The sequence below is a fragment of the Odocoileus virginianus genome, unplaced genomic scaffold, assembly GCF_023699985.2.
Source record: "Odocoileus virginianus isolate 20LAN1187 ecotype Illinois unplaced genomic scaffold, Ovbor_1.2 Unplaced_Scaffold_1, whole genome shotgun sequence".
In the NCBI taxonomy this organism is placed as follows: Eukaryota; Metazoa; Chordata; class Mammalia; order Artiodactyla; family Cervidae; genus Odocoileus; species Odocoileus virginianus.
The window spans coordinates 8,641,452-8,771,568 of record NW_027224263.1 but is presented as its reverse complement, the minus strand read 5'-3'; the positions used below and the strand labels follow the sequence as shown (position 1 = coordinate 8,771,568).

General features: G+C 37.1%; 1 protein-coding gene across 3 annotated transcripts; it reads right to left on the bottom strand.

The window, feature by feature from the left end:
- Window positions 1-13,802: 13,802 nt before the first annotated feature.
- On the bottom strand, window positions 13,803-106,565 carry PLS3 (plastin 3). 3 transcript variants are annotated; one of them, XM_020905555.2, is made up of 18 exons: window positions 106,459-106,565; window positions 64,917-64,999; window positions 61,806-61,886; window positions 47,154-47,317; window positions 41,220-41,349; window positions 40,353-40,485; window positions 37,839-37,920; window positions 36,903-37,068; window positions 34,845-34,987; window positions 26,932-26,958; window positions 26,564-26,659; window positions 22,728-22,923; window positions 18,904-18,982; window positions 18,079-18,193; window positions 17,760-17,893; window positions 16,793-16,916; window positions 16,462-16,586; window positions 13,803-15,053 (listed from the first exon to the last, which is right to left on the bottom strand). In XM_020905555.2, the coding sequence occupies exons 3-18, from the start codon at window positions 61,876-61,878 to the stop codon at window positions 14,921-14,923; spliced, it is 1,920 nt and encodes a 639-aa protein (XP_020761214.1). In that variant the 5' UTR covers window positions 61,879-61,886; window positions 64,917-64,999; window positions 106,459-106,565; the 3' UTR covers window positions 13,803-14,920. The 3 variants fall into 3 exon arrangements, with proteins under 3 accessions (XP_020761214.1, XP_020761212.1, XP_070318318.1); XM_020905553.2 differs by lacking the exon at window positions 26,932-26,958; XM_070462217.1 differs by lacking the exon at window positions 64,917-64,999 and having other exon boundaries at window positions 106,459-106,543.
- Between the last annotated feature and the right edge of the window lie 23,552 nt (window positions 106,566-130,117).

Genomic DNA, 130,117 nt, shown 5'->3' with positions numbered 1-130,117 from the left:
GAAACTAGTCAATCATAAAGGAAATCAATCCTGAATATTCATTGGAAGGACTGTTGCTGAAGCTGAAGCTCCAATATTTTGGCCACCTGATGTGAAGAGTCAACTCATTAGAAAAGACCCTGATGCTGGGAAAGATTGCAGGAGGAGAAGGGGTCGACAGAGGATAAGATGGTTGGATGACATTACTGATTCAATGGACATGAGTTTGAGCAAACTCTGTGAGATGGTGAAGGACAGGGAAGCCTGGCGTGCTGCAGTCCATGGGGCTGCAGAGTCGGACACGACCTAGAGACTGAACAACATAATGATATGCTCAAAGATATCATTGAGAATTAAAAATCACCATCAAAAGGAAGATGTAAACTACTCGATGAAGCATTCTTCATTCCAGAGAGAAGGTCAAAGTTCAATAACATCGAGAATCACAGAAGCCCATCATGAGACCATCTGATACCAGATGATCTCTGTATTGAAAAAATGAGAGCCCTGCATGTACCCTTATCCTTATCATCAACTCCACTCTTTGACTATAAGACTCCTCACAACTCCTTCCCACCCCAGGTTGGGATGCACAGTTTTGAAGGCATTAGCCCACTCTTGTCCCCTTTGCCTGGCAAAGCAATAAAGCTATTCTTTTCTACTTCACCCAAAACTCTGTCTCCAAGATTCAATTTGGTACTGGTATACAGAGGGTGATTTTTGGTATCAACCCCTACCCTGGGTTCTTAGGCCTTTGAACTGAGTTATACTGTTGCCTCCCCTGTTCTTCAGGTCTTCAGACTTTGACTGAATTATGCCACCACTGGCTTTCCTGGGTCTCCAGCTAGCAGATGCTAATTAGTGGGGTTTCTTGGTTTCCATAACCACATGAGCAATGCCAATATATATATATATATAATCTCCCATTGGTTCTGTTTCTCTAGAGAACCTTACTTGAATAATATAACCACTAGCAGCCAATGATTTAATGAATTGTGCCTACATAATAAAATCTTCATAAAACCCCTCAACCATAGGGTTCAGAGAGCTTCTGGGTTGGTGAACACAGCAGGGTGCTAGGAAGGTGGCATGCCTGAAGAGATCATGGAAACTCTGCATCTCCCTTCCCCCACATATGTGTCTTCCATTTGGCTATTCCTGAGTTGTATTCTTTATAATAAAGCAGTAGGTATATGCATCTTACTGAGTTCTGTTAGCTGTTCTAGTAACTTATCAAGCCTGAGGAGGGATCATGGGAACCTTTGATTTATAATCAATTGGTCAAAAGTACAAGTAGCAACCTGAGACTTGTGAGTGGTGTCTGAATTAGGGGCAGTCTTTTACATTAGCATTCTCTAGGCTAGCAAACTGATAAACACTATTTACAATTTCTAAAATGCATGCAATTTCTTATAGAAAATGTCTCAGTATGGCACCAAACATATTGATCAAGAGTCCTAAATATCTTTAGTTTCTCTGTAAAAGGAAGCCTATGTTCATTAACTGTTTCAGTATCTTATTTTGGAATGATACAGATATTCAATAAACTTCCACATTTAACTTAATATAGCAAAACTCTAAGGTTTCAAGTTACCAAATATCTGGAGAAATATTTTTAATAGATAGAATATAAAACATATTTATCCTTAGAGTTCACCTAAAAACTCTTATTTCATTTACATTTAATTTACTTATGAAAATATCATACCAAGTTATTTTTCTTGCTAACAAATTATATAATAAATGTGATAAGATCTTATTTGACTTCTATCAAACCTAGGTATAATAAAGGTATTATATATTTAATGTTGATGACTCTTAAAGACATGTCCACATTACTTAAATCAAACTAAATTTAATACCAAATATTACTTTAACCTGAATGTTTCCAGGATCATGTGACCCTGAAATTCATTTGGGTTAGTTTCTTTATATTTCTGAAAACTTAGTTTAAGAAATTAAATAGAACTCATTTACAAATTAATTTTGGCAATGCCATTTGGAGATAGAGGCATATCATATCTATAATGTACATACAGACACACACTAGAGATCTCATAGCTTTGTTCTGAAACTTAGTCATAAATCAGATATTATAATATAAACTCACTAGTTTATAAATAATTGTTTAAGTTTACTTGCTTGTGTTTAAAAAGGTTCCCCCTACTATGCAGAACAGTGTAGGGATTCCTTAGAAAAATAGGAATAAAACTACCAAATGATCCATCAATCCCACTACTGGGCATATGCCCTGAGGGAACCAGAATTGAAAAAGACACATGTACCCCAAAGTTCACTGCAGCACTATTTACAATAGCTAGGACAAGAAATCAACCTAGATGTTTATCAGCAGATGAATGGACAAGGAAGTTGTGGTACATATACACAATGAGATATTACTCAGCTATAAAAAGAAACATATTTGAGTCAGTTCTAATGAGGTGGATGAACCTAGAGCCTATTAAACAGAGTGAAGTCAGAAAAAGACAAATATCATATATTAATGCATATATATGGAATCTAGAAAGATGGTACCGATGATTCTATGTATCCTATGTGCAGGGCAGCAAAGGAGACACAGACATAAAGAACAGATTTTTGGACTCAGTGGGAGAAGGAGAGGGTGGGATGATTTGAGAGAATAGCATTGAAACATATACATTACCATATGTAAAACAGATAGCCAGTGGGAGTTTGATGTATGATGCAGGGAACCCAAAGCCAGTGCTCTGTGACAACCTGGAGGGATGGGGTTGGGAGGAAGGTAGGAGGGAGATTCAGGAGGGAGGGGACACATGTATGCCTATAGCTAATTCATATTGATGTATGGCAAAAACCATCACAATACTGTAAAGTAATTATCCTCAAGTAAAATAAGTAAATAAATTTTAAAGAGTTTCCCCCTTTTCTCCCCTCAGTCTCAGAAAGTAGAGATGGGCTAGGCAAAAGTAAGGTAAGAGTTCCTGAGAGCCTTGGTAAAACATTTACCTCTCGAAGGCACAGGGTTTTGTTTGAGGTCCTCGTAGGACTTTGTTCCTGTAGCATCAGAATTTTGAAAAGATGTTTTTATCAAGCTGGATTTGTCTAGTTGCCTAGGCAAAAACCACTTTTGGAATGTCAAAAAAGAGCCCCATCTTGGCCATTTCAGGGCAGAATTTCCTTAGTTCCCAACTAAGTACGGACTTCTGTAGAGTGGCCAAGATGGTGGAGTAAAGACCTTGAGCTCACCTCCTCTCACAAGCACACTAGAATCACAACTATCTGCAGAACAACCATCAGTGGAAAAGACAGAAACCTACAAGAAAAGATCTTCTACAACTGAAGATATAAAGAAGAAATCACAATAAGATAGGTGGGATAGGAGGGATGGACTTGTGATATAATCAAATCCCAAACCCCTGGGTGAGGGATCCACACACTGGGGAACTGGAGAATATTGTAGAATTTCTCTCACAGGAGTGAGAATTCTGAGTTCCACATCAGGCTCCCCAGCCTGTGGGTACAGCACTGGAAAGAGGAGCCCCCAGAGTATTCGGTTTTGAAGGCAAGCGGAGCTTAATTGCAGGAGCCCCACAGGACTGGAAGAAAAAGAGGCCCTCCTACAAGGGTAGATGTGAGGGTATCTGTAAGGCCATTAACCTGGCAGACTTGAGTCCCTTCAGAGTTGAATAGCAATTTCAGATAGAGGATTAGTAGACTGAATACTCAGGTAAAGGAGAATAGCGTAGTAGGAGTCATGTCAGTCTTACAGTCTTGGTTTAGATACTTCTTGTGTCTTTAATGTTTCCTGGTCTTCTGCAATGAATCATCCAAAGAAGCCATTTTCGAATTCTAAGGCCTTTTGGAGGCTTCTACATGCCAGTTAAAATAGGTATCCCATTGTGTATGTTTGACTTGGGAACCCTTACTTTCAAGTACACTTCTTAAATGAATGACCTTGTCTAATTGAAGTGTACCTCGCAATGACCACTGTGATTCTAGGTGGTCTTAGTAAGATTCTGCCATTTTTGTAGATAGTGATAGCTTCACAAGGGAGTGCATTACTTAGACACAGAATGAGTAGGTGTGCCAGAAGGTGGTGTGCTTAATTCTTTGAAACTTGAGGATGCCATTTCTTTAGCTAAGTCTTAGGTCTCTCAGAGCCAAATTAATACCTAAGAGGAATGTGCTACTGGGTTGGAGATTTTGTGGTGTTTTACAGCATACCTTTTTGTATAGACCTTCACCCACCTGCTGATGCAGGAGACATAAGAGATGCAGTTTCGATCCCTGGGTTGGGAAGATCCCCTAGAGGAGGGCATGGCAACTCACTACAGTATTCTTGCCTGGAGAATCCTATGGGGAGGGGAGCCTGGCAGGCTACAGTCCATGGGTTGCAAAAGTTGGACACGACTGAAGCAAATGAGCATGCACACAGTTCTTGACGTTGGCAGGTAACGTTAGAGTTAGGTCGCAAACACTCTTAACAGCTTTTAAGTGCTTCACCTGTACTCACCAATTTTGTGGCTATGGTTTCCAAGATTTGCATTAGTAATAGATCTATTATTCCTTTCACAAGATTTCTTTACAGTGGCAGACATCCTAAAGGTTTTAAATAGTCCAACATGTGCCTACATAGATTCTGATGTACCATCAGTCAAAGCAGTCAGGATTTCTTATCTTAATTTGTTTCCCTGAGTCCCCCTGTGGTTTATGCTGTGGACTTACCTTGAAGATTTGCAAAGCCCCTAACAGTGTCCATCTTGCTTTCTTAGATTGAAGAGCATCCATTATTTTCCCTTGTCGAAATAATCCTCCCTAGTTCAATGAGACTTACTGTTTCTGGCTGCCTGTGCCTGGCTCATGAGACCTATCGAAACCTCCTGAAGTTGGCAACAAACTCAAATGTTGTGGCCCAGTAAGTCTCACCCAGAAAAGTCTGGAGTCTTTCACACCCCAATTTTCCACTCAGAAGGATTAGGACAAACTCCAAAAACTCAGAACACAAAATAAGCAGGGATAAACCTGAGAGAAGCTTACCAGAGATCCCAGAGAATGGCTGAAGAGGCAGCAGACCAACAGGGTTCTGTGAGTATCTTCACCTGTGTTTTGGAGCAGTTCATGGAATCTTCAGTAGCTCTCTTCAGGTCTCAACTCATTGCCAAAACTGTCAGTTGATGAAACAAAACTTGTTTACGAGTTTGATGTCCATTATGTAGGGGAAAACAGTCCCTGGATTGGGAAGTACAGTGCCTCACAAACAATGAAGCACTCTTCCTGAGGGATTTTGGGAACAGCAAGTTTTATAGAGTTAGAAGAGGTAATGTCGAAAGAAGGCATGGTTTGCTAGGAGATTGGGGATTTCCTTCTAAGGCTAGTAAGCCCTGTTTTCTAAGGTAAATCACTAAAGCGGAGTTGGCGGATAGTTATAGGTGTGTGAGGATTCCTTGACAGATGTTTCCTATAAGTACCTGCTGATTTAGGTTTAGATTCATGATGTGGGCCTGGCCACTGGGGTAAGCTTCACTTTGTGGGTCCTGATATATGACTCACCTTTATCAATAGGTACAGCAAGGAGAGTTTGACATAGCATAAATTCCTCTTTGGCTGGTTAAGAGGCATGATTGTCCATACCAATCCTGATGGGTTTAGACTAGTTTGTCTTTCAAAGTTGAAATTGTATTACTTATGATTTATTAGTTTCTAAGGCAAGTTTTGGGCCGTGCTTGTCAGTGATATTACCCCTAAGAGGAAATTGCCACTTAAAAAGTATGCATTTAAACCGAACATCTGAAGGGGTTGTTTTTTAATGAGCTTGGGTGCACTGCATTTTGAAGGTTTCTGGGTAGTATTTTTTTTCCACATGATCCACAGGAGGGATGGTACCTTTAAATATGTAGAAGTGTCTCATAATTATCCTGAGTACACAGAATAAATCAGTGCGTGGCAGATCGGTGGAAGCCTATCTATGTAAAATGGAGTACCTTGGTTGGAAGTAAACTATACTGGAAGTGTAAGTATCATTTATCACAAGGCGAGGCCAGCTTGGTATCCTTCGAGGAAGACACTTTTTTTTCTTTCCAGAGTGCATTTTTTATTTGTAGTTATGGTAGAATATGCATAACAAAATTTACCATCTTAACAATTTTTAAGTGTATAGTGCAATGGTATTAAGTATGGAAGACATATCTTCTGAGTGGAATTAAATAGGTCAGCAAAGCAGGGTATTTTCTGAAGAGGGTGAACTGACTGTCATGGTCAATATTATTGTCTACTACTGACTGGCAGGTCTTGCTGATGGTATTATAAAAGCCTTAGCAGAAATGTTCTGATAATGTAAGGTCAAGGTCCAATTTTATAAGGTTGAAGAGTGGGATGAATGATATGAGGGAAGCTTAAGTGCCAGAAGGGGCTTATAAGAGCATAGTCCTTCCAAGATGTTTAAAGGAATTTATATTAAATTAGTGTCCCCAGGGTCTGGTGGAGGATATTAGATCTAGCAATCAGATAAATTGAGAGCAGCAGCTATGACTAGGAAAAATATATAGGAGAGTTTTGTTTTCCCTAAAGTGGCAGAAGAGGGCAATAGGGGTTTAAAACTAACTGGATGCTGACAGGGTATCTAACAGGAGAAAAAATATAATGGGATGAAACAAAAAAAGATTTAAAATTTTTTTAAAGGATAAAAATAATAGGATGAAGATAAGCTTTAAAGAAGGCTGAGTGCTGAAGAATTAATGCTTTTAAATTGTGGTGCTGGAGAAGACTCTTGAGAGTCCCTTGGACTGCAAGGAGATCCAACCAGTCCCATCCTGAAGGAGATCAGTCCTGGGTGTTCATTGGAAGGACTGATGTTGAAGCTGAAACTCCAATACTTTGGCCACCTGATGCAAAGAGCTGACTCACTGGAAAAGACCCTGATGCTGGGAAAGATTGAGGACAGGAGGAGAAGGGGACAACAGAGGATGAGATGGTTGGATGGCATCACAGACTCAATGGACATGGGTTTGGGTGGACTCCGGGAGTTGGTGATGGACAGGGAGGCCTGGCGTGCTGTGGTTCATGGGGTCGCAAAGAGTCGGATACGACTGAGCGACTGAACTGAACTGAATAGCATATCTCATGTAGCAATTGTTTGGTTTTACTTTTTCTGTTTGAACCATTAACAAATACAACTGCATCACAGTTCTTTGAGTCTCTAGGAGGTCTGTCCAGGGCACATAGACAATCTCCTAAAAGCTATAAGCAATCATAGGGGTTTTCCACTTCAGGTGAAGGAAGGCATGTGACTAGCTCTGAAATATTGCAGTATTTCTTAGGTGACTAGCTGAAAGGTGGTGAATGCTTTTCTTTCATGGAAGAGTGTATAAAGCACTAGAGTCATTACATTTAGTGAAGACTTTAAACTAAGTTATTGAAGTTTTCACATATTTTGTTGTTGCTGTTACAGCTTGCAAAGTGGGTATGTCTTGGTTATTGAATCTAAAAAATAAACTTTTTGCAAATCCTATGTAACTGAGTCAGTACCCCCAGTGCCTACCCACAAATATTTTGAACAAAAAAGAAAAAAAAACAGTGAATCCAGAATCCTATAAAAATACTTGGCAGAGTCAGTGCATCAGTCTTTGTGCTTAAATGTATGCTTCTTTTAACTTGAAATGTATTCAGTCATTGAAAGACATAACTACCATACTTTATTTATGCAACATTAACATGGGAATATAAACTCTTAATTTGTCAAGTTATCATCACTATTATTTTTACAGTTTGGAATTGATTAAATAGTATAAAAATTTATTCTTATATAGAATTGAGACTCAAATCTTCATAGTCTCTAGTGGCCACTTCAGGACACCCAAACATAGTTTAGGCATAAAAGATGTCTTAGTGATTTTGATTCTGAATTTGGAGCCTGGATTTGGGAAAGGCAAAACCAAGGCTAGTTGTCAGAGAAGACAAGGTGTAAGTCCTAAGTATCTAAAGACAAGAAATATTTATAATCAACACCTTAAAACCACACTAGATTTTACCAAGGCTAAAGCTGTATTAGAGAAAAGATAGGAGCAGTACCTTCTATCAGTGAGGAGAGGATGTTTGTTCATTTCTGAGACTTAGAGGACATTCATGTTTTTTCTGTGTTCAGACAAGATTACACAGTGGTCTTGTTTTGGTCTCACTTTGTCACCACCTCAGTGGGGCCTTGTCGGATGTTGGCATGTGAATTTCTCCATGCTCATGAGAGAACAGACTGAGCCGTGAATGCCAGGCCAGCTCCCATAGGCCAGGGGCTATTTTCCGCTTTCTTATCAGTGACACAGACTCTGAGAGGACTGTCTTATCTATATTTTAAGTCTGGGCGGTCAAGCCTTACAAGGAGCCCCTTCCATGAAATCCAATGAGTTGTAGCAGTTTTGAAATTAAGATTTTGAAACCCAGGAGTAAATATAGGTCAAATCTGAACCTCAGGAAGCCTGCAGGATTTCAAAAAACCTATCTGGGACCCTTTATCTCCAATCAAATTTGCAAGAAATAAATCAGCAGCTAAACATCACTTTGCATTGGGGATTTTGCCAAGTACCATGACCCCAACCCACACACATTGTTTCAGTTCAGTTCAGTTGCTCAGTCATGTCCGACTCTTTGCAACCCCATGAATCGCAGCACACCAGGCCTCCCTGTCCATCACAAACTCCCGGAGTTTACTCAAACTCATGCCCATCGAGTTGGTGATGCCATCCAACCATCTCATCCTCTGTCGTCCCCTTCTCCTCCTGCTCCCAATCCCTCCCAGCATCAGGGTCTTTTTCCAGTGAGTCAACTCTTCGCATCAGGTGGCCAAAGTATTGGAGTTTCAGCTTCAGCATCAGTCCTTCCAATGAACACCCAAGACTTATCTCCTTCAGGATGGACTGGTTGGATCTCCTTGCAGTCCAAGGGACTCTCAAGAGTCTTCTCCAACACTACAGTTCAAAAGCATCAATTTTTCAGTTCTCAGCTTTCTTCACATTGTTTACCCCTGTCCAAATTTACCCTTTTTGACTTTGTGCTCTGGATACAAACTTCCACAGTCACACTCTAACTTAGTGGTAAGTGTTCGTATCCCAGATCTGCAACTGTTGAGCTCAAGGAAAAGAATAAGTCTCATTCATCTTATTCAGGCCTTAGACAAAAGCCTGAAATTAAGCAGTTGCTTAATATTGTTTAACTGACCGTTTATGAAAAATATTTTAACAAAAGACTCAAAGTAAAATGTAACTTGGAGAACTTCTCTAGGCACAGGAAGTATGTTGAATAAATGGTGACAGAATAGGAAGACTGAAGTTCTAAATTCTTCCCTGAGGGACATTTCACAAAGTGAACAAAATCTGATAAATTCCTCATGAGTTGCTGCAAGTTCCTTTACCTGGTGTTTAATGGTTTTACTTAAAAACTTTTTACCAATATTATTTGCTTTCCAGTAAGTGGCTGTCATCTCCATCTTGCTGATCCTTGAAATAAACCTTTTCATGCACTGTTTCTGGGAAAGTATATGAAGGACAGAGGACCACTTTCCATTAATTTAGCAATGATTTGTTTTTATCTTTAGGAACACTTAACATGAGATCTACCATCTTAACACATTTTTGCTGATGACATGATTGTCTATGTAGAAAATCCCAAAGAACTTACCCAAAAACTCCAAATAAAATGAAATACCTAAGTATAAACTTTAAAAAATGTACAGAATCTATATACTAAAATATTTTAAATGCTGATTAAATAAACAAAGAAGACCTAACCAAATGAAGAGATAAGCTATACTAAATGTCCATTGACAGAGGAATGGATAAAGAAGATGTGGTATACATATACAATGGAATACTACTCAGCCATAAAAAAGAATGAAATAATGCCATTTGCAGCAACATGGATGGACCTAGAGATTATCATACTAAGTGAAGTAAGAGAAAGAAAGACAAATATCATATGATATCACTCATATGTGGAATCTAATTTAAAAAAAGATACAAATGAACTTGTTTACAAAATAGAAACAGACTTACAAACTATAGAAATGATCCCTGAAAGTATTGAAAACAAACTTATGGTTACCAAAACAGAATCGTGGCAGGGAGGGATAAATCAGAAGCTTGGGATGAACACATACACACTACTATATATAAGATAGATAATCAAGAAGGACATACTTGATAGCACAGGGAACTCTACTCAATATTCTGTGATAACCTATATGAGAAAAGAATCTAAAAAGAATGAATATATGTATAACTGAATCACTTTGCTGTACACCAGAAACTAATACAACATTGTAAATTAACTATCTGCCAAGAAAATTTTTTTAAAAATATATTTTTGGAATCATCTGGAAATTTTGAATTTAGACTTTGTATTAGACTTATCTATGTTATATTTTGGAGATATCATGACAATGTTGTTCTAGCATGTGGGAAAATGTCCTTATTTTCAGATTTATGATGAAATATTTAAGAGTAAAATGTCACAATATCTACAACTTACTTTCAAATGGTTCAGCAAAAAAACACACAGATACAAAACAACTATGTCAAAATGCTAACAACTGAGGAATTTAGGCAAAGAATATATACATATTCACTGTAACACTCTTAACTTCATTGTAGGTTAAATAAAAGAACAGCATTGAAACATGTATATTATCTAGGGTGAAACAGATAACCAGCCCAGGTTGGGTACATGAGACAAGTGCTCGGGCCTGGTGCACTGGGAAGACCCAGAGGGATCGGGTGGAGAGGGAGGTGGGAGGGGGGATTGGGATGGGGAATACATGTAAATCCATGGCTAATTCATTTCAATGTATAACAAAAACTACTGTAATGATGTAAAGTAATTAGCCTCCAACTAATAAAAATAAATGGAAAAAAAAAAAGAAAAAAAAAAATCTCTGTGCTATACAGTAGGTTGTCATTAGTTATCTATTTTATATATACAGCAGTGTGTAAATGTCAATTTTATATATAGTAGTGTTACATGTCAATCCCAATCTCCCAATTTATCCCCTCCTTTCCTTGCAGGAACCAAAAATTTGTTTTCTACATTTGTGACTCTACTTCTGTTTTGTAAATATTTGTACCCCACCTTTTTTTTCAGATTCTACATAAAGAACAGACTTTTGGACTCAGTGGGAGAAGGAGAGGGTGGGATGATTTGAGAGAATAGCATTGAAACATGTATATTACCATATGTAAAATAGATGATCAGTGCAAGTTCTATGCATGAAGCAGGTCACTCAAAGCCAATGCTCTGAGCCACAGCCATCTTTTTAACAACTACATAAACATTGCATTGTGTAGATGAACCACATTTACCTCATCAACCCTTTGTTGTATTACTGTACACACTGCTGTATTTGCTGGCTGCAGAATTGAAGGATATGCTAGTTTTTGGTTTCTCTGTAATTACCAAGTTGCCTTCAACAATCTATAAACTGATCACTCTTCCATCTGTGGTGTCAGAGAATGCCTGTATGCTCATACCTTTATCAGCATCAAATAATTTATTAATTACTTTTTTAAAAAGTCAATGGCAGGCAGTTCATAAAAAAAGACAGTTCTATTAAATGCCTATTACTCAGTGAAAGAAAACAACCTGAAAAGGCTATACTATATGATTCTGACATTCTGGAAAAGGCAAAACTAAGAAGACCATAAAAAGATCAGTGGTTTCGAGGGGTTAGGAATAGGGAGGGATGGCAAGGCAGAGAACAGAAGATTCTAGAGCAGTGAAAATCCTATATATTATACTATAAAGGTAGGATCATGTCATTACACATTTGTCAAAATCCACAGAATATCCAAGGTAAGCTATGGAGTTTAGGTGATTATGGATGTGTCCATGTAGGTTCATCAACTATAACAAATATACCACTCTGGTGGGGGATGTTGTTAGTGAGGGAGGCTCATGCATGTGTGTGGGCTGGAGGTATATGGAAAATCTTTGTACGTATTACTCAATTTTGCTGTGAACCTAAAATTGCTCTAAAAATAAAGTCTACTAAAAAAGGCAGCTCTTTGTTGGTTGAAACTACATAGCCCTTGTTACTTTTTGAGAATCAGCATTCCCTTTTAATGTTCTTTGTTTAATTATAGGCTTTGAATTGGATATTGATCTCCTTTGCCCACTTTTCTAATGGAACTTTCTCTTTTATAGATTTGTTAGATTTCTTAATATATTAGTGCTTTTAGCCCTTTATTTGGAGAAAAGAAGAAATGGTGTGTTCAGGCCAACTGTTTCATGTGAACACTTAAGTAATCAAAGGTGCATTCCTACAGATGGTGGGCTTTGTACTGTGAACCACCCAAGAAACTAGCTCCTGTTTTGAATAAGGGGCAAGATGGAATAAGTCTTTTTATTAATATCTTGCTTCAAAGCCACTTCAAGGCATTACTTGCAGAGAACTTTTGTAGACTTATGTTAAGAAAATCCATCATATTGGTACTATAGACTAAATGTTTCAGGTGCCTCCAAAATTTGTATGTTGAAACATAATCTCCCAGTGTGATGGTATTAAGAGGTGGGACATTAAGTTATAAAGGTGAAGTCATGAGTGGGGTTAGTGCCCTTATTAAAGAGACGCCAGAGCTTCCTTGTCCCTATCACAATGTGAGGTTACAGCTAAAAGACAGCATCTATGAACTAGGAAGTGTGCTCTCACCACACAGCAAACCTGCCAGTACCTTGATCTTGGACTTCCAGACTGCCTAACTGTGAGAAATAAATTTGGTATTTATAAATCACCCAGTCTATGATACCATGTTACAGCAGCCTGAATGGACTAAGACAATGGGACCAAACTTTTTTTCTTAGTCAACTATATTCTGACTTTGCTTACTCATTTATTGCAAAAGCAGAATTGTCACATCTATCTTTCTTTTATGTCTCTGGGGTTTAGATCCTATTAAGAGAGGTCTTTCTTATTCTTAGGCTATAAGTAAAAAATATTTTATAGTTATCACCATGTAGTTCCTTAAAGGATTGCATTTCATATTACTCATTCACACAAAACATTAAAATAAACAACAGTTCGTCAACTAGAGATGATTTTGCCCCCACCTTGGAACATTTGGCTAGTTCTGGAGACATATTTGGTCTACACACTGGGGGTATGCTACTGACATCTAGTGGATAGAGGCCAGGAACACAGCTAAATGCCCTGCAATAATGCACAGGACAGCTCCCTCCCACCTCCAACAAAGAATTATCCAACCCAAAATATCAATAGTGATGAGGCTAAGAAAACCTGTCATAAACCACTTCTCCTTCCTGGTTGTTCGGATCCCCATTGTTTTGACCTTCTGTATATCATAGAACAGGCTTCCCTGGTGGCTCAGCAGTAAAGAATCGCCTGCAATGCAGGAGTTGCAGGTTCTATCCCTGGGTCCGGAAAGATCCCCTGGAGAAGGGAATGACAACCCACTCCAGTATTCTTGCCTGGAGAATCCCGTGGACAGAGGAGCCTGGCGGGCTACAGTCCATAGGGTCGCAAAGAGTCGGACAAGACTGAAGTGACTTAGCACGCATGCAAACACATATGTCATTACTGAACACTGAAAAGATTGAGTGACATGGAAAAGAAAGAAAAAGGGAGAAACTGGATAAGGAAATTTTGGTAAGTTGGAGAAAACCATCTTACTTCATTGACGATTATAACCCTTAATCAGTCCATCCGTGTAATTCAGCTCCAAAAACATAAATTTAACAAACATCATTTTATAAAGTATACCAGAAAATGAGTTAGAATATTGGAGAAAAAAATCTGGCAAACATTATAGGCATACTACGAAGGGACAGAGGCGTGAAGAGACTAATTATGTAAATGCCTTTATTTGAACTAATACATTGCTACCAGATTACAACAATTTTCAGAGTTAGAGTAACATTATGATCTTAAAAACTATAGCAAACAGCTTGACAAAGCAAGAGTACATTAGAATACATTAAGTCCTACATATATGTCTATTTTTTAGTGACCACATCTCCTTACCTTAGGTGTAAAATTAGAAAATTTAATATACACTTAGCATACTTGGCCTACCATATCCCTCCTAAATTCTGAGCCCACTCTCTCCTCAAAAGTGTCATATGCAACAGCATTTTAAATCTAAAGAGAGAGTTTGATGGTACATGTTTTAAAACAAATAAGCATATATTGAACCAAGTGTTTCAGGACAAAATATGTCAAGTGTTTACAGCTTTAGTGTGAGAGGGAAGATGGAAATTCAAGGTACATTTCCCTCTACCTATAATGTATGTTTTTTACTTACTTGAAGACCCCTTAAAAAAAAGTAGCAAAATCAGCAGTCTTATTTAATGTAATCAAAATATTCTTAAATGTACAAAAAAGGATCATGTAGAAAGAATACTGTAAAAAGATACTGATTTTAAGAATAAAAGAATATGAAAAGCTTCTATTACATTCTGCACAGCCAGTTACTTCTGTCAATTTTCAGTACTAGAAAGATAAGCAAAGGATACTCATATACAAATACCCTCTGACCACAGTTCTTGAATAAGAACTAGCATACTGGATGGAAAGCAAATTATTGTCTAATACCAATAATATTCATATTCGATCATCTAAGCAAGTCCCAGGAGACGGACATTCTAAGAGGAAAACAGATACATAGAAATACGTACAGCAATGGGAAATGTCAAGGGCAGCGATCTAGGAGGAGTGAGTAAATGATTTGACTATGGGCACATTTCAGGTGGGCCTGACAAATCCACCTCGACTATGGGAAAGAGGAGATGTTGTTACTAAAACTCTTTCACCTGAGGGCTCCCATGATGAGCTTAGTCTTGTTAAAACTAAAAAGTCCTTTCAAAAACCAATAGTTTCTTAAGCCATGAGCACTTCAGCCAGAAATTGCTGTACTGCTAATCATGCACCTGGGAGCAAGGTTGTTTTTTATTCAAATTGGTTATTTTACACTCTCTTCATACCCCTGCCCATCAAGCATGCAAACACAGTCATGACCATCTTGGGCTTTACTTCCACAAGGTCTTCTGGGAGAGCATACACCCTGGCTCCAATCCTTCTAGCCATCGACACTGCGTACCTAGTTTTTGGAGGAAACAAAAATTGAGGTGCAATTCTGGTTAGTCAAGGGCACAACATGAGGCATCTATTTCCTCTCATATACTCAATTGTCTGGGATACAAAACTTCTACAGCAAGAGTTCAAATCAGAATGACTTCATTTTTCATTGTTTTCTCTTTTATTTTGTGAGGTTACTCATATGTGATATCAGATTTTTTAGCTCTACTATTTGGGGCTGATAATATTTATTCACTCCTTTTCTACAATGTAAAATGAGAACAATTTAGGAGCACTGACATGAAAAAACATTTTTCCAGAATGTGTGTGTGTGTATATACTCAGATGTTGATATTCTCATTGAGCATGAAATAAGATAACAGTGGCTATAATGAAATCTCAGAGACACAGTGGAAAACTGTGCCAGATGCAAAATACAATTTCATAGATGCAGTGAATGCTTCCAAACATTCAAGGGAAGAGACAGAGTCTATATGGCACATGTCAGAGTGGCTGAAGCAAGGAATGAAAAGGGTAGAGAAGGGAAAGGAGTTAAGAACTGACAAGTCCAGCTGAGGAAATTTGCAGGAGCACCCCTCAATTAATACACAAGGCATTTCTAGGTGTTCTGTAACATGAATCTTTAAATATGATCAAGTTTCTGGAAAAAGAGGTTTGAAGAGCTCTCTATAAATCTTTATCATATTATGCTGTAAATTTTTTTTCAAGGAGGGAATAAATGATTTGACACAGTATGTGATGCCAAAATGAAGTTTTGCAGTAATGCTTCTTAGCTATCTTGTGAAGTCCTGTTGGGAGCTGATTTTCAGTGTATACTAGGAAAGCTTTCATGGGTTGCCCATGAAAGCAGATCACAGTCTAGGTCTTTGGAGAAGAAGGGAAGAGGCAGGTGGAAAAGACCTTCTCAATATTGTCAAAATGCAGGAAACTTTCAAGGCATGGTTTCAGCTGAGGGTTTAGCATCCTGCTCAATTAAGGGACGAAGATAATAAAGTCAATGTACGTAGTAAGGTGGGCTATGCATAGTAAGTTTTTAAAATGTTTAAAGAGTGCAACAAAAGAAAACCCTATCAAAGGCATGCTTATCCTTTGCCCATTTTTCCCTTGTTTTAAGTTTGCAGCTAAGTTGCTTTAACACATACATTATTTCTATAACCTACAAACCAGTGGCTGACTGAGCACCTACCTACTAGGTCAGGTGCAACAATGCTAGGCTCTTAGGTATTTTACTCATTTCAAAATCTCCAAGGTAAGTATTATTGCTCCCATTTTATCGACAAGGAATCTGAGGCTAGAAGACATTTCCCCCAGCTGACACCATTCTTAAGTGGCAGAACCTGAATGATAATGCAGATCTGCCTGCCTACAATGCCTATGCCCTTATCAGGATATTAGGCAGCATCTCTCACTTGGCATTATTGTGCTTGTCATCTTCTGTCAGAGTGCCACTCTTAACAAGGTCGTAGTTTATGCAGCCTGGCTGGATGGCGTCAATCAAATCCACAACTGCCAAACTGGAGCTGATCGTCTTATCCTAGAGTAAATACATTTGAGAATTTCCATGTGTACAAATTAATGTACGATCACGTATATAAAGCTGTTAAAAACAAAGTCTAGTGAATTAAAAAAGAATCATGTCACAACGATCTCACTCACAAAGAAACCAAAGGCTAGCCTTCTAAACTATAGATACTTTCTATAGCAAACATAACGTTTAATAGTCAAACATGGAATTCTTACCTTAAAACTCTGAATGGAGGTTGATTTCCCTGCTTCATTCAATGTTCTGTTCACCCAGCTTACAATGATGTCATCATTAGCTTTCTGACCATCACCAAGATCTTCCAGGACATTGAGGGTATATCTAAATGAAGCAGCAGAAGAAACAGGTAACTAATGAGAACCTACTGTATAGCACAGGGAACTCTACTCAATGCTCTGTGGTGACCTAAATGGGAAGGAAATCTGAAAAAGAGGGATATATGTATACACATAGCTGATTCACTTTGCTGTATAGCAGAAACTAACACAACATTGTAAAGCAACTAAACTCCAATAAAAATTAATTTAAAAAAGCAGCAGAACAGGTTCCGTTCTAATTTATTAGAAAAAATACAAATATTAGAAAGATGCTTTATCTTTCATTTCTTTTCCTTAGGTTTGAGAGATTAAAGAAAAGATTTCACAAGAAGACATTCACACTATATGGAAAAAAAAAGAATTTCAAGCAGTAGTGACTTGCCATTGAGCTGCTTTTTGCACTGGTGGCAGGAAGAGTAAGCTCACCAGTCTACTGCAGGCTCACTTTGTACTAGGCCAACCAATGGTAATGACTTAAAGCAAGCTGTGCTTTGGCTGGTACCCAGTTATAATGAATTGCTTTTTAGCATTACAGTTAAGGGATCTTTCTCAAATGTATACATGTTCATAATTTTTGCTGTTTTTACTCACCAACGCAAAATGAGGCTCAGGTCTGTGTCAGGCATATTATGAAAAAAGGGAAATATTCACAGTTTTGCTGCCTCACTTTCAAGAAGGCATTTCCCATTGACCATCTAACATATATTCATTACTTAAGCTCACTTCAGAATCTAAACACAAAAATTTCAAAGGTGTAGTCATTGATATGTTTCCTTAGAAGTAGTAAAGACTAGATCACAGACCTGTATGATAGTGAAGCTTAAGCAGTTAAAATTGTGTACCATACCTTCTCATCAGCTGCCAGACCAAAGCTAAAGTCAGGGTTTGATTTCCATCATTCAGGTCTTGCCCTCCAATGCCAACCAGCGAGAATTTGGCAGGATGCTTCCCTAATTCAACAGCATAGTTGCAGTTTTCTAGCTGCAAACAAACAAAGGCAAATGTTTAAAGATTTTCACTTGTTTAATCTGTATATGCAGGTGTGCACAAAGTAAGACAGTTTCTGTCCTCAAGAAGCTCAGAGTCAAAGAGTTTCCCAAACAAAAGAAACAAATTGAGAATAAAAACAGTCTGTAACAAATATGTGCAGCAACTTAATTAACTACCTTTTTCATGTTGGCTCCAAGTTTCGGGTATGGAGGTTTATTCACCTTACTCCAGTCAACAGGAACTTTAATTCGTTCATATAGCTGTAAGATTACCAGGGCATCTTGCAGGTCACTGATGATTTAAAAAGAGTTTGATCAGTGTTTTCAGAGAGCAGAGCCTGTTTCCTTAAAAACAAGGACACTACACTGTCAAAAGACTCATGCATTTTATTAATCTGTGCTAAAAACAGAGCTAACATCATCCAATTCACTTAAAAGTAGTTATTGAGAGCTTATTGTTTACAAAGAACTGTTCTAGAAACTGGGCTCGCAGGAGAAAAATCCCAGGCCTTTAGAGTTGGAGAAAGAAAGAGAATAAACAAGTATATGGATAAGTGGGTTAGGGGAATGTATTTAATTGCTATGAAAAACAAAAAGAACGAGGTTAGGAGTTAGGCAGTGGTAGGTGGTGGTTAGGATCTGAATCAGTGGCTTGAATATAGCAAGGGAATAAGGCATTTGATGTGGAAAAGAACATTCCAGGCTGAGAGAACAGTGAGCACAAAGAGCTCAAGGCACCATGGATGGTCTACTTAATGTACTTTCTGGTCTCCATTTCAAAATATAAAGTCTCTGTTCCCTAGGTTGTTAGAAAGATATTTACACATTCTTTCACTTAATGTCTGGGCTTTTGTGTATTTGGGAAATGATAATGGAAGTCACCACATTTTCCAATAAAGTAATGGCTACAAACTAACATTTAGAAAAGGTTTAGAGCTATAATTATTTATGCAGCATCCATTCATGATGTTCAAAACTTTATAATAGCATTGGAAGGCTTACGCATAGAGATGGTTTACATGGGGATTAACACCAAGGGAGTTCATCCAGTTACGGAAGGTTCTTTCTTCACGAGTTTCTCCTATTAAAAATATTCACAGTGTTTATATAATCATTAAACACCTTGCATATGTACATATAATATCAACCCACAATTAGATTATTTTATTTTTTTTCAGATCTAGAGGTTTTCTCCAATATGAATCATCAAGCAGTCTCTCTGAATACATTCTCCCTTGTTTTTTAAATTGGATGACTTTTATTTTAAAAGTAAAAATATAACCTTATTATAACCAGCTAAGAGGTATAGGAACTTTTTTTTCCATTTATTTTTATTAGTTGGAGGCTAATTACTTTACAACATTGCAGTGGGTTTTGTCATACATTGACATGAATCAGCCATGGAGTTACATGTATTCCCCATACCGATCCTCCCTCCCACCTCCCTCTCCGTCTTCCCAGTGCACCAGGCATGAGCACTTGTCTCATGTATCCAACCTGGGCTGGTGATCTGTTTCACTATAGATAATATACATGCTGTTCTCTTGAAACATCCCACCCTCGCCTTCTCCCACAGAGTCCAAAAGTCTGTTCTGTACATCTGTGTCTCTTTTTCTGTTTTGCATATAGGGTTATCATTACCATCTTTCTAAATTCCATATATATGTGTTAGTATGCTGTAATGTTCTTTATCTTTCTGGTTTACTTCACTCTGTATAATGGGTTCCAGTTTCATCCATCTCATTAGAACTGATTCAAATGAATTCTTTTTAACAGCTGAGTAATATTCCATGGTGTATATGTACCACAGCTTCCTTATCCATTCGTCTGCTGATGGGCATCTAGGTTGCTTCCATGTCCTGGCTATTATAAACAGTGCTGCAATGAACATTGGGGTGCACGTGTCTCTTTCAGATCTGGTTTCCTCAGTGTGTATGCCCAGAAGTGGTATTGCTGGGTCATATGGCAGTTCTATTTCCAGTTTTTTAAGAAATCTCCACACTGTTTTCCATAGTGGCTGTACTAGTTTGCATTCCCACCAACAGTGTAAGAGGGTTCCCTTTTCTCCACACCCTCTCCAGCATTTATTGCTTGTAGACTTTTGGATAGCAGCCATCCTGACTGGCATGTAATGGTACCCCATTGTGGTTTTGATTTGCATTTCTCTGATAATGAGTGATGTTGAGCATCTTTTCATGTGTTTGTTAGCCATCTGTATGTCTTCTTTGGAGAAATGTCTGTTTAGTTCTTTGGCCCATTTTTTGATTGGGTCATTTATTTTTCTGGAATTGAGCTTCAGGAGTTGCTTGTATATTTTTGAGATTAATCCTTTGTCTGTTGCTTCATTTGCTATTATTTTCTTCCAATCTGAGGGCTGTCTTTTCACCTTACTTATAGTTTCCTTTGCTGTGCAAAACCTTCTAAGTTTCATTAGGTCCCATTTGTTTATTTTTGCTTTTGTTTCTAATATTCTGGGAGGTGGGTCATAGAGGATCCTGCTGTGATTTATGTCGGAGAGTGTTTTGCCTATGTTCTCCTCTAAGAGTTTTATAATTTCTGCTCTTACATTCAGATCTTTAATCCATTTTGAGTTTATTTTTGTGTATGGTGTTAGAAAGTGTTCTAGTTTCATTCTTTTACAAGTGGTTGACCAGTTTTCCCAGCACCACTTGTTAAAGAGGTTGTCTTTTTCCATTGTATATCCTTGCCTCCTTTGTCAAAGATAAGGTGTCCATAGGTTCGTGGATTTATCTCTGGGCTTTCTATTCTGTTCCATTGATCTATATTTCTGTTTTTGTGCCAGTACCATACTGTCTTGATGACTGTAGCTTTGTAGTATAGTCTGAAGTTAGGCAGGTTGATTCCTCCAGTTCCATTCTTCTTTCTCAAGATTGCTTTGGCTATTCGAGGTTTTTTGTATTTCCATACAAATTGAGAAATTATTTGTTCTAGTTCTGTGAAAAATACCGTTGGTAGCTTGATAGGGATTGCATTGAATCTATAGATTGCTTTGGGTAGAATAGCCATTTTGACAATATTGATTCTTCCAATCCATGAACACGCTATGTTTCTCCATCTGTTTGTGTCCTCTTTGATTTCTTTCATCAGTGTTTTATAGTTTTCTATGTATAGGTCTTTTGTTTCTTTAGGTAGATATACTCCTAAGTATTTTATTCTTTTTGTTGCAATGGTGAATTGTATTGTTTCCCTAATTTCTCTTTCTGATTTTTCATTGTTAGTGTATAGGAATGCAAGGGATTTCTGTGTATTAATTTTATATCCTGCAACTTCACTATATTCATTGATTAACTCTAGTAATTTTCTGGTGGAGTCTTTAGGGTTTTCTATGTAGAGGATCATTTTATTTTTTTTTTCAGATCTAGAGGTTTTCTCCAATATGAATCATCAAGCAGTCTCTCTGAATACATTCTCTCTTGTTTCTTAAATTGGATGACTTTATTTTAAAAGTAAAAATATAACCTTACTATAACCAGCTAAGAGGTATAGGAACTTTTTATAATCTCTTCTCCATCTCATCCTTCTCCAGTATCTCCCCAAATCCCCATACTTCTAAAGTAACTGATATTATCAGTTTAGTTTTTATTAGAAACATTTGCCATGGTCACACAAACCTCTATACTCACATTAATTTACATCTTCTCTCTACCCATTTAAAAATATTGATACTAAGTTACATATATGTACTTTTTTACATGCCTATATTAGAGCAACAAATTATTTGAAACTTCAAAAGCATAAAGTTTAAAGATTTTATACTAATCCTAGTATATATGCAATGAGCTGCTAATTGAGAGTTGAAAGTATTAGTTGCTAAGTTGTGTCCAGCTCTTTGCGACCCCATGGACTGTATCCTGCCAGGCTCCTCTGTCCATGGATTTCTCAGGCAAGAATATTGGAGTGGGTAGCCATTCCCTTCTCCAGGGGATCTTCCCAACCCAGGGATTGAACCCAGGTCTCCTGCACTGCAGGCAGATTCTTTACCATCTGATTTCATAATAATGCTAGTGGATATGCAATGAGCTACTAATTACATTTGTTAATTTTTATGTACTATACTTCATGCATATATAATATGGCAAAGGTATACTCTGCCTTTCCCAAATTAAATGAATATTTACACGCATTACTATTTTTTGAGTAGGTTAAAGGTGAAAGGAACTGAGAGCAGTTTCAGTTAGTCTGACTGTGGAAGAATGAAAAATTAATGCAGATTTATATAGGTCAAATTTTATGCACATGTGCATTTTTTTGGAGGGAAGTTTAAAAATAAGTGACCTAAATATAAAATATTAAAATAAAACATTGGTTTACTAAGTGGCCTTATACTAAGTGATCCTAGGCTAGCTTACTTTAAAAGTTCCCAGACTTTCTTGGTGGTACTGTGTATAAAAATCCTCCTGCCAAAGCAGGGGACACAGGTTCGATCCCTGGTCTGGGAAGATTCCATATACTGTGGGGTAATGAAGCCCAACTACTGAACCTACACTCCTCAACAAGAGAAGCTACCCCAATGAGAAGGCTGAGCACCACAACAAAGAGTAGCCTCTGGGTGCAGCAACTAGAGAAAGCCCACATGCAGCAAGACCCAGAGCAGCCAAAAATAAGTAAATTAAAATAAAAATTCCCTTGTTATCATCCATTTCTATCAGTTGCCAGTTATTACTCAGCCCTTGGGACTACTTCTAGTAGACACTTGCTAAAGGAAAATGGATAAGGAAACTTATTAAATCAAGATTATGAAATCATCATGGCCTATGTATATCCACTGTGTAGTCCCAAACATAATTTAAGAAACCTTTAGTTACCTTCTAATAGAGTCCAATCAATATCTTGGTTCTCTGGCTTAGTGAGTGCTGGGTATTTATTAAACAGGTTAGCCACAAAGGCTAAGTTCAGTTTAGGGTTCCCACTGACGACATCAGCTGGAGTAACAAACTGTCTGCAACCTAATTTATCTGCTTGTTGAAGCATACTCTCAGCTCTCTTCAAATCATCTGTTTCCTGTTGAAGTAAAATAAGAAGACTTTTTTTTTCAAAGGTCATACTGAAAATATAGAAACTTTGCACTACAATGATAGGCTGGGTATACAATTCTATTTTCTCTTAGCCAACACATGGCACTGTTTTGAATGCAAAAAAAAAAAAAAAAAAAAAAAAAGTTGGCTGTGCTGGATATGCAGTACCTTGAAAATACCCTAGATGGCACCAGATCATGTATCTAAGGACAGAATAGATTTCACTCAACTGAGATCACTTCCCTCATGCCAAAATTCATTAAGAAAAAAGTGAAACCTGTTCAGATTTTAAATTTAAGCCCTAAAGAGAGTGTAAGGCTGAAAAATATGAAGGAATTATGAAGAAATTTTTTTAAGATAATAATCAAGGATACCAGGCTCCAATAATTCTGAGGTTTAAATTGCATATTTCAAATTATCATCTTTCTCAAACTATTTTTTGTTTTTACTTTTCCATCCAGGAAGCAATGTTGTCTATTTCTGTGTAAAATACTTACTTTCAACTAATTCCTAGGACTCCTAATTTCTTTGTTTTGTCTTCTCCCCCACCCCAACTTCTTTCCTTTTGGAAAGATGCATGCTGATTTCTTGACTACCATACAGTTTGGTAAGGATTATAAGTTATAGATCTGATAATTTCAGACCAAATTAAAGATAGTTTCCCAAATGCTCACCATTCCCACCTCCCAATAATAAAAGTCAAAAACCTGGAGCTACAGGAGGAACAATTGCTTTTGGATTATCCGTTTCTAGTGACCTGCCCTCTCCAGACTTCTCTTGGCAGCTACTATAGACATGGCCACCCCAGTATGCCCCAGGGTAAATGTAGCTCTTCTGGAAAACAGTTTCAGGTAAGAAGGGATTTTTATAATAAGGGGGAAATAAGAGATAAAGGAAATTTGAGAAATGTTACTTATAAACCAACACAGTTCAGATTCTATGATTTGAGAGTCTTAACTCTGTCTTTAATGGGTGATGCTATCTTTACTTTTTTCATCTCCAGTGAGATGCCTCAATCATCTAGGTCTCTAGAAGAATGGGTATTTACTGTGTTACCCTTCACTGTTACCACTGCAGAGCAATCAGTAACCACCAGCAGATGGGCAACTGACTGCGATTCAGCCTTTGGGATTCTCCATGAGCCTAGTGAGTTCATCTCATAGAGCCTATTCTATTTCTTTTAATCTGTCACTTGTTACTTTAATACTTCTGGTTTGTGCTATTTACTATCTTTATTTTTAAATCCCGTATTTTTTTAATCATCTTGGCATTCTTAAACAAAAAGCATTAATAATATTGGAGTAGAATGAAACACTGAAATAGCAACAGTTTTCAAAAATTAGGATACAGAATAATGAAACAAAAAATAATCAAATAAAAAAAATACATATGCCCAAAACAACTTCAGCCCATACCTCACATCATATTCAAAATTAACCTTCAATATACACACATATGTAAATGTATGAACCCAAAACTATAAATATAAAACTAAATATAAAACCCCAACTATAAAACCTCTAAGAAAAGACATAAGAAGAAATGTTTGTGACCTTGTGTTAGGTTAAAATTTCTTAGATACAACATCAAAAGCATGATTTGTAAATCTGACTTTGTCCAAATTAAACAATGTCTGTTTTTGGAAAAACACTGGGACTAAATATCTGCAAATCACATATCCAATCAAGGACTTTTATCCAAAATATATAAAACACTCAAAACTTGATAAGAAAACAAACAGTGCAATTAAAATAGGTAAAGTATTTAAACAAAGACGTATAAACAGCAAATAACTACATGAAAAGATGTTCAACATCATTTGTCATTAGGGAAATGCAAACTAAAATCACAATGAGACACCTCTACCACTGTTAAAATTCTTAATGTTTAAACTAGCCACATTAAAGTGTCAGTGAGCATGTGGATGAACTGGAACCTTCATGTGCTAATGTGCTTCATGTGCTAACCTTCATGTAGCAATGTGTAATGGTATAACCATTTTGGAAAACAACTTGGCAGCTGCTTAGAAAAGTTAAATGCACATATACCATTACCCAGCCATTCCACTTCTAGGTATTTACCAAAGATAAATGAATGCATAAACTCACACAAAGACTTGTATATGAATGTTCAGAGCAGCTGTATTTGTAACAGCCCCAAACTGGAAACAATCCAAATGTTCATCACGGTGAATGGATAACAAATTATAGCATATCCATCCACTGGAATATTATTCAGCAACAAAAAGGAATGAATTTCTGATTTATGTAACAACACAGATGAATTTCAAAGTAATAATGCTGAAAGAAGCTTGATTTAAAAAAAGAGCACCTGTTATATGATTCCATAAAATTTTCAAAAATTCAAACTAAATTGAAAGAAAGCAAATCAGTGGTTGCCTAGGATGGAGGAATATGGGGGCAGAGAGGAATCACAAAGGATCATGAGGAAACTGGATGTTTCAATGGAGATATAGATCCCTAAAGAAGATATAAGACTGACAAAGATAAAGGACACTGAAAAACAAGGGAAAAGCATGATGAAAGACTCAACAGTAAAATGAGTGTGTGGACAGAGCAGTAAGAAATTGCCCTGGCTAGAAGAGATGGAGCAAGATGTACACGTGTAGCAGGGCTTCACATGCTCAGCAGAACATTTCAGACTGAACTCTTGAGTCAATGGGGAATCCTTAAAGGATTCTGAGGAGGATAGAGACAATGAAGGAGTGCTTAAGATCAACCAGGCAGACATGACTAGAGAACAGCTGTATCATAATCAGAATCAGTACACTGGTATTATCTACTTAGGCATAAGATCACCTGGCTAGTCATCCCAGAGAGCTTCCTTCACACACAGAAGGGCCCCTGATTTGTACCAAAAGTGACCTGAAGTGAAGAATTTCACATTTAAAAACAGATAGAAATACAAGTATTACAAGTCAGTGACAAATTCAGTTCTGGTAAGGGTAGCATAAAAGGTTTAGCAAGTGTAATCTACTCAATCCTGAAGTGAATATGAAATATGCTAGAAATGTGCATTTTTTAAAAATCAGTAGAATTCATTCCATATCTAATGAATACAAAAAACAACAGGATCCTAGAAAGTTGAGACTCATAGTCTTGGCCAACTTGTTACTTCATGTATGAACAAAGGAACTTGTCCAAGGTCGTTGAGCAAAGAAGTGATGTAACAAGGGAACATGGTCTGTGACAGTAATTCACCAAATTGGATTTCAGGGATCAGGAGTTTGTAAACACATTCACATTACTCTCAACATAAGAATATTACAGATGCACATATGAATATGTTTTCGTTAAATCTATCATTGTGATTATAATCCAAAAACTCAGAAAAGGTTAGCCTCTAGTGCTTATTTCCCCACACTTACTCTGAATATTTTATGCCATCCATAAAAACCAATACCACCATAACTAAAGAACTCACTAACAAACTTAACATAAATCAAAGCTGATCTTTCTGTCTATAAATTACATCTACCATAATAAAATTTAAGATAATACTTAAAACTGCCAACATCATAACATACAATTATAAGCATTCTTGTTATTTATAAGAAATTGACAATTTTGTAAGCTTGTAGAATTCACAAGAACACCTATACTTACGTTGAAACCTGACATGTTAATATCTATCCGTGGTTCACCTTCCTTTTGTCCTTTTGGTGCAATTTGATTGAGAAGATGAAAATAGGCTTTGGAATCCTAAAAATGAATTGCAAATATCAGTGAGATCACGTTTACAAAGCATAAATGTATCCTATTGTCCCATGTGTGGAAGAATATTTGCATTGGATTTTTTAAGAATGTGACACAAATCTCTATCTTCTAATTTAACAGTTTCTTTTCCCAGAAAAGTCCACCTATCTGGCCTTATGTCTGCCTTGAATATGGATGAACTGGATTTTGTCATGACTTTATAATTTATTGAAATCATCAATACAATAATGCTAGAAAACATAGAACTAGTTCTGTACCTTCACTGAGTTACTGAAGTCAATAAGCTTGACAGATAAAACAAGCACGAGAAACAAGTAGGATAGGAGAAATCCAGGAAGCATAGGGAAAGAGAAAATAAACAGGTTATATCATGATAAGGCATAATATGTATATACCATAACCTATGGAGAAGAGATTAGTTGTGCTAACAATGCATTAAATTATAAATTGAAATGACAAAAATTTTAAAATGAGTTCTACTTGAGGTGGTGAAATAACAGTAAACCCTTAATCATCTGAATATATTTAACCAAATAAGCTTCTCTTTGTTTTAAGCCCTTGACCTCTTTCAACACTTGAATACTTTTACTTGGAATCCCAATACCTAAAACAAAAATGGCATTGCTTATATGGGATGTGGGCTGGTTGAATTCAGACTGTGTGGATGCTACACAGAACAAAACCTGAAAACCACTGTATTAGTGTAAACATTTAATGAGTGTCTTCAACACACATGTCAAGTACGATTCTGCCTCTCTGGAATACCAGAGGACAGGAACTGGAGTGAAAGTTTCTTTCTCATGTTGAGGCAGGAGATAGATGGGCCCCAGGCTGAACAGTTTCTCCCCTGTGGACAGAAACTCCATAATAGCAGAAACTCCATAAAAGCAGGATGATGGAGCAGGCTGGGCCCTGCCCAGATAAGAGATAGAAGAGGGAGCATCATGGTGATCTTGAGTAGCCTCAGTCCACAGTGCCTTGAAGCAGGGCATTGGTTCCCAGCCAGAAATTGAGGTAATGCCCCCTCCCTTTTGACCTCCATTGAGCCTTTCTGTGCCTGTGTAGTTAGGAAGGTCTCCTTGACTTCAAGAATGAGGAAAATATGGTCTTTTATCTCTTATCTGGGCAAGGCCCAGCCTCTTCCATCATCCAGCTTTTATGGAGTTTCTGCTATTATAGAATTTCTGTCCACAGGGGAGAAACTCTTCAGCCTGGATCCATGTATCTCCTGTTTCAAGCTCATAGTAAGTGATGTCAACCTACCCATAGGCCTCTTCACTAGAATCCATCTTGGCTAAGAGATACATGTGCACACATGGGAGGATCCTGAGATAAACCAAATACAGGACTCAGAACCAGGCAAAGCAAGGTGACTGGCCAAAGGAAACCCAGAAGAAATGCTCCATGAAAGTGATTTAAACCACCACGAGGGTGCAACTGTCTCTCTGAGCCCACCCGTGTGAGTCTATTCACATATACTCTTTCCTCCTAATAAACACTTGTTTTACTCATCTTGATCTCTATGTGGAAATTCATTTCTATACAGCTGATGGGCCAGGGCCTTGGTCCCACTGGTCCTTGGCAGCCTAGTGGCTAGGATTCAGTTCTTTCACTGCTGTAGCCTGACCTCAATCTCTGGCTGGGAACAGAATCCCTGCTTCAAGCTGCTATAGGCCAAGGCCACCTGAGATCAATGTTATGTCTAAAGATCACTTTCCCAGCTTTGGAAGTTTTCTATTCCTGGGCCTTGACAGTCCAAACAGATGATAAAGGAATGTTTCTCATGGTAACTCCTATGGATTGTGTACATCCTAATCCTGCAGGGAAGTTGCTGAATATGGAGATGGCCAGGTGTAAGCTCTGACCTGCCAAGTACAGATCTCTGAGAGAGACCTAGAAAGCTGTATCTTCAATGAGTCAACTATGTATGTTTGATACACTTGCCAGAAATTATTCTAAGAATGGGGAGAATCAGGTGAGAGTGAAAGCCACTACAGAGCAATTCATGGAATGCAAACCTAGATATTACCATTAGTGGAACAGGGATTATCTCCTAAGGGGTAGTGCATTCCAGTTGTGAAAGTGCTTTCACTTACAACTACCTACTAAAGGTACAGAAAGAATTTGTATGTGCCTTCTCCCTATGCATTTGAGAAAGACAGGTAAAGAGTAGACCCCAAAGTCTGTAACTTACTATCTGAAAAGGGGCTTTAGGTGAAAATTTGAACTTGAACATAAATTGGAAGTTCCTTTTCACAGTACCCAGCAATCCTCTGCTTTTTAAAAATATTAAAAGCAGAATATGTTTTTAAAAAATATCAAAGGAGAATTTTAAAAATATTCATTTAAAAATAAGATTCCCTTTCCAAAACAGCAGAATACACTTTTTTCTCAAGTGCAGATGGAACACTCTCCAGGATAGATCACATCTTTGGTCACAATCATCAGGAAATTTAAGAAAACTGAAATTGTATCAAGCATTTTTTCTGAGCTACAATGCTATGAGACTAGATATGAATTACAGGGAAAAAAACTAAAAAACACAAAAACATGGAAACCTACTTCTAAATAACCAAGAGGTCACTGAAGAAATCAAAAAGGAAATAAAAAATACCTAGAAACAAATGACAATGAAAACATGACAACCCAAAACCTATGGGATGCAGCAGCAAAAGAGGGAAGTTTACAGCAATACAAGCCTACCTCAAGAAATGAGAAAAACATCATAAACAACCAGACTTTACACCTAAAGCAAATAGAAAAAGAAGAAGAACAACAACAACAAAAAAAAAACACCTGAAGTTAGTAGGACAGAAATCATAAAGATATAAATGAAAAATACATGAAGGAAACAATAGCAAAGATAAATAAAAGCTGGTTCTTTGAGAAGATAAAATTGACAAACCATTAGCCAGACTCATCAAGAAAAAAAGGGAGAAGACTCAAATCAATAAAATTAGAAACAAAAAAGGAGAAGTTACAACAGACATGCAGAAATACAAAGGATCATAAAAGACTACTATTAGCAACTATATGCCAATAAAATGAACAACCTGGAAGAAACGGACAAATTCTTAGAAAAGTACAACCTTCCAAAACTGAACTGAACCAGGAAGAATTAGAAATCACAAACGGACCAATTACAAGCACCAACATTGAAACTGTGACTTAAAAATCTTTCAGCATCTTTTCATGTGTTTGTTAGCCATCTGTATGTCTTCCTTGGAGAAATGTCTGTTTTGCAGCACTGTTTATAATAGCCAGGACATGGAAGCAACCTAGATGCCCATCAGCAGATGAGTGGATAAGGAAGTTGTGGTACATATACAACATGGAATATTACTCAGCCATTAAAAAGAATTCATTTGAATCAGTTCTAATGAGATGGATGAAACTGGAGCCCATTATACAGAGTGAAGTAAGCCAAAAAGATAAAGACCAATACAGTATACTAACGCATATATATGGAATTTAGAAAGATGGTAACGATAACCCTATATGCAAAACAGAAAAAGAGACACAGATGTACAGAACAGACTTTTGGACTCTGTGGGAGAAGGCAAGGGTGGGATGTTTTGAGAGAACAGCATCGAAACATGTATATTATCAAGGGTGAAACAGATCACCAGCCCAGGTTGGATGCATGAGACAAGTGCTCGGGGCTGGTGCACTGGGAAGACCCAGAGGGATTGGGTGGAGAGGGAGGTGGAAGGGGGATCGGGATGGGGAATACATGTAAATCCATGGCTGATTCATGTCAATGTATGGCAAAAACCACTACAATATTGTAAAGTAATTAGCCTCCAACTAATAAAAATAAATGGAAAAAAATTAGTATATACTAAACTTTGATATTACTTCCAATAAAAATCTTTCAGCAAACAAAGGCTCAGGGCCAGATGGTTTCACAGATGAATTCTACCAAAAGTTTAGAGAAGAGCTAACACCTATGTGCTCAAACTCTTCCAGAAAATTGCAAAGGAAGGAGAACTCCCAAACTCGTTCTAAAAGGCCACCATCACCTTGAGAACAAAACCAAAGATAGCACCAAAAAGAAAATTACAGGCTAATATCATCAATGAACATGGATGCAAAAATCCTCAACAAAATTTTAGCAAACAGAATCCAACAACACATTAAAAGGATCATACACCATGATCAAGTGGATTTATCCCAGGGATGCAAGGATTCTTCAACATATGCAAATCAATCAATGTGATTAACCATATCAATAAACTGAAAGATAAAAGTCATACAGTCATATAAATAGATGCAGAGAAAGCTTTTGACAAAATTCAACACCCATTTATGATAAAAACTCTCCAGAAAGTAGGCACAGAAGGAACCTACCTCAACATAATAAAGGCCATATATGACAAACCCACAGCAAACATTATTCTCAATGGTGAAAAACTGAAAGCATTTCCTCTAAGATCAGGAACAAGACAAGGGTGCCCACTCTTGCCACTATTATTCAACATAGTTTTGGAAGTCCTAGCCACAGCAATCAGAGAAGAAAAAAAAGAAATAAAAGGAATCCAGATTGGAAAAGAAGAAGTAAAACCTCTATTTGCAGATGACATGATAACATAGAAAACCCTAAAGATTCCACCAGAAAATTACTAGAATTAATGAATGAATATGGAATAGTTGTAGGATACAAAATTAATACACAGAAATCCCTTGCATTCCTATACACTAACAATGAAAAATCAGAAAGAGAAATTAAGGAAACAATCCCATTCACCACTGCAACAAAAAGAATAAAATACCTAGGAATAAACCTACCTAAAGAGACAAAAGACCTGTATGCAGAAAACTATAAGACACTGATGAAAGAAATCAAAGATGACACAAACAGATGGAGAGATATACCATGTTCTTGGATTGGAAGAATCAATATTGTGAAAATGACTATACTACTCAAAGCAATCTACAGATTCAATGCAATCCCTATCAAATTACCAATGATATTTTCACAGAAATAGAACCAAAAAGAGTTACAACTTTTATGGAAACACAAAAGACCCTGAAAAGCCAAAGGAAACTTGACAAAGAAAATCAGAGCTGAAGGAATCAACATTCCTAACTTCAGACTATACTACAAATTTACAGTCAAGACAGTATGGTACTGGCACAAAAACAGAAATATAGACCAATGAAACAAGATAGAAAGTCCAGAGATAAGCTTACACACACCTGTGAGGCACCTTATCTTTGACAAAGGAGACAAGAATATGCAATGGAGAAAAGACAGCCTCTTCAATAAGTGGTGCTGGGAAAACTGGACAGCTACAAAAAAGAATGAAACTAGAACACTTCCTAACACCATACACAAAAATAAACTCAAAATGGATTAAAGACTTAAATGTAAGGTCAGAAACTATAAAGCTCTAGAGGAAAACATAGGCAGCATGCTCCTTGACATAAATCACAGCAAGATCCTCTTTGACCCACCTCCTAGAGTAATGGAAATAAAAACAAAAATAAACAAATGGGACCTAATTAAACTTAAAAGCTTTTGCACAGCAAAGGAAACAATAAACAAGATTAAAAGACAACCCTCAGAATGGGAGAAAATAATTGCAAATGAAACAACTGACAAAGGATCAATCTCCAGAATATATAAGTAGCTCATATAGATCAATATTAGGAAAACAAACAGCCCCATCAAAAAATGGGCAAAAGACACTTCTCCAAAGAAGGCATATAGATGGTCAAGAATCACATGAAAAGATGCTCAACATCATTAATAGTTAAAGAAACACAAATCAAAATTACACACCAGTCAGAACAGCCATCATCAAAAATTCTACAAACAATAAATGCTGGGAAGGATATAGAGAAAAGCAAACCCTCCTATTCTGTTGGTGGGAATGTAAACTGATAAAGCCATTATGGAGAACAGTATGGAGACTCTTTAAAAAACCAGGAATAAATCTACCATATGACCCAGCAACCTCACTACTGGGCATATACCTTGAAAAAATCATAACTGAAAAAGACCCATGTACCCCAATATTCACATGTGCTTAGTCACTCAGTGTAGCCTGCCAGGCTCCTCTGTCCATGGGATTCTCCAGACAAGAATACTGAAGTGGGTTACCATTTCCTTCTCCAGGGGATCTTCCCAACCCAGGGATTAAACCCAGGTCTCCTGCATTGCAGGCAGACTCTACCAACTGAGCTACATGTGAAGCTGAATATTCATAGCAGCAATGTTTACAGCAGCCATGACATGTGAGTAACCTACATGTTCACCAACAGATGAATGGATAAAGAAGATGTATATATATACAATGGAATATGACTCAGCCATAAAAAAGAATGAACTTGAGTCAGTGCTAGTGAGGTGGATGAACCTAGAGCCTGTTATACAGAGTGAAGTCAGTCAGAAAGAGAAAAACAAATATTGTATATTAACACATATATATGGAATCTAGAAAAATGGTATTGATGAACCTATTTGCAGGGAAGGAATGGAGACACAGATGTAGAGAATGGACTTGTGGACACAGTGGGGGAGGGAGAGAGTGGGATGAATGGAGAAAGTAGCATCAACATATATACACTATCAGTGTAAGATGGATAGCTGGTGAGAAGTTGCTGTGTAGCACAGGAGCCCAGTCTGGTGCTCTGTGATGATCTGGAGGGATGGGATGGGGAGAGAGGTAGGAGGCTAGAAAGGGAGGGGAATGTATGGCTGATTTGCATTGTGGTATGGCAGAAACAAATACAACATTGTAAAATTTTTAAGAATATATTTAAATTTAAAAAATAGGGGCAGGGCTGAGGTAGGAGATACAGACATACATAAGAGTATATAACTACCCCCAAGAACTGAATGCCTGAAGGAGGGAGCACATGACAGAAGAGGAGCCAAATAAGAAAGGGGATGGGGAATCCTGAGGCCCTTTCTCTTCTAGGCCTTTACTAACACAGGTACACTGAGGCTTGGGAAAGTCAGTTAGGAACAGAAGTCATGACTGCCGATCTTTTCGTACAGCATGTTGAATGGTAGGCAAAATAGAAAATGTTAGCATTATAATACTTAAACCCCTTTCCAGAAAATGAAAGCTAGACTTAGTGCTGGTGCTCTTACTTGGCTCAGTCTCTCTACTGAAATCTACCATCAGGGCCTAGAGGCAACAAGGCTGGGTGATAAAACTCATAGGATTTTCCCTCCTTTAAGCTGGCCTGAAGTCTCCATGTTATTATGTCCCCCTGAAGTATTTAACTAAACAGTTAAGGCTGTATATTGTCATCCTGCTTATTTAACTTATATGCAGAGTACGCTGGGCTGGAGGAAGCACAAGTTGGAATCAAGATTGCCAGGAGAAATATCAATAACCTCAGATATGCAGATGACACCACCCTTATGGCAGAAAGTGAAGAAAAACTAAAGAGCCTCTTGATGAAAGTGAAAGAGAAGAGTGAAAAAGTTGGCTTAAAGCTCAACATTCAGAAAACTAAGATCATGGCATCCAGTCCCATCACTTCATGGCAAATAGATGGGGAAACAGTGGAAACAGTGGCTGACTTTATTTTTTGGGGGGCTCCAAAATCACTGCAGATGGTGATTGCAGCCATGAAATTAAAAAATGCTTGCTCCTTGGAAGAAAAGTTATGACCAACCTAGACAGCATATTAAAAAGCAGAGACATTACTTTGTCAACAAAGGTCTGTTTAGTCAAGGCTATGGTTTTTCCAGTGGTCATGTATGGATGTGAGAGTTGGACTACAAAGAAAGCTGAGCGCCGAAGAATTGATGCTTTTGAACTGTGGTGTTGGAGAAGACTCTTGAGAGTCCCCTGGACTGCAAGGAGATCCAACCAGTCCATCCTAAAGGAAATCAGTCCTCAGTTATCATTGGAAGGACTGATGTTGAAGCTGAAACTCCAATACTTTGGCCACCTGATGCGAAGAGCTGACTCATTTGAAAAGACTCTGATGCTGGGAAAGATTGAGGGCAGGAGGAGAAGGGGACAACAGAGGATGAGATGGTTGGATGGCATCACCGACTCAATGGACATGGGTTTAGGTAGACTCCTGAGTTGGTGATGGACAGGGAGGCCTGGCGTGCTGCAGTTCATGGGGTCGCAAAGAGTCAGACATGACTGAGCGACTGAACTGGACTGAACTGAACTGAAGTATTTAACTAAACAGTTACCTTGATGTCAGCACTAAAATTGTTAATTTTCTGCCAGCCTGAGTTTTCCAAATGGAAGTTCGCCCATCTAAGCAGAAGCTCTTCTGGAGATAATTTCATAAGCTCCTCCAAAGTCTCACCATCTCGAAGTAAAGCAGCCAAGGCTATAGAGGAAAAAAAGAAAAACCCAATCAGTATATTACATGGTAACAGTCATTACATGTTTACTGAGTCTTTTGACACTCTGTTAAGTAAGTAACAGAGGTTCAAAAAGTACTGTGTCCTAGTTCCTGGTTTTCAGGTACTCAGAGTCTGACAATAAAAATAAATAAAAGTATATAATTAGTTATAAGATGATACAGATAGAAACACTTAATTATGAGAATATACAGCATTACATATTTTAACATCTTGATTATTCTTCACATTCCAATACCAAGTAAGTTCTAGCTTTTAAGTTGAACATTATCACATTATGTCATATATTTACATAAATTGTTCTTAAATAATATTAAAATCAGAGGCTTGGGGGAGTATGTTTAAAACTTTGGAGTCTTTTGATTAAAAGAGTATTCAAACCCTATGGTATTTATATTTAAGCATAACTAACTCTTGAAGTATTAAACTTGTTTTTTTAATTAATTTATTTATTCTAATTGGAGGCTAATTACTTTACAATATTGTAGTGGTTTTTGCCATACCTGTTTTTAAAGAAAAAGAATTCAACTTTACATTTTCTATAGCACCTAACATGTAAAGGCTCTTCAACAATTTTTTGTTGTTGAGTTGAATGTGCAGAAGAAGCCAAGGGTTTTTGGGTAAATATCCCCAGAAGTAAGAGGTAGAAGCTTGGGCATCTACACAGAGAACTATCTAAATTTAGGCACTGTCTTCATGGAGAAGTTGTATAGTCCTTATGCAATAATTACCTCCCATAAGATAAAAGATTTACACTGAACAAGAAGACTAAAACTGCCTGACTTCCAAAGAGGTCTAAGTAATATCTCTAATGGGCAGAGAATTTCATCTTTCATAGACTCCACTTCACATCATGTCACTCTGGCACTGAGAGATTTAAGTTAGGGCAGAGGTAACATTGTCACTTGTACAGAAACCTCCTCATGCTCTCCATCTCCAAGTCAAAAGGCTGGAAAGGATTAAACAGTCTGACCTCTCTGCAACTGAGACCTTGTCAGAGATAAATCATTTGACTTATTACATGAGCCAATGTAGTTTAATTTTGTTGTCTTCCTTTCCTTGTTCAATGTACTTCAACTCTAACAAGATCAATACTGCTCTGAAGAGACCACCAACTAGAAAATTTTTATTTGTTCAAATACAGGCCACTTTGAGTGGACTGAAAATTTTAAGTGTCATAAAGTCTTGGATAAATGTGCAGAATAGGACTGTTGATAGGTATTGTGAGGCCCTGAAATACTGAGAACTCCCAATATATATTCTTGCCCCAAAGTAACTGAAGATTGATATGGTGATTTCCGGAAGAAAATGTGAATATTTGGAGTGATGCTTAATATTTTAAACTTCAAAAGGAGAGGACAATGTAGCACTTCCTAGGACCTTATGACAACTGTATTACATATGCTTATACATTCTACAAGTCTATGATGTGGTATCAAAACCTATGATATAAAAATGGTGCTTCTGCTAATTCAGGAAATATGAGACCATCAAGGGCAGGTTAGAATATTTTTGAAGAGCCCTAAATCTATAATAGAATAGAAAAGGTATTAAAATTAATAGGAGATGGTGTGCCTGAGGGTGGTAATGGGGTGGGGACTATGTGAGTAGATCAGAAAAGAACTTTGCACAAATTTCTTAAGCTCTCTGGGTTTTCGTATCTTTATTGTGAAATGAATCCTAAAGAGCCAGACAAATGCTAATTATTATTAAAGAAGAAAGTTATAATTAGGTTGTTTTCCTGAATAACACTGTAACATTACCTTCTGTTAATTCTAGTTATCATCTAATCACCTCAATTAGGTGAAAGCATGATAGTCTGCATGACTAGAAAAAAATAACCAATACACAATTTTCAAGATCATGACTGTGTTTCATTACCTTCATTCCTGCTTAATTCAATGTCAGCAAACAAACCAATCTTAATGATCTGCCACAGCAGTCCCAAAACCAGGTGAGGTTTCCCAGCCCTCAAATCCTCTGCACCAATGTTCACAACATGACATCCAATGGCAGAAGCTGAGTTCAGTGCCAAGTTCAAGTTTTCCTGCAAGACAGCCAATTTATAACATGACTCTTGACCTTTCTGGTTTTTTTACAGTCTTTTTCTCCTTTCACTGAAATAACACTCAGTAATGAAATTAGGTATTAAGTTTACCCGTACAGGATCCACAGAAAGCAATATCCAAGCTTTAGTGTTAAAAGCATAGCTAAAACAAATCTAGCCTCATTTTTATAGTCTTTTTCAGATTTCCAAGTCAAGTTAACAGCATTTTTAGTTAGTCCCTATTGAAAGATACCAACCCTAAAGGAAAAGGCTGAGTTACTAGAGTAAGTATATCCATGTGGGTTATGTGTTGAATTTCTTAAAATGCCTAAATGAGAGGTCTACTGAACACACATGAGAGTTCTAGGAGTTCTGAATCTCATCCCAAGAGATGGTCTTGCATGAGGATATACTGCTATGTAACATCCTAATACTAGATGGAAAATAAAAGCTTTCTATTCTTTAAACAAGCTAATTAACTAAGAGCTTAAACATGCTTGCTTATTTCTGTATGTTTGAATGCAAAATGTAATGAAAAGAATATAGGGCTTTGCAGTTAGACCTGGATTTGAACTTTAGTTCCAGCATTATTAACCTCGGTACAGCTCTGAAATCTTTCTGCATCTCAGCTTCTATGAAATCTGGAAAATAATCTTCAACTCAGAGCTGTTGTAAGAGTTAAATGAGAAGATGCAAAATGCAGAGCCTTCAGTCTGTAAAACAGGTTCTCAAATAATAGTTTCATGGAAGGAGAGGAGAAGAGTGCATACCTGAATGATGAATGGTGTGAGTTTCTTCTTGTTGATTGCTCTCTCATCAATTGTATCAGGAACTGAAAGGTTGATCATTTTACTGAAACAGAAATTTTAAAATATTGACTTATTTTTTAAATAATCCATAAGTATTCACAAATATTTTAAGGCTTATTATAACATGTATCTCATGTAATCTGAAAAAAAAAGCAATGTATGACTTTAGTCAGGTTGATTAAAAAAAACCATACATATAAAAATGCAAATAAAGGAAAAACCAAAGTGTTTATAGTAGTTGAATATTTCTGAGTTGGGGATTAGGGCATATTCTCTTATTTAATGTTTTGTACTTTTCACATTCTTTTACAAGAATGAATTACTTGGATATTAAAAACTTTGTTGAGTAAGTGTTAAAAGCAGATAACATCCCACATTGAATCTGAATCTCTCTGTTAGATTATATAATGTATAATTAAAATGATTTCATCTACAAAGAGTGAAAATGAGTTGAGCATGAGATTCTTTCATTCACCAAATATTTACTGAGTACCTAGATGATGCACAGGTACTATATTTGGTGCTAGAAATACAGTGATAATATCGATAGAAAGAAAAGTTGTATTAATTAGGGCAGGATCTGACTTAGAACAACCTCATTTGGTAAAATTTGGAGTTAGACTCTAACATTTTAGATGTTTATACTACTGCCCTAAAACAAGTTATTTTGCATAGAGAAAACCATGCTTATTTCCATGCAAAATTTAAATATTAAATAAATAGTATCATATGAGTCTATTAAAATATATGGGAAATTATTTCTTTACAGCCTTTACAGCCTATAAGTGGCAAGTAAAAGGGTATCTCACATTTTTAGAAATCATCCTTTTAAACAACTAAAATGACTGTATTGGAAAAATAATGAATTTTATATATTGTATATTGTCATCAGAAATATACCCACTGCACTGCCCTAAGTGTTCCAATATGTACTTACTTAATGCTCACAACAACTTTCTGAGCAAGCACAATAATATGGGGACATAATGGATGGATCCTGAAATGCAAAGCAGTCAAGTACCTTTTTTTTTCTTTTAATAATTCTTCCCTACTATGATTTATTACTTAAGAAGAAAATGGCAACCCACTCCAGTATTCTTGCCTGGAGAATTTCATGGACAGAGGAACCTGGTAGGCTACAATCCATGGGGTCAGAGTCAGATGCAAATGAACACACACACACATGGTTTATTACAGGATATTAAATATGGTTCCCTGTGTTATACAGTAGGACCTTGTTTATTTTATATATAGTGTATATACACTATATACATATATATATATATATATATACACTATATACACTATAAAACACTATAGTGTTTTACATATAGTGTATAGTGTACTTTATATATAGTGTGTGTCTGCTAATGCAAAACTCCTAATTTACCATCCTCCCCTTTCCCCTTTGGTAACCATAAGCTTGTTTTCTATGTCCTTGAGTTTGTTAGTGTTATAAATAAGTTCATTTATTTTAGTTTCATATATAAGTGGTATCATGTAGTACTTGACTTTCTCTGACTTCACTTAGTGTGATAATCTCTAGGTCCATCCATGTTGCTGCAAATGGCATTATTTCATTCTTTTTATGGCTGAGTAGCATTCCATTCATCTTCTTTATCCATTCCCCGTCAACTGACATTTAGGTCATTTTTGTGTCTTGGCTATTATAAAACAGTGCTGCTATGAACACTGGGGTGCATGTATCTCTTCAAATGATTTTCTCCAGACATATGCCTAGAGTAGTATTGCTGGATCATATGGTAACTCTATTTTTAGTTTTTTTTTTTTTTTTATTGAATAATTTTATTCTGTCTCAGAATATTTTTAGTTTTTTAACCTCCATACTTTTTCCTATAGTGGCTGCACCAATTTACATTCCCACCAATAGTATAGGAGAGTTCAAAGGAGTCAGTGTCTTGATTACAGTTATACAGCTACTGAGAGGCAGAGACTGAAAAGGATCCAGGCAGACTGACTGTAGAGTATGCTGTTAACCACTGTGCTCCACTACCTCAAAAAAAGAGGTAGTAAATCTACCGACAAGCTGTTGATAATCTTTTACCTTTCTGGCTGAGGCACTGTTGGGTCTAGACCAGCAGCAGTGACAAACATATTTTTCAGAAATAAGTAATCAGAGATTGAAAAGTGACAAGTGGCCTGTTTTTCTCTTTTGGAATTTATGGTACTTGAGAATAAAGAGATACTAACATAAAAGGCTTAACGAAGTTGAAATGTGTAGCTTGCTCAGTGATGAGAAGAAACTGAAAGCTTAAAGCTCCTCTAGGAAGAGGTGTCCAGTCTGAATGACTGAGTTTTAGATTCACCTTTGGTGGCACTTTCACAGACAGACCTAAAGATGAAATGGACAGAACCTAGACAACTTTCAATTCTAGTTTTTCCCCAAGAAGAATCTGTCAGGCATCCAGAAATGACTGCAGCAATTACATAGAAGACTACTCTTGGAAATCTTACCAAAGCACAATTCCATCACCAACAGCTTTGAACAGGTCATCGGTATTTGGGTTCATTGGTATGACGTGCCGGCAATCTGGATCATTTTCCAAAGCTTTGTTTATCCAGTTAACAAAAGCATATTTTTCTTCCTCTAAAATTATGTGGAATAAGAAGACATTAGTTTATACTATAGGTTAAGTATTTGACTCTAAAGCCTGAAATAGCTGTTCATGAGCACTGCAATCAGTGTGTCATAAGCCTGTGTTATCCTCTTTGGAAATCCAAACAATTGAATGCAACACACTAGCTCTTAGGAGCTATAAAATAATGAAGAAATACAGCAAGGTTAACTGATCTTTACAGAAATTACAAAATTCTTAGAAGTTAGTTACAAAATTCTTTAAAAATTCTATTTATATTACCACGGGTGGTGCTAGTGGTAAAGAACCCACCTGCTGATGCAGGAGACATAAGAGACATGAGGTTCCATCCCTGGGTCAGGAAGATCCCCTGGAGGAGGGTGTGGCAACCCACTCCAGTATTCTTGCCTGGAGAATCCCATGGACAGGGGAGCTATAGTCTATATGGTCGCAAAAGAGTCAGACACAACTGAAGCGACTTAGCGCACACTGCTATAATAAAGCCTATTATTGTATCATGTGTTGTATCATATCAATATTGTGCACATATTGTATCATGACTCTTACAAGCTAACAAAGCTATATAATAAATGCCTGTAATGCTTTTATGGCAAGTATTAGCCCCAGTCCAAATACAGATCACAACAACTTCAACTGTATTCTTACCTAGGAGGCAGGGTCTTTCTAGAGCCTCTCCTTGACATTATAGCAGGCACCCTGTGTAGTTCACTGTGTTAACCATTACCTGAGTAAGAATGCTGCGTTCCTTCACTGGACAGCTCTGAAGTTCCTCCCAGAGCACAAATCCCTTCTTTCCTGTTGATGGCTTTGCGGAAGGTTTTGGCTATATCACTGCTTTTTACCTCTTGGAAAATCTATTAATGAAAACATGTTGTTGATTCACAATTTTCAATCTGGCACAACTATAAGCATATTGATCTTCTTTTATATGCTGGTAACCTACATTCCCCCCACAGATGATGAGTGTTAAAAGATAAGGCAAACTAAGCTTGAGTTTTTAAAATGCTAAACAAGTACTTCAATACTGCCACCAAAAATGAAGCACCAGAAATCAACTGTACACACTTGTCAAAAATATTAAATGCCACATGCATTGAAATCTGCTTTAAGTCAAAAACTAGCATAGTTCAAAAGCATAGATAAATCTATTAATTTTCTAGAACAAGGAAGACTCTGTTCTTTTCCTGCAAAGAAACGACTGAAGGATTTCCCCCTTCTTTAAGCACGATACACAGTGCAAAGAAATATGGAAATTTTATGGCTCAACCAAAAAAACTATTTCTTATCCTGGGGTAGCTTGGTAACAGCTAGAACAGAATAATAAGAGGGAAAATATGCTTAGTTGGCAGCAGGAGATGAATAAACCCAGAAAAGAGGCTTTTCAATGATTTTCTCTTCACAATAAGGCACAAAAGCAGGATGGAACAAAGCAAATTTCACACCCTACTCTAATCGATTGACTGAATGACTGGACATTCCAAAGGTCTGCCAATGTAAGTCTGAAATACTGGAACTTACCTAACTTCCAATGTGTTCGTGAGCTATCAATGTGCATGGCTAAATTAGCCACCACCAGAAAAACAAGAGCAAGATGTAGTATTTTCATAAAAACTCCTTTAAAAGGTGTTTGAAATACACCAGGCTTGTTGAAGGAAACTTAGAGCCCTAATAGAAAAGTCACTGAGCAAATAGAAGATAACCCAGGGCCTTTAGCATTACTGACTAGTACATACTCATACACACACCTCAGGAGGGGTAGCCTATATGTGAAGGTCACAGAACAGAGTCGTGGTATCTAGCAGTTCAGGCTGTGTCTGTGACAGCAGACATGAGCAGGCATGAAATGCAGCCCACACCCCCCTAAGCAGGCCTGCGGTCTTATGCAAGCCTGTGGCAGGCAGAAACACCAGTGCCTTTTCACATTTAGTCTTTCCAGGAGGACATCTTTTTGTAATTAACTGACCAAGAGAGAGTGACTTTTGTAACCAGTAGGAAAGTTGCTGCAACCCTGTTACAAAGTCATCTTTTCCTGTTACCATCCTTAAATCCTGGCCTTCCTTGGACTTATAAACCCGATTTTATTTAGGAAAATGGTAAGCATGAAGTTTTACAAAATCAAGCTTATTCACTTTCCACAGCTGTGATTTTGTGCTATGCCTGTAATTTCAGAGGTGGACTTTTAGAATGGGTGTGTGTGTTTGTGTGTGTGCACGCCTCCATCTATTTATGTATAATATATAGACACACGCATACTGACTACCAATGAAATCACTCTTCCTTCTCTCTGGCCATTATACTGACTCCTATTAAGTATCAATAGTGTGGAGCTGACTCATGTACTCTGGGTAATTTTCAAATTATTAAAATCGTTTTTACTCACACTCTGATTTCAACTGGAATTTCATTTATTTCACTTTACCATCCAAGCCAAGGTTATACAACAAAATGGTTGCTTGGGAATGTAGCAGTTTTCATTGTGATACATTTTGTTCAAACAGGTCCCTCTTTGGTAACTGTCCATCTGCTCAGTGAAAAAGCAGTATTCACTATCCCACCTCATTCTGAACTCGACTTCATTTAGTAGAACAGTGTCTAGTAAATTAAAGTCCAAAATCTAAGTCTTTTCCTCAACACTGAGATACTATAAATCACTGGAATGACAAAAAAAAAGCTCCCAATGTGATTGCCTTGGAGTTACTGCCTCAGAATGACAAATGAAAAGTTACCTTTCTTATTACAATTATTTCTGTCTTAAGGATCATTACCTTCTAAAATTAGGTTGCTTCCGTGATCACAATTTCAGCTGAAAAAACCCAAATTTGTATACATAATGCAAAAGAGGAGTAATATAAATAAAAATCATTTTAAAAAAGAATCTGCTGTACAATATTCTAATGCAATTACTTGCATAGCTCTACTTAAACTCTTGATGCTTGGGAATGACATGTTGAATGCAAAGATGCAATTAAATTAGTTACATTTTCAACTGTCTTACAAAATTTACATGGCGTTGCTTTTCTAAATATCTTTAAATAAATTCTTCCAGCCAAGTGCAAATTTGCAGTTTCATAGTATTTTCGTCTGTTCTTTAAATTTTAAACAAATGTTAAAAGATAGATGACTGAAGATTTACGTATTTGTTCAATGGATTCACCACATGAAAAAGAACACTTTATTTTCTACTTTAGTAAAGAAATCTCTCCAGTGGATGATAAGGCAATTTGAGTATAAGCCTTGGCTTAACAAGAATCTCTGAAATCAGAGAAAACACCAGGCCAACTACTGTGCTGGAGAGTTGTCAATGAATCTTTTCAAAGCTGCCTGTTGTGATACTAATGAGCTCACTGTTTCATGCTGTTTTCCCTCCAGGAGGAGGGACTTGCTTTATCATGTATGAACAAACTCCTGGTGTACACTGCTCTCTTTGGTTCTATACATCTTTTCCAGTCTCTTATGAAACATATATGTCCTGTATTCCTTTTAAAAGTGTCATCACCTTCCTAGATCAACACTAGTGGCCAAACCAAAGCAATGCAGTGACACAGGAGTTTAAGAAGGAAAGATTTCAAAAAGAATTGCAAAAAACTATGACTGGCTTCCAGTGTTTGAGGTTTGTTTCCAATATAGTAGGTTTGAATTTTTACTTTTTAGGAATCTGTTGTAGGCATAAACTTAGTAATAATAGGAAGAGAACACTGCCCATTTAATAAATAGAAATAACTACCACAACTAACACTTCTATAGTATTTGCTATAAACCAGGTACAGTTCTAAGCACTTTGCTTATATGAAGTTACTTATCTCTATGATATACCAGTCTTTTTACAGATGCAGGAAAATACCTTACTACAATCTAAGAAGTATAAAAATCTAGTAACTTAGTTTTGAAATACTCAAGAGAAACAAGATCAGTTAATATGTATTTAATTTTAATGTGTGAAGTTTACATATAATTTGGGGACTCTTTTTTGCCATATATTATATCCCCCTCCAAAATTAATACAGACATTTTGTTGGTAGCCTGGTTTGCAATTAATACCTTTTAAGTAGCAATTTAAATAAAAACCAAAAATCTAATATGCAAGAACATGTTTATTTCTATTTCCTTATGTCAATCCCTAACAGGAATAACGTGCTTCTGTTAGGGGAAGCACACTGACTGAAACAGCCCACCCTGGCCAGGCACCATAATAACCATTTTCATGAGTTATTCTACAGGAGGTCCTGGTAAGAAACAGGGAACTTAGAAGCCACCACCAGAAAAGGTCAAAAGGAGACACCACATGTCCGACCACCTCCCAGAATCCTTCTCTCTGGCATCCATCTTGGCTGAACAAGGCGTGCACCACCAGGAAGGACTCTGAGTCAGAATGATTGGCTAAAGACAACCAATGGAAACTAATCCCATCACCATAAAATCCAAGACTGCGAGCCATGTGGCAGAGCAGTTCTCCTGGGTTCCCTTACCCTACTGCTCTCCACCTGGGTGCCCTTTCCCAATAAAATCTCTTGCTTTGTCAGCACATGTGTCTCCTCGGACAATTCTTTTCTGAGTGTTAGACAAGAGCCCAGTTTCGGGCCCTGGAAGGGGTCCCCCTTCCTGCAACACTTCCTTTTTCTCAGATAACTGGAATCTACCATATTTTGTCTAATGATTTGTAAGAAGTTTCATTGATGACAAGGCAGAGGGGAGTGGACAGATGTTTGCTTGGTTAATCACACACCCATCTTTCTTTCAGTACAGTCATGGTGGTATCATTCTGAAACTTCAGATGAGTTATTTACTGTCTTCCTTTCCAATTTTTTGAACAAGAGGGGTAACTGACAAAGCCACTAGTTCCCTGTGTAATGTTGGGCAAGTCACTCCCTTTTTGAGAAACCCAGGCTTTTATTTTTTTTTTTAATTTGAGAAATGAAGGAGTATAAATATATCGATTTCTTCCAATTCTAAAATATATATATGGCTCTCATTAGTATTTTATTTTTAAAGAAGTCCCGGGTGATGCCAAAATTATGATGCCTATAATTCACTTTTTAAGAAAATACTAGGTTAGTCACAGCCACAAACAGCTGTGTGGAATCAGCAACATTTCAAAATATACAAAATTAAATATTTCCCTAAGATGATTTTTCTCAAAGACAGTTTCATAACCGCCTCCTTTAAAATACTGGCACACTGCACATCTCAATTATTTAAGTCTGTTCTTCCTAGTAGATTAAAAAATTCTGAGCAGCAAACTATATCAAAAGTAAGCAATCGTAGTTCGCCACCATTCTAAGCTGCTTTAAGTTCACAATTAAACATGCAGTTACAAGGGGGACAAGTTATACATCAGAGGACATGCAAGTGCTCACATTGCAAGTCAATTGCAACTTACTATTGAACACAGGATTTAAAACAAAAGGCTTTGGCAATAACTGGAAACAAAAAATGGTGGGGAGGAAATCAGTATTGCAAAAGAAGATGGCATGAACTACAATAGCGTTACAATTCTGACCCTTGTGCATTTTAAAACAGTAATGCTCCCTTCCTCCCTGCCCCACCCCGAGGCAAATGCTATCAGAAGAGCAGACGTCATTACTTAGTCAATTTGTTTCTGGAACTCTCCAGGTGTTCTAAAGGGGCCAATTCTAATAGAAGAAAACATATCAGAATTTCACTTGCTATATTGAGCTGTGGTTACTGATGGGAGTATATGTTATCATTTCAGGTGTCTTGGGGCAAAAACAAACCCTAGAAAAGATGATAGGAGTGCTAGGAAGTTTGTGATAATATTAGGCACTAAGTACTATCTGTAATACACATAAGGAATGCCAAATAAGATCTAGTCAAACTCAGTCTTAAATGAATAATAAAATGATGAAATCTTAAGAGTGTTCTTAATTGAGGAAATAGCTATTCTTTAATATCAATCTCAAATACTGTCAGTGAATATGGATGGAAAATATCCTATGTCCAGAAAAAATTTAACCCCACTAGCTAGCAGCTAAAAGCATTAAATTTCAATAATGAGCACCACACACATACTCGCTAAGCACTGAGTATGGAACACTAGGTGCTTGGGGGTAGAATTAAGAAATAAGCCCCTAACCTTGAAGAGTATTTGATGATACTAGAGAAGAAAACAAGAATTTTAACTGCCCCTTCCAATGGATTAAAAGGATATGCTTCTAACTTTTCATTATCAAAATCATCATCCTAGGGAAAATGGTACAGTTAACTACTACTACCACAAGATTAGCAAACATGTTTTTAATCAGAAAGTTGAACTCAGAAAGCTTCCAAGACTGTGAGTCAGGGTGTATCATTAACGTTTGGGACCACACTGCTCACCTATAGAAAGAGCACTTCAAGGATGTGATTTCACACCTTGAAAAGTGTCCTTTAATGACGCCCCCTCTAAAGAGACTGTTCACCTTACACAGCAAGCGGAGTGTTATATCTTTGATTCTGTGTTTTTTTTCTCAGTTCTTTTTTAAGGTATTCTAACAGCTAAAAGAATGAACTAAATGTAGTGAGTGAGATGAGAGAAATTTTACTACTTATAACAATACTACTATGATATATTTAGGAACTTAATAGGACTTATTACTAAAAGATCCCACAAGACAAAGAAGCAATCATTACTTCTAATAATGGTAGGTTTCCACATACTTACATAAACAAATTCATCAAAACTTATCTTCCCATCTTTATTCCTGTCACCATCCAGCATGAGTTTTTGAATAATTTCTCTCACTTTATATCCAGGTAATGGCATATTAGCTTCCTTGAAAAGCTCATGAAGTTCATAGTCACAAATGAATCCATTGCTGTTGAGGTCTTTTTGATAAGGGAGAAACAAGCAAAAAAGGAAAGAAGTTAACCTATAGAATATTTTTCTTCATTTTAGGCTCATTTCTTAAAGCTTAAAGTTCATAAGCTCACCTAAATACAATATTATCCTATCTTATTGTTTGCTACCTAAAGAGGTCTGAAAGGGAAATGCAAATTTTAACTGAAAGGGCATGGCTTACATCATGTTTCTTGTATTTTGAACTGTATAAGTAAAAATAGCATCCCTAAAAAAAAATAGCATCCCTAATATTAGGAAAGCATAGTTGTCTAATAAAATTATCATTAAATCATAAAGCTGACAGGACTTCAGAACAGATTATACACCAATAAAACACTGCCATGGTATAAAACAATTCCTACTGTAGCTATTTAGGAGTTTTATGCCCCTTATTCTCCCCTTTGTCCAAGATAACAGTTTGTGATTAATGCTAATTATATTATATAGAACACCTGAAATTATGCTATCCTCTTGAGTGCCAATTTTTTCAAGAGTTAATGTAAATAAGTGTTAATCCAAAACAAATACAGTGTTCATAAAAATAAATGCAGTCATAAATAATGCAAATGTTTAAATGAAGTCTACAAATAATTTAAACATTTTTTGTGCTTTCATAATTTTAACAGACTGTATCTAAGTGCTGATAATGCTTATTCTGAAACAATTAAAAATTGAAAAAAAAACTGATCAATGACTAAAAGTTAATTTATTGGAAAAGAGGGCTAATGTCCTGAGGTGTAATTTTTTAGTAAAGACAGTTGGACTTTCACCAGCAATTTCATATACTTAAATGTTCAGAAATGCTTTTTATTCCTTAGCTCCTCCACTGATTTTCATATATAAATTTAATTATAATAGAGGGAAACAATCTGAATAGAGAAATGACTCAAGAGGATGCCAACACCATTCAAGAAGATATACTATGAAGTTAATCTACTTGATATATTACTTAAAAACTGTACCAAAACAAAAAATAAAACAAAATTGCACCATATACTGTTCCTAAGATTGGAGATACTACAACCAATGAAACAAAGTCTTTAGCTCACCTTCTCATGACAACTAATAAGCAAGTAACATATAGCATAAGTGCTATGAAGAAAAATAAAGAGGGGTAAGGGGTTAGAATGGGGGCTATTTTGCCCTCCAGGGAACATTCAGTGCATAAAGGCCAAGAATGCTACTAAAAATCCTCCAGTGCATATGACCCCCACTCCCACTCCCATCCTGCAACACAAAATTGTGCAGCTCAACACGTCAGTAATGCTGAAGTTAAAGAACCCTGGGTTATAGTGACAGGTGGGGATATGGGTGATGGTGGGAGTGCTATTTAGATAGAATCATCAATGATGGCCACTTTGATGAGGTAATATTTGATGAAGACTTATCTGAGGTAAGAAAGAGGATCATGTGGCTATTTGTAGGGGGCAGATTTTAGGTAGAGGAAAGAGCAAATGCAATCTGTGATGTGGAAGTGTGTCTGATGTGTTTTGGAGACAGTAAAGATCCAGTATGAATAGAGCAGAGTGAGCAAAGGAGAAAATGAGAGATGAGGTCAGGAAATTGATCATGGAAGCTCTTATAGGCCATGGTACACACTCTGGATTTTCTTCTAAGTGTGACTGAAGCAAAATTGATATTAGCTAATGTGGGCCAATTATTAAAATATTAAATCCCCTGTATGAAAACATTCCCCTAATAAACTGAAAGCTGATGAAATTGTTATGTTTAGTTTTAATGAAGTATATGATTCTAGAGTCAAATATTCTTAAGCATAGATTACCATATTTTAAACCTATCAATTAAAATATTCATACTTTTAAAGCATCATCACCAAAGTACCCAACACTTCTGAAAATCACTAATAGTTCCTTCAAGGTAAAGTACTTGATTCCCCTTAGGGCACATCTTCGCTGTTTTTGCTTTGAATGTATAAAAGGCCATACATCAAACACTTTATTAGTAAGTGTTTATATGCAGAAATCAATCCAGCAACAACATCTGTAGTTGCTAAAAAGAACAAAGTAATCCACATGGCACTGTGGTAAGATTTTAGCAACTTCTAATGAGTGAAATTCTTGAGTTTAAATACACCTTTCCCCATGCACATACCAATCTGTTTCTCCCACTTTCTTTTAAAAGCAAAAAGACAACTCAGTTCTAGGAGTGTGACAAAGTAAAAGATACACAGCATACACAACAAGAGGGAGTAATGTGACACAGGCTCTAACTACATTTAATTTGCCCAAGTCATCTCTCCAGATCATAGTTTTCTCATCTGTAAAATGGGGGGCTTCACTTGATCTTAGAGAAGATTACCTTTTAGCTCTAAAAACTGGAGGTAAAAAACCATCATACACATGAAAACCAAATATAGAGTAATAACATTTTGATCATTATTAAACCTCAGTATGCAACCACCATATTCCTTCATTTTATTGTGTCTATAGAGAAGGAGATGGCATATTCCTTTTGACTATCGAAACTTTGTCCACACTAGCAATTTCTGATAGAAAGATATTTTAAAACATACTCTATTTTCCTCTGACTTCTGAAATGACAGAACATAATTTAATTGTGTTACTTACTCCAGCTTGGACCTAGCATGTTGTTCTTTTTGTATTCTCAGTGATATAATAGAAGTGGAAGGCAGAGATGTTTACTTTTTTATTTATTATGCTGGAGAACTATAATGAACTCAAAGCTACATGAAACTGACAAAGGCACTGAGTCTAGTCTGTCTGGCAGTTTCTTTGCTTTAGGTAGAAGAGAGGTACAGGTAATGGGGGAACTACCACTTGTGTGCACCCTCGCTGAAATAACCTCTCTTGAGCATTAATTAGAAGCTCACTGATGTGATTAAAAGATGCCAGGAAATAGCCACCCTAAAATATAACTAGCATAAAATAACCACATGTGGAAATACCATTTTGAAGTAAGAGAAGTAATAACAGATGCTTTCAGCAATGGGCAGAAATGTTTTAAAGGGGGTCTGGAGGAATATGAATTTGTCATTACCTAACAATCTTAAGAGATTGTAAAAATCTCTCGATAAAGATTCTCCTAATCTTTCTCTAACTCCAGTATGTAGCACAGTACCTTGCACAGAATAAGCATAGGGAAAAAATTATTTTTGTAGAACCAGAGATCCTGAAGTATTTTTAAATTAATTTTTATTAGAGCATACTTGATTTACAATGTTGTTGGTTTCTACTGTACAGCAAAGTGAATCAGTTATACATATACATATATCCACTCTTTTTTAGATTCTATTCCCATATAGGTCATTACAGAATATTGAGTAGAGTTCTCTGTGCTATACAGTAGGATCTTATTAGGATCCTCAAGTATTAAATCAGGAAAATAATGCTCTAATCTAAGGAGCATTTTAAAAACATAAATAAGCAAACAACAATGAGCAAAAAATGAAGAAATAGCACTGATAGACTGAATGGCACTCCATCAGGAAACCCTGAGGACAGAAATATCCCTTAAATAACATTCAATCTCATTCCCTTTGTTCTAATTCTGTCCCCACCCAGCAGCCTTCAGATCTGTAATTTGGTTTTCTAAGTGAACACACCCACCGAGGAGTATCCAAGTAGACTACCAGTGATGGCTGTCAGGTCAGGACCTCTCTCTCATTCTAAATGTAGAAACCTGCTTTGACTTTATTAAGAAAAACTGCACTTGCATAACATGAATCAACCCCCAGAACAAATCAAGTACCTACTCTGTGGCAGGCACAGAGCTAGACACCAAAGATACAGAATTAACCAGACAGAACGTCTGGTTCTTACTTGAAACTGTGGCTTCAAAATCCTTATAAAATCTGGAATTACTTGGAATCTCTCACCTGTATCTTTCCTGATATGGGAAAAGAATAGTTGACCATGTGTCATCTTCTTCTACATATTTGTAAAGTTTTACCTTTTACCTACTCTGTTTCTCCATATTGTAAAAGCAGAGCAAGCTTGTATTACCTCCTGAGATCAAAGGCATTTTAGTGTTACTACTAGTAAATTACTGCAAGGCTTTCTGTCTCTAAATCATACCTTTTGAAGAAAACAATTTTAGTTTCAATAAGAAGGCAGAGGGAGCCTTAAAAGGCAGCTTGCGATTAATTTTAGAAAATCTCCCAGCTGCTAAAGTACTTGAGAGACAAAATAGGGTGCAATTACTTTAAAAGAGTTTTAGGCTAATTTTATTCCCAATCTCCAGCCAAAACACACACACAAAACAGTTTTAACAACTGGAAATCACAACCTCCTGGCATGATGGTAGTCCTTTATTTTCTCATTAAATCTGTCAATATTCTGGAGGCCCTTTCTGGCTCATTTGCCTCTTTTTCATTAACTACGCATTGGCATGGGGTGAAACAAGTTTTGCATTTCAAAAACTCTTCTGTTCCAGCATCGTATTTTTGACCACCCGATAAAGTAGACATTAACATACAGCCTATATTATCTGGAGCATTTTCAATGTTTCTGCAAGCACGGGTCTCAACTTTTTGGTTCAGAAAATATGGTCAATGTGGGTAGACACTGACGGGCCGGGGAGAGGAGGGGAGAAGAAACTCCACCTACCTACTAAACAAACTTCCCGCATAGAGTCCAAAGCTAAATTTCAAGAAATGGATCAAGTGTTCTATTTTTAAAGAAAAATTGCTATACTTAAAAAAAACACACAAAGATTCTCCCAAGGGTTTACCAGAGAGGCCTGTGTCTTTCATACTGGCTGCTGAATTCATCAGAAAGGAATCAAATGTTTTTAACAACAGATTCTGTCTGTCTGTCTGTCTGTCTATGATGACACGTGTAGATTCACATCTGCACTTAAAAAAAAATTTACTATGCTCTTAACAAGTATTATTTTAGATGCCAGTTAACTCTCCCCAAACCCTCCCCCCAAGTAACCTTAAAGTAAATAAACTTATTATACAGCCATGTTCCTGCAGAAGTTTGAATCACACCAAGAATGCATATCCTTAAAAGGAAATGTTTTCCCTCCCCTTGCATCCTGTTATTTAAGCTATTTTAAGTACTTGTCTGGAGAAAGCTCAGCCAGAATTCAAGTGGTTTTGATTTTAGCTGCTGTTTTACACTGCCCATGTCCAGGTGGAATGTGGTGCAATCTATCACCTCAAATGCATCTTTTGGGGTGCTACTTTGTCCTATAAATCTAACAGTGAGAAAAACCTGGATTTCCCTTGACTCTTATGTGTATGTGTGTGTGTGTGTTGCTTTATCCAGCCTTGATTCTGTCTAAATGTAGTGTCTTTCTTTATAAACAGGTCACATATGTGTGTCTTCATCTGCAATACATATGCAACTTCTTTACTAACCCACTGTGGACAGTGCTTATTAGGACTTAAAGAAGAAAACCAATCAAGTGCAGATGCACATCCTTTACAAAATGCTGTGTTTAAAAGTTCCATTTAGTTTAACTGATAAACTCCACAAAATTTTTGCACTAATAAAATGACAAAAGGAATCTATGTATCTAGCAATAATGGATTTACACACACACACACACACACACACACACACACACACACTCCTGACCACCTGTGAAAGCACACAAAATATTAATTTAACAGATTCAGCCAAGAAACTTGTGCAGAAGAATTTAGATTATATTCTGTCCTCAGATCTAAGCAATAAAATTGAGCTTTCATTAGCCATTAAAACTTTAGAAAAGGGAGATGCTAAACATCTCCAGATGCTTAGATAAACACGGATTTTCCCTTTCACAGCTTATACCTTTTGAGGTAGCTCATTCCAGCAAATACATATAAGAGGAAGTTTAATGAGTCCCAGCTAACAGTAGAATACAGTTTGCTACCGAAGAGTTTATCCTAATAGTGTGACCCCAAATGTAGAGGTCAAGTATAGCTGAAGGCTGGACAAGATTAGAGGACTGGAGACCAGGCAATCAAAAATGTTGTCTATCAACTGTTTTCCAACCAAAAATTTCTAACTCAAAAATGGCCATGATTTCCCACCTGCTGCCACTTTCCCACTTAAAAAATACACACACACACACACACACATGTATGCTCCTGCTCTTACCCAACACACCTATAATCTGTGCCCCTATTTTCCATACAGTCAAAACACAGCTTTCAGACTATCCTGAGACCTTAATTTCCAATATTCCATTGATAGTTAACCAGACGGCACAGTGAAAGAGCACTGGTCTGTTTATTTATTTATTTAGTTTTGGTTGGAATGTAGTTTTTATTGTTTAAATAAATTTATTTATTTTAATTGGAGGCTAATGACTTTACATATTGTAGTGGTTTTGCCATACATTGACATGGATCTGCCATGGGTGTGCATGTGTTTCCCATCCTGAATTCCCCTCCCATCTCCCTCCCCATCCCATCCCTCTGGGTCATACCAGTGTGCCAGCCCCGAGCACCTTGTCTCATGCATCTAACCTGCACTGGCAATCCGTTTCACATGTGATAATATACATGTTTTAATGCCATTCTCCCAAATCGTCCACCCTCACCCTCTCCCACAGAGGCCAAAAGACTGTTATATAAATCTGAATCTCTCAGCTGTCACGCATATAGAGTTATCATTACCATCTTTCTAGACTCCATATATATGCATTAGTATACTGTGTTGGTGTTTTCTTTCTGGCTTACTTCACTCTGTATAATAGGCTCCAGGTCCACCCACCACATTAGAACTGATTCAAATGTACTCTTTTAAATGGCTGAGTAATATTCCATGGTGTATATGTACCACAGCTTTCTTATCCATTCGTCTCCTGATGGACTTCAAGGTTGCGTCCATGTGCTGGCTATTATAAACAATGCTGTGATGAACATTGGGGTACACGTGTTTCTTTCAATTCTGGTTTCCTCAGTGTGTATGCCCAGCAGTGGGATTGCTGGGTCATATGGCAGTTCTATTTCCAGTTTTTTAAGGAATCTCCACACTGTTCTCCATAGTGGCTGTACTAGTTTGCATTCCCACCAACAGTGTAAGAGGGTTCCCTTTTCTCCATACCCTCTCTAGCATTTATTGTTTGTAGACTTTTGGAGTAGCAGCCATTCTGACTGGCGTGAAATGGTACCTCATTGTGGTTTTGATTTGCATTTCTCTGATAATGAGTGATGTTGAGCATCTTTTCATGTGTTTGTTAGCCATCTGTATGTCTTCTTTGGAGAAATGTCTGTTTAGTTCTTTGGCCCATTTTTTGATTGGTTCATTTATTTTTTCTGGAATTGAGCTACAGGAGTTGCTTATATATTTTTGAGATTAATCCTTTGTCTGTTGCTTCATTTGCTATTATTTTCTCCGGTTCTGAAGGCTGTCCTTTCACCTTGCTTACAGTTTCCTTTGTTGTGCAAAATCTTTTAAGTTTAATTAGGTTCCATTTGTTTATTTTTGCTTTTATTTCCATTACTCTGGGATGTGGGTCATAGAGGATCCTGCTGTGATTTATGTCAGAGAGTGTTTTGCCTATGTTCTCCTCTAGGAGTTTTATAGTTTCTGCTCTTACATTTAGATCTTTAATCCATTTTGAGTTTATTTTTGTGAATGGTGTTAGAAAGTGTTCTAGTTTCATTCTTTTACAAGTGGTTGACCAGTTTTCCCAGCACCACTTGTTAAAGAGACTGTCTTTTCTCCATTGTATATTCATGCCTCCTTTGTCAAAGATAAGGATGTCCATGGGTGCATGGATTTATCTCTGGGCTTTCTATTTCGTTCCATTGATCTGTGTTTCTGTCTTTTTGCCAGTACCATTCTGTCTTGATGACTGTAGCTTTGTAGTACAGCCTGAAGTCAGGCAGGTTGATTCCTCCAATTCCATTCTTCTTTCTCAAGATTGCTTTGGCTATTCGAGGTTTTTTGTATTTCCATACAAATTGTGAAATTATTTGTTCTAGTTCTCTGAAAAATACTGTTGGTAGCTTGATAGGGATTGCATTGAATCTACAGATTGCTTTGGATAGTATACTCATTTTCACTATATTGATTCTTCCAATCCATGAACACAGTATATTTCTCCATCTATTTGTGTCCTCTTTGATTTCTTTCATCAGTGTTTTATAGTTTTCTATATATAGGTATTTTGTTTCTTTAGGTAGATATATTCCTAAGTATTTTATTCTTTTCATTGCAAAGGTGAATGGAATTGTTTCCTAATTTCTTTTTCTGTTTTCTCATTGTTAGTGTATAGGAATGCAAGGGATTTCTGTGCATTGATTTTATATCCTGCAACTTTACTATATTCATTGATTAGCTCTAGTAATTTCCTGGTGGAGTCTTTAGGATTTTCTATGTAGAGGATCATGTCATCTGCAAACAGTGAGAGTTTTACTTCTTTTCCAATCTGAATTCCTTTTATTTCTTTTTCTTCTCTGATTGCTGTGGCCAAATTTCCAAAACTATGTTGAATAGCAGTGGTGAGAGTGGGCACCCTTGTCTTGTTCCTGATTTTAGGGGAAATGCTTTCAATTTTTTACCATTGAGGATAATGTTTGCTGTGGGTTTGTCATATATAGCTTTTATTATGTTGAGGTATGGTCCTTCTATTCCTGCTTTCTGGAGGGTTTTTATCATAAATGGATGCTGAATTTTGTCAAAGGTTTTCTCTTCATCTATTGAGATAATCATATGATTTTTATCTTTCACTTTATTAAGGTGGTGTATTATGTTGATTGATTTGTGGATATTGAAGAATCCTTACATCCCTGAGATAAAGCCCACTTGGTCATGATGTATGATCTTTTTAATATGTTGTTGGATTCTGTTTGCTAGAATTTTGTTAAGGATTTTTGCATCTATGTTCATCAGGGATATTGGCCTGTAGTTTTCTTTTTTTGTGGCATCTTTGTCTGGTTTTGGTATTAGGGTGATGGTGGCCTCATAGAATGAGTTTGGCAGTTTACCTTCCTCTGCGATTTTCTGGAAGAGTTTGAGTAGGATAGGTGTTAGCTCTTCTCTAAATTTTTGGTAGAATTCAGCTGTGAAGCCGTCTGGTACTGGGCTTTTGTTTGTTGGAAGATTTCTAATTACAGTTTCAATTTCCATGCTTGTGATGGGTCTGTTAAGATTTTTTATTTCTTCCTGGCTTATATTTGGAAAGTTGTACTTTTCTAAGAATTTGTCCATTTCTTCCAAGTTGTCCATTTTATTGGCATATAGCTGCTGATAGTAGTCTTGTATGATCCTTTGTATTTCTGTGTTGTCTGTTGTGATTTCTCCATTTTCATTTCTAATTTTGTTGACTTGATTCTTCTCCTTTTGTTTCTTGATGAGTCTGGCTAATGGTTTGTCTATTTTATTTATCTTGTTAAAAAACCAGCTTTTAGCCTTGTTGATTTTTGCTATGGTCTCTTTTGTTTGTTTTGAATTTAATTATGCCCTAATTTTTATGATTTCTTTCCTTCTACTAACCCTGGGGTTCTTCATTTCTTCCTTTTCTAGTTGCTTTAGGTATAGAGTTAGGTTATTTATTTGACTTTTTTCTTGTTTCTTGAGGTAAGCCTGTATTGCTATGAACCTTCCCCTTAGCACTGCTTTTACAGTGTCCCATAGGTTTTGAGTTGTTGTGTTTTCATTTTCATTCATTTCTATGCAGATTTTTATTTCTTTTTTTATTTCTTCTGTGATATTTGGTTATTCAGCAGCATGTTTTTCAGCCTCCATATGTTGGAATTTTAAAGGTTTTCTCCTGTAATTGACATCTAATCTTACTGCATTGTGGTCAGAAAAGATGCTTGGAATGATTTCAATTTTTTTGAATTTACCAAGGCTAGATTTATGGCCCAGAATGTGATCTATCCTGGAGAAGGTTCCATGTGCACTTGAGAAAAAGGTGAAATTCATTGTTTTGGGGGTGAAATGTCCTATAGATATCAATTAGGTCTAACTGGTCTATTGTATCATTTAAAGTTGTGTTTCCTTGTTAATTTTCTGTTTAGTTGATCTATCCATAGGTGTGAGTGGGTATTAAGGTCTCCCACTATTATTGTGTTATTGTTAATTTCCCTTTTCATACTTGTTAATATTTGCCTTACATATTGCAGTGTTCTTATGCTGGCTTGCATATATATTTATAATTGCTATATCTTCTTCTTGGATTGATCCTTTAATCATTATGTAGTGTCCTTCTTTCTCTCTTTTCATAGCATGTGTTTTAAAGTCTATTTTATCTGATATGACTATTGCTACTGTCTTAGCAATATAGTCTCCTGCTGTCTTTTAGTCTCTATTTGCTTGGAATATCTTTTTCCAGCCCTTCACTTTCAGTCTGTATGTGTCCCTTGTTTTGAGGTGGGTCTCTTGTAGACAACATATATAGGGGTCTTGTTTTTGTATCCATTCAGCCAGTCTTTGTCTTTTGGTTGGGGCATTCAACCCATTCACATTTAAGGTAATTATTGATAAGTATGATCCCGTTGCCATTTACTTTGTTGTTTTGGGTTCGAGTTTATACACCCTTTTTGTGTCTCCTGTCTAGAGAAGATCCTTTAGCATTTGTTGGAGAGCTGGTTTGGTGGTGCTGAATTCTCTCAGCTTTTGATTGTTTGTAAAGCTTTTGATTTCTCCTTCATATTTGAATGTGAACCTTGCTGGGTACAGTAATCTGAGCTGTAGGCTTTTCTCTTTCATCACTTTAAGTATGTCCTGCTATTCCCTTCTGGCTTGTTGTTATTTTTTAAGCCATATTTAAACAAATATGCACTAGTGTCATTTTATTGATTACTAAAAGTAAATTAAATGAAACCACTGTACTTTTCGTCACATCATCTGGATGTGGTTTTTATATACTAGAGAACATCAAGTAATTTGAAATCACTTAACTTCCTGAGATGAGAAAATCTGGTACAGCTACAATCACCATAACCAGAAAATTTTGGCTTAGTTTGGTGGGCAGCCTCAAAGGAATATACCCACAGTATTCCTAGTCACTTATGAAACCCCATTATTCTTTAACTTCAAAAGTGTAGAATTCCTCTTTTGTCTGTTTTTTTAAAGCAGATTGGCTACTGTTTAGGAGAGAAAAAATTTCAGATGTAAGTGTTTGCAGGACTAAAGCCAATCTGAGAAGTTCTATGTTACATGAATTTACCTTTATGACAAGTAATCATTCAAATGACCTCTAGCTTCCCTAACAAGATTAAAGTTTCAGAATGTAAAAGGCATTTTCTACTTCATCAAATATTTACTTCCTAAGTGTTCTGAAAAGCTTTATATATTCTTCTTTAGAATGAATTTATGCAGCCTTGCAGCATTTAAATTAAAACAGAAACATCATGATGTAAGAAAAAATGAAAGCCAAGGCTTCTGCTATCCCAATGAGAAATACTGGAAACAAATATTGAGAAAATGAAAATAATTAGATGAAAATATACTGCTTAGAACTTAACATTAAGCAGGTGCAGAAAGTGAGTGAAAGGAGAACTTTAAATCTTAGTACTCAATTTTTATTGCTAGTAAAGAGAATTTTAAAGCACTATTAATTGAACAAAACCCATGATTAGTGGTAATTACAGAGATTTTCTCCATGCACTATGATCTTGCTGAATTTCTAAAGAGATAATCAAGGCTATTATTGTTAATAGATGGGGAAAATCATATAATGATTTCCATATTTTGTCACAATTGAACTGAGATAAAGTAGTCCTTCCTTCCCTCCCCATAAGAAAGAATTGTCTTTGTCAGGAAAATAAGTTATGGAGCTTGTTTTTAAAATCAAGTTTCCCCGAATTAAGAAAAAAAAGAGGATTTCCATAATACCTTTGATAGTTGCCTAAGGGCTCTATAAATAAGAATAACTAAAAACTACAAAGATTTTAAAGGAAAATCTAGATTCAGCTGGGTCTTTAAACATTTTTCTGAAAGATTATACACAGCTTTTAAGATGCTGAAAAATACAAATTTTACGTGTTATACTATAATGGCCAAATCCTTCAGCAGTAAATTCTGCCATGATGAAAATCTTCATAACAAAGACCCTTTGTCAAAGACAAAGTCCTAGTACATGAAAAGACTATGTATAATTCCTTAGAATTCAATTATTTATGTATTGAAAACTAAATGCATACAACAGTGAGCTAGATACTGAGGGGGGATACAAAGAATACTATGTGGAACAGGTAAAAATTTGGACTCCAGAATTCCTATTTATAGCATACAGAGTGATAAGAGTCTACATATCACAGCAATTATGCCTGGTAGGGCTTCAATAAGACACACGGTCCAATCTCTCAGCTTTGAGAAGGTCTTTGCCTACCCTAAATCCTCCAAGATATATGATTTAAAGTAAGACAGTAGTTCCACAATGACCCTTTCTTGCAGTCCAAGTTCTAATTGATCCCTCATTAGCCCAATTTAGTCTCATTTCCTCCTTGGAGATAATTGGTCAACCCTTTTTATATCATTAAGCTCTTTAATTAAGCAATTAAGCTCTTTTACTGACAAAACTATTCCAGTGCCATCAGGTAAATAATATTTGAATTAACTTTGATTTTTTAAAAATATTTCACACAAATATTTCTAAGATGCTGCACATGAGAACAAAGCCCGTATTCAACAGTAAACACTGATTTGAGGAGGTGAGGCCTTGAAGATTAAGTAATAACAATAATAAGGTACCCACACCAAAATTCCAACAATAAAAAAAAAATTAGGCAGAAATCAATACAACATTGTAAAACAATTATCCTCTAATTAAAAATAAATTCAAAAAATAAAATAAAATGGATAACAACAACAACAACAACAACAAAATTAGGCTGTCCCCAACACTGAAGATGAATAAAGATAAAACAGAAAGTTCAAAGGAAACAATGATTAAAAAAAAAATTTCTACAGAATAATGTGATTTAAACAGTCTTCCAGCAAAGAATCCACCTGCTGTTTTCCATAATCAATCTAATATTGAATATTTGAACTACATTGAGTAGTCCAGTAAGTGGTATCTATGGCAAGTTAACTGTCTTTTTTTTTCATACACACACATAGTCATGTTAAAGATTCAGGACTATTTTTTCCTAGTTAGAATTTTGATGGGACTATGAATAGTCACTCTGGCTGTTGGGGCGGGGGTCAGGTGGGACTGTCATTACCTTTCCCAAGGCATGTTGTTATTACCAAATGCCTTCATAGAACATACTTACAAATATATGGGAATACAGCAAGGAGATCAAACCAGTCAGTCCTAAAGGAAATCAACCCTGAATATTCATTGGAAGGACTGATGCTGAAGTTGAAGCTCCAATACTTTGGCCACCTGATGCAAAGAGCTGACTCATTGGAAAAGACCCTGATGCTGGGAAAGATTGAAGGCAAGAGGAGAAGGGGGTGACAGAGGATGAGGTGGTTGGATGGCATCACCAATTCAATGGACATGAGTTTGAGCAAACTCCAGGAGATAGTGAAGGACAAGGAAGCCTGGCATGCTGCAGTCCATGGGGTCACAAAGAGTCAGACATGACTGAGCGACTGAACAACAGCAACAAGAGATATGTATTTCCTCACTTTTCAATAATGGGGTTTCCAACACAGGTTAAAGAGTAGATTCTGGTTTAAATAACAAATCATTATGATTTAACTTCATACCCTTTAATCAAGAAGATATCAAACAGTGATACTCTCCCTTTGAAAGCACCTGTTGAGCACACACATCAATAATCAGGTCTTACTCTGTTTTCTCATTATCTTCACTGATTTGACCTGAGCACTGAAATAATGGAATGTAAATACTATAAATGCTTCCATAGCTGCTAAATTTGAAGACATGTTATATGATGTTAAAGGATAAGCCAAACGGTGTGCTAATCCTTCCCATCTTATACATATGCTAATTCAAGAAGGTAGAACAGTGTGCATTATCCAAAGGCACAATACATCCATGAAAAAGGCAGTAAAGCCATGTTAATTAAAAGTAAACTATCATCCCGGCTTCCCAAGTAGGTCAAGAAGATCACTTGGAGTAGGAAATGACAATCCACACCAGTATTCTTGCCTGGAAAATTACATGGGCAGAGGAGCCTGGTGAGCTATATAGTCCATGGGGTTGCAAAGGGTCAGACATGACTGCATGACCAAGCATGCACATGCACACATGTGCACAAGCACGCACACATGCACAACATCATCTAATGGTTTTTAACATTTGGGGGCATCAGTTGGCTCTTTGAGAATATAGTGAAAGCTTCAAATCCTCTCCTCAGAAAAATATGGTAAAACAAAATTTGTCTACAAATTTCAGGAGCCACAGCAGCCCCCAGTTAAAGAATGGGACCCTGGACTAAAAACCTTTCACCATATTAGATACTAGCTATAATTAGCAATGACAGTTTAAAGTGTGGCTTCTAGAACTTTATTCCATTGATTTTAACTAGTTTCCTGATTAACCATTCACATAATTTTTCAGAGAAATAACTTTGATTAGTGCCAAATAAACATTGCTTTACCATAGTTACCCTACAAAAGAACAACTCACCAACTTTTGCAAAGGCCTCTTTGAGTTCATCAAGCTCATCTTTGGAAATCTGAGTGGTAGCCATCTCATCCATTTAAAGATCTAAAGAGAAACCAAAAAGGTTCAAGACTTGAAAACAGTCACAGATAAAGAGAACAAACAGGTAGATGCAAGATGGGAGGGGAGAGGGGGAGGAAAGAAGTGAGGAAGGTGAAGACGTACAAACTTCCAATTATAAATTGAAAAATAACTGAGTCACAGGTATGAAATATACAGTGTGGGAAATATAGTAAATAATATCTTTGTGCGGTGACATAATTAAAACTAGACTTATCCTGGTGATCAGTTTGGAATGTACAGAAATATCAAATCACTATATTAAGTAACAAGAACTAACAGTGTTGTGGGTCAATCATACTTCAAAAACAAACTGACAGAAAAGGAGATGAGATTGGTGGTTACAAGATGCAGGGGGTTACCAGAGGATAGGGAATTGGATGAAGGCAGTCAAAAGGTATAAACTTCCAGTTATAAGTAAGTACTAGGGATGTAATGTACAACATGATAAATATAATGTGAAAGTTGTTAAGAGAGTAAATCCTAAGAGTTCTCATCACAAGGAAAAAATTTTTTTCTTTTATTTTGTATCTATATGAGAGAATGCATATTTACTAAATTTATTGTGATAATCCTTTCATGATGTATATAAATCATCTTGCTGTTCACCTTAAATTTCTACAATGCTGCATGTCAATTGTATCTATAAAACTGGAAGAAAAAAATTTTAAGACAAAAAATTTGTGATGAATATATTACCAGCAATCCTGTAAACTCTCATTTTAGGGATAATTTAGACAGAAATTCAAACTACTGGAACTATCTGAATAGGTTCCCATATTTCTAGATACAGCCATAATGAAGAAAACAAATGAGAAATTATCATTGGTCAAAAGCTCTTCAGACAAAAATACTTCTCAATCTTCCTTTCAAGGACAAAGTCTTATGCTGCATTCAAAGAATGTAAAGAAGGGGCAAGGTAGCAAGCAATGATAGATTCTTGGTTATATGAGCCAAAACTAAGTCAAAATTATATGACTAAAGATTCAAGTAAAATATAAATTTTTTAGGACTTCCCTGGCGGTCCAGTGATTAGGTCTCTGTGCTTCCACTGCAAAGGGCACAGGCTCAATCCCTGGAGGGGGAACTAAGATCCCTTATGCCACATGGTGTGGCCAATAAATAAATAAATAAATAACTTTTTGAATTAGCATCTATTTATCTTATTGGCTAGTTCCATTTTTTCCATCTTTACTGAGATATGTGACATAATATTGTGTAAGTTTAAGCTGTATACCATAACAACTTGATACATACATATATTGTGAAATATATAGTAACTTAACCACAGTAAAGTAAGTGAACACTTCTATCACCTCACATAGTTACCATTTTTCCCCTTAAGTCATTTAAAAGTCATTCACTGTTGAAACCTTATTTTCAAATAGGAGCATACTAACAGCTACCAATCACCCCCATTAAAGAGTGAATCAACTAAAACAAATTATTTTGGGGTTTGATACAGAAATACACAAGAGCATGCTTATCAACACATCTTTGTGTACACAACTTATTAATATTATTTGAGCTTATACTCTTCTTGATTTGGCCCTATTTTACCTATTTAACCAACAAATAAGTCTTGGCAAACTATGGCCTGTGGGCCCAATCTGGACCACTGCTTATTTCTGGATGGCCCCAAGCTAAGTATGGTTTTTTTCAGATAAACATCTGCTGTCAAATGTTTGAATTTCAATAAAATGAAATGTTATCCCAGAAAAAAAAAACAAAAGAATTCCATTTTTCTCATCAGTACAGTTGTAGTACCAAAAAAAGTACTCAAATAGTTATTATTTTTTTTTAATTTTGTCAGTAAAAATTTGTTTAAACAATATTTAAATCCTTGAGATTAATAATATAATATTCTTATTTTGCCTCTTGGCATACAATATTTATGAGGGGACCTTTACAGAAAATCTTGACTGATTCCTGCAATTGAAAAAGGAGGTCTGTACTACAATAGAAAATTCTCACATACAAACCTATTAACAACTTTTAGACAGAAGGAAGTGCACATGATTATTTGTTGCCCTTTTTTTTTCTCATTTAATGTTTTTAACTCCTGGAGAAGGAAATGGCAGCCTACTCCAGTATTCTTGCCTGGAGAATTCCATGGACAGAGGAGCCTGGCAAGCTATAGTCCATGGGGTCGCAAAGAGCTGGACATGACTGAGCGACTTTCACATACACAATCTTTTTAAAGAAATTTACTTTTTAGCAGAACTGAGCAAAAAGCAGAGAATTTAGTTTCTATATACCCCCTGCCCTAACACTCTCACAGCCTCCCTCATTATGAACATCCTTCATCCGTGATATATTTGTTACAACTGATGAACCTTCTTTGACACATCATTGTCACCTAAGTCAACAGTTCACATTAGACTCACTCTTGGTGTTGTACATACTATGCATTTTGTATATACAAAATGGATGCCATTGTAGTATCATAAGGATAGTTTCACTGCCCTAAATGTGTTGCTTGTTAAAGTTCAAAAACCATATGAAAAGCAAATTTGAGATCTTATATTTATTTATTTTAAACATTTTTATTAAAAGTTAAAAAATTACTTGCCAACTCTTCTGTTTGCCATGATGCCTAATATTTAATACAGAAGAATTCAAAAGAGAGTGAACCACATCTGTCTTTTGCACACCCATCATTGTCACTTCTAGAACTAACCACAGTCCCAGTCATGTAGTAAGGGACTCACCTAAATAGCACTTTCATAAATTCATTCATTCAACAACTATGTGCCAAGCCTTACATCAGATAAATTCATATTCCTACTAATTCTCTGAACCCTCATAACAGTCTTTCGAGGTAAATATTCTTACTCCTTTTAGAATTCAAACTCAGGTTTCTCAAATCCCTGCAAAGATTTTAAATGACCATATGATACTATTCACTATGTTTCCACCCTAATACAATACACATTTATAATGACTCATATTTTTTTAAAAATTAAATAAAAGCAGACTTTTCAAAAACTTGTCTGTTCATAAAGCTTTTCTTACCTCTAGTGTTAATATGTCACTAGATGGACAACTTCTCAGTAGATAAGCTGTGTAAAAAACACCTTTCAGAGCAGTCTCAGGATCTATAGGGTAAAGAAAGATCTTCAGTTGGATACGAAGGCAGTCATTTTCAAGATTTGGAGAGTAAAAAATGATATTTTGCCTAAGTTAGCCTGCAACCTGCTGATGGTACTTTTAAAAATATTCTATACTTTACTAATATGATGTTCAACACTTCTATTTTTTTTTAATTTTTATTAGTTGGAGGCTAATTACTTTACATCATTACAGTAGTTTTTGTTATACATTGAAATGAATTAGCCATGGATTTACATGTATTCCCCATCCCAATCCCCCCTCCCACCTCCCTCTCCACCCGATCCCTCTGGGTCTTCCCAGTGCACCAGGCCCGAGCACTTGTCTCATGTACCCAACCTGGGCTGGTTATCTGTTTCACCCTAGATAATATACATGTTTCAATGCTGTTCTCTTGAAACATCCCACCCTCGCCTTCTCCCAGAGTCCACAAGTCTGTTCTATACATCTGAGTCTCTTTTTCTGTTCTGCATATAGGGCCATCGTTACCATCTTTCTAAAGTCCATATATATGTGTTAGTATACTGTAATGGTCTTTATCTTTCTGGCTTACTTCACTCTGTATAATGGGCTCCAGTTTCATCCATCTCATTAGAACTGATTCAAATGAATTCTTTTTAATGGCTGAGTAATATTCCATGGTGTATATGTACCACAGCTTCCTCATCCATTCGTCTGCTGATGGGCATCTGGGTTGCTTCCATGTCCTGGCTATTATAAACAGTGCTGCGATGAACATTGGGGTGCACGTGTCTCTTTCAGATCTGGTTTCCTTGGTGTGTATGCCCAGAAGTGGGATTGCTGGGTCATATGGCAGTTCTATTTCCAGCTTTTTAAGAAATCTCCACACTGTTTTCCATAGTGGCTGTACTAATTTGCATTCCCACCAACAGTGTAAGAGGGTTCCCTTTTCTCCACACCCTCTCCAGCATTTATTGCTTGTAGACTTTTGGATAGCAGCCATCCTGACTGGCGTATAATGGTACCTCATTGTGGTTTTGATTTGCATTTCTCTGATAATGAGTGATGTTGAGCATCTTTTCATGTGTTTGTTAGCCATCTGTATGTCTTCCTTGGAGAAATGTCTGTTGAGTTCTTTGGCCCATTTTTTGATTGGGTCATTTATTTTTCTGGAGTTGAGCTGGAGGAGTTGCTTACTTCTGATTACCAAAATACTCTACAGGTTTCAGTCTAGTTTTCTTTACACATATTTTAAGTAATCATGTTTTCAATGTGAAATAATTGCCCCTCTCTAGTAATGACATCACACAGAACAATGGCACAGAAAGTTTGAAAGTGAGACTCTCAGAAAATTGAAAACAAGTGGACTCTCCTTTATTTCTAAAGTTTCTATCTAGTTTGGACAATTTGTGAGTCAATAATAATCTAAAATATGTTTTTTTAAAGAATGTATTATTTTTATACTGTTATATCACTTCTATAAAAGAGAAAATTAGGCAAAAGTGGTTCTGGACATTTACCTCCCACCCACCCCATACCCACCCCCAACCCCAATCTGTAGCACCTTTCATTCTGGCTAACCAGTGGGTTCTGAATCAGACCTTCTCTCCCAGATCTCCCCTTTGCAGGCAGCAGAGCTAACAGGGTAGAAATCTCTTCCCTCTTCTTTATACCCATCCCTCAACACATATGCACTTCTATCCTCACACATTTTTACCCAGGCCTCTGTTATATGTCTAGTTCCTGCCCTCAAACAATTTACAATCTGGGGAAGACAAAGATGTAGATAATTATAATTTGACACAAAGTGAATTAGTGGTTGCAATAAAAGGTACAGACAGGGGAAAGACTCTGAAGACTTTAAGGATTATTAATTTCATCTCAAGCAGGCCAAAAAAGTAGCACTTTTGTTCATCCTGCAAAATTAGGACATACATACATCTCATAGAAATGCTTTCAAGGCACACGCTTACTTTAAAAAAATTAATAAAACACATCATTAAAAAAAACCCAAAATACACTTTAAAGTTTCCTAATTTCTTATTCCTGTCTAAATACCATCATAAAAGCCTAAAGTGACCCCTTTGACACTGATAGCTCAGATTTTTCAGCTACAGGAGACAAGAAGAGGCACACCTAAGAATGAAAAGAACTGTAACACGCATATATTACACAAAGAATATTTGTTTAGTTCAGGATAACAACATACTTTAATTTAGGAGTCTCCCACTTAAATAAACTCCATTTTGTTTATTTATAATTATTTGAAAGTAAATAAATAAATGCTACCCTGAAGCACCTGGACTAAAACTAAGAAATCCAATGTAAAGTTTAAAAGCCTCACAATATACACCTCAGTTGACAAAAATCATAATATTCAAATTAGCTATTTAATGCAGATATTTTTCCCCCTATGAATAAAAAAAGGTTTGTCCTTAAGATTACTTAGGGGTACTTGATGGAATCAAGCAATTAAGTACTATATCACATTTAAATAATTTAGGGAAGACTGCCAGGAACATCAGATTTTTAGAAACTGTACAAATTGAAATTACTGAAAGCTCTACCCTCTTTATAGGGCATTCATTGTACTCTTTCTCTCAAAATAAGTAAAACATCCCAGATTGGGGTTTGATTGAATCCTGAATACTTGCAGCAAACTGTTGTTCCCCACCCAAGGATGTAGTATGTTAACACAGGAAGATTGAGAGATGTGGAATCAGAAGACATCAATCAGTGTCCCGGCTCTGCGACCTCCTAGCAGTGTGTCTATGAGTTTGTTTATTTAATCTTTCTAAGCCTCAGTTTCCTCCTTTGAAAACAGCCATAATAACTACTTCCCTAGGGTCCTGATGAAGATTAAAGATGGCATGTGAAGGCACACTATAAACCATAAAGCATTATATAGCAACTTCAAATCCTTAATGAAAGAAAAAGAGAAACAAATCAATGCCTAAGTAATTAAGAGGCTATGTATAAATATAAGGCATGAGTTCTACTAAGAACCTTTTAAATAAAATATACGAAAAGTTATATCTTTTGCCCTATAATTATCAACTGCAGAGTATGATAGATCTCCTTCATATATAAAAACTATAAGCCTTTAAGTCAAGGTAATTTAAGAAAGCTGGGACTAATGAAAATTTGTCAACCACTTTTTACCCATGAGTCAATTTGGCTCCTGCATAAGACCAGTTGCTAAACACAACCTGAAAAATGGCCAGGAGAGTGTTTTTTTTTTAATCCAATTTTTACTTTATATCAGGACCACTTAAAAAATTGCTAACAGCTTGTCAAGTCACATTCTTCCTACTTTGCAGTTTATTTTTTCTGTGAGCAATGAAAAATGAAAGGTGAAGAGGTAAAAAGTAAATATTATTGCTGAATAAAATTTCACAGTATGCCATTGGTAAGCAAAAAGAAAGTCTGACTGTTGAAATATGTTGAAATGTGTCCTTTTCCCCAGTCTGTCTGCCCACAAAAAATGAACTTCATTTGGAGAGACAGCAGGCACTGATATTTAAAAAAAAAGAAAGAAATATATATTTTCCCTCCATTTAAATTTAGGCAAATGAAATACCAATCAAAAATAAAAGCTTCCAGGGTTTCTCCATTTTTCTGAATTCTGTCATCTGCAGAGCACTTTGTCCCAAATTCTGTTTTCCTCCCTAGCTACAGTGCTGGCCTTCTCTATAAAGGGAAAACCAGCAGAAAAAAAAGCAAACCTCTCTCCTTAAACATCGAGAGACAGGAAAACAGATTTTTAAATGAGGGAATGAAACAAAAGCAAACAAAACCTTGTCTGTTTGTTTTTTCATAAAAGGATATGGTATACAACTGAGTCTGAATTCAGGGCGTCACCCATAGAGGAATCTTATGCCTATGAAGTCATCCCTAATTACAGCGTTTGACTAACAATACAGCAATTACGAAACCACTCCACTGGGTCATTTAACTATACTTAAACCCTGAATACAAATCTTTGCTGAGAAAGGTGTACCTACAACTAACTGCCTGAAACAATTACTCAAATTCTGAAAGGCATTTGATGGGGGGTGGAGGCGGTAGGGGTGTGTGGGGGGGAGAGAGAGCGAGCCTGTTTTCATCCCCTAAAGCGATTCACTTTAGGAATGCAGCAGACTAAATTTACTAATCTGTGTCAATCACAACCTACCGTGGCTCGGGCAGCAGGGCACATACAGTGGGAAAATCAACCATGGATAATCAAGAGTTGATTATGAATTTTGTATTTTTTTCTTGAAATTGAAAGGAACTAAAAGATAAAAGCAGGGGCTATTCATCAGCCACCAGCAGGTAAACAGAATTGGCAAAGTGAGGCTGATGACTTAAAATCAGCGATTTGGTCATACACACACAGTTAAACTGATACGTTCAAATCATGAAGAAGAGAAGGTGGATAAAACATGGAAGAATACATTATTTGTATTTGTGCATTTGTCACCTTCCTCTGTCCAAAACAGGCAATGCTTCAGAACACCCACACTTCACATACCTAACTGTACCAACAGAAACTGCCACCGTGCCTCCTCCCTAGCTGGTAAGTCAACAGCACTAGTCTCCAAGTCAGACGGGCATGCAACCCTCTGAATTAAAGCTCACCCACTCTCACTCTGATTACTCAAGCGCTAGTGATATGTTTCCAAACGACTTGCGAAGATTTCAGCTTGAATGTCTATCATACTCACCCAACCTATTCATTTATATTCAAGCCTTAAGTGAATGTTTAGTATGTACCAGGCACCATGTTGGGTGCTGCATATATAGAGATTTAGGATCCAAAGTCTCCTCTAGAAGACTTTACTGTCCAGAGGAGACAAAGATGGAAAACAAAGACATAGTATTAATGCCATCATGCTAGTAACTGAGTGGTGGGGTGACAGTGATGGGCTTCAGGAAAAGTTTTCCAGAGAACGTAACTTTTGAACTTTATCTTAAAACATAAGGAGGACATCCTCAGACATATCACTGCTAAAGGCACTCTAGGCACAGAGAAGATGATATTCTGGCGCTAGAGAAAGATAGTGTGGTTGGAGCACTGTGCCTAGGGTTTGTGACAAACACAGTTGGAGCAGAAGGAGTCAGGGTCTAATTTAGAAGGCTGAGACTCAAAATCTGGACTTGACCTTCCGGCCAAGGGAGAAGGAAGGTCAGAGAGGAAAATCCCAGTCAGGAAAGTCTAAGTGTCTACATTTGAACTTACTGCCATGTTATTTCTCCCCTTTTCGAACACCTCTGCTGTCAAATTCAGTCTCCTTTTCAACTTTCCTCAATCTCCTGCTTTACAAACTCAAGAAGTTTGGTCACAAGAAACAGGGAGATAGAAGTAAATCACTAGACTCTTTGGATTATCATAGCCCTTTATCATGTCTAGCTTTTTCTAAAGACCTTTTAGACTATCTATCTACAGTCCTATATCCCTCCTATGTAATCTTTATGCTGCTAATTTCCTGAAGAGTAGATCTAAGGTATATTCCCTATGAAAGCAAGTCCCAACTTTTCGGCACAACATCCAAGAACCCTACACACTTTTCTGTATTGATACCTGTCTATCCTTCCAATGTTTCTTCCCATTACATGCACTGAACACCTTGGAATCACACTCTATAAAGATAACCTCTGCCCCAATCAGGGCATCTACTCTCCCATCTACTCTTCAGAAGAAGCTTTGAGAAAGCCTCTTTGGACGGTCCCCACCTGAGGGAAAAATTCCCTTTTCCCAGGACTCTCATCACAAAACTATATATTTTCTTCTATTACAGTCAGCATGAATCCTTTCAGATAGGTCTAATTTTACATGTCTTACTGTCAGATCATACATACTAACTTTTGAATGGGAAAATACAGTCACACAAGGATAACATTTAATACTATTATACAAAAGCTTTTTGATGGAAGGGACTGCTTCGCCTTCATCCTCATATTCCCAGCCCCTCTCACAGTGGCTACAGAGTGGGTAATAATCATAATTAAGATAATATAATAACATATCATTGTAAGTTTATAACAGCTAACATTTATGGAGGACTTATTATTTAAATGAACTGTGCTATACATTATGTAAAGTTACTTCTCAGAAAAACTGTGAACCACGTAATACTGTTATTTCCATTTTACAGTAAAGCAAACAGGCTTACAGAAGTTGAATAACTTGCCCAGTCACATGGCTCAAGAGAGGAAGACCTAGGTCTCAACCCAACTCCACCTGACACCAAAGTCAGCATTCTCAATTGTTATGCTGTATTATAGCTTTCTCAATCACAGTTTAGTGAATGAATTTATTTCCCCAACAAGACTATAAACTTATTTAAGTAGTAACACAGCTTAATCATCTCTATTCACCACAGCACTTAGCACAACACAGGGACACAAGTTGTATTCTTAATAAATCTTTTATTTTCTTTTTAAACTTTTTATTTTGTATTGGGGCATAGCTGATTAACAGTGTGATAGTTTCAGGTGGACAGCAAAGGGACCCAGCCATACATATACATGTATCCATTCTCCCCCAAACTCTTCTCCCATCCAGGCTGCCACAAAACACTGAGTGGAGTTCCCTCTCAGTAAATACCTTGAATCAAAAAAGGTCCACATCTAGGATTCACAACCATTTTGATCATGTCAGTCTCATTTCAGGAAGCTATAATTATTATGCTGAAACGGCTTGTCTAAACTTTGCCGGGTATTCCGGGTCTTCTGGTGTTCCTACTAGTTACATCTAACCAGTTTAACCTTTCAACAACACTCAAAATTAGCTTTTTGATCACTGCCACCCTCCTGTGGAGAAGGAAATGGCAACCCACCTCCAGTATTCTTGCCTGAGAATCTCATGGAGAGAGGAACCTGGCAGGCTATGGTCCATAGGGTCGCAGAGAGTTGGACACAGCTGAAGCGACTAAGCACACATAAGCATGCACCATCCTCCTGAACGTGTCCTACTGACTCCTACATCAGTACCTTCTGTTTTATCCTGACCCCACTACCTCGATCTCTCCCTCCTAGTAAGAACTCCCTCTCTCTGTTATCTACCTTTCAGACTAAAAATGCCCTCCGCTTTATTCCTCTTATCCAAATTCTACTCATCCTTCAGCAGAAGCCTCATCCTCTCCCAAACCATGTTTCCCAATGACTACACACCCCTGCTGATCTTTCTCTTCACCTCCCACAGGATTTAGAATGTTGCCACAAAATTCAGCAATTTAATCACAGACATCCTCCTATAGTTATGTAAGTGGATGAGGACAGTCTGGCTGGGACATCCATTATCCTACTAGATTCAGTTCATCTGCCTCTTCCACACAGATCCTCAAACGTGGTCAAAGAGAATAATCTTCCCCCATCAAAGACAACCATTCTTTCACCATCAGCACACAAATACTTTTCTAATTACTTGCTCTGATGTCTTATTTCAAGATTGTTTATTTCTCAAGAACAGAATCTAAACTTCATCTTCCTCTCGGATATTCCCACAATGATAATCTTTTGCTGGACGCTGGGTACAGAAGTATGCCTCAAAACATATTCCAACCGACTGCAATGTTTTGAGGGTGGTGTTAATTCCCAGTATTTCCAATATCCAATGATTACTGAAATTAGGGAAGAAACAAAAACTTAGGGTAGTTAAGTGACTTTGCCCAAAACAGAGCTGTATAGTAAATGTAAAATTAAAAATAAAAGAGTATCTGAGAGAGAAGGTAATTAACTACTCTTACAATAAAAATGAAAACGAAGAGGCTACACAGTGCTTTATGGAAAGAAGGCACATGCCTATTATACCCTATGGAAAATAATTTAAAAATTCCTAACCAGGAATTCACTGGTTGTCCAGTGGTTAGGACCCTGTGCTTCCACTGCAGGGGGCGTGAGTTTGGTTCATGGTTAGGGAACTAAGATCCCACATGCTGCCAGGTGCAGCCAAAAAAACAAAACTTTTAACAAATGTGACCATGATATTGAGAAATATAAAAAGTTGCCAGAAAATGAAGATAGGGACCCTTCTAGCTAATGCTAATTTATTTTCATTATTTAAAGAAGGGATTCAATTAATCCTTGAACTGAAATCATCAAATCTGGAACCGTGTAAAACATACAGACTATCGGCAACAGGTTCAGTAGGGACTATATATGAAAGTGTTCTAAACATTCTTTCTTCAAAACATTGGTGTTAAGTGGGTACTGACCAAAAAACAGGCCAGACTTTTTAAAAATAAGGACAAGAATGCTGACCTTCTCTTGTGGCACATTCATTCCTATATATGACATGCTTCTGCTTCCCTGTATTTAATATCGTTTAATTTCAGCTTCTTATATGCTAACTACTATAAACAACTATTCTCATTGTATCAGTGCTAATAATTTGGTATAGATATAAGCACACACTCAAGTATCAGTGTGATTTATTTTAAGATTTTTTTTTTAACACACAACAGCCATCACTGTGGTACCCATGGGTTTTTTTTTGTTGTTGTTGTTTTTTTTTAGTGATTAGTTTTTAACCTTATAGCTTATTTTCTCCAGGTGACTGCAGCTTGGAGTTTTGTTTGCTTCCTTTTAGAAAACTTTAGTGGAATCTTGGTAAAGGGGTAACTGAAGCAGTTTAAGAGTTTATATCATCTTTCTTAATCATCTGTTGCTCTGAAAATCACAAGTGAGTTACTCTCTAAATGGTCTCACCTGTGTCACAGGTTCCCTGTTTTGAGTCACAGGTTCCTAGCCCTGAAAGTTTAGGAAAGGTGAAAGCAGACATAATAAGTGGTGAAATATGTTACTGTTTATTATTCTAGCACCTCAGCATTATTAAAAATTGCTCATTACAGTCAAGTAGAGAACAAGCTTCTATAATGAAAGCAAAATTCAACAAGTAGAGCATACTTTGCTTAGCTAGGTTGCTTTTTTGGCCTAGAACCTCTGGTAATTCTACCTGACATTTCAGCCACAAATTGGCAAAACTACACAAGAGGACATCGCTAGATAACTCCCAATAAAACAGACAGTATTTTACTATGAAGCACTGTTATATATGGACTTTCCTGGTAGCACAGTGGTAAAGAATCTGCCTGCCAATGCAGGAGATACAGGTTCAATCCCTGGGTCAGGAAGATCCCTTGGAGAAGGAAATGACAACCCACTTCAGTATTCTTGCCTGGAAAATTCCATGGACAGAGGAACCAGGTGGGCTACAGTCCATAGTGCCAAAAAGCATCAGATACGAATGAGCAACTGAGCGTGCGTGCACATGCACACACACACTTATATATGCTGTTAGGCTGTACAGGAGTGGGAACTAGAGAATAAAACAGCTGGCTGATTTGGATACATTTAGCAACGATGTTTCTACAATTCCTTTAGATCCTAATACTACAAACCCTGAAAACATCATTTTGGTGACATAGCATACCATTTCAGGGACAATTGTAAAGTGACCTTAAAAAAATCGTACCTACTATTTACATGACAAAATACATTTCAAATTCCAAATCAATTGAGCAATGAACTTTGGAAGGTTCTATCAGGGACTGAAGGCTAACTCTCCCTCGTATCCAATGCCAAGTAACTGCCTGCATATAACTGCAATTTTGCCTTGGTTGGATCCAAAAATGTCAAGGACACTTAAACATTAGCTTACTAGTTGATGTGAAGAAGAGATTGCTATCTTCTGTATGTATGCTGCTCCACCAAGGCCCATGGATGCAGAAGAGAAGGGTGAAGGTTTATTAAGAGGGACAGGGGAGCCGAGGAGGCTGTTATTTGTAGAGTGACGCATGGGGGCAGGAGCGCACAGACTTAAACTGAGCCATCTTAGTCTTCTCCCTATTTCTCCAATACCTACAATCAATTAAACCACCTCAACTGTTGTGTCTCTGTTGTTTTAAAGGAGACACAGCATAGGGTTCTGGTTGCTGACCAGTGACTCCCCTTCCCCCATTCCGGTACCCTCCTCAGGGTGTGATAACCATCTGCCTTCTCTATCTACTCTGCTAGGCTGTGAGTTCCTTGAAAGCAGGGCTGGTATCTTATTTGACTTTGTATCTTGGCTCACAATAAGCCCTTACAAAATGTTTGTTGAATAAATTGATGTTGGCAAGTAGGGAAAGGGAACAAACAATACCAGCGAAATAACTGTCTCGCGTGGTTTCAAAAATGCACACTCTGTAAAGAAAGCTGGGAACAAAACACTTCAGACGTAATAGTGCGCCCACATTCTTCACATGCACTTGGCCTGTTAGCATGATTTAACTGTCTACTCCTGTTTGATACTTCAAGATACTACAAAACTCTTCAAGATGTTTGCAACCTGTCCTTTGAATTTAACTGAAAGTCAAACAAAGTTGTTTTTTCTTTTTTCTTTCAGAAACAGTTTTTGCTTGGCAACAATTTTGACAATCAAGCAGCACATTTCACCTTTACAATAATATACATCATGTTTTGACAAACCTGCAATTTACAGATAAAAGTATCATTTAGAAATGGTGTAAATCGCTGCAAACTAAAGCTATACTTAAAATTTTTATTATGATATACAGAAGAGAAAATTGTACAACACCCACAATCCTATCATTGAGACTCTACATTTATCAGGATTTTCCCATTGATTTTCTTTACCTGTCCTCTCTTCAGCTGTGTGCTCTCCCTCTCCCTCTCTCTCATCCCCTCTCTTTTCCCTGAATTATTTTAAAGCAAACCCCAGACATCTAGTGAATGATTTCACCCTACGTAGCTATTAAATGAGTTCACCTTCTGGAAATAACTCTCTTCTATTCTAGAATCTAAGCTAGATTCTAATTGATCTTTTTTTCAAGTACCGATATCTATGAGTCACTTAAACCCCAAAGAGTGCCCAATCCTGTGTCATTTCCTGGAGGAATATCAAATACTTCCATTTTAAGTAAAAGTTTCCTTTCCTCTTTTTGTCTTAGTAAAAAAAGATAAGATGTTTAAGCAATGACTATTTAAAAATAAGTTAATAATTTTTCCAACAGAAACAGTCAAATCAATTGTCATATTGAAGACATTCTTTAAATTCTTGCCAGACAAGAGTGTTGTATGCATTTAATGTACCTCTTAACCATATTCAAAAAGCCCCCATTTCCTGTTATGAAGAATACTGTATCGAGCCCAAAGACACAACAAAGTTATACCTCTCCTCCATCTTTACAAAGCTAAGAATCATTAAATCCTTGGATTGAAATAGCATATTCTTTTTTTTCATTTATTTTTATTAGTTGGAGACTAATTACTTTACAATATTGTAGTGGTTTTTGTCATAAATTGACATGAATCAGCCATGGATTTACATGTATTCCCCATCCCGATCTTTTTTAAAAGGTCCAATCCCTTCCTCATTGCCTAAGTAAACTTTGACACTTTCCAAAAATATCTGAATGATTTATGAAAAGACATATCTGCTTCTAATGAAATTAACTAACCTTCATACCTGAGGAGTATTTCCATTCTCCTCTTTTCAGTGAAAATTAACACTGCAGCCAAGGGCAACCTTCAGATATATATCTCTCACAAGGCAAGATCAGACTAGTTAATTCAAAACAAAATATTGTGATGTACAGCTCAGAATCACTAGAGATAAAATTTCAGCTTAGACTTTGAGCTAAACTGAAAGTTTGTTCTATTAGTCATTGAAATTGCCTCCTGTAGTATCACATACTCTGCTTATATGTTCTCAAATAAGGTACTTGTTAATTGAGAAAACTAGATTCTTTTGTTTCTTCACTTTTTACTTCATTTGAGTTGCAGTAAGAACAACTAAGAGGTTACCTTTGATTCAGAGTTGAGATTTATAAAACCAGCTATTCTGAAATAAGAGAAATAAAGCTTATATGACCACTATGTGATAGAAATCCCTGGTGGAGTCTGTGAGCATCAGAAATCAGTATCATTACTATGTTATTTAATACCATCAAAATCTCATCACCAGTGATTTTCAATTTATTTTGGAAAGTATGAATAAACACTAGGACAACTGTTTGTCGTATTCTGTCATGATAGCTACCCTCAACTTCTATGTCACAGATTTTTGAAAAACCATTTAACAGGGCTCAAAGGCATTTGTAAATCCATCCCCTTGTGCCCCACCTCCAAGATTAAAGTAAGGATCTGTCATTTAAACCTTTGGGCATCTGACTAGGTAGAAACAGCTATATAATTAGGATTACAAAACCAACTTTTTAAAACTTTTTAAACCATGTATTGAATTTGTTACAATATTGCATCTGTTTTAGGTTTTGGTTTTTTGGCCATGAGACATGTGGGACTTTAGCTCCCCAGGAAGGGACCGAACCAGCACCCCCTGCATTAGAAGACGAAGTCCTAACCACTGGATTGCCAGTGAAGTGCCTACAAAACCAATTTTTTAAAAGTAAAAAGTCCCTAAAATATCCTCCAAATAAAGAAAATACAGAATATACATATATATTTAGAAAATGTCAGATTCTAAGCTTCAAAATTTTCTTTTAAAACAAATTTGCTTCTATTTGAATATATAAGATTTAGAAAGTGTCTCCAAATGTGTAACTACTCTAACACATAATATGGATTTCAAGATGTCTCAATTTCTGCTTAAATATTCCATACTATAAAAGTTAGAGCCCAATGAAATATTAAAATAGTTCCCCTTCTGGGACGAGAGCAAACCTGTTTCTCATAGTACTAATAGAAGGAACCTCCCACGCCCAGAACTGCCAATCTGGAAACCCAACATTCTTCTTACAACTGCAACTTTACAGAGCAAGTCATAACACTTCCTGCTAGAGAAAGAATACCCTGACAAAGGAATGATACAATACTTATGAATCCCCTTCCTGTCAGCCTCACAGCATTTTGCCAAGTATTAATAAATTTGAACTTCACAACATTTAGAGAAAAGTGAATTTTTTCAGCTCTGCTGAAATCATGCAAAAACACAAAGGAATTTTAAGTTGGTTCAGGTCAAATAGCTGCAACCCACATACCTATTTAAAGTTTGAACATTAGCCAAGTAACCTGCTTATTTTAGAACACATGGAACCAGCTTCTCCCCCAGAGGCCAAGTCAGTCGTCCATAGGAAAGTACATTACTTAGAAAGGCAAATTAACTGTCCCAGACCACTTTAACTTTATATTATTCATCTTAAGCCATACTTACTCATGTCTCCATACAAGACTTACATGCCACATACTAGATATCAGAGCATTTACTGTGAGTATCTACATTTTGTTTGCGGTTGAAAATGTAACCTATTAAGTATAAGAATTGTATTTTCTACCAGCATAGCATATAGGAAGGGATTTCTCTGGTGGCTCAGATGGTAAAGAATCCGCCTGCAATGCAGGAGACATGGGTTCAATCCCTGGGTCTGGAAGATCCCCTGGAGAAGGGCATGGCAACCCACTCCAGTAGTGATTCTTGCCTAGAGAATCCCATGGACAGAGGAGCCTGGCAGGCTGCAGTCCATGGAGTCGCAAAGAATCAGACATGACTGAGCGACTAAGCACAGCACAGCATATAGGAACTAAGCTAGCACTTGCTGAACTGAATTTTCTATTAAGAGGCAGTACTGTTGAGTAGCTCAGCGTTCTGGAGCCAGACTGGTTCAAATCTTGTCTCCACAATTTTCTACATTGTCTTTGGGCAAACTGTTTAAGCTCTTGTGCCTGTTTTCTCATCCAGGGGTGATAATAGTAACTATGTCACTTAATAATAACTTTTGTACATTGTTGTGATGCTTAAATGATTTAATGTGTGTTCAAATTTTAGATCATAGCCTGGCACATGGTAAGCATTAGGTATGTGGTAACTGCTATACGCTTATTATTGAAATTTGTTTAACTGGTCTAGCAATTCTAATCAGTTACTTGCTCAATGAAGCAACTGGTGAGTTGTGAGTTCTTGCCCTTTATGGGAAACAACAATAAATCAATATGAGTACTGACCTAGGTTCAGGAGACCATGTCTAAGATGGACATAGAGCAAGTCAGTCACTTAAAAGGAAATGGAGTGCAATGGGAGCATCAGGGTCTTAGGAATCAGACAGACTTGAAATCTGTGTGACCTTGATCACACAACTTAGTTTCTCCGAGCCCCAGGTTCATATTTATAAAAGTAGAGCTAATTCCACATACTTCAAAGGGTGTTGATGATGATTAAATGAGATAAGTACATAACAGGGTCTGGTTCCAGCAAGGTGCTCAGCAAGTGGCAGCCACTGTTATCATCTATCTGGTATAGTATATGCATAACACCATCTGCTCTATCTACCTAACAAGTATAAAAGTGTGATAATAGACCCACCAGTCCTTTGTAAATAATATAAAACAAAGTGAAGCACTTTAAGATAACATATTGAATTCTCAGAATAAGGAGACGATTCATGTTATACTCGCTTATAAAAAGGATTGGGACACATCACATTAGGAGGCAAGAGTGTACTCCTGTTCTCGTCACTAACCACCATTAACAGACACTGGATTACACTCTGTCTCCTTAATGCAAGCACTTTATTTCATCAATCACAAAAACTGCATGAAATATCAAAAGGCAACACAATCCAAAACAGAAGGCATAGAGCGTCAGAGCCAGAGGACGTGTTTTTCCATCTGTTTTCATTGCTGACTCACTAAAGGAAGCCTCTCCAACTTTGCCAGGTCTCAGTTTCACCGTCTGTGAAACAAGGATAGCTCTAACTGCCTGTGGCCAGTCAGGGATTATGTGGGGTAGTAAGCTATGCTCAAGCGCCTTGAGCTAACTAGAAGAAAGGGCATCTGTGTATATATTATCAGGTTTTTCCAGGGAAAACTGGGGCACAGGCAATTGCCTCCACTAAGAAAACAGTATCGGTATCAGGCCAGCAATGTTGGGTTTTCCCTGCCTTACCTTTTATTTGGCCACACTTATCACTTTACAACACTGTCCCAAGTACTATGAACTTCTTCAATGATCATGCTACCCAGAAACAGATCCCTTGCCTTTCGCTTTCATGGTCATCTGAAATGTGTATGCTTTCTAGCTTTCTGAATGCTAAGGCTAATCTTTGATCACAGTGAAATCTGTCAATACCCAAGCACTGATTTTAAAGTCTATTCATCAGAGAAGGCAATGGCACCCCACTCCAGTACTCTTGCCTGGAAAATCCCATGGATGGAGAAGCCTGGTAGGCTGCAGTCCATGGGGTCGCTAAGAGTCGGATACGACTGAGCGACTTCATTTTCACTTTTCACTTTCATGCATTGGAGAAAGAAATGGCAACCCACTCCAGTGTTCTTGCCTGGAGAATCCCAGGGATGGGGGAGCCTGGTGGGCTGCCATCTATGGGGTCGCACAGAGTCGGACACGACTGAAGCGACTCAGCAGCAGCAGCAGCAGCATAACATAATAGAATTCATTTTGACAGCAAAATATTGCGACAAAAGTTCTAGGAATGGATACTCCCTTTAAAAATGGATGTCTTCTACTTAGTAAGGAGCTTCCCAGAGAGCGCAGCAGTAAAGAATCTGCCTGCCAATGCAGGAGATGTGGGTTTGATCCCTGGGTCAGGAAGATCCCCTGGAGTAGGAAAGAGTCAGACATGACTAAGCAACTGAGCAAGCACTTCTTGGTAAAATACCAGGACATTTCCTAAGACTGTTGTATCCCATCAGTAGTTCAGCCAATTTCAGTAATTTTCTAAATGTCTCATCATAAGAGTTATGCACAGGTGTGTGGGGCTGGAGGAAGGATGGTATTGGTGTTTGTGTTTGTGCATGTGTGTGACTATATGTGTGAACAGCATCTGTTTTTACTATGGGTAATGAGAACTGGTTTGGGAATAGAAGATGATGGTAAGAGTTGTGTAATACATTTCACATTTTTATAAGCAGGCCACAGAATGAAACAACTTTTATACTGCATTCCAAATCCATCTTGATGAAGGCTGGGGAAAGCCAATGGAAACCAACCTGTGTTTTATCTGTACACGTAAAGCTCACACTCTCTCTCAGATGTTACCAACAAATCCATAAAGTTAAAAGTTCACACACATGCACCTGTGGATCTACACACCCTTCTGGGTGGAAAGGGAGGAAAGAGGCACACCCAAAGTTTCATGAGTTTCATAGATGGGTTGGTGTAATCCACAGTTAGGACACAAGACCTTGATGTAGTATTTTTAAAGTCCCTTCCAACTTTCATTCAAACGTCATCCTCTCCCCACCACACCCAGTACTGGGTATATTCTTTCCATGTGTGACACGTACAATGGAGGCCTCTCCCACTGTACTTAATGCCACACCTCAATAACACTCATCTATTGTTCTTTAATGGAACAGGACTTTACCCATCTTCATGAGTTATAAAACAAACAAACAAATAATGCAAAGGGATCTAACATAAAACAGGTATCAAATTAAGATGTAGGATATTACTACTGTAATTTGGGGCTATATTAGAAAGTTTAGGAAATTTATACTAGGAACAGTCTTAGGTACACAAACTTCCTGTTGAGTAGATGTGTCAGTTTTAACAATCAAGTAGATCTGGTTTACATGATGATTTAGGGGGGGATAAGCCACAAGAACATCTTAATTTCAATATTCCAAGGGGTATCTCTCCAACAGAAAATATTTGTTGGCTCTGTATTTGCATAACAAAGTAATCAACATTTAAAAATAGGATGTCATATTACATATTAAATTATATACCTTATCTTAATGCCCTAAAACAAAAGGTTGAAATAAATAGAAGGATTAAAAGCACGGGTCCCCCACAGATTATCAATAGAACTACACATGGGATAAGGAACTGATTTGGAAGACATCTATGGTGACTATACATAGTTAACAATACTGAATTGTGTATTTCAAAGTTGCTAAGCAAGTAGATCTTAAAAGTTCTCATCACAGGGGAAAAAAAAGTGAAACTGTGGGGTGGGAGATGTTAACTAGACCTGTAGGAATCATTTCACAATATATACATACATTAAATCATTTCATTGTACACTTTAAACTAATACAATTTTATATGTTAATTGTATCTCAATGAAATGGGGGAAAGACATATGTGTTCTGTTCATAGCTATTAAAATCATATAAAGAAATAACTCATGTGCTCCACACCTTCCTATTCTGAGGGTCTCTCATTCAAAAAAAAGGGTAGGGGAGGAAAGGAAACAGGAAAGGACAGGAAACAAACCAAAAAAACCCAATTAACTCAGCATCTCCTAAACTTTTTGGCCTCAGGACCTGAGGATTTCAAAGAGCTTTTGAATATGTTGGTTAAATCAGTGTTTATTATTGTATTAGAAATTACAACTAGGAAATTTTAAAGATATTTATTTAAAAACAATGATAAACCTGCTGCATCTGAATATAAATAACATTTAAGAAAATGAGAACTACCTTAAAAAATTAGTGGGGGGAGGCAGTGCATGCGGCGCTCCTGTAGATATTTCTTGCTTCAACAGTGTTTGGACACAACAGATACAGGGACGCCCCCTTTCCCAGACTCTGGTCAACCTCAACATTCTTTCCAGTCGTAATCTTAGGAACCAATCACTCTGCCATCCTTGGCCTCTGGAATCAGTGAACACCGTTTTTGTTTTTGTTTTTTTGAGGTTTTGCTCCTTACTGCTTGTCAACCATGAGCTCCCAGATTGGTCAGAATTATTCCACTGAGATGAAAGCTGCGGTCAACCACTAGGTCATCCTGCATCTGGCACCCCCTACACCTACCTCTCTCTGGGCTTCTGTTTCCACCGCGAAGATGTGGCTCTGGAGGGCGTGGACAACTTCTTCCATGAGTCCACTGTGGAAAAGGGCAAGGGTGCACAGCGTCTCTTGAAAATGCAAAACCAGCGCAGTGTCCCGTGCTCTCTTCTAGGACATGCAGAAACCGTCCTCAAGATGAATGGAATAGAACTCTAGACAATAAGGAAACTGCCACGGCCCTGGAGAAGAACCTGAGCCAGACACTGTGGACCTGCATGCCCTGGGTTCTGACTGCACAGACCCCAATCCCTGTGACTTCCTAGAGAGCTGTTTCCTGGAGGATTAAATGAAACTCATCAAGTAGATTACAACCACCTGATCAGCCCCATCCAAACTTCCATAGACTGGGGACCGGGTGGGGGGATGTGAAGCTGAGCCAGTAGCTCTTCCAAGGGCTCACCCTCAAGTACAATTGGAGCCTCTAGAGCCTTTGAGGGGCCCTTCTGCATCACCCTGAAGTCAGGGCTGCTGCCTGAACCACTCCCAGCAGTCACTAGGCATTTTTTTAACCACCCTAGGGCCCTCACCCAAGCCCTGAACCAAAAAGAAATAAAGATTTTGCAGGAAAAAAAAAAGTGAGAAGAGGATACTGTTTACATTTTTGTTTAATTTAATAGATTGCTGGATTTCCATATCTGCTTCTGCATTCAGCCTGTTGCAATGTTGTTTTGATTCAAGTATAGGAAGAAAATGTGACCTCTCACAGACATGCTGTTTGGAAAAAGGAAGTGTTTTAGGAGCTTTTCCGGATAATTATGGATATTCTTCTTATTAATACCACGCCAAAACTGGGGCAGTTGTAGTTTCTTAAACGTTAGTTGCAGTGTGGAATCTGATACCAAATCAATGACTTTTTCATACTGTTACACTAAAACCCATTGGTTTGTCTTGTAGTTTAAATGGACCTTTTACTTGATTGATTGATTTTAAATGCTTGATTTCATAACATCATGCATGGATCATATGGAACTAATACAGATCGTCCAAATGTTGTCACACTTCATTTTACAATATCTAACAAGTCACTTTCATTAAAAATACCCCCAACCTCATTAGAAAAGTCAAAGTATTGATGCATTGTGGCTGATGCAAGTTTTCAAGAATTTGAATTTTTGTTTGAAATCTTTATCATTGGCAACAAATACCCTCAGTTGTTTTCCTTGCAGTGACTAGCACACGGTTCACTTTTGATAATGTATCTGCCAAATATTCAGCTCTGAACAATCAGGTAATGTGTCATCTGCTCTTTTAAGTAAAATTCATTTTCCGTTTTTTTAAAAAATGCAGCTAGTTTAGCTTGCAATTCAGACAACTGCACAAGTGCTTTTCCACAGGACAATCACTGTACATCCATATGCAGCAGAAATTTTTTTATGTACTTCCATTTCATCACACAGAGTATTGAAAGGATGTATACCCAAGAGTTGAGATTTAAGAAAAATCATTCTTTCCTGCTTAATCAAGAACATTCATTAATGAACTATATGGTGTAGGTCTTTTTCGAACAGGATGGGTATGGTGTTGAACACAAAGACTAATAATACAGTGTGGGGCCGCTGCCTTGCATGCTAAGGCACCAGCAGTTTTACCCACTATTGCTTTTGTCAGTATACTGAAAAATCAGAGGACATCTTAGTGTTACTAAACAAGTAACTTTGATCTCCAAGGGACTTGATGGCATACTTCTTTATTGATAACTGGTGCTTTATTTACTAATATTTATGATGGAGTCATCCAATTTTAGAGAAACAAAAAAACATAAAATCCATAGGTGTTTAACAAGACATTTCAAAACTGAGAATGCAATTACCAGAATAAGTTTTAACATGTGTTCTGTGCTGTTTAATTGTTAAAAGAAAAACTAACTCATTAATATCAATTCTGAACATTTTGCAGAATCAGGTTCATGTCCCTGAGACAAGGGCTTATCATGATAGTGTAGTTTTTAGAAGCTTTTAATACATTTTTAAAAGATTAAGAAAGGCAATATATTTGTTACAAAACTACTTAAAAATATCCAGCTTATATGGAGCAAATAGATTTTTCTTCTTATAATCAACAGGAGTTTCCTTCTCTGACACATACACTACAAAAGAAAGTTAAACTCTGTATGAAATGCAGAAATTATTACTACTTTAAAATATTAAAAATGAAGAAGACTATAGTATTTGTGTGTAAAATAATAAGTAGGTTATTTTAAAGCAAATCCCAAACAACAATAAAGACGAAGGGGAGGGACTTCCCTAGCGGTCCAGTGGCTAGGAGTCCAGGCTCCCAAAGGAGGTGACCTGAGTTCGATCCCTGGTCAGGTAACTAGATCCCTCATGTGACATCTAAGAGTACTCATGTCTCAACTAAAGATTCCACATGCTGCAACTAAAGATTCTGCATGCTGCAACTAAAAGTTCCCACATGCCACAATGAAGAGCTAAGATCCCACATGCCACAACTAAGACCTGATGCAGTCAAATAAATAAAACAAATCTTTTTTAAAATCATTATAAAAAAGAAGGGGAGAGAAAGGATGAAATATAAGAACATCAGATATTGATAAACTGTTGAAACTGAGGGGGTTCCTTATGCTATTTTATTTTGTATGTTGAAACTGAGGGGATTCCTTATGCTATTTTATTTTGTATGTTTAAAATTTTCCATAAAAATAAGTATTTTAAAAATTCCTTGAGCTTATAAAGTATTTGGTATTTTGGAAAACAAAAATAAAATTCTTGGCTCATATTCATTCATTGCACAAACACTGAATGAACATCTACTCTATAAAACGCACTGTACTAGATGGCATCAGGAAATAGAAAGATTTATGAAACCTGCCTTTTACACCCAAGGAGATCAGGATGTCTGTGTCCATATATGTAATCAATTGCCTAAAATGGGTATAATGTCTCTACTATGGCCATTCTAAGGGGTACTTACAGTATTTCAAAGCACAACTTGACCCAATGAATTGCAAATTATGATAATGTAATTTTAAGGGGAAAAAAGGAAAATGGCATGAAAAGAAAATACAAAAAGGAAACTTTAAAAAAAATAAGAAATGAGACTCTCTTTGGTTTTCCTCTATAAAAGGAAATGAACAAGAGATGTGAGCAAATATGGGCATGACCACATCATTTTTCCACCACAACCCCATCATCTTATTTCACTTCAGGACAGGAACCATCATGTCATCTCCTTTGAGTCAGCTCTTGTACTACTCACATAGGCAAAAATAACTGAGTAATACATCCACTTTCCATGGTGAACATTAAATATATTAAGTATTCTATAATTTTTCCAATGAGTGAAGATGGTGTTTATAAGTGCCGTATTTTAATTTTCAAGATTACTATGTCTATTTACACCCCTTTGCATAAATTAAGATCATCCTAAAGAAGAAATCCAGAAGTTAAATCAGTAACATTCCTCAGTTACTCAAGGGGTCTAATCGTAACACTGATAAATGAAAAATAAAAGCAAAAATCAAAACAATAATTTACATTAATTATCATCTTCCAGCTTATTGCCATATATTCCAAGCAAATGGTCAAATTTTCCCTGTTCAAACTTCAGGCAAAATGTGCAAGAGTTCTCAAAACTCATTCAATGTATGTCTTTAAAATCTGAGTGACAGATTAAAGGATTTAAAAATCCTCTATTTCATCTTTAATATTTATTAAGCTCTATTAAGGGCAGTGATTTGTCTTTTCACCAATCTATCTCTAGTATTGAGAACAGTGCCTGGCACACAGTAGGTACTCAATAAGTGTCTGTTAAGGAGGGTGGGGGAGGAAAGATTGGATGAAAGTAATCAAAAGGTACAAACTTCCAGCTCTAAAATAAATAAGTACTAGGGATGTAATGTACAATATGAGAAATAAACACTGCTCTGTGTTATATACGAAAGTTGTTAAGAGAGCAAATCCTAAGAGTCCTCATCACAAGGAAAAAATTTTTTTCTTCCTCTTTTATATTTTGTATCTATATGAGATAACAGATGTTCACCAAACTTACTGTGATCATCATTTCATGAGGTATGTAAGCCAAATCATTATGCTGTACACCTTCAACTTAAACAATGCTGTATGTTAATTATGTCTCAACAAAATGGAAGAAAAAATTCAGAAATAAATTTTTACTTTCAAATGAAAAAAATTATGTTAAATAATATGTGATAATAACATTGCATCCTAAAAGAATTAAATTCACTGTCATTGGCTGTGTGGTTTTACATAATCAAGAACAAACCTGTAGCACTTTTAATGCAAATCATATAAATAAACATAAAAGACATCTACTCCTATTGGGGAAACTACAAAATAGAATGATTCTTGAGAGCTAATACAGCCAAAGAAATGGTAGGTTACATCTTTCTAGTGGCACTGAATCCATTATCATATTTGGCAGCTGAAATGATTTTTTAATTCTCCACTTTAGAAAATAAAGGCATTTCAGAGAAAAGTGGAATGGAAAGTATAAAGAACTCTGAATTTTATCAAGTTTTTCTTCAAAGTTGCTACACAAAGAAAAAAAAGTCTCACTTAGCTGTCATGATCTCAATGCTTTAGCTTTCTTAACTTTAAAACAACTACTTTTTGACCTCACAAGCAATCACAAAACCTTCAAAGGGAAGAACTGCTTCAGCATTTCCTGCCTGCCTGCCCTAGCCCAAGATTAACCTTGTCAGTTCTTAGCAAGACTTAGCAAGACTTATAAAACCCCCTTAAATGACTAATTCAGATAAGTGGTAACATGAAGCCAGAGTTTATAAGATGCTGGTTTATACTTGTTACCAGATGTAGCTATCACTTCAAAGTGTTAAATACATTCATGAAGAGGTTCAGATATATTTGCATGTGGAATACTTTCTGACTTCCACTATTATTGTGGAGACATGTTTCCAGAGGAAAAGTGTTGCCTTGTTGTCTAACAAAATGTCTTTAAGGTAGCCGATGGTCACTTTAAAGACCACTAGGCACTCTGTCAGTCTAATTCTTTCCTTAATTCTTGCAAACACATACATATACACTTTCAAAACACACCACAGATAAATTCCATTTCTTTGGGAGCTTGTCATGAAACAGCCATCTTAAAAACCTATCTGAAAAATCCAAACGTGTGTGTGCGTTTATAGTTTGGGAATGGCTTTTTTAGACAAGGAAAAGTCACTGGCTTCACAAAGTTTAGGGTTCCTTTGCCAGGATAACTCAACAATTGCACTAGGTTTTCTGCTTCTATCCACTCTTCTCTGGTTATGTTAATCTTTGGTTATGTTGCCATTAGGGTTTTATTAGGTTAATTAAAAATGTTTTTTAATCTCCAGAGAAAGCTTAGGGCAACAACAATGGTTGCTATTTTCTACACATAATGGTCATTGTTAAATTTGGCCCAACACAGCATCCTGAATACAATGTAGATTTATCCTTAAGATTGGCTGCAAAAATAACCACGGTCTTACACAGTGTTATATGCCTTTGCTATTCAAATATCTGGGAGATACCCCATAACTTTTATTTTTGCTGAAATACCCCAATTGTATTTCAAGGATGAAGCTGAATCCATAAACATAACACTCCTGCTGGCTCAGATTTCTAGAGACTGAATTGTAACTGACCAGTCTTGCTTGCTCAGTATTTTATTTGGCAGTCTGGTAAACCTGGTCCAGCTAAAAAGTCTCATTCTAATTAATTTTGCCACAAATCAAATAGCTTTTGTGGCCTTTGCCTGCTAAAACTCATTGTTAGCAAAAAAGTCATCCATACAAAGTAACTTCTTCCTTCTCCCAGTTTATCCCTCTCCCAGGTACCTCAGAAATTGGCTAAAGCCATTAGCAGGGTTCTTTTGATGGGGTAGACTATAGTAGGCTCACTGGCTCTGAGAGTTCTCTGCTTTAGAGAATGAGAATTAAACAGTCTCTCGTTAGACCAAATTTTTAAAATGCTGATAAGCTATATGGGAAGAAAGAAGTTGGAGTATCTGTTTATGGTGAGTAGTACCATTATGCTGCATTCTTCCTTAAATTACACTTTCTTTCCACCAGAGAATAGTTTTTGCTATAATGTGACTATTACCTAAACAAAGTTAGGAGTAGGTGGGGAAGAAAAAAATCACTGATATTAGTGGTACTATTTTTTTTTTAGTATTAGTTCTGTATTTACATAGACTGAATGATCATCACACATCCTTTTACCAAGACTCCTCAATTCCTAAAATCTTAATACTGCCCTATATTTCAATTGACTGAATTTCACTTTGAAGTATTTCTCTTTTCTATTAGTTCTTTTATATTTACAGGAACTGCCTAATACCTTTATTTTTGAATGATGTCCTGGCTTACTACTCTTAGATCACACTTTTATCCTTTCAGAACTCTGAAGACAATACTTAGTAGTAAATTTCACTGTAATAATTATATTAAAACTATGAGCTACATTTCTATAATATAGGTAAGTTTTCCTTATTGAGAAGTAATTGTGTTAATTGTGTTTAAGGTAGTATAACTGGACTGTGATTTTCAAATTCCTGCTTTCTGAGTGTAACCACTTAATACCATGTTTATAGGCTGCCAGTGATATATTTATTAAAACAATAAAAGCCAATTTAGAATATAAACAGGATGGGAAAGAGAGCCAGGTTGCTTTTTTGTTTGTTTGTTTGGTGCTTCCACCCTGAACCATGAAGCAGAAAGAAGGGTGGAAAAGCTTATCTTGAGAAAGCAAGACAGAAATGAAAGCATGATCTCATTCCCTTTTCCCACACCCAAAAGCAACAAGGTGACATTTTCTCTTCCTCTCATCAGTTTAACAGTCCTCTTCTCTTTTTTTAAATCCCTAATAGTAAGTTTTCAAATGCTTTTTTTAAAATTAAGAGGTTTACCAGATTCTTTTTGTAATTTTTAAGATTTTAGTTTTCAGCATCAAAGATGAAAGCATGAGAATGCACAAAAGTTCTCATTTAAAAACTTTTGATTTGCTATTTATGACTAACAAACATATCCTGAGCTCCAACAACCTAAACCCCAAAGATTTGGGGGCATATTCTATTTTGCTGTTTGGGGAAATGCACCTGTTTAAAACAACAGAAGAGGTAAACCATACTTTCATGAAGGCAGTAAGTTTAGGAGTCCTGTGAAGAGAAATCTAATGGGGGAGGGTCTTTTAAAATTCTACAAAGAACTCTTCAAATAATTTAAAGAACTCTTTAAATAATTTTAAGATTCTCAAAATTCTAATTTACTCATTATTAATGCAATTTCTATCGATAGCAGTTTTTTGTGGTCACAGTCCAGCTTATTCTAAAAATGTTTTGTGGAAAGGAAGTAGTTTTAGAACAGGTAAAAGATATTTAAAAATTAAAGTGGGTGGACTCTCTCTGCCTAGTGTTGTCATTTCTTGCAGCTACAGCAATCAGGATAATGTGGTTACAGAGCAACACACGCAGATCAATGCAACAGACCAGAGGACTCAGAAACAGGCCTACACAAATATGCTCAACTGATTTTTGACAAGGGTACAAAAGCACATCAGTGGAGGAATGGTGCCACAGGAACTGGACACCCATAAGAGAGAAAAAAAATAAGAACTTTGACTTAGACCTCATTTTTTTTATAATTTTGTGTATAGATTTACACAAAAAATGAACTCGAAATGGGCCATAGATTTAAATGTGAGATGTAACGCCATAAAACTTTAGAAAAAAATTGAAAAATTCATCAGGAAGCATGTTTGGTGAAGGGACTTTAGACGTGACTCCAAAAAGACAATCTATAAAAGGAAATATAGATCAGTTTGGGCCTTGTCAAAATAAAGACTTTTGTTCTGTGAAAGACCTTGTTCAGAGATCAGAAAGACTAGTTACAGACTAGGAGAAAAGAGGTGTATACCACTTATCTGATAAAGGATTGTTATCTAGAATATATAAAGACCTCTCAAAACTCAGTATTAAAAAAAACAACCCAATTAGAAAATAGGCAAAAGATATGAAAAGATACTTCACCAAGGAGGATAAATAGATGGGAAATGAACACATAAAAAGATGCTCAGCAACATTAACCACAGGGAAATGCAAAATGAAACAAAAATGATTTATCTCTACACTAAATAAAAAAGTGACAAAACCAAATGAAATCAAGGATGTGGAAAAACTGGACCATTCATATATTGATGGTAAGAGATTAAATGGTACATTTACTATGGAAAAACATTTTAGGATTTATAAATTTAAATATGTACTCCTATGTGACCCAGAGATTTGTATTCTTTGGGCATCTCAGAGAAATGAAAATTTACAGTCACAGAAAAACCTGTACACAAATATCGATATTTGTAGCAGCTTTATTTGTAGCAGTCCACACTAGAAATGGCTCAAATGTTCAATGCGTGATTGATTAAATAAACTATGGTACATTTACACCATGGAACATTTACACCCGACCATGGAATACTTCTCAGCAATAAAAAGAAAGAATCGTTACACAATACTTGAATGAACTCTAGACAATTATGCTGAATGAAAAAAGCCAAAAGATTGCATATAATTCTGATTCTGTTTATGTATTTTTGAAATGACAAAATTATAGAAATGGGGAACAGATTATGGTTTCCAGAGGTAGAAAGAAATGGGGCAGGTGTGGGGGAGGGAGAAAGAAGTGTGTGCCATTACAAAAGAGTAACAAAAGGGATTCTAGCGGTAAAAGAACTATTTTGCATCTATATCAATGTCAACATTGGCTTTGGTACTGTACTAAGGTCCTGCAAAAGGTTCTTATTTGGGGAAACTGGGTAAACGGTACAGATCTCTCTGTGTTATTTCTTACAAGTACATGTCTACAATTTCTGCTAATTAAAAAGTTCAGCTAAAAAAACTAACAGAATTAAACACAGAATATAGTATCATTAAATTGATGAGGATAAAAGAACATTTACTTGCAAAAATTTCATATCTTATTTTAAATATTATTTCCACAAAGTTTTCCAAAACACTATAGACATAACTACAACTATTTTGGAAGAAATATGAGTGATAAATCCTTCAAGGTATATCCAATATATTGGCATTAGAGTTTTCAAAATTCTCTGGATGCAATACTATGTAGGAAACTCTTTAAGATCAGTGATTAAGACTGCAGCTTTGTAAGTATAAGAATGCCTTGGTTGAAGATATAACCTAGAAAATAATTCACCACTTTAAAGCTATAACCAATGAATTCCCATTAGCTATGGAAGAGTTGGTCAAGTTAAATAATGCTGCTTAAGTCATAGGTGAAGTGAGTTTCAGAGAGTTATATCAACTTTTAATAACACAGCATTCCCCATTTTGTTAACATCTGAAAGAAAACTCCAATTAGTATAAATTGATTCATGGAGGAAGAGGAAGAGGCATTCCTAGTAAATAAAGCTGGACTCTGAATGTGATGTTTAAATTTACGGTGAGAAGGGTGATGGATCAGGTATCAGGAGACTCTGTCCCCCACCACCGCTCTACCACTTCATGATGTGGCAAGTCAAAATCAATTTCTCTGTTGCCTCATTTGCAAAAATCAGTGGCTGGATTAGACTCTGAGCTCTTCAAATAATGGCACATTATTTTATTTATCTTAGTGATAACAGTGCCTAGCACACTGTTGATCATTAATAAAGCCCTGTTTAGTGAATTAAGTAATGGAGTAGGAAATGTCAACCCACTCCAGTATTCTTGCCTGGAGAACCCCCATGGGCGGAGGAACCTGGTGGGCTGCTGTCCACAGGATCGCAAAGAGTGGGACACAACTGAGTGGCTAAACACAAAACAAATTAAGTACTGAAATGCATACGTGCATGCTAAGCCCCTTCAGTTGTGTCTGACTCTTTGAGACTCTATGGACTGTAGCCTGCCAAGCTCCTCTGTCCATGGGATTCTTCAGGCAAGAATACTGGAGTGGGTTGCCATTTCCTTCTCCAGGGGATCTTCCCGACCCAGGGATCGAACCCACATCTCTCACATCTCCTGCATTGGCAGGCAGGTTCTTTACCACTAGTGCCACCTGGAAAGCCCCAAGCAATTAAATAGGAAGTTCAACAGGAAGTTCTAAATGGGTCTCCTGGAAATTATATCTTTTCTTGACTGAACTACAGCCCTTCTCTCTCAGGGAGGTCTATCCTTTCCTAGTGGGTTTGCAAGGTGCTAGCTGCCCAGAAGAATAAGGCAACTAGGCCAAGGAAATTCTCTGTGGGTCGAACACAGAAGATAATGGCTGAGATTGGTTCTAGGCATCATTACCTATTTTGACCAGAAGGGTTCTTACAAGAAAAAACTCTGTAACTGAAGGTGATTCTTTTTCCTCATCCTTGGATGATAATCCCTCCTTCTCATGTTCATCCCTAAAGTGTCAAAAGGTAAAGACTCCCTCAAACATAATGCTGCACTTTCTAAATGTAAAACACCAAGCTCTTCTGAAAATGTCAAGTGTCAAATGTATTCAGTATTATTTCTGGATAGATACACAAGAGACTAGTACTAATGGTCACCTCCGGGGAAGGGAAATGGGGATTGGAGTCAGAGGCACATTTCTTTTCTTTATGTCCATTTATAGCATTTGAATTTCATTCTGTTTATATTTCATATTTGAAAAATAATTTTAAAAAATAAATATATTAGATATGCTCAATAATGCTTTAGGTTGACTGAAAACCACTATGTTTCAAAGCATTTTTCATTTACTTCTGCAATACTTTATACTGCTTACTTTTGATCCTTATACTAGGTCTTTGATAAATGTGTTTAATCAAGGCATTTTGGATAAATCTATTATATAAAAAGATTTTTTTAATGTGATTATACAACTTTTACAGATTTTCCATTATTCAAGTAAAAATATTAAGGAAAAAGTTAGTATTGGGAACAAGTTGATAATAAGCTACTAAGCTTTAGGAAACAGGAAAAAATAGCTTCACTTAGATGTAGTAATCGATACTGCTCAGAGTGAAAGCAAGGATGTGCATTAACATCAGAGTAGTGATACATGAAATATTGTCTTGTCAGTACCACTTCTCATGCATTAGCTGACCTGTAGTTAGACATTTAATATTAACATGTCCCATTATTCATAACAGCCAAACAGCGAAACAACCCAAATGTCTATCAATGGATGAATGGATAAACAAATGTGGTATATCCATACAATGGAATATTATTCAGTCATAAAAAGGAATGAAGTACTGATACATGCTACAATTTCAATGAACCTTGAAAACAATATTCTAGGTGAAAGAAGTCAGTCAAAAAAGACTATATGTTCCATTTATATATGAAAGTCCAGAACTGGGAAACCTGTAGAGACAGAAAGTAGATTAGTGACTGCTTGGGGTTGGAGAGATAGGTGCCTGGGGAGAGGGATAGCTTAAAAGTATGAGGTTTCTTTCTGAGGTGATGAGAAGGTTCAAAAATTGGTGACAGTCGTACACATCTGTGTATATACTAAAATCCACTGAACTATAGAATTTACATGAGTGTTAGAGAATGTGAATTCTATCTCAATAAAACTGTTTTAAAAATGAAAAATATGAATATGTCACAATTTCCTTTTTGATCCTAAAGTTCAGCAGTTCTCATAATGGAAGTTCTATCTGTAACATTCATTCCTGACCATTTAAAACAAGTCAGAGAAAGAAAACCAAAGAAGCCCCTTGCTTAGTCTTCTGATAGGTTCACATCATGATGTATTTTATTCAATTATGATTCATAAGCTATCAATTTGCTGATTAGGTTTTCACAATTTAATCTTTATTAGCAAAGGCCTCTTTCAAATGTATTTATGGAGAACTGCTATGTGCCAGGTGTACTGTGAAAGAATCAGGAGAATGGGTTTATTTTCCTTTCTCCCTAGAACAGTGTTTTCCATGGTATATGGCAGGAATTTAGTGCTATCTTTGAAGCAAACCATATACAGAGGACATAGTACATCCAGATATAGTGCATCCATTTGATCCTCTCCCATCAAACAGAATGATGACCACATTTGGAATCCTGGGTCATTTCAAAGTCTGGGACAATCAAGAAGTTCAAGGCAGAAAATTAAGGTGTCAGTTATACCTGTGTGCAGGGCTTCCCTGGTGGCTCAGATGGTAAAGAATCTGCCTGCAAATGCAGGAGACCCAGGTTCAATCCTGGGTTGGGAAGATCCCCTGGAGCAAGGAAATGGCTACCCACTCCAGTATTCTTGCCTGAAGAATTCCATGGACAGAGGAGCTTGGCGGGCTACAGTCCATGGGGTTGCAAAGAGTCAGACATGACTGAGAGACTAACACTTTTATACCTGTGCACATGTGCTCAGTTGCTCAGCTGTGTTGACTCTTTCCAGCCCCATGCACTGTAGCCCATTAGGCTACACCTTTGCCCAACCCAGGATAAAACCCAGGTCTCCTGCATTGCAGGCGGATTCTTTATCAGCTAGGCCACCAAGGAAGCCCCATTATACCTGTAGTTACTTGCTATTATCCTTGACTCGGATAAAACTTAACAGAGTGCTGTACTATAGAAAGTATGAGAGCTACATGTGCAAGTAATGGTGAATCAGTGTTTTTACGGCTTCTGCATACATGGATATTTCCACAGCTGCAGAACCAACTACTGCAGAAGTACATGCTGTGCACAACATCTACAATTTAGTAAAGCTGGAAAGAATTTTATTTTTGTAAAAACTAAATGGGGAGTGGCTCACTTTCTTGCCAAAGGGCTATTTTATTCCAAGACACTGGTGTCTGCTGACCTTCATTTATAGGCTGAGCAATGTTCTATTTAAGTGAAATTAACTCATGGTGGGCACTTTTTCTAGGATGCAATAATTATTGCAAAGAAATAACAATGTTTAAACTTGATTTGTTCTTAGTTTAGATTTGATTATATTGCGTTATACATGAATGTCTTTGTTCACACAAGGTTTAAATTTAGAAATTATTTTATGTTGAGAAAAAAGGCCATATTTAAGTCCCTTTTCTACATGTAAGAATATTTTTAGGTTTTATGAAATCCAGTATTATGTCTTTTCTTCTAGACTACAGGAGTATCTTACCATCTTTGTAGCCCTAGCACCTAGCAGCTTTCATTATACTTATTTTAGTGGCATGATGAAAAGAATTCCAATAGACTAATTAAGGCATTGTCCATATTACTATATTTAGCTAACTCTTACTCCATCTGTAGTTTGTACTATCAGCAATATGTACCTGAGGACTTTGGGCATATTTTAAAGTTTCCCTGAGTTTTACATCTTTTTATAAATGCCTTATAGGCCTGCTTTTACATAATCCTTACGCATTTCAAAGTATTTGACATAGCAACATTCCCTTCATCTTTACACAAACCCTCTCTGGTTAGGGAAGTTTGCCATGATCTGCTTGATCCTATAAATATATTCTAGTTTGTTTTCATTTCAGGAGGGTGGCAACTAATGCTGGAAAATTTTGATTTAGGATAAGATACAAAATGTACAGGTTGGCTTATATCTTTACACATGTTACTCTATCAGTATTACTTTTTGGCTATCTATACTTAATGTTAATTTGGCTATATTGTTTTTAAAGTATTGTAAGACAAAATATAAAATTTTAATTATTCATAACCACTTGCAAAAGCTATTCAACTGTAGCTTTAAACTGGCGACCCACAAACTTCTCAAAATATTTGTTGAATGTGTCAATGTCCTTCATCATTTCCTGGTTTTTGCTTTTGAAAACTTCCACTAGAGGAAATAATGGGCATCGTAAATTTAAAATGAATATATTTTGGATTCACCCATGACTAAGATTCTGATTTAATTTATAACTCTCTGCCTTCCCCAGCATTTTAAGTTTTGACTGATTTAATTTCTTTTTTCTCCTATTTTTCAAAGGTAAACTTTTAAATATCCATGTTTATACTATTTCTACAATTGTAGAAACAAACACTTAAGAACTTGAAGCTTTTTTTCCCTACCCTCCAAAATAGCCATCAACATTACCTATTACCTTCCATCCTGATCTAAGCTAAATTTGCTAGTAGCAATGAGTTTACAGTGGTGTCTGTAATATATTAAAAGGGTATTATTTCCAATTTTCGTTTGAGGGTGAATTTAGACTGCTGGATGGCATATCCTCATAAAAAGGCAAATGGTAAAAGGGTTTCTAGCTAAGTCAAGAGGCTTCTTCAACCTGGAACATTGTTAAAATCCTCCACATGTGTAATGCAAAGCTTTAGGAAGTCATATTTTCACAATACCATTAAATAAAACAAACAAACAAACAAAAACCCTATCTTGTTTATCTTCAGTTGGTGACACTTCAGGGGAAAAAAGAGTAAATCAGAGGAAAATGAAGAGGTAGCTACAGATACCTGATAAAGATCACCTAAGGCAACATTAATTGACCTATAAATTGGCGGCGCCACATGGCTTGTGGGATCTTAATTCCCTGATCAGGAATCCAACCCCGGCTCTCAGCACTGAAAGCGTGGATTCCTAACCATTGGCCCGCCAGGGAAGTCCTCACTAGTTTCTTTATAAATGTTCTCCTTTAATTTTAAGCACAACACTAAAACAAGTCATATCATCCCCATTTTATAGATAGTAAAATTGAGGTTTGGAGGAGTTACAGAACTTCCCCAATGTCACAGAGATATAAAACGGCAAGACCATGGGAACCCACATTTTATACTAAACTCCAGTCTGACTATGAAATATAGCATGTACATAATACCTCTGAGAACAAAAAAAGGAGGTGGTGAGAATGAGTTGTGTGGTCAGACATTTTCTACATCACTTCTGGGTCATCAGAGGATGCCCAGGACAATATGGTCCTTAGTGCCACCGGTGAACTGGAGGAAGGAAACAAACATCCGAGAAGGGTCTATGAAGCAGCATGAGATAAGTTTAGAGAGAGATGCAGTGTGCAATGAGTCACTTAAATATACAAAATATTTGTTAAGTGTTGTAATTGGGGGATTCACTATACATGGAATCTAGGCACAAATTAACTGATGGCACCAGAAATTTTACCACTATTTGATCTCAGTTTAGCTATTTAAGAAACTTGAATGAAATATAAAACTGAGTTTATTGAGCAGTGTCAAGTACAGGCACACCTCATTTTATTGCACTTTCCAGATATTTCACTTTTTACAAATTGAAGGTCTGTGGCAAGCCTGGATCAAGTGAGGAATCTATCAGCATCTTTTTCCCAACAACATTTTCTCATTTTGTGTCACATTTTGGGAACTTTCACCATATTTCACAATTTGTCATTATTATATTTGTTATAGTGATTGGTGATCAGTGATATTTAATGTTACTAGGATACACTGAAGCCTCAGATGATTAACTGGCATTTTTTAAACAGCAAAATATTTTTAATTATGTACTTTTTTAAAGACGTTATGCTATTGCACACTTAATAGACTACAGTATTGTATACATAACTTTTATATGTGCTAGGAAGTCAAAAAAATTGGTGTGACTCACATTATGGTGGTAGTCTGGAACCCAACCAATGTATCACTGAGCTGCAACTGCACAGCCTGAGATAAAAAAGCCTATCGACAAACAGAACCATTTGTGTGTCTGTGAGTCTATTTCTGTTTTGTAAATAAGTTCATTTGTATCATATTTTAGATTCCACATATAAGTGATATCACATATGATGATATTTGTCTTTCTCTGTCTGACTTACTTCACTTAGTATGATCATCTCTAGGTCCATCCATGTTGTGGCAAATGGCATTATTTCATTCCTTTTATGGTTGAGTAATATTCCATCACATATATACACACACACAGAGCACATATCCATTCATCTGTCAATGGACATTTAGGTTGTTTCCATGTCTTAGCTATTGTAAACAGTGCTACTATGAACGTTGGAGTATGTGTATATTTCCAAATTAGAGTTTTCATCTTTTCCAGATATATGCCCAGGAGTGGGATTGCTGGATCATATGGTAGTTTATGGTTACTAAAGGGGAAGGGGGGAATAAGTTTGAGATTAACATATACATACTGCTATATATAAAATATAAAACAAGGACCTACTATATAGCACAGGGAACTATATTCAATATCTTGTAATAACCTATAATGGAAAAGAAACTGAAAAAGAATACATATGTATAAAATTGAATCACTTTGCTATACACCAGAAACTAACACAACATTGTAAATCAACTATACTTCAGTAAGAAGTAATTAATAAAACAAAAAAAGAACCTCTAAACACAGCCATTTAACCAACTTCAGGATTAAAAGTTTCTTTAGGATACTGAAAGTTTCTGGTCACAAATAAGCTTTCTGTACTTGAACAGAGTTTTACAGCAATCTGAAATCTAAAGGCTAATTAAATACAAACCTGTCTCCCTTCCCCCAATAACAGTTCCGTTTCAAAAAATAGAACTTCCTATGATTGTGCACCCCACAGGATTCTACTTCATCCTGCTTTGCACCTGCTAACTAGATCAGAGGAAACCACAATATTTCTAAGACATATACTTTACCTAAACCAGCTCCAGTTTAGTCACATACAAAACACTATATAAAGAATGGCTTTTTGTTTTCCTGAGTGCTGTTCTTTGAAATCAAGGCTCTTTTTGGGTAAGCCAGTGTTTCAACTTCAAAGATTGTCAAAGGAATTCATCTTTAAAAACAAAAACCTTTGCAATTTTTCTTCTAAATACTTATCCCAAAGAAATAATCAGAGTCATGAAATGCTTTTTGCCCCAAGATGTTCACTGTAGTATTATCTATAACATATGGAAAGAAAAAAAAATTCCAACAACCTGGAATTAGTGAAATAAATTATGAAATCTCATGAAGTAATTTTAAATATTTTCAAAAATATCTTTTTACATGAAAACATTTTCACAGTATAAGTGAAAAAAAGAAATACAAACTGTATATACAACACGATCCCAATTTTAAAAATATTTAACTTTCTATACAGAAAACAGATTAAAAAATATGAACAGGTGGTATGATTATGAGTAATCTTTACTTTTATTCTTTATAAAAATTGTTGCTTTCTTCTAATATTTTTACAATGGACTTATATTTTTTAATCCAACGTAAAGTGATTAAAAACTTCTGAAATGCACACTACTTAAGACACTTTTCCAGCAGATTAACTAAATATGCCTATTGACTATTATAGCAATAGGATATACCAAAGGAATCATCTCTTGTCATTTTTACCTCTGAGAAAGCCGTCTTAAATGGAAATTCTTCCTCACTGAAATACAAGCTCCAAAATGTCAAAAAGACATCAAGAAATGGCAAAAACGGACATATAAGCAAGTAAATAAATACAGAAAAAAAGCTTAAAAATGACATTCATCTATAAAGGACAATGTATTAATATTATAATTCAGTGTCAATGGCAGAATGTCAATCTGAGCACAACACTACGTAATTAGAGTGTATAATGTAGAATGCAATAATATGAATATTCAAAGCTATTATACTGTCCTCACAAATTCTATTTTATAGAAAGCATTTATATTTTATATAAATATATATACACATATAAATTAAAAACAGCTTAAGAGAATCAAAGTTTTATTTTCAATGACTGGCCTACAAGGTTACAAAAAATGATGTGCTATTGACTCTTTTAAACCAGAGATGGTAGAAATAAGAGATCAGATTTTACAAAAGAAAATGATTTCTTTTAGCAAAAAGAATCTTCTCTTCAGAACTAGCCACACAATACCAGGTAATTTCAAAAGTCCTTTAACTCAAGGCTTTCTGCTTATTTCATTTTCATTAGGTACTGTTACTTCACAAATGATATTTTAACAAATGTTATCAAACATAATTTTAATAAAATAAAAACAGACGATAATGCAAAGAATGACAGAGTTAAAGAACCATTATGTAATTGGCAAGATGACAACAGACATTGAAAAGTAATTCCAAGTTAACAATTTTGAGGGCAGGGGTTGAAAATGACCTAGCCCAAGCCTTGTTTTTCAAAAGAAAATCTACATTCACTTCTCACCTTTTCTGTGTTAATGATGGCATGACACTTAAACAAAGACTATCTCCTTCATTATGCACTTTTCCATACTTACATACACAATTTAGAGTGCAATTACACGGAGAAACATTTGATTTTTCATGTGCAATTTTACACAAAACCTCCTATAACAGGCAATCACAAAACTAAGAATGAAGTATGATAAGCCAAAGTACTTTGTAAGCTTTAGCAATGAATGCCAAAATACTGCTCGATAGTTGCTTGGGAAAAGTAAGGAAAAAAAAAAACAAAAAAAACAAAAACCACCACATTAATGGCTTTAACGGGCTACTTGGCACAATATTTGAGGGAAAAGAATATAACAAAGTATGACACGTATAGGGCTTAATGCTCTTGTTATTAACCATTTCTCTTATTTTTCATTATATTATGTCTGGCTTTATTTCTCCTTAGCTTGTAAAAGTGGATGGTTGGAGACTATTACAGACAAGTAAAAATGTGGCAAAACTTAAAGTGATGAGAATTCTATTTCTGCAAACTCTTGTTAAAACTTTGGTGCTTATATGATATACTAGTACAGTACTTTGAATTTATATAGCACCTGTCTGCTGAAGAGCCAAGGCTTACATAGCTCATTTATCCTTTCAGCATCCCTGTGAAATACGTAGATTGGAAACAGATGGTTTACAAATAAAGTATAATCCAGATATGAACACAGAGAACTTCCATAATTTACTTAAGATGGCCTATCTGTGCAAACTGTAGAGGATTAAAAGACCCTGGAGTTTTTTCCAGTAAACAACACTACCTCCTTATCATCAAACCAATTTCTACACTGCTAAGAAAAATTAAGCTTTCTTATAATATAAAATCAGAAAGTTTAATGTGCCAAAAATCTCTGATAAGGAATGACAGAAATGGTCTATATTTGAAAGAAAAAACATTAGTCATGGCATAAGCCACTGGTGTATAGTCATCAATTTTCCAACAAGGTATTTAGCTTAAATACAGTTGCTTCTCAGGTGGCGCTAGTGGTAAAGAACCCACCTGCCAATGCAGGAGACATAAGAGACTGTGGGTTCAGTCCCTGGGTAGGGAAGATCCCCTGGAGGAGGGCATGGCAACCCACTCCAGTATTCTTGCCTGGAGAATCCCATGGACAGAGGAGCCTGGCAGGCTATAGTCCATAGGGTAGCAAAGAGTTGGACATGACTGAAGCGACTTAGCATGCAATATAGTTGCATTAAAATTGGCAAAAAAATCAACTGATAAATAAAATTGAAATAAGCCATACTATTTCTATATAAAAGACACAAAGTCCTTGAGCCATGCCCTCAGTTTATAAATGAGAAAATGTGTGGTGTCTGGCACATGTATGTGCTCAATGTTATATAACAATGTAATAATAAGGTCAAATTATGAGTCAGTGGCAGAACCATGTCTAGAATGTAGTTCTTCTGAAGGAAGTCCAACATACTTCCCCCTTACCATTGTAATTTTCATTTAACAGCAATGCTTTTTCATCCCTAAAACAGTTTATACTCAGCAATATTTGTCTTTCAAGTGCTAAGAATAAGGCAAATTCAATGTTATTAAACATATTAAAATTCTGGAAACTGTCACCTCCATAACTACCAGTTGGCCCAAGAATTATCAGATCTTTTCCTGAGACTGACATTTCATGATTAGACTGTTTTTAATATTTCTAGACCATAATTTTAACCAAAGCTCTCTCATAACTAAAAACAGCGAGTCGTGACCACTGGTATCTAAAAGACCTTCCAACAGTATAATGTATCCAAAAAAACCTTTGAAACCTCCAACACATTGAACATACATTATATGGTATGTCATTCCCTAGAATAATTATACAGACTCAAAATGTGATCTAGCTGTTTTCTTCTAAACTGAGTTTTATCATTTTCACACATCAAACTTTCCCCCCCGGATTACTTTTCACCAAAACAACATGAGCAATTACAAAGTGATTCCAAAAACAGATACCCAAGTCGTCATGTATTGATAGATATTAGATGTTTGTTTTCAATTTTATATCTGCTACTTCTGGAATCTATACTAAACAGCAAAAACAAACAGTTTGGCATATACATTCCACCTAGATTATGATAAATTCTGATAAGGAATGACAGAAATGGTCTATATTTTAAAGAAATAACAGTCACACAGTAGCAAATTCACTAATCTATCATATGTGCTAAGAATATTATTATGTCAGTATATTTCTTGGATAGGCAAACAGAAATGCCTAAAACAGAATATGGAAAAATTGCAAATGGATTTCTTTCCTTTTCTCTGTCAGTTTCACCAAAAATAATCTCCTTAGTGCTCAAACACCATGGCGAAGCTACTACCCACTTCTTTTCAGTAACAGTCACACTGTTTGCCTTGGAGAGACATCGACTCAGTGGACATGAATTTGAGCAAACTCCAGGAGACAGTGAAGGACAGGGAAGCCTGACTTGCCACAGTGCATGGGGTCGCAAAGAGTCGGACATGACTGAACAACAACAAAAATTTCCATGTAGTTCCTGATAGTGCCCTGAATACTGACATTCTGCCAGTATAAATAGTCACAGTCAAGTCTAATGTACTTGTAACCATTTGTAGAAGAAACTTAATCTCAACCCAAATATTACTCACTAGTTATAATTAATCCTTTTACCCAAAATGAATTAAGCCTAGACAGTTTTAGCAATTGACCCTAAATGATGCCATCAGATTGGAGCCCTTCGACCTGAGTGTTGATTGTGTAAAATCAAGTTGTTGGTTAGTTGCTAAGTAGTGTCCCACTCTTTTGCGACCCCATGGAGGCAAAGCATAATTTATTTGGCTCTCCCACCCCAGACAAAGAGTTTGATCACTTTCTAGATCTAACAATAGAAATTAAGTATTAGACTCATAATCCTCTAATTTTAATGAAAGCCTGGGTTCATTAGATCATACCACTAAAAAATGAAGTCAGTAGTTTTAAACAAGTGGACACCTCCGAGACAAAAGACTGTGGACAGAAAGCCTAGTGAGGATCCTGTTTTGACATGAGCTAATATTATTTTAAAAAGAACTTAACTCCCTACCACTTTAACCTAGTTGGATAGTTGTACTCTTTCTTTTTTAAAAGTTAAATATTTATTAGTTCAATCTAAAATTATATTATCACCTCACTTCCACTAGGGGGGTCTATCTAGCAGTGTGTCCTTAACTCCCAATTAACTCAGGTGCAGCTTGAGTCCACTTCCAGCTAATCTGTGCTGCCAGGTTAAGCCTGGCGGTCAGAGCTATGTGCTTTAAATTTGTTCTAGTTTTTAGGCTCAGAAACCCATGCACAGCGTGAAAATGGAGTGCTCAAGTCATTCAGAGGTTGCTGCAGTACGTAGACAAAGGGTTTTTGGCTAAAGCATAGAAAGCCAAAATCTCTTAACTGTTCCCAGCTTCATTTTTAGCTGCCCTAGTTGTTTTCAAGACTGAGTATGTGTCAACTGGATCCATTTTTGTAAATAAGTAAAGCTTTTAAACTCTTGACCTCAGGGGTTCTGCTGCCCATTTCTGTACTCTGCAATATATAATCTAAATCACAAAAACCATAACGTTTTTCCAACAGCAGTCTTAACTTGGGTCACTTGGGTGGGTATTGGTCATTACAGAAGTTGTTTCTGTGACATCTCATTATTGTGCTAAAGTATTGGCAGGCACAAACCCAAACAGCTCCATTTCTCAAATTCAGTGTCCACTGTTTTTGTGCCTTATTTCTGATCCAATTTCAAACCACAGTAACTGATGGTTAATTTTAGCCAAGAGATTATCCACCACTTTCAAGCAGATGCCTAATATAGAGAACAGTTCAACTGGAATATAGGCCAAACCCAGGTACATGGACAAAGCCTAATTTTTTAAAAACACTATCTTATAGGATATGGCTTCAAATCAATCATTTCAGAATGAAACAGGGCGTGAATAAAAGGACAATTTTCCCAGGAAATAATTAGTAAGATATTTTTAAAATTTAGAAAAGCCATAACTAGATTGAAGAGCCACAGGGGAGACATATATCCCAGCACAAACATGCTTCAAGCCCTTGTTTTAAAAACAGCTTCTGTTTTTATTCTGGATAAAATCTGAGCACCAAATTCCCTTTCTGTTCCCCTCAACCACATCCAAGTAGAATTCCCTTGAGTGGAGGCTAGTTCACACCCTCTCCCCTTTTTGGTCGCGTATTTTTGGGAAAATGGACTTCAGCCATTACATTCCAGTTTTAAAGTCAAAAGAAGTCATGTGACAATGACCCCAGGGGCATCAGAGACTTGGGGCACGTGATGCCAATTGGCATGTGTGGGGCTTCCGCCACTATGTTGGAATTCGCTCTAAATTGCAGCTTCAGGATCAAGTTTAGGCGCCCAAATACACTGTGACATCTTATAAAGTGGACTATCTGCTTATCTCTCAGTAGTTTTTCATTTCACCTAGGTATCTACTGTGCGGCCTGCCAGGCTCCCTTCCCAGTCCCCACCCTCATTCCTGGTAACAAGTCAGGTACTCCCAGCATCCTGTCTGTCTGATCCTAAATGGCGAATTAATTCTAAACTCAACCTTGAGCACCAACCGGGATGTCGTGCAAATCGGGTGTGCAGCAAGAAGCGTCGCGTACGGGAAGTGTCATAAAGCCTTGAGTCCACTCCACCTCCCAGGCTGGGATCTTCTGCCCAGGAGCCCGGCGGTCTGAGCCGCCAGCACATTAAAGCCAGTAGCAGCGGCGGCGGCGGCGGCAACTTTGGGACTGGCGAGAAGCCAGGGCGCGGGTGGTCGGCGTTCCCCGCCGCCCCCCGCCCCCGCCTCTCATTAGGGCGCTAAGTACTGCGGGTGCGGAAAAGTAAACACCCGCAAGTGCAGCTGTGTGGGAGAGGGAGAGGGGGGATGTTGCCCCTCTCCCACCGCCCCTTTCGACTCCGTCTCCCGAGCGGCCGGGACCGAGTGCGCTCGAGGGTGCGGAGCCAGAGGGGCTGAGAAAGCAGCAGACAGGGCGGCGAGGAATCGGGAGAGTGAAGAGCGGAAAGGTCCTGTCCTAAAGGCGTGGGGATGTCCTGCTACTGAAAGGAAAAAAAGTGCTTACTCATAGGGAGACGCGGTGCGATCGCTACTAGCCAGGGAAGCAGGCGGAAAGCAGGCAACCAGAGCCTCGCTCTCTCCCTGGGCCACCGCACCCCGTGGAGCCGGGGGCCGAGGTGAGCCTGCGAGGTCACCGGAGGCGGGCGAGCGGGGGCTGGAGGCGTAGCAGGCGACGGGCTCCGGGATTTCCTGAGTCCGGAGCCGGCGGAGGCGGGGGGAGGAGGGTGGCAGTAGCTGGAGAAGGACGATCGAGGGAACTTTAGGCTCTGGGTTTCTACTTTGGGGCCGCCGCGGGTAAAGGGGAGAAGGGCAAGGGTTGGCGTCAAGGACTCCAGCCCAAGGCTGGCAACAAGTTAAAAGCAACTATTGAGAAAACACCATCTCCCCAGTGAACGTCAGAAAACGTGTTTGCGGCGGGTAGCGGTCCCGAGGAACATTCGGTCACTCCCACCCATCCCTGCTGTGAACGGTCGCTTTGGCGCCCAAGGCTGGGACAGAAATCTCCCCAGCCTCCCTTTCAGGCCCCCGCCCCTCATGCCAGGCTGGTTCCCGCCGAGGTTCCCGGAGATGCTCTCCTCTGGACCCACTCCTGCCCACGCTCAGGGACCCCGCTCCCTCGTGCCCTCCTGTACCTGCAGAGCACTTACAGAAAGTCGCAGAGTACCGGATCTGGCCCGACGGTCTCCTGCCGACGCACTCACACAACTTCTGCCGCTCGGAATTCTTGCGGCCGCGGTTCTAAAGCCAGCGCTCCCGCCCCTTCTGCCAGGCCCTCCGCCCCTCGGCCGCCGCCATTGGCTCGGGTGGTGCTAGCAGTCGGCCTGGGAACCAGGAAGGGGATTGGGCCACGAGCCTGTCACATCATCTGGGTGGGGTGTTGGGACGACGGGCACAGGGTTGGGCGCTCTGGAGGGATGGGGACGGTAACTGCGGCTGGGAGCGAAGATTGGTCCTCTGCTCCTTTTCTCCCCTTCCCTAGCTCCGAAGAGACTAGAAGTCCTCAGAGCCTGGCTGGGGTACCACATTCCCCAAAATCGTGTAGAATAAATGAAAAGATGAGAATGTGGGAGAGTTTGAACGTTACCAAGACCCTATTTAAGTCTAGAGAGTACAATTTCAACGTAGAATCGTAAAAACAATCTGGACATGGGAAGGGATGTTATTAGTACGCATCAATAGTCTCTTCGGCTCCAATCAGCTCAGGTGCGGAGCAACGCAGAGGGAAAACCTCAGCAATCTTCCCTTTCTAACTAGTTCTCTGGAGCAGATATATGGACAGGACGAGGCTTTTAAGTTTTGGGTTTCGTGCCAAGTAAATTTTTGGCCAAAATCACCTGTGTGGTCTGTTTGTCCATGCGGAAAGGAGTGAGAGGTGGAGGTGGGGAGGAACGTGAAAGTTACGTGGTTCCACTTGTTTGACTGTAAACGGATGTCAATTCTCATCAGTCTCCTTTCACCAGAGAAAACTTGGAGACATGCTCCTGCCTCCTAGAGTACCTTTTCTTCTTCTTGACCTCTGTGTCATAGCTGACCTCTTTCATTAACACGCGCGGAGGTTTTCCCTGCTTATCTGCATTCCAATCGTTTGGAATCAAGAGATTGGCTTGTGGCACAAGAAGCGAAAGGCTAAGCCCTTTCCCGTTTCAGTCGCAAGCATTTTGTTCAGGCAATGTGTGCTTGGAAATTTTTTAAGAATTTTAAGTTGGTTCAATTACATATCATTTTATATGCACTAGGAAAATCTCCTAAGTTCAAAGTGGCCTGAAAAATTGAACGGTCTTGTCAAGGAAACCTCCCTTCATCTGATGTTCTGGATTTCTTTAGAGAAATTAACCTATAGTGAGTGTCCTGGCTTCTTAAATGGGCAGAAAAGGGGAGTTCATATACTGCCTAAAGGCTATACTAGCAGAGAAGGAATTGGCATTGTGAAAAAGCCTTGTTAAATATTAATTAATGATTAACCAGCTGGAAGAACATATGAAAGGCACAGAAAGGTGAAAAATAAATGAGAGGGCAATCATCAGGCTTTCAGAAATATTAAATTTCTGGTGTGAGAGATTTTGTACTGGGTCAGGCTAAGGTCAGCTTAAAAGTACCAATTTCAACATGTTCACATTGTGTGGACTGTGCACCATAGCGCCACACACATTTACAAGAGGTTTCAAAATGAGATTTCTAATTTTCAGTAATTAGACCAAGGTTTAGTATGGTTTCTGGAATTCTTTACACAAAATTTCTAGATACTTTGATACAGTACTTTAGTTTTCTACATTTTATGGTGTCTGTAAATCACTCCTGAAGAGCTTCCAGTCGCAATTAATTTTTTTTAGAGTTTGGTTGCTTTACAATGCTGTGTTAGTTTCTACTGTATAGCAAAGTGAATCAGCTATACGTATACATACCCCCTCTTTTTTTGGATTTCCTTCTCATTTAGGTCACCACAGAGCACTGAGTAGAGTTCCCTGAGCTTTACAGTCCACCTGCTTTAAAACTTGGGAGAAGGCAGTGGCACCCCACTCCAGTACTCTTGCCTGGAAAGTCCCATGGACAAGTCCCATGGACGGAGGAGCCTGGTAGGCTGCAGTCCATGAGGTCGCTAAGAGTCGGACACGACTGAGTGACTTCACTTTCACTTTTCACTTTCTTACATGGAGAAGGAAATGGCAACCCACTCCAGTGTTCTTGCCTGGAGAATCCCAGAGACGAGGGAGCCTGGTGGGCTGCTGTCTGTGGGGTCGCACAGAATCGGACACAACTGAAGCAACTTAGCAGCAGCAGCAGCTTTAAAACTTAAATTTACAGACTTAGAATGTCTGTATGAAGGGACTCTGCAAGCTAAATTTTCAAGAATGGGTATATTTGTCTCAATTACTTACCTGAGTATTCTATTTTTGTATATGTTTCAAGTGTTAGAGTTTAGAATAAGTCAAAATATTAAGAATCCTAAGGATATGCTATTTAGGCTTTCCTGATTTGTTTTGTTTTGTTTTGTTTTTTTAAACTTACATAGGAGCTTTACATAAGCTTTAATTTACTTACTAACACTAAGGATGTCAGAATTCAACAAGAGTTTGTGGTCAAGAAATGTCACTTTAATAGAAGTTCAGTGGTCATAATTTCAAAGACATGGGGTACTCAGGCAGTAGCACTGCATCTCATTGCCTCAGTAGTTTCCAGCAGATAAAACATGCCCTATTTGGATGGTGGTTGAGATTCCCGCTTAACAAGCTCAACAATAAAATCCAAGTAAAACTCCATTTTAATGAAAATTCCTAAAATAGCCATTTTGATGTAACTAAGCTACTTTTGTGTTACCCAAAATCTAAAAGTCCTTTTCAGAGGTTAGTGTTTTGCTCTAGGAAAGGGGCCTTGGGCTCAAAGCTCTAATAAAACTGTATTTCATTCTGATCTTTCAAACCGTCAGTTTAAGACATATAGAGTCATTCACAAAGTAACCCAAAGTAGTTTTTTTATCTATATAAAAGAATCTTGCACAGATGATCTTCAGGGTCTCTTTCAGAAGCTCAAAGGCAGGTTTTTGACTCTAATTCATATTTTTTAAATTGAGTTATAATTAACATACAAATTATATTAGTTTCAGAGGTACAACATGTTGATTTGATATTTTTATACATTACGAGATGATCACAAGTCCAGTTACCATCTGTCACCATACAAGTTGTTATAATATTATTGACTATATTCCTTACATGTACATAATATTCCCATGAAATTTACTTTATAGCTGGAAGCTTGTACTTCTTATTCCTCTTCACCTGTTTCACTCATTCCCCCATGCCCCTCCATTCTGGCAACCACTAGTTTGTTCTCTGTATTTTCTAAGCCTATTTCTGTTTTGTTCATTTGTTCTGTTATTTTAGATTTCACATATAAGTGAAATCATATGGTATTTGTTTTTCTCTGTCTTATTTCACTTAGCATAATACCCTCCAGGTCTATCCATGTTGTCACAAATGGTAAGATTTCATTATTTTTCATGGATGAGTGATATTCCATTGTGGGCTTCCCTGGTGGCTCAGTGATAAAGAATCTGCTTGCAGTGCAGGAGATGTAAGAGACATGGGTTTGATCCCTGGTTTGAGAAGATTCCCCTGGAGAAGGGAATGGTTTCCCTCTCCAATACTCTGGCCTGTAGAATTCCATGGACAGAGGAACCTGGCAGGCTACAGGGTCATAAAGAGTTGGACATGACTGAGCAACTTTCACTGGGTTCCTTCCCATATCATGGCTGTTGGAAATAATGCTGCAGTAAATATACGAATGCATATATCTTTCAAATTAGTGTTTTTGTTTTATTTGGATAAATACCCAGAAGTGGAATTGCTGGATTAGATGGTAGTTCTATTTTTAGTTTTTTGAAGAACCTTCATATTGTTTTCCGTAGTGGCTGTACCAATTTACATTCCCACCAACAATGCACAGCAGTTCCCTTTTCTCCACACCCTCTCCAACACTTGTTGTTTCTTATATTTTTGATAATGTTATGAGTTCTAACTCACCTTAACAGCACCATGCATAGCACCTAGCACACAGGAGTTCAGAAAGTGTTTTTAAACTAATGGATAGTTTATGTTTCTATTCTTGTAAAAACAAAAACAAAAGGCTCTATACCTAGATCTCTCACAGATCCTTTGAATTAATAACATAAATGTTTTCCCTTTGTTTCCATCTCCAATTGTCAGCCCCACATGTCTTTGTATTAACTTAAAATCAACATCACAAAATTTTAAAAATTATTTCTTCTTCCTGTGTTCCTTTGATATCATAGGAAGATCCAAGTTTCCCCATAGGTTTTATTTCTGTCCAATCTACCTTTCTTTCCTTGTTTCCACCAGCACATCCTTTCTTTGCTCTTTTTCCTATAGCTCCGATGAACACTCTGCCCAGTAAACAACTTATTATGTGCACATAGTCTGAGTTTTTCCAGAAATTTCGCTAGGGTAAATTATATTTTTTTCCATTTTATCCACTTCAAACAAAACAAAACAAAAAATAACCTTATTTTTATGGTCTACTAAAATGTGACTTTACTATACAATCATTGTATAAGTAAGAAATAAGGATTCTTGTTCAATTCAATACTAAATAATGTATTTGAATTCATCTGACTGTTTTCTCAGTGTCTAAATGTATGATTGTGTACCAATCTATTTTTAATTAATTACTTCTTAATGTATCATTTCATTTCCAAGAACCAATCTATTTTTCTTTCATCTTATGGTTTATATGATAATTGTTTACCATGTTGTCAGGTTGGTTTATTTATCTCCCTCAGGTCTTGTCTCGTCATAACAGATTTAGAATGATGGACTAATTACAGCTCAAGCAGGCAGGATTTCTCAGCTCCTGTCTTGTCTTAGCAGGGATTCAAAACAAGACTGGTTACAGCTTAGTTACAGCTCAAGCAGATAGATGTTTTATTAAACAGACAGCAGATATTACACCTCCAAGACATGGGAGTGGGCTGACCCCAAAAGAGTGGCCATAATCCCGCTATCCCGCTTGGCTTCTCTTCTTATACTCCCCATCTCTTCCTCACAAGCTCAACATTCAGAAAACTAAGATCCTGGCACCTGGTCCCATCACTCATGGGAAATAGATGGGGAAACAGTGGAAGCAGTGTCAGACTTTATTTTTTGGGTCTCCAAAATCACTGCAGATGGTGATTGCAGCCATGAAATTAAAAGACACTTACTCCTTGGAAGGAAAGTTATGACCAACCTAGATAGCATATTAAAAAGCAGAGACATTACTTTGCCAACAAAGGTCCATCCAGTCAAGGCTATGGTTTTTCCAGTGGTCATGTATGGATGTGAGAGTTGGACTGTGAAGAAAGCTGAGCGCTGAAAAATTGATGCTTTTGAACTATGGTGTTGGAGAAGACTCTTGAGAGTCCCTTGGACTGCAAGGAGATCCAACCAGTCCATCCTAAAGGAGATCAGTCCTGGGTGTTCATTGGAAGGACTGATGCTGAAGCTGAAACTCCAATACTTTGGCCACCACTGGAAAAGACCCTGATGCTGGGAGGGATTGGGGGCAGGAGGAGAAGGGGAACGACAGAGGATGAGATGGCTGGATGGCATCACCAACTTGATGGACATGAGTTTGAGCAAGCTCTGGGAGTTGGTGATGGACAGGGAGGCCTGGCGTGCTGCAATTCATGGGGTCGCAAAGAGTCAGACACGACTGAGCAACTGAACTGAACTGAACTGAACTGATCTCTTCCTCTTGAATCTGCCCTGTGCAAAATAGGGCTTGTACCCACCACCAGTCAGGAAAGGGAATGCAAATAGGCATAGGCTCAAGGTTGATTGACAGTTGCAAGTTACATAACAACAGGCTCTATTGCACATGTCATCAATGTATCAGCCCTATTGCACTGATACATTAAGTAGTTTGCATCTAATTTGTGCCTAGGGTAGCATGTATAGGAGTTGGAAAACTCTCTGTGGCTATTTTTGTACCGTATCTGTGAGGTCTCCTAGATGTGTCTGGGATGGGGTTTAGAGATTGGCTTACATCCTTTTCTGCTAAGCCACCCCTCATTGCTTATACCTAACTTCCTACCTAACAGTGTTATGATACTTTAGGTTCTTGGACTGATCATCAGTTCTTCTTTTTATTCAACATGTCCTGTCTTATTAAAAATACAGTTTAATGTCCACAGCATAGAGTGAAATGGAATTTTTAAAAAATTAGGTGGAATTTTAAGAGGTTTTTTACTGTTAAAATATAGACATGGAGGAAATCTTGGTAGACCCAGAAAATTCTTGATCTAGAATATAAAAATTTGAGCAGTTGTTTTCATTGTTTACTAAGTGAGGGGTGTTTCTTGTTTCCAACTCAAAATGTACACATATATAAGCATATGTGTTAATTCCTTAAATAGGTACTTTCAAATATTTTTCAAACCTCAAAGGTTACTATGAATCTGAATGTCTCCTAAAACATGCCAATCATCTTGCAAGCAGGTTTTCATAAATAATTGTGACATGTCCAAGGGTATTTTCAAATTTCCACTTGTTTAAAAAAAAAGAAAGACAAAAAAAATCAGGATAAACAGCAAGGTCCTACTATATAGCACAGGGAACTATATTCAGTGTCCTATGATAAACCATAATGGAAAAGAATATGAAAAAGAATATATATATATATGTATATGTATAACTGAATCACTTTGCTGTACAGCAGAAATTAACACAACATTGTAATTCAACTATCAGTTTGGTTCAGTCGCTCAGTCATGTCTGACTTTTTGCGACCCCATGGACTGCAGCACACCAGGCTTCCCTGTCCATCACCAACTCCCAGAGCTTGCTCAAACTCATGTCCATTGAGTCGGTGATGCCATCCAACCATCTCATCCTCTGTTGTCCCCTTCTCCTCCTGCCTTCAGTCTTTCCCAGCATCAGGGTCTTTTCAAATGAGTCAGCTCTTCACATCAGGTGGCCAAAGTATTGGAGTTTCAGCTTCAACATCAGTCCTTCCAATGAATATTCAAGACTGATTTCCTTTAGGATGGACTGGTTGGATCTCCTTGCAGTCCAAGGGACTCTCAAGAGTCTTCTCCAACACCACAGTTCAAAAGCATCAATTCTTTGGAGCTCAGCTTTCTTTATAGTCCAACTCTCACATCCATACATGACTACTGGAAAAACCATAGCCTTGACTAGACAGACCTTTGTTGACAAAGTAATGTCTCTGCTTTTTAATATGCTGTCTAGGTTGGTCATAGCTTTTCTTCCAAGGAGTAAACGTCTTTTAATTTCATGGCTGCAATCACCATCTGCAGTGATTTTGGAGTCCAAGAAAATAAAGTTTGTCACTGTTTCCTATTGCTTGCCCATCTATTTGCCATGAGTGATGGGACCAGATGCCATGATCTTAGTTTTTTAAATGTTGAGTTTTAAGCCAGCTTTTTCACTCTCCTCTTTCACTTTCATCAAAAAGTTCTTTAGTTCCTCTTCACTTTCTGCCATAAGGGTTAAAAATAAATTTTACAAGAAATTAACTCGTACACAAAAAAGATAAAAATCTAATGATGTCTTTACTAGGATTAACACATATTTGATCAACATTAGCCTTCTATTATATAGGTCCAATGAAGACCCCTTTCATCACTGGAAATCCTCAAAATTAAAATGCCCCCCCCCCTTTGACTGTCTGCTAAATATATAATTAGTTGACAGTATTCTTTTAAGTGCCTATCATGTTCTAAACATTGTATTAAATATTGGGTTAACCAAAAAGTTTATTTGTGTGGGGAATACATTGTTCAATAAAGTCCTTGGTGAAAATGAAAAATGTCTTTTATTTTTACTTAAAACCAAATGAACTTTTCACCCACCCAATATTAAAAGCAACATAGGAAAAGTGTGGTCTCAACACAAATGGAATTAATAGCCTAATCATGATTCAATAGCAAAAGCAACATGTGAAATAATGAGAAAATAATTCAAGATAGAATATATAAAGGATGCTGTAGGAATTCTGAAAAGAATGAGAATGATTGGGCTAAAGTAGTCAGAGAAGGCATCTTTTGTACAATAGGACTTGAGTTAGTCTTTAAAAGATGCATAAGACTTGGTAAGGTTAACTGGAAAGGACAGGCATTCCATTCCTGGAGAGAAACAGAAAGGAGGGCTTCTGGGGCATTTCTGGGATTGGGCTTCTGCTTCCTCATATGCAACACAAGAGCTTCAAATTTGCCTATCCTAAAGGTCCAATGATAACCTCAACGGAAAGAAGATTGCTTGAGATCTCACCTATTTAAACTATTTAAGATATAAAATATTTGTTATACTTAGAGGTTGAACAGACTTCCAAATCTTGTTTTATAATGATTAAACTGCAAATTACTGAAGGTCTTGGTTTTGGTTACAGCAGTTCTCAGTTACTTTAGACATAGCCATATTAATCTCCATGAGGTTTACATAACTAATTGTAATATATCACATTTTGATTTTAGAGGGAAAATGAACATGCTTGAAATTACAGGACAAGAGAGATGAGTGCACTGGCTCACATATATATCTTGATTTCACCATTTTGTATGTCTGGGTTATAAAGGCACTCTTTTGAATGAAATATCCAACCTAAACCTTCATCAGAATGTATTTCAAATATTGGAGGTTTCCTATGAGAAGGACCTGGTAAAGGTATACTAGGGACTACTTGAAATAAATTGTAAATCCACCAATTCATAGGGATTATCCATAATTTTCCATGCCACTAATCAGGCTCCTAAAGAGGCAGTCATGTCTAGCCTATTCTCTTTTTTTGGCCATGCCACAGGGCATGCAAGATCTTTGCTAGAACCCTGACCACCTGCAGCATAAGTATGGAATCTTAATTACTGGACCATTAGGGAAGCCCCTAGCCTATTATTCTTGTTTGTTAGATTCTCCAATAGGTTTGCCAGATTTTGGTGAATTTAAAAGTTTCTGTGTGCATTAAAGTGTGTGTATCTGTGTGTGTATATGAGAGAGAGAATATAATAGTATTTTTAAATGCTATAAATATTTTCAGACAGATGGATGGATCAAGAGACTGAAAAAAGAGCCTTCACCAGATAGGTTATTGGTTAAATGCTATAAATATTTGAGTCTATGTCTACTAAACATTCAAAATGTGACTTTAAAAAGAGATTGACAGAGTTACAACATAGGTGAACTTTGAAAATATTAATATGATGCTAAATGAAAGAAGCTAGTTACAAAAAGCCACATGTTATATGATTCTACTTATCTGAAATGTACAAAAAGGGAAAATCCATAGAGACCAAGAGTAGATTAACTGTTGCTGGGAGCTGGGGTGGGGCTCAGTGGATTTGGAGGAAAATGGGGAGTTACTGTTAACGGGGTTCCCTTTTGGGGCCTTGAAAGTGTTCTAAAATAAACTGATGGTTGCACAATTCTGTACACTAAAAACCCATGAATTTTACCATTTAAGCAGGTTAATTGTATGGTGTTGTGAGTTATATCTCAATAAAGCTGGTACTAAAAGAGAGAGATTGACACAATTAGGCTGCTTAAGCACATGAAAACCACACTAGTGAGGATATGGCATGTATACAAGTATAGGAAAGATCTATACTGCAAGAGACAAACTAAACTCAGAAATCAAAAGGACCTTGAAAGATAAGTCATCTACATCTTATTTAGAATGATCCCTTGTCTGCCACTGTCATTGCAATAAGGACAAAGGACAAATGACAAAGTGCTTTAATTTACTACAAAAGAGATTTAAACTTTGCAGAGACATTTCAACAAATCAAATAAGCCAGAAAGAGAACCTGGAGAGCAAAAAAGAAAAAATGATGTATTTCTCCTCTGATACTTTTAGAAAGGTTAAAGTAATCCTGTTTGATTTAATTTTTGATATATTTGATTTAGGGATTAAATCATGCAAATGTTTTCATAACTAATTGCCATCAGAAAGATAATTGGACATGTGGTCTAAGTAGCCAAGAGTTTCCTTATAAAATGTCACAGAAACTTCTTGATGACAAGAAGTTTCATTTGAACCAACAAACATCTTTTTGATAATTCAGGACCAAGAGTATATCCACTGGTTTGTTTATTTGTCAGTGTAGTAGGGTCACCTAAAAAAGGTGTAGTAGAGTGTAAACCTGTCCATTCAGAGAGGGTTCCCTTTTACACACTGGCACTGTTGTTGTAAGATACATCTCATCTAGTGCTGGAATGGAGTAGGTCTAGAACTAAACTAAGCTTTAACTTTTTTAAAAAAATATTTGAGAGTCTTCAGGAAAGGATATCATGTGAAATGCGATCAGACTCCTAGGAATATTCTAGGTCAGGAATTTTAAAGGACCTATAAACATTGTCTATAAGGGGCCAGATAATAAGTATTTTGGGCATACAGGCCATATAGTCTCTGTTGTAACTGCTCAAATTGGCTGTTAGAGTACAGAAGCAGCCATAGAGAATGGCCATAAACAAATGGCCTTGGTGATAGGCCAATAAAACTTTATTTACAAAAACAAGGCTGGGCCTGAAACAACTTAGTTTGCTGACTGTCTGGGTTCCTGTGCTTGCCCCAATGTGGACTTGGTATCCAGATGGAGTTTTATTCTTAAAGGGGTGTATGTATTTACATTACAATTGATTCATGACTGAAGATATGAGAAACAGATTAAGACAGAAATTAGCACCCTTTGCACATTACAATCTTAGGTCTTCACAATCTTTAATACCAAGCAGTTGATGGATAGCTGTATTCTACTCTCATTTCTTTGTCACCTTTCAAATTTGAATATCATCACAATGGCAGAATTCCATCAAGGGGAAAAAATGACAACTAGCAGAGAGTCAGACTTGACTGGGCAACTGAGCACCCACGCACAACTATCCTTTAGTGAGCTCCTTCTATGTGACAAGACTTGTACTAGGAACTTTATATGTATTATCTCATTTAAGGCTAATGATTATTCCATGAATGGAAGTGGTATTATCCTCATTTTAGAATGAGAAAACTGAGGCTTATGGAATTTAGTAATGTTTGCCCAAGATCATTTGGCTGGTAATGCAGAAGTTGCGAGGTGTGGGGGTGGGGAAAAGATAGATATGCCATCTTATACTGTGTGAATACATTCACATTTACATCCTGTAAATAGAACCATAGGATCTTACAGGAAATGTTTGCTATACTTTGTCCCAAGAAATAAAGCATAGGAGCACAACTGATTAAAATCATCAATTTCATGGAAAATTGATCAGCCCACTAGTGGTAAATCTCATTGATAAATAGGCATATTTATTATACTTATGCAGAATCTAATGTTAGCTGTGTATAGTAGCATGTATTTATTTTTATAATTCTACACATGGTGCTTGCTTTCCACCAAATAACACTGTCAACTTCGAAGAGTAAGTCAGTGGATCCATGAAATAGAAATATATGCCAATGGCAACATAAAGAATATAACTCTATCTTCCTCTTTAATAATATTTTAGGTGATGTCCAGGATTAGTAACATAGATATTTCAGGACTATGAAGACTATAAGCAAAGAATATTTTCAGGCTATATTCTAAGGGATATTAAAATATAGGATAATTTCAGTGAAAAGCTTAGTCGAAGCAGTTGTTATTACAAAATAACAGATTTTCAGTTTACCCTCTAGGCTGGATAATTTATAAAATTTTCCAGAAAATGCACTATTATAGCCCAACTTGTCTTACCTAATGAACTCTGAATTCTGGGTTATATAAATCATTATGTGTTGGAGGGATGTAGTTTTAAACAAATGAAATATATTCTAAAATAAATGTGTTAATAACAAAACTCATAGCATATGGCTGACATTTTCTTTAATTTTGTTTAATACAGGGTCTACTGAAGCATCAAATTTACAAACTAAAATAGCTGGATAATGAAAATCATAGAATTTTTGTGTTGGAAGGAACATTATAGACCATCCCCTTCACTCAGTAAAACAGAGGCTCACAGGCGCAAAACAACTTGCCATAATATTTTGGTTTGTTCAAAGCCCTTTTAAAGTTACCTTACCAAGTGACATTTTGAGGATTATAATCTTCTTTCTGTGTAATTTAATTTTAAGTGTGGCTTTGCAAATATGCTACACAGAGATGCATTCCAGTGACCTTGCCTTAACTTAAGCTATTTAGCAGGGTAGAGTCCCTTTCAACTGTAAGTTTCCTGGGGAAGAGAAGACAACAACAATAATGCCATACTGGCTGAAATCAGATAGCAGGTAGGGTGTACGTGGGTCCCCAAAGCCTTTCACTTACAGAGCAAAAGTAGGACTGGGACTGACCTAGATCAGGAAGCCTTGTCAATCAAAAGAAATGCAAGATCCAAGTTTTAAGGACGCAGTCCAAGATGAGGGCTTGACAAGGAAGTAAGGGAAGGCAAGGAAAACCCGAAAGCAGCTCAGTGTAGATGTGATTTGCTGTTTTTTGAGACAATGCCTTCCACAGGTCCTACAAAGCAAAGATCTCTTATTTGGACTCCTCTTTTAAGTCTGCTTTCTCCCTGGTGGCCCAGATGCTAAAGAATCTGCCTGAGACCCAGGTTCGATCCCTGGGTAGGGAAGATCCCCTGGAGAAGGGAATGGCTGCCCACTCCAGTATTCTTGCCTGGAGAATCCCATGGACAGAGAAGCCTGGGGAGCTACAGTCTATGGAGTCTCAGAGTTGGACCCAGTTCAACGACTAACACTTTTACCTTCACTAATTAAGTACTCTGATTCTAAGAGGCATGAAAATCACTACATTATTCCTGGGGAAGCTGAGTAAATTATTCACAACAAGAGTGAATTCAGTGTCTGCAAAGAGGTCACTTGACAGGCCATTCTGCCCCACAGTGGAAAGTCTTCACCTAGTTTGCCTTCTTATTCTCATTTCTCCCTTTCCTTATTGTTGAGTATACAAAAGTCCTTCTCTTTTGTTAAAGGAGAGTAAGCCCTTTCTAGTCACCAAATCTGAGAAGCAGATTCTAGGCTTATTTATCACTTCCAATTTCTTTGTTACCTTGATTGAAGCAGGTACTGCTTAATCAAGTGCATGACATAGTCATTCTAGAGCAGTGTAAGTTTCAACTTTCAACCTAGTTGAACACCCACCAAGAAGAGACGCATAGGTAATAGACTTCGAAGTGTTGGTAGTGCTTCCTTTACATCCAGATATGAATACCAGCCCTCTCCTACCACCCAATGACATATGATTATGTGTTGGAGTTCCTGAGATGCTCAAAATGAATGGATATGCCAGACTAGAGCCAGTTGTCCAGGAGTCTATCTTCTTTAAAATTTATCTTGGAATATTTAAAATAGTAATATGTATCATTCATTTTACTGGAAATGATTCAGAACATTAAGGTCTTTTCTCCATTTTACTTTCCATTTTGAATTAAATATAAGTTTTTCAAAAATGAATCAATATTTCCATTAGTGACTGTATCAACCCATTTTTTGTGTATCTGTTGTGTCTGACTCTTTGGGACCCCATGGACTGTAGCCTGCCAGGCTCCTCTGTCCATGGAATTTCCCAGGCAAGAATACTGGAGTGGGTTGCCATGATTCTTCCTCCAGGGAATCTTCCTGACCCAGGGATCAAACCTGCATCTCTTGTGTCTCCTGCATTGGCAGGTGGATTCTTTACCACTAGCACCACCTGTGTGGAGGAAAGAAAATCCTCTGAAGGTTTGGAATGCCTTATTAACATCTACAAACTTAAAACCAACATCTTAATTCTCAGTAAAGGAGACAATCTTTTCGATGGTAACTAAAATTGGTCATTTCAATTATTGCCCTGAAGGCTTAATAGATACCCCATGAAACTGGTTATTTGCACCACTCAACAACTTAAACATTATCGCAAAACACTTTCTCTGTAACACTGTTAAATATAGCTATAGATGATTTAATGATTTAATTTTCTAAGAAATAAATTTTCAAGATATAAGCAGAATTTAACAATGGTTTTTGGAAAATGAAAACATGAAATTACATAAATGCAATATAGCTATGATGCAACATGAAAGTTGTCATCTTTATTTGGTTTCCTCATATTTGCTTTGGACAACTGTTCCCTTTGCAGTTGGGTTCAAGCATATTGTCTGGAAAGCTGGGTGATAAATATTCATGGTGTTTTAATGTAATTGCAAGTAAAAAATGGGTGCATTGAGAATCAATTTTAATTCTTTCTTCATTTATTTTCCTCCTCAACATTGTGGGGTCATAAGTTTCTAAAAACTTTAAGAAGTTTTTATTGTACCTGTTCCAGAATTCTCTTGAAAAGGCACAAAAAGGAATTATTTTCTCTTTTCTAAAATTGAGTGCAAATGATCAGATATATAAGCCTTAACATGCAAATTAGTGAAACATTCCACAGATTGTCTGCTGCCACTTCTCCCCCCACCTACACATTCCCTCATATTTGAACCAAACCAGCCATTTCATCATTTCCCAAATATGCCTGTACCTATATAATCCAGTTTTGGCAGTGGGATAGAAAACATGTGTATTTAAGGACAGTCAGAACTTGATTTGAATCTGTCTCTTGCTCTCTGTGTAGTTTTGGGAAAGTTATTTAGTCTTCATATGCTTTGTATCCTCATAAGAAAATTCAGAGAATTGGCGCCTGAGCATAGTGCCAGGTATATATTATATAGCATGTGCTCAGTTAGTTGTTATTGAATGAAAATGAAGGATCAAATATATATAAAGTATCGGTAAATAGTACCCTCTATTCCTCTTTGAGCTAAACTTTTTTTTTTTTTTGGTCGTACTTCTGGACATGAGGGATCTTAGTTCCCCAGCCAGGGATGGAACCCACACCCCCTGCAGTGGAAGCACAGAGTCTTAACCACTGGACTGCCAGGGAAGTCTCTTGTGTTCTTTTTTAAACTAGCAAATCCCTAAGCATCCTTCACGTCCCACATCAAATGATATATCTTTGGAGGGGACTTCTCCAGCTTCCCCAAGGCAGAGCTAATAGTTCTATCTCTGCACTCTCATAACATCTCATACTTGGCTCCCAGAGCATGGTGCTGTCATTGTTGATTGTCTGTGTTTCCAAACTAGGTATAGGAAGCTCCTTGAGGGCAGTGATGCCACCTTATTTGGCTTCTTGTTCCTAGTTTCTAAGTCCCAGGTACATAATAGAGCAAATAAATGTGTGATAAAAGATGAGGAAGAGGCTGAATTGTCTGCCGGAGCTTTTACTAAATTGTGAGAATCAACTAAACTTTCAAATTTGCATATTCCCCAGTTCCTACTACACCATGAAATCTAAGGGAAGGCCACTTCCTTTGTATTTGCAGTGCTGACACCATACCTGGTTCAACAGATGTCTGTTGAGTTCATGTAGGCAAAATTGTCTTAGGGTTCTTTCATGCATTATTTTCTGTTATTTCAGTAACTCTTCCCCCATTTCATAGGATCCCTACAATATCTCCCTTTCCTTGTGTGCTCTCAGTCTCTGCTTTCTTTCCCTAAGTACTAAAGGATAGGTTTGCGTTAGATAAACTCATCTCTGCTAATGTGTTATTAGCTAACTCTTTGCCATCCTTCCCAAGCAGTAAATGCCTTGGTGAATGGCAGTATATCCAGCCTCAAGACAACCTGTTTTGAGGAGATAGGGGAGGGGAGATTTGGATGCATAATCCTTAAAATATCTTTCAAATTACATTGTATACAATGACTACACAGTGTCTTCATTGGCATGTCTAGCAGAGCTGTGATAAATTAGATATAGTGCATCAACCTCTGAAATCTCTCAGATTTTTTTTTATTAGATATTTTTTTAATGTAGACCATTTTTAAAGTCTTTAATTGAATCTATTATGATAGTTTCTGTTTTATGCTTAAATCTTTTGGCCATGAGGCATAAATGATCTTAGCTCCCCTACCAGGGATCAAACCTGCACCTCCTACATTGGAAGGTGAAGTCTTAAGCACTGGACCACAGGGAAGTCCCAAAATCTCTCAGTTTTGAACCTATTCTTTTAAACATGGAGAATTAAACTCACCAAATCTAATTCCCCACTATGACTTGGGAATGTTCAAGTAGTGACTTCTTATGGGGCTGGGATAAAAAGTTTGGCTCTAACTCCCTTCCAGGTTACCTGAAGTGACCCCTGCCTTGTTTTCATTTGCCCAGCAACCAATTAGAACCATTTTCCATGCTGATTTTCATATGAAGAAATTTGGCCTCTAGGTGGGTATTCAGCTAGCAAGTAGTATACCAAAATTATCACTGTCCCATCAGTCTATCAAGCATGATACATACAACATTCATATGGTTGCCTAAGATTCTTTGGTATTTTCTACTGAAAAGTTGATTTTTGATGGGTTGGGTCAAGTACTCAGCCTGTATCATCTTCCTTTTCAGTCTTTTAGCTACCAAAATTAACCCCTACCCAACCATCCAACTGTTAAGGATGGAATATGGCATTTCTCTTATAATTATAACTTAAATATCTTGAAGGAAAGTCTTCTCTGTTAAAAAAATCTTATAAGTATTTATGATGTTATGTTCATTAATTTGGGTAATGGATTATACAAGAAATGTTTTGGCCTAAGAGTTCTAAATTAAAATATAGTTAAACAAGGAATGTTAGTAAAAATTTCCTTTTGCTTTATCCTGATAATACTTTTATCTTCCTTCAGACATCTGTTCCCAGAGACTGTTGCCTTGAGTCCCTATCCCCCTCTTTCAATTAGGGAGACAGATAAGCAGTTGTCTTGAGAATATAAGGTCACTGGCATTCCATAAATGGATTCCAGTGCCTGCTACAGAAACAAGTGGTGAATGTTCTCTGTCACTTGCAAACTATAAATTAATTATGTTGACAACTTTTCCTTCTTTATGTTATGCTTTCAGAAGGACTTTTGAAATACCATTTGTTGCATTTTCTGATTTAAAAAGTAACATATGGTCATTGTAGAGAATTGATAGTACAAAGTACTAAGAGGAGAGTAAAAATCTCAATACCCAGATATAACAGCTGTTAGCATTTTGATGTAGTTACTTGCACATTTTTAATGTGCATATAAAATATATATTTTTAAAATGTGGATTATATTTTACATACAAGGCTATGTCTTGGCTCTTCAAAGTATCCTTATATTTGAAACATTTTCAAATGCTGTTAAGTATTTGAAAACACTCGTTTAAATAGTTATGTAACATTTAGTCATATTAGTATACCATGGGTTGTTTATTAAAAATTACATACTTTTGTTGTTGGGCATTCAGTTTGATTCCAGTTTTTCCATCTTAAAAATAATTCTGTAATCTTTGTTTGAATTTCTGATCATCTCATTAGGCTAGAATCCTACAAAGGAACTTAGTGGGTCTAAGTATGTGATTTTTTTTTTCAAAAAGCATACATGATAAGAACTTTAAAAGTATCTTAAAAAAAGTTTGTATCAATTTACCCAGCCACCAACAGTTTAAGTGTGCCTGTCCTTTACACTGAACCGTCTCCCAAATAATCATTTAAAAGTTCCTAATTTGATTGACAAAAAAAGGTATTTTCAAATATTGAACATCTGTAAAAAAATCTAGCCATTAGGTTCTTGAACTTGTCTCATGTGTATTTATCTCTTTTCTTGTGTTTTACACATTTTCCTTTTTTATTTTTGTGAGCTATTTAGTATTTCAAATCGATCATCCCTTTTTAATGTTTGTTGCAAACATTTTTCCCAGTTTGTGGCTTGTGTTTTAGGTTTTCTTATTTAGTAATGACTTTTGAGCTTTAAGTTTTTCCATTTTTGTGTAGTCCAAATCTATTGATTTTTCCATTTACAATTTGTTCCATTGCTTATATGCTTAAAAATTGCATTCTTATTCAGTAAAGTTTTCTGTTAGTTTTAATTAATCAGACATAATTTTGAAGGCAATGGATCTATTCTACATGACTGCACATATAGCTGTAGCTGCACTTTGTTCATTTCAAATGTTTTATAGACAGATTTGGAAGTGTTAGTTACAAAAGTTGGAGCAGCTGTAATTCCTTTTAAACAGGACCATGTATAGCGAGACTGATTCTTTAGAAGGCTTTTGAAAAAATGACTTGAAATGTTGACATTTTATTGCAGTGAACAACTGTGTTGATTGAATGTTCCACATTATTCACATCACATGGTGTAAGAGCTCTGTAACTCAAGGCAACAAAACACTCAAACTCAAGAATCCCCATCAGTTTTCACTTTGAGGATTGTCTGACTGTAGCCTTATTTCAGAATAGTTAAAACAGCATTTCTCAAAGGGTGGTCTCTGACTCCCTTCCATCACAATCACTTAGACTAATTGTTAAAATGGTGATTCCTCCAACCTCCCTTCACACATACTAAATCACATCCCTTGGCTTTGGGGCCTCAGAAGCCACATTTTAACAGGCATCCCAGAAAATTTGAGAATCTCTGGTCTAGGGAGGAAAATGAGTTTAAGAAGTGGATCCACAGGGCAAAATAAAAAGCAAATGTTTGAGAACTTGAGGTCAAAGATAGATATGAAACAAGTGTATCAGCCAGTGGACAGAAAGGATAGTCAGAACGCAACAGGGCAGAGATTGAAGAGCACTGGTCAGAAAGTCAGAAAAAGGAGCTCTGCTACTTAATATTCTTGTGACCCAGGGTAAGTAAAAATTCTTCTTACCCTTAAAATGAGGGTAAGAAAATGCATGTACCCAAGCATACAAGACTGTGAGGACTGGGAGAAATAAAAAAAAATGTAACAGTGCTTTGTAAAGTTCACAGATTTCATTGTTAATAATAGAATCGCAAAAAGTGCTGGTGGTGGTCAGCATCTGTAAGATATGGCACTGGGTACCTGTGAGTCATTGGAGTTATTAGAGTTCAAAATACACAAATCCAGTCCTTGGAAGGATTTGAAGCTGGAGGCAAGGATGTCAGGGGAGAGAGAAGGCAGGACAACATTAAAAGGGCTAAAGTAGAAGAAGGAGCACAAGTAATTGGCAGGCCTACATGAAAGAAAGAACAAAGCCTCCAGTGGCTCTTTCAGTGGTTATGGTCTCACTGAGCAATGTGGATAATGACCATTAAGTTCTTTTATCCAGCTTCACACTGGGCCTGCAACCCCATTTAGAATCAGGATTGGGCCAGGGTATGAGGTGAGGCTCACCTGGAAGAGGTGACTAAGTTAAACTATTCCTTGAATTAGAGGGTTGAGGGCTACAGGGGATGAGGGGAAGTGGCAGGAGTCCAAGTATGTACTTCTCCTGTTGTCACAATCTCATGAAATGGAACATACGCCTTCAAATAGTCTAATTTCCCTTTTGATTTCTCTCCTCTTCAGTCACCTTTACTTATTGTGAAATTAAATACATTCCAGTGTTATTAATATTAAAATCTCGGGGTAACAAATAGAATGTATATATGTGTGCTCAGTCGCTTAAGTCGTGTCTGACTCTTTATGACCCCATGGACTGTAGCCCACCAGGCTCCTCTGTCCATGGGATTCTCCAGGCAAGAATACTGGAGTGGGTATCCATTTCCTTCTCCAGGGGATCTTCCTAACTCAGGGATCGAACTTGAGTCTCCTGAATCTCCTGCATTGGCAGGAAGATTCTTTACCACCTGAGCCATTGGAAAGCACAACAAATAGAATATATAGCAGTAAATATAGATATAGTTATTTAAACCAGGCCCATGCAAACTCTGTTCATTAAGTGTAGTGGAGAGAGCATGGGTTTCCATGTGTCAGGAACCATCTGAATTACCCCTGAGCTGGAATTCTCTCTCAATTTCTTCCTATCTGTGTGATCTTGAATATGACTATATATGAGCTGCTATCTATAAAATCTGGAAAATGGAGATAAAAAATGTCCACCTGAATAGTTAGTGGAGGATTAAATCAGATCACCTAGCAAAAGAAACTGGTACAATGACTGGTATCCTTGTTTAACTGATTAATCAAATTTCAATAATTCTTATCTGATTTTCTAATAGAGGGCCTAAGCATATTCCTTTACCCTTATCCTATGGGGTCCACAGTTCTCCTCCTCAACTTTAGCCATTTTTGCTTGATCCATCTCTTTCTCTTTTACGTTTTCTCCCTCCAATCTTTATTTCTAAGGGATCAAGATTCATGTGCTCTGGAATCTAGGACCACTTCTCTCTAGATGAAAAATTCTCTCCTTAGCTTCCTGAATATTGAATACCTTCCCTTGGTTTTCTACTCGAGAAGTTTTTCTAAATTAGCCTTCCAATTTTTTTCATGGCCACTTTCTTATTTTGCATGATTTATCCTGTTATTATATCAAAGATTAAAAAAAATTGTTCTCTCCACTTGTTCCAGAGTAACTTTTCTAGCCCTTCAGTGTTTGTCATCCTTTTCTGGCCACAATCAAGCCTTCCTACAGAGATGCAAAAACACACTGACCTAAAACCCACATAATTATGGATGAGATCCCAACAAGGCTGGAGCTTTCACCACTTGGCTTAGAGGATGATAAGAGGCCTGTTTTAAGACTCTAGACTACCCTCTACTCACAGTCAATACTAACTTCAGCTAAACCTCTCCACTTATCCACAGGGGCCCAGAAATCTAGTTACTGAGAATTACTTATATTTTAGACTTTGTCAGTGAAGAAAATGCCAAAATCTTTCTCCTCTTCCTTTCCGCATCCAAGTACTTTTGGATAACAGAACTGCAAAGTCTTTTATTGTGAGTTAAGAAAAGGGAAGAAAGTCCTTTCTATTTGCTTGGAAGTCCCACACATCTGAGTATGATCACTGTAGAGTTGTAGTTAGTACAAAATAAAAACATTCCACACATTCATTCATTCAGCAAATATTTATCAAGAATTTACAATATGCAATGTAATGTTCTGGATAGGGGGATTAAGATGAGTAGACATGGGCCCTGCTGAGATCTCACAGTTTTTATTATCGAATAGAGAAGATAAGCCACAAACAACTATAATACACAGCATAAAGGGGTAAATGCCATACAAATGAAAGAGAATATATCTTCAGAGAGGGGAGAGATTCCTCCAGGCTGAAAACCTCATGTGATTAGTTTCCCTCAGTGACTGACCAAATGGTAAGACTGTCTCATGAAACCAGCTTCTGCAACAAGACTTAAAATATTTCAATTTAATATAAGGAAAAAATGAAATTCAATTGCCTCAACAATGAGCATAGTGTCATTGTATGAGGGCAGCCTGTGGGCACCAGAAGACCCTGACAATTGCAGTGCTCTATTTGTAAAGCCTTCTTTCTTTTCCTCAGGTTGTGGAAATAAAATAGAACAGTCTTCAAAAAGAGCAAAGTGGAGAATTTCCAATTTTGTCCTTTAATAAATGTCTTCTTGGCACTGTATAGAATGAAAATAATGATAGCTCTTTTGCCACCAAAGCGTAATGACCTTTGTGGCCTTTCTCCTCACTCTGTACCCTGTACTTTACATGGTAAACAGCAATTCGAGTGGTGACATTGTAAAAGATTTTAACCCTCTGTTGCTCAGCAAGTATGAAGCAGACACAGAGCCCATATTGTGCACACTGAGTCAGGACTAATAGCAAAGGGGTGTTTCTGGGTTTTCCCCTTTCCCAAGTTCACTGAAACAGAAAGGGTAGTATTAATAGAGAGCCCTGACTGAGAAGGCAGAGGATCCATGGATGGTCAGAAAACTTATAAACCTAAAACATTGAAGTTGACACTGCATGGGAACTTTGAATTCTGTAGATGAAATTATTACCATCCTAAATTATTTTTAAAAAGTAATGGAACAGTTAGATTTCAAATTTTTTGTTTTTACAGTCACGGGAAAAAAAAACACTTATTTTCTCCCCACATAGCAGTGTAAGAACTCTTTGACTATTCTTTTTTTTCCAAGGTCATTTGTGTGAGTGCTAAGTTGTTTCAGTTGTGTCCGACTCCTTGCAACCCCATGGACTGTCACCAACCAGGCTCCTCTATCCATGGGATTTTCCAGGCAAGAATACTGGAAGGGGTAAATGCCATACAATGAAAGGGATCCCAGAAAATTTGGGTTGCTATGCCCTCGTCTAGGGGATCTTCCCGACCCGGGGATCAAACCCGTATCTCTTATGTCTCCTGAATTGGCAGGCAGGTTTCTTACCTTTAGCACCACTTGGGAAGCCCCTTTCAGTCATTTCAGTTCAGTTCAGTCACTCAGTTGTGTCCGACTCTTTGTGACCCCATGGACTGCAGCATGCCAGGCCTCCCTGTCCATCACCAACTCCCAGAGTTTACTCAAACTCATGTCCATTGAGTCGGTGATGCCATCCAACCATCTCATCCTCTGTTGTCCCCTTCTCCTCCCACCTTCAATCTTTCCCAGCATCAGGGTCTTTTCAAATGAGTCAGTTCTTCGCATCAGGTGGCCAAAGTATTGGAGCTTCAGCATCAGTCCTTCCAATGAATATTCAGGACTGATTTCCTTTAGGATGGACTGGTTGGATCTCCTTGCAGTCCAAGGGACTCTCAAGAGTCTTCTCCAATACCACAGTTCAAAAGCATCAATTCTTCGGCACTCAGCTTTCTTTATGGTCCAGTTCTCACATCCATACATGACTACTGGAAAAAACCATAGCTTTGACTAGACAGACCTTTGTTGGCAAAGTAATATCTCTGTTTTTTAATATGCTGTCTAGGTTGGTCATAGTTTTCTTCCAAGGAGCAAACGTCTTTTAATTTCATGGCTGCTGTGCCCATCTGCAGTGATTTTGGAGCCCCCCAAAATAAAATCAGCCACTGTTTCCATTGTTTCCCCATCTATTTGCCATGAAGTGATGGGACCAGATGCCATGATCTTAGTTTTCTGAATGTTGAGTTTTAAGCCAACTTTTTCACTCTCCTCTTTTACTTTCATCAAGAGGCTCTTTAGTTCTTCTAAATATTAAACCAAGCTTCTCCAAAACTACAAGTTCCTAGGAAAATGTAGAGAATTATCAAAATCACTGAATGAATAGTTGATATTCTGTACAGCCATTATCAACTCAAGTATGCTATTGAATAAGTTTTTTGGATGACATTTTTATTGAGATAGAATTGACATAGAATACCATATTTGTTTAAGTGTACAATGTAATGATTTGACCCTTTATTGTTCATCAAAGAATTGTTGTTGTTTAGTCACTAAGTCATGTCCGACTCTTGCAACCCCATGGACTGTAGCCCACCAGGCTCCTCTGTCCATGGGATTTCCCAAGCAAGAATACTGAGGTGCATTGCCATTTCATTCTCTAGGGGATCTCCCCCACCCCCATGGATCAACCCCCCATCTCCTGCATTGGCAGGCGGGTTCTTTATCACTGAGCCACCTAGGAAGCCCTCTTTAAAGAATGCTTAATTATAAAACCTGACTCTGAATTTTAAATGCCACAGATGTGATAGAGTAGCACCTTAATAGGGTTGCCAGATTTAGTAAATAAAATTAAAGGATGCCCAGTTAAACTTGAATTTGAGATACCAAAATAATTTTTTAGTATTATTATGACCCACACTACACCTGGCAACTCTAACGTTACTTAGAGGGTGTTGCCTGATTATATAATATTCCAGTGGGCTGGTTAATTTTTAGGAGGCCTGTTTGCTTTTAGACTCTGTGTTTTCATCTTTCCCTGTTTCTGCATGTCTGCTCAGCATACAAGATTTATTTGAATGAATGGAAAGATCTTCAGTGAAGAAGACTATTCATTTCATAAATGAATTATTTTAAAGCCCTGCATCCCTCTGCAAAAAAAAAAAAAAAAAAAAAAAAAAAGAACCAAAAGCCCCTTTTTGTGCTAGCAGCCAAGTAAAAAA

What these genes read in the sequence shown, in the direction of transcription:
- PLS3 (XM_020905555.2), bottom strand. Translation starts at nt 61,878, where the DNA reads ATGGATGAGATGGCTACCACTCAGATTTCCAAAGATGAGCTTGATGAA. An exon ending in ATTTTAGTGCTGACATCAAG is followed by an intron (nt 26,959 to 34,844) that starts GTAACTGTTTAG and finishes TTATCTGTCAAG; the next exon opens with CTTATTGACTTCAGTAACTC. An exon ending in TGATTGGACTCTATTAGAAG is followed by an intron (nt 18,983 to 22,727) that starts GTAACTAAAGGT and finishes TATTTTTAATAG; the next exon opens with GAGAAACTCGTGAAGAAAGA.